The sequence below is a fragment of the Astatotilapia calliptera genome, chromosome 12 (genome assembly GCF_964374335.1).
Source record: "Astatotilapia calliptera chromosome 12, fAstCal68.1, whole genome shotgun sequence".
NCBI classification, from domain to species: Eukaryota; Metazoa; Chordata; class Actinopteri; order Cichliformes; family Cichlidae; genus Astatotilapia; species Astatotilapia calliptera.
The window spans coordinates 1,686,559-1,830,737 of NC_137433.1; the positions used below are offsets into that span (position 1 = coordinate 1,686,559).

Genomic DNA, 144,179 nt, shown 5'->3' on the forward strand with positions numbered 1-144,179 from the left:
GGTAGGAAATTTGGTCATTTTGTGGGTTAAAGTCCCGGTTGGTCATTAGGTCAGACCTTGGTTGGTCATTTTGTGGGTTAGAGTCCCCATTGTCCATCAGGGTAGATCTGCCTCAGTCATACACTTGTGTTGGGTGTTGATTGTTGTTTCAAAGCATTATAAATTATTCTAGAACGGCAGTTCGAGTCTGCTAGGAAGCGCAGTGCTCAGAGGTAACGCTTGCCAATGCCAAGGACGCTTAGGCATTGTCCTCGAAGAGGGATAGTCAGTTGGTCACTGTGGAGCTTGGGGCACTCCAGAATAACTAGGAGTTAGAGTCTCCTTACCGTTTGGAACGGTAGTCTGCGCTTTTTTGGACAGGAGAAGTTGGACTTCGGGCGTGTAACTTTAACTTAAAACTTCGGGGTAAGCCTTGGCTGTGTAATGCCAAAAATAGAGCTTCAGGCAAAGTTTGGGTTGGTTGACGCTTTTAAATTGAGTTAGGGATTTTAGAGATGAGGCCAGAAACAGTAGAGTCTGATACTGGTTAATTGGTCGCAAAAAACTCAGGGAGTTTATCCCCTGGGCGGTTATTTTAAATTTGTCTAAATTGTGTAGGCGCTAAAGCTGACAGATCTGACAGTGGTTGTAAATATAAGATGTCTTTGTAATATAAAATAAGAGATCTCTGTGTGAAAGGAGTCTGAGGCAATGCTGGAGCTATTTTTAGACGGTGTGTGTGTGAGTGAAAATGCAAATGAGTAAGCAGTGAACTGTTTAAGCCACAGTTGGTTTTACAAATACTGCTGCAAACATTGTAGAGTGTGTGTTTAAGATGCCAACTATGTTTACTAGAGGGTTATAAATAAAGTTTTGAGTTGCCGTAGTGGATGTATAGTAATTGACTGAGTTTGGATGCAGATATATAAATATATTGAGTGCACTGTATATACTTAAGACTAACACATTACTTGCAGTAGTAACTTTTCTCCAGCATTAGTTGCTGGTGTGGTTTATTTTTTCAATTTCTTGTGTGTGCGGTGAGAATTAATGGAGGTTTCAATTTTTCGTTTGTTTGTTTTTGACTTGCTCTTTCTGATTATGACAAGCATGTCTAAAATACTCTTAGGAAAGTGTGTTTTGAGTTATATTCCTCAACTCTAGTCACAGTTTAAGTGTGTGAATGCGGTGACTAGAAGGTTTTGAATGATGAATAAAGGTGTGAGAGGTATTTCTTTGGTGATGTCAAGTAGGATGTTTTAAAGTTTGAAAGTGTTTTTAATTTGAGAGAGGCATGATGTTATAAGAGTTTGAGTTTCTTTTTCTTTCAGTTCAAGAACGCATAAGTACATACACTTGGTACACCCGTTTACTCTTTTACTTTATTAAAACAGACGGTGTATTTGAGTTTGAATTTCAGTAATTGTATGTTGATATGGTAATTTAGTTTTATGTTAGGGGAAGGAGATGTCCATCTCTGCGTCTTGCAGGATTGAAAGTGAAAGTTGAAGGTTGTGATGTGAATGCTGTGAGTACTCGATTTGAATGATTCTGTGTGAGGTGTACAAAATACTAAATAATAATAACACTATGAAAGTTGATAGTAGAGTGAGTGCAAGGTGATGTGTGAACAGAGGAAGTCTGAGAGAGAAGTGTGTGCGTAGGCAAAATGCAGAGTGTGTGCGTGAAATAAGGGAGTATTGTTTTTACATCAAGGTTTAGTAGAACTAAAGTAGAACGTCACAAACAAACAAAAGAAGGTAAAATGAAGAGAGAAAATAACTGACAATTACATTAATGAATAGAAAACACACATACACAAAGTGCCATATGTGAAATTATTCTAGGAAGGAATCAGAAGTGAGATAGTTTAATATAAGATGCAATGAAGGAAGCAGCTTATACTCCTTTAATTTCCAGAGCCAGTGTGTTCCCTCCCCTGCCCACTTGGGCCCCGTATCAGGCGAGTATGGAAGGCTGGATAGCCCATGACGGGTAAGATCCCACCTCGAAACCCTGGGACAACCTAAGGCAGGCACAGTCACGATTACTCGGCCTCACTCAGTCCCTGTGAGCTCAGACTCACTGGTGAGATGAAGTGAAGAAGACGGGACCTTAAGGGTAAAGCCGCTGGGCTGAGGCAGAGGGGGTAAGTGGCAAGTGGAGCCCTAATTTCTGGCTGAGGAGCAGGAATGCTGTTAATAAGGTGGGGAACACAGGTGACACTGATAAACATAACGAGACAGGGCAGGAGTGAACACAACATTACGCATACTGACGAGAGACTGTCAAAGTAAAACAGGAAATACACAAGAGACGCAGGGAGACCGAGGGGAAACAACACAGACGAACCAGCAACTACCATAACAGAAGACACAACTTAAATACACCCAGAGAACACAGGGAGATTACACACAGAGTCCATAAACACACATGACAGTATTGATTCCAGGCAAAAGGCCTCAAATTCATTTAGCTTTTAACTGAACTTAAAGAAGGACCAAAGAGGAAGGAAAGCATATATTTTGGTTAAGTCTGATAAACTAGAATTAGAAGGTATTGTTAAATTAAAAGGAGCCAAATGAAACAAAAAGGCTATACCAAAAACAGGTTATAACATAGGAAATGTGAGGTTTTAAAATGAAGTTAGTGTTAACACACAGGAGTTGTTTCAAGGCAGCATTTAGCTATGATGAAATGTATACAGGAGTAATTGCTTATATGCTTAAACTTAATTGATTAAAGTGGTTGTTTTTCTTTTGGAGCTTTTAGTAGAATAGGCGGTTCTAATGATTTTTTGTTAAAAAGGTGACTTAAGATTAGAGTAGAGGAACTTGCGTACAGAGTTGTCTTCCCACACGTGTGTATTCATTAAAAATCATTGTTTGACCAAGAGCTTCTGGACCAAGGGTGGTTTGTACTCTCCCTCCTCAATTTTGAACCTTAACATATTGCAGCAGTTTCTTGGATGCATTTCCTCTGTTTTGGCAGTTTACGGATGGCTTGTTCCACCTGCTCCCTTGACTGCGTGTTGTCTGTTCACAGTAAAATCTTCCACATGCAAGCACCACACCTCATGATGTGCTGTGCAGGAGACAGGAATAGGACGCAAACGCAGGACTCACAACACAAAGGGGTGAACTAAAGGAGGCAGTAAAACATCTGGACGTTAGATAAGGTTAAACGACTCGATTCCCTTATTTGAAGGTAAATACCTTAGTATTAGTAGGTAAATATAGTTATGCTGGAATTACAAATAATTAAAGCGTACTTAGGGCCTTAGTCTCATGCCAAAATAGGAACCCCACATTTTGTTGTGTTTTGTTGTGCTATTTAAACATATTATAAGGTGTCATGTTTAAAGTATTAGTTCTTTTCAAGTTACTAATCAGGATACCACTTTTGTTGCTTTTCATTAAAAAAAGCAAAGACCTAAAAACGGAGAGCAGTGAATAATGCAATAACTGAATGCTGCCATTCATTTATTGCATTATTCACTCCTGGACTGTGTGAAAGCTGCGCCACAGCTGAATGCTGACACTGTAAAGGACAGAGTGAGGGAGACAGACACCAACAGATTACCCACGTGGTAGCCTCCGTCTCAGTCCGTGTAACCGCCTAATTAATTCTCACTATTAAAACAATAATAGCAAATTTACATTTCATAGTACAGAGTTAATAAAAACATATTGTTCTCTTCTCTCTCTGCTGTCTTCTCCCAGTGGAGCCCAGCTCATCATATTTATATCAATATTCAAAATGTTCAACCAAAAAAAGGTATAACCCCAGATGTGTGAGGATGCTTTGTTACAGGCAGCACAAGAGTAAGAAAGAAAAAGTGAATTAAATAAAAGAATAAATAAGTCCAATAATGTGCAAAAGGCCAAAACTAGAAGAATGCGACTGGCCTGCACCGCGTTCGATGAACTAGAATGAAATATGATGTCATCAAACGACTAAAAGGATGTTTGATGACATCATATTTCATCAAAATATGGATGCATGACAAGGAACATGCAAACGCGGTGTAGCTTTCACACAGTCCCGGAGTGAAGACTTTAGAAAAGTCCAAGAAAAGATGACTTGTGTCTTGAAGAAGCTCAAAATATTTGACTCCATTGGGCATGTGACTCGTTTTTATAATCGGAGCGAGAGGTCCACAGCAGCAGAGCTGCAGATGTGTGGGACGAAGCTCACTGTTGCAACAAACACAAAGCATAAGAAGAGCCTCTGTTCAGTGTAAGTTACAGTTCAGAAACAGTCGTTTAATCAGACACACGCTTCAACGGCGTTATTAAAGGTTAAGTTCACATATGAATCTGATGTTTACATCCCAAAACATACAGTTTAGATTTATTTTAAACTATGAATGCTCAAAACTCCAGTGGCTGTAGGTGACATACAGTTGTTAAAGTCCATGACAGACTTGCTTTTATCCGTCAAGCTCACAATCTCGGACATGAAAGATGACAGTTACTCTTTTTTAATGATAACATCTGCAACAGGGAAAAAAGCCCACCAGTACCAGAGTAATAACCAAACCAGGACTGCAGCTAGCTGTGAAAGAAGAAGCAACACAGGAGTTGTTGATGACAGGACAACTCAGTTATCACGAAACATGAGATCAGTTTAAAGAACATATCAACACGGTCAGTGAGAGAGCCATATTTTTGTAATGTGCTGATTCCAGAAGCCATGAAAAAATTACAAGTTCATCTGCAAATCATAAAACATGGAGCGTACCCACGTATTACTGCAAATGTGATCTGAAGGTCCCTGTTAGTGTCACAGTGATAGGAGTGCAGTTGTTGTCAGGAATTCAAATCCACCGTTCAGGCTGTTACAATGCTGCTCATGTTCACTGCAGGTGGAGTTATTGTTCTTATTATACACAGTGCCCCATTTACAGAGGATCTTCTCACCAGAATGCACAACATAATAACATGTTACAATAATATTCATAAAAATAATAAGAATATAAATAAAAATACTAATATGTAAAACAGAAAAGAAAGCGACCACGTGTACAGTGTCAGAACAAACGAGAGGAGGAGGCATCACCATGACAACACCCGTGTACATTCACCTGGTAACATCAAAGAAGGCAAGAAGGCCTCCTGCTCCCCCACAGGTCCACGCACGCCCCCTTACAGGGTGCACCCCCCCCCCACACAGAAAAAAGAAAGAAAAAGATTTAAACAAACGAACCAACACAGCAGTTTGTAGCTGCCTTCAAAATAAATCTTACCACAGAAAAACAGGGTGTATTATCATCATCACAGCATGCTCTCAAGGCAGGTCTACAGAGTAACAAGGACCCTTTGTGATTAGGGGGTGATTCCAGTCAGCTCAGAGACACCAGTGGAATCAAAGACTTGGTTTTTAACATTTCATAAAGGGTTCAAATTCACACACTCAAAGTATAATGTTGCCGTCCTAGTGCAGAGTCCATCTGAAGCCTGAAATACTGAACCTCAGGTGCTGTGTTCAGAGAGTTTTGGTCCTCTTCAGGGTCGCGGTGCCATACTCTCAGGAACGCATAGCTCAGACCAGTGGGATCAGGGGTCCCCCCTCTGCCCTCCCCTCTGCTCTCTGATGTGAAAGTAGCTCATTTTAACAGAGGGTGTCTGTATTGAAAGAGAGCTGCACCTGCCAAACACACACAAATATACACACCAGAAAATCACTACACGTGCTAACACGTAGTGGTGATGTCTTTGTCAGGGAGCGTGCATAAGAAAATCCAGTGTTTGTTTGAGAACAGTGTGAGAAAGTTCTTGGTTCAGACCTGCAGCTCATCTGCAGAGTCTGCACATACTACCTGTTGCTCCACAGTCTGAAGTCTGACAGACTAACCACCTGTTCAGGGTGCAATCCTGTTCTGTTACCTGATGATAGATGGGCTGAGACCCTGTGTGAACACTTACATTTATGTAACACTGTCAGCGTTAGATGGTTCGCTCCTTTAGAGGCCACTGCTGCATTGAAAACAGGCTGAATGTGTTTAAATCATTAGCTTTTACACGTGTAGAGGAAACCATGCTGGTTAAGCACATTTGTTTACTCTGCTGGTGAAAAGCTACTCCAGTGTTAACTCTTCACTGTTGTCTCCTGAGGTTTGTGCTGTGGTGATGAGGGTCATTGAGTACCTGTCCTTCTACAGTAGTAGCAGTGTTTCCATTGCTTGCTGCAAGCTACACTGATGCTACAACATCTCGTGGTAACACTACAGTATGTCCTAGCCCAAGTTCTGGGTGATGTCTCTTCCACACACTATAGCTCTGTTTGTCTCATGTTACTGACCTTCCAGACACAGATGTGGGGCCTGCTGCACCTTCACCTGTGTACCCCTCCCTCTGAACTTCAATGAACAGAGAAACAGAAAACTCTAGGCAGGATCTGCTCACCCGTTCCTCTTCGAAGCTAATGAGACCTTCATCATCATCGCTCTCCAGCTCTTCTGGCGCCTCACTGATCAGAGCGTTGAGTTCTGTGTTGGCCGTTCGAGACTTTAGAAGGCTGAAGATGCGCTGCAGGGGGGACTTTCCACTGCCCAGTGGCGACACATCCTGCTGCTCAAGGTTATCGCTTTGTTTCTTGGCAAAGTTAACAAACACCTGGATGGAAAAAGAGATCCTGTACTTTATTTTTTATTTAAGATATTCCTTTTTGAAGTCTTGGATGAAACTGAGTCACTCACATTATCCAGAGTAGTCTGACTGACAGAGTAGTCCTCAATACCCAGCACCTCCACCACCTGCTCCATCTTACTAAAGACCTGAGCCAGGGACATGCGCTCAGACTTCAGCTGGTACTGCACCTTGGTGTGGTGACGCTCCTGCAAATATGATAACACGGTTTACAGTTTACCACATTTTTCAGCTGTGGTATTGTAACTGTGGCCAGTGACTCCAATTATAGGGATATGGACCAGCTCTTGATCCTGTGGGTATCACCTATTAGGTTAGTAATTAGTAGCTAACTCAAGCTGGTGTTGAGGATACTGGCCTAGCTTTAACTGCCTACGACCGGATGCCTGCCCTGTTTCACCTGAATGTAGGGCTGCCACAAACGATTATTTTGATAGTCGACTAGTCACTGATTATTTTTGCGATTAGTCGACTAATCAAATCCATTGGACGTAAAACGTACAGCTTATTGCACCAGCAGCATCTGCTCTTATATAACTATCATTAGCTTACAGCTTTAAGTGTTTAAGGTCTGTGCTAACTAAAAATAAAGACAAGATGATAGTTTATTAAATTTTAATGACATTTGCAGATTGTTTCGGTGAAGTTTAATAAACTCCTTGCTATCTAAAATATAACAGGACACCGGAGTATATTCTCCAGCATCTCACACTTCTGATAATCAGCTGTCTGCTTGACGTTTATTCAGCTGTGTAAAAACTATAACTTTAATCTCAGACAAACCGATTTACTCAGGAACAAATAAAATACTGAAAAAAAGCCAAACAACAACATTTTGAAGTTATCTAAGTGACTCATATATCATGTTTAACCTGAGTAGCGAAAGACGCGATTTGCCGGGAGTCCGGTGTTCTCACGGCGCTAGTGAGCCTAGCCCCCGGCTCGCTATCGAGCTAGTGGGTAACAGACGTCTCCGAAAACGTCGGAGCGCTTTTGAAAATATGTGGTGTCCTGATAAACTGAGCAGATATTTGAGGTTTACACAGCTACTTTCTCGCCTGAAAATATGTTAAACGTTTATTTTGTGACCCAGAAAGAATAATAAGAGTAATATTAAAACTAACTAGCTGCCGCCATTGTTGGAAACTGCGCTGGGCTGCGCTATGAATTCTGGGACACAGCTGCTTCTTCTTCTTCGGGGTTTAACGGCAGCTGGCATCCTTGTACATGCAGTGCTGCCATCTTCTGTTTCAGTCCGTTATTACACTCTTAAATCCTGCTACTTATTCCTGCGTCTTTTGTGATCTTACAAAGCTTCAAACGACGCGTCGACTATTAAATCAGTCGTCGACGATTTTGATAGTCGACGTAATCGTGACTAGTCGACAAATCGTGGCAGCCCTACCTGAATGCTACATGGACTGATTCTTATATAAAGAGTACAGAGTACTCACAGCGCTCTATACAACATGCCACATCCACACAAGCACTTTCTTCTATGCTTTAAGTGCTTACTATCTAACATTCACACACATTCATACTCGGATGGATGCATCGGTGAGCAACTTAGGGTTAGTATCTTGCTGAAGGCATGCAGACTGGGGCAGCCAGGGACTGAACCACCAACCTTCTGATCATCTACACCCTGAGCTACAGCCAGCCAAAGATGCACCCCACTAGAACCTAAAGTTAGGGACAGTCAACAGCTGTACCAGTTGTAGGAGGCTCCTTGCACTTGTTGAATGGGCAGGTAAGTACTGAATGTCCACATCGTCAGACTTTATGTGCAGAGGTTTTATTACAGTGATATAGCACAGGCAAAGTAGCTTAATGAAACAATACAGATCTTCTAATTAAACCACACAAAACTTTACATTCTTGAATCGATTCTATGGCGATGCTAAAGATCTACCACCAGTTTTGGTATATAACCACACTCTTCAGGTAATATTTGCTCTTTATTATATTTATTAAACCGTGGTATTATTTTCTCTCTGATGAGGATCTTTAGATCTACAATATAAAGCAGCTGTTGGGGTGAATTTACACTATATCATGAAAACACAACTGAACTGTTAGTGAGGTTTAGTCTGGTGCTACGTCTGTCAGGTTGGTGCTCTGTGGGTAAAATGACGACACTGGAGAGTTGCTGTAACGTACCTTCAGCAGAGCCTCGGGGAAGTTTCTGTTGAAAAACCGAACCACCTCTTTGACGCTGGAGCTGCTCTTTGTCCTCACTGTGATCATGTAGCCATCTCCGAACCTATAACATGTTAAGAGAAGCATGACTGTGCCAAGTCAGGACATAATGGTACAATCATAAAGTTCTCCAACTCTGCCCATTTAAAAAAAGCACCCCAACATATGTTATATGAGTACTGAGCGAGCCAGAACTGTAAACTTTTTTCTAATTCGGATTTTTTTAATATACCTTTGTCTTTTTTAACATGAACGTGGGCAGCACTGTGCTGTGGTGATTAGCGCTGTTGCCTCACAGCAAGAACTGTTCTCCCAGTGTTTGCTGGGTACTGGGTACTCTGGTTTCCTCCCACAGTCCAAACACATGCAGTTAGTGGGGACCAGCTTAATGGGGAATCCCAAATTGCTCATGGGTGTGGATGGTGGTCTGTCAGACAGACTGGCGACCTGTCTGGGGTGCACCCTGGCTCTCACCCTTTGACAGTTGGCACATCTGTAGTCAACTATGAGACCTGAGTCTGTGAAGGTTCTCAGTCATCCAGGTCATCGTAGTCAAAGGAGCGACCATCTTTGAACAGAGGCGGGGTTTACGACACCAACTCTCTGCCATCTATAATCCAGTTTTGAGATCCTTCCCAGACGCCTTAACGCCCACTCACATCCTGGGCCATCTGACCTCAGGAATTCGCATGATAAGGTGGGGCCAGGTTTCACAATGAACACACCCGAAAAGATTTTCTGTCCTTGCATCCTCTGATAGCTAAAGAAATGATGGCAGCTGTGTGCAATGTCCTGGACAGAACAGACTGCAGGATCTGGTGCAGCTGCCACATAAACCTCGTCTGATTTTAAGGACTGCCTGTTTTTCCATGGACTGTGAGGATGAACTAGTGGAGACAGGGCATGAGTGCAGGATGAGGAGGAAAGCTTATATGTACTGTTCATTATACCAAAGGTAGAAACCTGATATTAATGACCTCACAGTACTCAAGCTGATTTTAAAATAAGTCAGAGCTGTGGATGAGCATGGTCAGGTTGTAAAAACAGCTGGAAAAAGATGAGATCACAGGAGAACAGTGTCTCACCTCAGATTTACTCCACCTCATCCCAAACCACCACAAACATCAGGTGAAAATACTCCTCCCTCACATCCAGCGTTACATCTCCTTCTACTGTCCAAGATCAGCTGTTCCACAGCCCAGGAGAAATTACTGCCCTCTTGTGGCAGTTGAAAGTCTCCATAACTGTGAAACAGACTGGAAATGCTGTTGTGGGTACTGGTTCGACATATACTCCCCAGCTGACAAACTCACCTCATGTACTTGTCTAACAGACCACCGAGCTAGCTGCTGGGCTGGATGGAGACAGAAATGACTCTTTAGAGTAAAAGCTGGCATGTGCCTGTGGTGGTGCTTGTTTCAAAGACAACGGCATTTCCTGCTCTACTGAGTTTAGATTTCATATTATTCACTGGTATGCAGCTGGATGTTTCAGAAGGAAAGTATTGGTTTGATGATGATAAGATAAGTGGGGGGCGTGGTGGATGACCAGAGTACTGCTTTCTTTCAGCAGACACTCCTCGTGTCTCCACGTCAGAATGTGCCACCATCATCTGTGCTCTACAGGGCCCCTCACAGAAGCTTACAATAGAGGTGGACGGCAGAGCAGAAAACCAGAAAGTCACACCCTGAATCAGAAAATCACTGATACAGGAGATATAACATCAATCCCACCATGTCATCAAAACAGGGCTTCCCTACAAGACCATGTGCCAGCCACAATCCTTCCCCTGGACATCTGGGAAGACACCAAACCTACTGACGATTGCAGAAATGGTCTGCTGGCTAAAACCGAGCTGGGATGTTCAGGAGAATGTGCAAAACTGTAATGTGTTCTATTGTACAAACTTCAAAACCAGCAACCAGCAGGCAAACACCAACAAACGATGGTCCAAAGGCTGCTAGGGATGTATGTGATGGGTCCATCCCCCAAGAAGATCAACCAAAGTGTCTTTGTTGACACCACTCCAGGTAAGTAGGATGATTCTCTTTAAGAAAGTAACATCAGAAGCTCTGACACAGTGGCCCCTATCTGATCCATTGTCCTCCTGGAAGTCATGAAACCCAGTTTGTCTCCTCACTCTTGCAGACAGAGTCCCAAACATGGACAAATGAACACATCCTCGGAGCAGTGCTGTGGAAAGAGTAAACTGCACCTTAAAAAAGAGACTCTTACACTGAAACCAGACAAACAGTGGGACAAATCCATGACTCCCAGTTTGCCCTAAATCCAGCTCTTCAGGTGTCCTCTGGTTTCTCCTGCAGAGCTGAATCTTTAACGACGACGACTCTTGGATGTGTTGCTGCACCCTCGAGATGTCACACATCAAACCTCTGGATGTGCCAAATCTCAGTGCTGCAGGTCCTGAGTAACCGTGTCTTCAGAAACCTGGACTATATAACTATGAGTAACTATGATTAAAGAAGGTCCTGACCTGTTCTTTAGGTGCTGGATGCTCCCCAGGCATTTAAACCTGCCATTCACCATAATGCCCAGTCTGGTACACAAGGCCTCACACTCCTCCATGCTGCAGATGTAGTGAAAACACTTTGGTGAAACATTTGTAACACAGATGGTATAACAGGAGGTGTTCCAGAGGAACATGCATGTCATTACTAAGCTTTATAACCTGTGTGATGTCAGCACTACAGAGCGTCCGGTCTTGATTATGTCCAGGATTAAATTCCAGAGGAACCTGCGGGCTTTCGGATCCATCCCAGTGGTGGGCTCATCCTAAACACAAGCAAACACAACAATGTTTAAAACAGCGACAGACTCTGGATGGACTCTGAACCTTACTGCCTGGGACGTTGATAGGCTGGCATGTGTGATGTAGAAATGTTGGACAACTTTGGACTTTTTTACTATTTGACCAACTGGATGTTGGGTTGATGCTGTCTCCACAGGCTGTTCAGGGACACTCACTGCAGTCTTTAAGTAAAACTGGTTGCATATTTTCTGTATCCATGTTACACTTAATCATTAAAAATGATCACATATTACGATGTTTATATCAAAAGATTACTGTGTTGCACACAGACATTAAAATATAATCCAAGGTATGAGTAGAACTCGCAGAGTAACTAACTTATATAATACTATCACTACTTTTGTAATACTTTGTATACATGTATGCAATACTATCAAGTTTTAATAAAAATATTTATGAATGATCACTCAGATTACTGATTAGCCCCATAGTCACACATTCACATCGTCCTTCATTTTATGCTTTTAAGCACTTCTATCGGCTCCATTTCAATGTTAAACATGCTTCCAAAAATGAACTAAAGCTTCAAACAGAATGTGAAGAAACCGGCGGATTGACCCTCTGATCTTTGTTACGCTGCCCCGAGCACAGAGAGCATCTATTCTTCTTACCAGGAAGATGAGTGATGGGTACCCGATGAGAGCAATGGCAGTGGAGAGCTTGCGTTTGTTTCCTCCACTGTAAGTGCCCGCTGGTTTGTCTGCATACTTGGACAGCTCCAGCTTTTCCAATGCCCACTGCACCACCTGCAGGGGGTAAAGAGTCATGTGAGCTGTTGAAATTCTGCTGTTCAGGCGATGAAGGAGACAACGGTAGGATATCCCCCCTTAATGTGGAACTGCATAACATTTGCTGAATTGTTCCAATATTTGATCCTCAGTTTGTATTCTCTGTCCTACATGTTGGGTCTGACTCTGACCGTAAGTATGGGTCTTTTACTAAATAACTGCGCAATCAGCAAAAGTTCTTGTAGGTTAACATGTCTGCATGTTTTGCTGGCTGTGTTAAGTGGATAATTACAAGACACCACAAAGTTACAAGCTACACAGAGTCCTGTGGAGTCTGATAAAAAAAATAACACAATTAAAATAACTAACTGTTGTATAAAACAGCAGTTATAAAGGTTATTGGGAAATAAAGGTCAGAGGAAGAAGATTACTGCATAAGACTAAACTTCAGCTCTTTTTCTTTGTAATTACTTCACAAAAAACGGTGATAAAACACGCTTCACAGAGTGAGCAAGTTTATCATGCACAGGATATTCTCTTCATTATCTTACTGCACAAAGTCCAACAACTGCCGTCACAATGTGAAGTCGTTTTTAGCTCAATGAGTCAACTCAGGTTTCACCTGCTCGAAAAATGAACCGGAAACTCAGTCATCACAAAAAGTTGCAATTAAGTTTTATCAGTTTAGATGGACCTCACCTGCTGCAGACACACGACTACAGGAGGGGGTCGTGGCTTTGTGAATTCGGTGGCTGTCAGGAGCTGAGGCTCTGACGGTAGGCTGGCCAGTTAGCAAACATGACCGTTTAACATCACCTCTTTGGCAGGACAAGAGCCTGAGGTCGAGGGTCTCTGAATGATTCAGTAGAGAATTGGGGTTTAACCTAGTGGAGGAAAGAGATATTTCCCCTTCATGTCAGGGATTGCATCCTGACTGGTGTCTGTGATTATAGTTCAGCTTACTGAGCCTTCATGTTCTTGGTTTTTGTTTTCTCCATGGGCAGGAAACAAAAACAACATGTAATAGTGGCTCTAGCAGATTGACATTTAGCCAGACTGATGGTCAAACCAGTTCAGGTGTCTTCATTTGCTCTACATGCTCCTCCCAGGTTTCACTGTAAACACCTACGTCGTCTAAATAAACTGCACTGCTTTATAATCCTGACACAACTGTATTCATTAATGTTTGAAAAGAAGCTGCTGCATTTCAAAGACCAAATGGCATGACAGCATATAAATACAGACCTGAAGGACAGAACAAATGTATTTGGCTCTCTGAGACGGAGGAACCTGTCGACGCCCTTTCTAAAGGTCAAACTTGCTCACAAAGTTTGTCGTGGCTACCTGGTCAATACAATCTTTCATTCTGGGAAGAGGATATGCACCTGGCTGTGTGACGCCATTAATTTAGCAAAAGTCAGTGCAAGACCTAAATTTGAAATCTGACTTCTACATCAGCAAACACAGAGATGAACAAGCAGAGGAAGAAGGCAACACCATTTTACCATTTACCTCAGATTCTAATATCTGTCGCTTATCAGGAGATGACCGGTAAAAATGCTGTTTAATAGGCTGAGTATCATCAATATCATGGTCCACTAAATGACCACAAGATGGTGTACCTGAGAACAGAGACAGATAAGACTCTATAATGTTCCCAAAAAGTTTATTCTGTTCATCTGGATGCAGCGTTTCCAGTGCATGTAACTGTCTGTTGTCAATCAGTTGTTCGGGTTTATCTTCATCCAAATGTACAAGTTGCCCAGAGCTTCCCACCAATTTTTTTAAGATGATGTTGCAGCATCCTATCTTCCAATACTCCTCCTTCCTCTCAAGCACCACCGAAGATGAGGTAGAGGCCGCAGTCTTGTGAAAGAGGCGTCTTGGTGCTGGAGGTAAGGCTTTACCAAACATCCCTGTATCACCGCACATTAACATTTAGACAGCACAAAGAGATGCTGAGACGCTGTAGAAACAAAGTCTGCTCACCATCCGACCACCCACGTGAATCTACAAGCTTCTCAAACATACAAAAGAATATATCTGGGTCCAAATCCAGAACTCGAGCACCACACTGAGTGTGTTAGCGTGCAACCTACGAGCAACACGCTGGTAAGGGGCCACAACCAACCTATATTAAATTTTAGGAGGTGCGGAGCAAACTTCTCCCCGAGTTACACACTGGGCTCTTTTTGCAGGCTGGAGAGGAACCCTCACTGACCACCAGATTACTGAACCAAATCAAGGTCCCACCCAGCATGTAAACTGAGCAACACGCCAGTAAGGACCACAGGTTACAGAAGACTAAGGCTGCAAACGTGTGACTCCATGAGCAACCCACCGGGCTCTCTTTATAAGCTAGAGAGAAACTCTGACTCACCTGACCCACCAACGTCAACGCCTTTCTAAAAGGAGAGTCATACGCTGTACATGTAATATGTAACATATATGTAACATATGTGAAAGAGAACTGGATTAGTACAAACCTTAATTTCAACCTTAAGTTGTACAATGATACACAACCAGATAGCAGGTATGTAACTAGCTCTGATTTCTGTCTCTGCTCAAGTACAAACAAACGAAGCGATAAGTTCTGTAACATCAAAAGAACCTGTTTATTAATCTCAATGGAAACAGGAAGCATAATATCAGCTGTTGTTGCTGTTGCACGCCTCACTTATCTTGCTCAAAGTAACATTAGAACCCTTCAGGCTTAATATATTGGATTTCTAAAGTGGGGCCGCCACATCTCCCTGCGACTAGTTGTGACTGGGTGGTGGCCGAGAGGTGACAGGTGGTGCCAGGGCTCAATGCCAATGCCTAGCCCCGCTGTACCACCTGGTTGTGAATCAGGGGGCAGGAGAGGATGCTGAACATGGCACAGTGATCCCAAAAGCATGGTGTGGCATAGTGTGGGTAAGCTGGGAGAGTATGACAGTGGCCCTGCTGTATGAGAGCTTCAATTCAGACCATCGGCAGAGATCTGACAGCATTTCGAGGGAGGCTGGAGGCAGGCCGCTCTCTCCGGTAAGTCCAAAGGTGGAGGTCTCTGCTTCTACATCAATAGTGGCTGGTGCACAGATGTGACAGTGATTGCTCAGCACTGCTCTCCCTCTCTGGAATATCTTTTTATCCACTGCAAACCGTTTTATTCTCCGCGGGAGTTTGCTTCATTCATCCTGGCCGCTGTTTACATCCCGCCAGACGCAGATGCGCAGGCAGCTCAGTGTGCACTCGCGGAGCAGATTCTCCACACGAAGCGGACATTCCCGGACTCTCTCATCATTGCTCTTGGGGACTTTAACAAAGCCAATCTGAGCCATGAGCTTCCAAAATATAAGCAGTATATTAAATGCCCAACCAGAGAGGAGAGGACATTAGACCACTGTTACAGCACGATCAGCGGGGCCTATCGCGCGGTGCCCCGCGCTTCACTCGGACTTTCTGACCACGTCATGATCCACCTAATCCCCGCGTACAGACAGAGGCTGAAGCTCTCCAAACCTGTCGTGAGGACCAAAAAACTGTGGAGCAACGAGGCTGTGGAGGAGCTTCGCACGTGTTTGGAGACCACAGACTGGGACACAATGAAGGCTGCTTCTAACAGCTTGGACGAGTTTACGGACACTGTCACCTCCTATATCCACTTCTGTGAGGACAGCATTGTGCCATCACGCACCAGGGTGAGTTATAACAATGACAAACCCTGGTTTACTCCTAAACTCAAAAAGCTGTGGCTGGAAAAGAGAAAGGCGTTCAGAAGCGGAGACAGGGACTGCTACAGAGAGGCCAAGTACAGGTTCACTAAAGAAGTGGACATTGCTAAACATCAGCACTCTGAGAAGATGCAGCAGCAGATCTCAGAGAATGACTCGGCCTCTGTGTGGAAAGGTTTTAGGAATATCACCAACTACAAGCCTAAAACCCCCCACTCCACTGATGACTTGCTCTTGGCCAACACCCTTAACCACTTCTACTGCCGTTTAGACGAGCCATCAGGCAGCCTTCACACCTCCAACGGCCCCAACAATAGAGGCACTTTGGACACTCATTCCCCCACCTCTCCCCCCTCCATAGAGCCATCACCACCTTCAAACTGTTCACCTACAACACCCCCCTCCTCACCCCACACAAAAGAGGATTTCACACCACCTCCTCCGACCACAACTCTTCATATTCATGAAGCAGATGTGAGGAAGCAGTTTAAGAGTCTGAATGCTCGGAAAGCTCCCGGCCCAGACGGTGTGTCTCCTGCCACCCTCAGACACTGTGCAAACGAGCTGGCCCCAGTGTTTTCTGGCATTTTCATCTCCTCACTGCAGGCATGCCATGTGCCTGCCTGCTTCAAGTCCTCTACCATAATCCCTGTCCCCAAGAAACCTAGGATCACTGGACTAAATGACTACAGACCCATGGCTCTGACATCTGTGGTCATGAAGTCTTTTGAGCGCCTAGTTCTCTCCCATCTCAAGACCCTCACGGCCCCCCTCCTGGACCCCCTGCAGTTTGCATACAGAGCCAACAGGTCTGTAGACGACGCCATCAACATGGCCCTACACTTCATCCTGCAGCATCTGGACTCCCCAGGAACCTACGCCAGGATCCTGTTTGTGGACTTCAGCACTGCCTTCAACACCATCCTTCCAGACCATCTCCGAGGCAAGCTTTCCCAGATGAATGTGCCTGATCCCATCTGCCGGTGGATCACTGACTTCCTGACGGACAGGAAGCAGCATGTGAGGCTGGGAAAGAATGTCTCGGACTCCCGGACCATCAGCACCGGCTCCCCTCAGGGCTGTGTTCTTTCTCCTCTGCTCTTCTCCCTGTACACCAACTGCTGCACCTCCACCCACCAGTCTGTCAAGCTAATCAAGTTTGCAGATGACACCACCGTTATCGGACTCATCTCGGACGGGGACGAGTCTGCCTACAGGAGGGAGGTTGAACGTCTGGTGTCTTGGTGCAGCTACAACAACCTGGTGCTGAATGCCCAGAAGACAGTGGAGATTATTGTGGACTTCAGGAAGCACACAGCCCCACTCCCCCCCATCATCCTGACTGACACCCCCATCACCTCTGTGGACTCATTCCGCTTCCTGGGTACCACCATCACCCAGGACCTGAAGTGGGAGCCCACCATCACCTCCGTCATCAAGAAAGCCCAGCAGAGGATGTACTTCCTGAGGCAGCTGAAGAAATTCAACCTGCCAACACGGACGATGATGCAATTCTACACTGCAATCATCGAGTCCATCCTCACCTCCTCCATCACCGTGTGGTACGCTGGAGCCACTATCAGGGACAAACAGAGACTGCAGCGTGTTGTGCGCTCTGCTGAGAAGGTGATTGGCTGCAGACTCCCATCTCTGCAGGACCTGTACACCTCCAGGACATTGCGGCGTGCAGCTCGGATCTCAGCTGACCCTTCTCACCCTGGACACAGTCTGTTTGACCTGCTCCCCTCAGGCAGGAGGCTCCGGTCCATTCGCACCAGAACCTCTCGCCATAAGAACAGTTTCTTCCCCTCTGCTGTTGGACACATGAACAATAACCATATGACTGTTCCCACCACTAACACATGACCCTACGCTGTGTTCACTGCATCATTCCATGTTTGGCACTGATCACCACCTGCACTCATGTATATATCTTTCAACGTAGCACTCTTAATTGTTATTCTCATGTATATATCTCATGTATATCTCATGCACATATCTTTCTACGTAGCACTTTTAATTCTTATCCCTACTTTTATTTTTTCATGTCTATTTAAGTGCTAATTATGACACTATGTCGTAGCAATTTCCTAATGTTGTAAACCTGCTCAACATTTGGCAATAAACCCCTTTCTGATTCTGATTCTGATCAAGTCCAAGTGAACCATTCTGCTCTGGTGGTTCCCTTTTCAAAAAAACTGTACCAGAGGTTGAGCTTTCAGAGGCAACTTATCTCTCAACCTTCCCAGTAATATCTATGCTAGTGTGCTGGAAGGAAGAGACTACCAGTTAGTCAAATCTTGGAACTAGGAGGACACAATGTGGTGTTCATCCTGTTTGTGGGACACTGAAGTCAGACTCCGCCAGGGCTGCTCTTTGCCATAACTTTTACAGGCAGCATTTCAAGGCGCAGGAAAGTGGCAGAGCGGTTTGCATATTGGTGGTCATGAGATGGTTATGAGCAGACGGACACTGTAGTGGAGAGAGAGCTGAGGATAAAAGTGATCACCTGTTTCATCTACATTTCTACCCTCAACCACGGTCACAAGCTGTGGGTACGGTTCCACCAAAGCTGCTACTCCTACACATCAAAATAAGCCAGATGAGCTGGTTGGATGCCCCCTTAGTAAAGGGTTTAGGGTATGTCCTATAGGGCTGTGCGATATGACCAAAATCTCATATCCCGATATAAGACATTTATCGTCCTGACAACGATATAAATCACAACAATGTAACATTTTCTATAAATTCTGTGAATCTCGGGCAGCTCGACTTGTGTGAAGTGTCTCCAGCTGGGCGTCGTGTAGCTGGAGTCGAGTGTTTTCTTTCCAAAGGTTTATTTTTTAGCACCTGACGGCTCTTTTTTGCTTCTCATCCGTAAACACTCTGCATACTCTTTCACCTGATTCAGTTTATTTTGAAAAATCTCAACAGGATCTTGAGCTTTATTGTGAAAGGTTTACGTGGAAAACAAACAAGCGGACAGCGGAGCCACGCGATGGTTTTACCGTCATTGTTGCTAACGACAACACGTAAAAACAGGTGCTTGTCTGTCTGTAGTGTGGTTATATTAAATATAAGAGAAAGAGAGAACTTTAAGAAATTAATACTACAGTGACCATCAGAACCATGAAAAATATTGCTGTAAACAGTTTATTTTACGACACCACAAAACAAACGACAGACGTTTTTATATCGTCATCCGATATATATCGTTATATCGAACAGCCCTAATGTCCTGCTGGGCAGAGGTCCCGGGGTAAACCCACACTACAGAGATGATGTCTCTGCTGGCTTGGAAACATCTTGATGTCCCCTCAGAGGTGACTGTGTAGTTGGAGGTCTGGGCATCTCTGCTGCTGCCACAGCAGAAAATGAATGATAAACAGATGGATGTCAGTCTGTCCAGATACAAAAATATAAACCATTACGAACACCTGCCTTGGTTCAAAGATGGAGGGCAGCAGGTTCATGGGAGAGGAAACAAGAAACGAGAATGCTTTTTCAAGCAGTGGCACAGATCATCTTTTCTTATCCCTCCATGCAGACTGGTTTGGTTTCTGTGCCGTATTATTGAGCAAGACACTCACCTCAACTTGAAATCGATGCAACCACTGGAATATGTACAGTTGTGTTCAAAGTAATAGCAGTCCAACATGATTAACCAGATCAGTCAGTGTTTTTGATATAAATCATATTATTACATGGCAAATAATTTATCAGTAGGTGCAGCAGAGTCAGAGAAACCAACAGACCCAACAATCATCACATGAATGCACCTGAGTCTGTGCAACTGAATAATGAAGTGAAAGGGGCGTGTTCAAAGTAATAGCAGAGTCCAATCAGTGAGGTCGTTCACTATGTGAAGAAACAAATCTACAATTTGCCAAAGAACATATGGACTGGCCTAAAGAGAAATGTAGAAACATTTTCTGGACTGATGAAAGTAAGATTGTTCCTTTTGGGTCCAAGGGCCACAGACAGTTTGTCACACGACCCCCAAACACTGAAATCAAGCCACAGAACACTCTGAAGACCGTGAAGCCTGGTGGTGCAAGCATCACCATATAGGGCTGTTTTATTAAGGTGTCGGGCCTATTTATCACGTACCAGGGATCATGGATCAATTTGCTTATATCAAAACACTTGAAGAGGCCATGCTGCCTTATGCTGAAGAGGAAATGCCCTTGAAATGAGTGTTTCAACAAGACAACGACCCCAAACACATTCAAAACATTCAAAAATGCTGCCTCTTAGGCAAAACCAAGAAATGCAGAGGAATTGTGGAAGGTTGTCCAATCATCCTGGGCTGCAAGAAGCTGGGCGACTCCATGCAGGACAGATGTGAAGCAGTTCTCAGAAACAGTGGTTATACAACTAAATATTAGTTTAGTGATTCACAGGAATGCTAAAATATAATGTGCAGTGTTACAACATTACAGCGTTGTAATGTTGTAAAAACGTTATTATATTTTGAGCTTTACTCATGTTTTAAAACACACTGCTATTATTTTGAACACAACTGTATGTGTGTGAATGTTACACAGCCTGCACACACAGTGCTTGTATAAATGGGTAAACGGGGCAAGTTGCTGGAACTGCTTTGGGTGCTCAGGTAGAATATATATCAGAACCAGTCCATTCACCATGGCTTTAGCAGTGGGTCAGCGACTGTCTGAGGAAATATATCCATGTTTCCAAGTTAGCCAGTGACACTTTGACTGTAGGAAGGTTATGAAATGCCGGACCCAGAGTGAGTTTGGTCATGAATATGAGGCATTATCCTCTTCACTGAGAAAGTGAGGACTGGCCAAAATCTTCATGATCAACATGCTGGTGTATCCTCACTTCTGATACTTGTCTTTCTATTATTACGATTTTGATCACAGTTTCTGTTAGTAAACCTAAAGCTGTGTGTGTGTGTGTGTGTGTGTGTGTGTGTGTGTGTGTGTGTGTGTGTGTGTGTGTGTGTGTGTGTGTGTGTGTGTGAGAGAGAGAGACTAACCCTTTCTTGGTCTTTCCAAGGAATGCCACGCAGGCGAGTGTAAAGCTGCAGATGCTCCCTGGCTGTCAGGTCATCAAACAGAGCATCAAACTGTGGACAGTAGCCGATACCTTGTTGCACACGTAACAGGTCCTTCAGGATACTGCACACATGCACACACACACAAGCACAGTTGGCATCACTTCAGCAGTGGTCCTGCAGTACAAACCCAGACTATAGTCAGTGCCCATGTATTTGATGTCTGATGTCCTTTGCTGCTAAAGTATCTGCTAAGAATGTTACAGTCACATTTACAGTGCACTCTGTTATTTCAGCCACTAACCTGTTTCTGTTAATGAAAGCCTCTCCTCCAGTAGTACACTCATCTCCTGTCAGCATCTTAAAGGTGCTGGTTTTCCCAGCTCCATTTACTCCGAGCAATCCAAAGCACTCTCCGGGCCGGACACCCAGACACAGGCGGTCCACTGCAAGGATACGTCCCATCTTTCTGGATTTGTATACCTGAGGATCAAGCAAAGTAACTTTTTGATAGTAATGACCACTTTAACAGAGTAGGATCATTTTAAAGTAATGGCATAACTGAACGAATAGTTTAAAATATGCAGTTGTGTAAAAGTTAGCAAAGTACATATTAAAGTTTAACCTTGGTTAGGTTCTTGATCTTCAGCATGTCATTGTCAGCGTCTCCACGCAGCACTCTTTGTCTCTCACAGGCCACGTCTACATCATCGTCATCGATAGGCTTGGAGCTGACCGGCACCCTCCTAAGCACATATACTCCAGTCATCTTTTAGCGTATTCACTCTGTCAGTAAGTAATTCCACTTGTCTTTACATATCTTTTATCAACTACAAGAAGGGGGATATGAGCATAGTTTCTCCTTGGTCTGCAGTTACAGAACTGTATTGAAGACTTTTACAACAACATTTTTTAAATGTATTTGTATTTTAAAAGTATGTGTATTTAGATGGACTGATCCGATATTACGTATCGGTGTCGGTCTGATACTGACCTAAATTACTGGATCGGATATCGGAGAGAAATAAAAAATGTAATCGATCCATTAAATATCCCAAAAGCACCTCACAAAACTTGCCACATGGCGTAACTCAGCTCAGAACCGTAGCACGTCGGAGCAGTGTGGTCACGTGATAGAGCGGCTGTGGCGTGCGAGACCATTATAATATTATTATTGTGTAGGAACTATTAAGTCTAATATACCCTAGTAAGCTATAGTACTTTTTCCTTTGGGAACCATCTGTGAAAGAAAGATGTTGAATCTATTTAATTATTGTAGAAAAATAATTGATTTCTGTGCATTTTCTTTTACATGTGCATTAAATTAAATTTGATTACGTCAATTAAGCATTATAAGGCAGAGGGTGGGGGGTGGTTCCCTTTTTTTTTTTTGCTGGGAGTTGGCAACCATGTTAGTTAGGTTGTTTAATATTTCCACTAAGTAGTCTTTAAAATACCAGAATGAGGAGGAGGTGCAGGTTTAAGTAAATTAGATTGATCAGTGCTGAACTATGAAAGATTTTGGCTGCAGTGTATTTTTTGCATACAGGTATAACAGAATAGCTTTAGTTTAGTTTAGTTTTTTAAACTTAAGTATGAACTTGTGCAAAATGCAGCAAGATATTGAAAAAAAACAAACGTTTCATTGATTATAAAATATGCTCTATCGGATTTATATCACTATTGGGAGATATCCAAATTTATGATATCCGTATCGGACATAAAAAAGTGGTATCATGCCATCTCTGTTCACGTTAGCCATATACAAGCAAAGAATAGTGAAAATCAATTTCATTGAGATTTTGATTTTGGCTTCTCAAATTACACGGATTAAGGCCAAGCAGAACTTGGCTCGGGCAGCGGCTGTTGGGTCTGCACTTCCACAGGCCGCTGGTTTAGAGACTTATTCCCATTAAGGAAGCAAGACGAACAGCGATTTTACTTGCGCAAGGGAGGATCTCAGAGCAGCCCTTCTGCCCTCGTTCAGACCACTTCCACCCCGGCCTCCGCTTGCTGCCTTTCATTGAAAACAGTTACAGTACACACAGCACCACCCATTGTAAACCCCCCTATGGTTATAAAAGATAAGGTACCATATGTGTGTAAGCACGTGTGTGTGTGTGTGTGTGTGCCTGTGTGAGAATGTGTGTGTTTGCATGTGTGTGTGTGTGTTTGGGGGTGCGTTTGTGTGACCTCCTGCCCACAAAAGGATCATAAAAGCAGGAAGCTTACTAAACAAGAAAACAGAACCCTCACATAGGATGTGCCTACAATAAACACTACAGCCTCCCCCACCAGTCAACAGGCTGCGGACGGCAATAGAAACAAAGGAATGTCTTTGATCATACAGTTTTACAAATTTAAGTAACACAATGATAACATTTAACAATTTAAACCTAACAGCGGCTGAAGCAAAAACTTAAACTGTAGGAGGAGTTTGGAGAGGCCATGGAAAAAGACTTTCAGATTGCCTCATTCTGGCAAACTGTCAGGTGACTCAGGAGGGGAAAGCAGTGCTCCACCCACACTCTGCATAGTGTGGGTGGAGCACTGCTGATTTGGACTGTCGGACGGTGGAAGGAAAACTTCAATGACCTCTTTAATCCCACCTCTTCCTTCCATAGAGGAAGCAGAGTCTGGGGAGGGGGATGAGTCGTCTATCACCGTGGGCGAGGTCACTGAGGCAGTTAAACAATTCCTTGGTGGCCCCTGGGGTAAATGAGCTTCGGCCTGAGTTCCTGAAGACTCTGGATGTTGTTGTAGGGCTGTCTTTGTCGACACGTCTATACAATGTTGTGTGGAGATCAGGGGCGGTAGCTCTAGACTGGCAAACTGGGATGGTGGTTCCCATCTTCAAGAAAGGGGACTGGAGGGTTTGCTTCAATTATAGGGGGATCACACTCCTCAGCCTCCCTGGGAAAGTCTATGCCAGGGTGCTGGAAAGGACCTCGGATACAGGAGGACAATGCAGTTTTTGTCCTGGTCGTGGAACACTGGACCAGCTCTTTACCCTCTCAAGGATACTTGAGGGTGCATGGGAGTTTGCCCAACCAGTCTATGTGTGTTTCATGGACTTGGAGAAGGCATTCGACCGTGTCCCTCGGACTGTCCTGTTGGAGGTGCTCTGAGAATATGGGGTGTCTGGCCCATTGCTACGGGCCATTCGATCCTTATACAACCGTTGCAAGAGCTTGGTCTGCATTGCCGGCAATAGGTTTTACTTGTTTCCGGCGGGTGATGGACTTGGCTGCCCTTTGTCACCGATTCTTTTCATAGTTGTTATGGACAGAATTTCTAGGTGTAGCCAAGTGGCAGAAGGCTTTCACTTTTTGTGGTCTCAGAATCTCATCTCTGCTTTTTGCAGACGATGTGGTTCTGTTAGCTTCATCGGGTGGTGGCCTCCAGCTCAGCTGTTTGCAGCTGTTTGAGGTCTTGTTTAGGGTATAGTGCTATTTTCCAGGTTAAATAAAGGTTTAATAATAATTATCCACAAGCGAGGGGAGTGCTGCAGGCACAGCACCAATCCGTGCTGTGCCTGCAGTGATGCGGATGCTGTACCAGTTCATTGTGGTGAAGAGAGAGCTGAGCATTAAAGTGAAGCTCTTAATTATGTCCTGCCTTCACCTCTCTGTGTCCCTACCTTCAACTATGGTCACAAGCTTTGGGTAGTGAACGAAAGAACGAGATTGCAGATACAAGTGGCGGAAATGAGCTCTCTGCAAAGGGTGCACGTTATGTATCACTGGTAGAAAGCAGAGGTGGCTGATATCCAGAAATCCTACCAGTGGCTGGACAAAGCTGGACTGAAAGACAGCACAGAGGCACTAATCATGGCAGCACAAGAACAAGCTCTGAGCACAAGATCCATAGAGGCTGGGGTCTATCACACCAGGCAAGACCCCAGGTGCAGGCTGTGTAAAGATGAGACAATCCAGCACATAACAGCAGGGTGCAAGATGCTAGCAGGCAAGGCATACATGGAACGCCATAACCAAGTGGCCGGCATAGTGTACAGGAACATCTGTGCTGAATATAACCTGGAAGTCCCGAGGTCAAAATGGGAGACGCCCCCTAGGGTGCGAGCTAAGATCCTGTCTGTCCAGAGTCAATCCTGGGAACAGCTAAAATACTGCGCAGGACCCTGTGTTATATTTACTTATTTTTGCTGTTTTCTGTTATTCTACTGTTTTTAACTTGTTTTCTGCACAGCACTTTGGTCCTGTGCTGGGTATTTTAAATTGCTTTATAAATAAAATTGGATTGGACCCTCAAGCTCCCAGGCCTCTGGTAGACGACCCGAGCATGAAGGCTGGGGCGAGTGGGGAATTATTTTGTTTTATGTTTTTAAGCAGCTGCGCCTCAGACCACGCCCTGCCACACTGATATTTGAAAGCTGTGTAACAGCAGGAAACCCTACTACATTATTTGTCTTATATACGAAGCATCAATCTGAAAGCTGCTTTGGTGCCGGCTTGGTACAGTACATAAGTTCTGGGGTTTTTCCCCTTTTTCCTGTTGTTAAGTCATTCATGCTTACCGGTAGTTGTGTTTTTAACGTACCCTTTGTTTATATTGTAAGTACATTTTTAGTACAGTCCTCAGCCAACTCTAACTGTAGATCTCTCAGCATACGACCCTCTGTGTAACTAAGTGGTAGGCATCCAGTTCAAAACTATATATAGAAAACTCACGGCGGGTTCCTCAGAAAGTTGTACTGACAGAGGATGGTGATGAGGAAGCCAACAAAGCCTTCGACTGTCATTGCAACAAGTCCTCGAGTCACAATATCCCACTCAAATGGTGATTTCATCTTGTCAAACTGCCCTAAAACACATAATTACAACAACTTAATGTGCAGCTTTGCTCTTCAATCTCCTAAAATCATTATGAATAAAACAAAAAAGCCTGCAAGACTGTAAATCTTTGTTCTCAACAAATCTTCTGTAGCACCAAACTAAGAATGTGCTCTGAATACCCTTATAAATCTTTAAGTATGTATAGCACAACTTTTAGGTTCTTGCAAGAAGTGTTGGTTCATCTCTGTTAAATAAATCATAGTAGTTTAAGATATTTCTCTTAACTTTATTGTAATTAGCCAGCTCGGTGCTTAGTGTACCTATTTTAGCGTAGTATTCATTGATGTACTCGTTGTAGGCCATCTGCATCAGGCCATGACCCAGGTTGTAGTTGGGGAAGATGAGGAAACAGGACTTTAGGTAACTGTTCACTTTTTTCAAATCCTGCAAAAAGAAAAAAAGAAGTAAAAGAAAGAAATACAGTAAAAAGCAAAGGTCATGTCAGATACTTTTCCATTTTGTAGTATTCATTCCAGTATGTGGAAGAGCAGGTGATCTAACTCAAAGATCACCATCTCTTCCAAATCTGTACTTTTGCTGTTGAAGGGGAAACGAGTGATGCGTTTGGCTGTGTGTCTGAGGTAAGATAAAAGAATCCAACAGACCTTGTCGTGTTCAAAGAGCTGTAGAAGGAAGGTTGCAACAGTTGCAGTGATGCCTATGAAGAGGTTGATGACTATGAGAAAGACATAGGCTGTACTGGGAACCTTAAACCAGAAGGATGCAGGATACATTATGGGAGTGATCGACCAACTGGAAAGGGGAAGAAAGAAACTTGCTATATGTTTCCATGTTTATAAACAGATCTTAGTATTTCATTTACATTTAGACAAGTAGTAGAGTTTTGTGAAAACTGCACCTAAACAGGACCTAGCATGATACTAGAGTTGAGTTTGCATGTCAATATGACAAAATGTGCTCCTGGAGACATCCACTGTACCGGAACCACCACGACATGTGGTTTTTAATATTTTTCCCTGTTTGTGAAAATAGTTTGCTAATACTATAAAATTACAGCTGTTAAAAATACAAGTGTGCAGCTGATATCAGAGAAAGGCAAAGTGATGATAATATGTTAGCAATAATTTAAAGCATCCCTATGATACTTTATATAATGCATTAGCACCAATCGTCTGAACTGTGCGCTAAAACAATTACAAGGAAAAGTGCAGGTGGTGGAAGTGGACTGACTTCTGTATATTATGTCTATTTAATGGAAGTCAGTATACAACTAAACTACATAACAATGTGAGCAGAGACTCAGAACCAAGGTGAAAAATCGTGTGTGCAGACAGATGTCTCACCCGTAGAGAAGAAAGAGGGAGAGGACAGCAGGGAAGTTTGTTGGAGAGGTGTAGGCTGGCAGGTCAAACACAAACAGAATAATAACGCAGCATGTAGCAGGTACCAGGTAGTTCAGCTGAGGACAGATAAAAGGAGAAACCATGTTCAGGAGCTGCACACACGTTAAAGCATTTAGTAAGACATTCACATCTGCAACATCACATCCTCACCATATCCCAAATATAGTTGGCTAGCCAGTAGATGACTGGGTCACAGCCACTGACAAACTGCAGGTGTTTGGCCTTTGTGGATTTTTCTGCTACTAGGAAAACCACAAAGCTGGCTGGGACAAAGGACATGGCGACAATAATGAAGATGGCAATCACTACATCTGTGCCCTGGAGCCTGCAGGTACAAAAACAAGGAGAAGAGCTAGTTCAGTTTCAGTTTACAGTATTTGGTCCTCAACAGTCATTTCAAAGCACTTTTGATAGAAACATTCATAAAGTTATGCAAAACTCTCTGAAGTTAAAGCTATACATCAATCTTTACAGTAAAGGAGGAATCGCTCTCTCTGTCTCTGTCCTCTTCTCAGGCCTCTTTGTGGCTTCTCTGCTATTTGTTTTTCCGAAGCACAGTTATAACTGCGATGGATGATCTGATATCAGTACCTCACATAACTCGCCACATGGTAGTGACCTCAGCACGTCGGAGCAGTATGCGTCACGTGATAGAGCAGCTGTGGTGTGTGAGACGTCTGGAGTTACTTCACACTCAAAGCATCTGGAGCCTCACTACGTGCTGCCAAACCAGCATTTCGTCTGTGAGTAGGCTCAGTTAAATGTGATAGAAACCGGCGCTCTCATGACTCATCAAGTGATGCTACTGACCAGCCAGTCGGTGGCATTCAGTCTGATGATGTCACATTTTAGTACCTGCTCGGATTGCTTGGATCCCGGGTGAGCAGATACTAAAAACGTACCTGGTACCAGGTACTACAACCTAACCGAAAACCCTGAAAACCGCACCGAGTCGATTTGAGTAGATACGAATGGAAAAGGGGTTTAATAGACACTAGCCCAGGAGAAGCATTCCCTTTTAGGAGAACTTCCTTTCAACAGGAAGAGAGGCCTGGCACAACCAGGCTCAGGGCGTAGCAGCCATCAGCCATATGGCTGGATTCACTCACTGGACCCACGTCCTCATTTTAGGTTTGACAGTGTTTGTAGTAGATAAAGGTGAATGGCTTAAACATGAACTGAGCTGCAGTTTGGGGAAGGCTTCAGAGGGGACAGGTGGCGGCTCCCGGGCCTGGCAGATCCCCCATGAACCAATGAGAAGTGAAAGAATTGAAAAAGGGGAGGGAGGGTGGGGCACGAAAACAAGAATGAACAGCTTGTAGAGCTGGGGGAGCATGTATAGATAAGAAGCTAAAGGAGCTTGTTTGGAGGCCGGTCCTGCTCCTAAAATTCAGATACTTTAACTCCAATGAAGAGAAGAGACAAAATACCAGCAGCTGCCAGCGCTACTCCTACGCCTCCTAGCAGAACTTGAGGTCAAGGTCAACAGGATCCAAACTCATCTGAGACTTTTAGGAGATGCACCGATGGTATCAATTTGAAAATCATATGTCGCCTTGTTCTTGAGTTATCGTGTTCACAAAGTAGCGTGTCCATGAAGGGTGACGACCCCCAGTGTTTTACAGCTGAGGGTTAAGGAAGTCTATGACTAACTTTTCTGTTTGATGAATGCTGAATGGACGGGTTCTGACATCGGGGTTTTCTATTCGATCTGAACACTCAAAGCACTTTATACAACCTGCCGCATTCACACAAACACTTTTTCTGTGCTTCATCTATTGAAGTGCTTTCTATATACCACTGACACAGTCATACTCTGTTGGATGCATGGGTGAACAACTTAGTATCTTGCCCAAGGATTCTTGGCATGCAGACCAGAGGAGCCAGGAATCGAACCACCAACTTTCTGATTAGTAGATGGTCTGCTTTCTTCCAGAGCTAGCAACAATGAAGACTCATCGTTTACGTGAACAGAAATGTGAATCTATCACATAAATATATGAGGTAAAGCCACAGACACTTACAAATAGTCTAAAGAAAGGCTGGCACTGGTGCGATTCATCGGGTGGTTTGTTACTGTGATTCCTGCAAACAAACAGAACAAACAATCTGTTGTGTAGTTAAAAATAACCAACCAAACTGGCACAACTTTATTCAGCAGCTATATCTGGCGTGTCTACCATAGGCAGCAGGATTGCCCTTGGAGGGAGGCATGTTGGCACGCAGGATGGCATTGTTGAGGACATTCAGATACGTTGGCATGCTGTGGTAGCCTTTATTGTTGTAGAGAACCTAGACACAGTAAGTTGCACTGTTAGCAGTATTGTATACTGTACCTGTCCAGTTTAGAGTCATTGCGTCTTTGTCTTTACCTGAGCTGATCTGCGCACCGCTATTTTACGAACCATAGGTGGAAGATTTCTCCCAAAAGATGTTGGGATTGATTTCTGAATGTTGCCCACTGTTAAACCACCATATCTGTAACAAAATTAATTTGACAGAAAACCAGTATGTGCATGTTACTGTATCCATGTGAAATTAAGACGAAGTGTAGCCAAAGAGCAATGCACAATTACAATAAGTATGACTTGAAAAATTAATGGACTTAGGAATTCAGAAAAGTACCAGCAAATACTGATCCACCATTAATAACATCTGGAAAGTGTCTGATTGATGATTTACTTTTCAGCATGACAATGATCTCAGGAGCTCGGACAGAAAAGCATCTGGACATCTTTAAGCTTCTTGAAGACGTTTCATCCGAGAAGCTTCTTCATCATACATGACGAAGGGGATGTAATACCCTGTAGACCTCCAAAGATCCACAAAGGAGTCCCACTCAGACCCATTGATAGCAGCATTACCTCAGCCACTTACAACACTGCAAACACCTCACCACCATCCTAGCGCCCCTTGTAGGGACCATCACATCAAGAACTCCACGACTTCACCGACAAGGTCCAGAAACTTCCCCTGGATCCAGATGAAACCATGGTGTCCTTTGATGTAGTCTTTCTCTTCACCTGCATACCCACCACGGAGGCCGTGGAGACTGTCAGAAAATGACTACAAGAAGACAGCTCCTTGGAGGACAGGACCAACTTCACACCCGATCAGATCTGCACACTGTTAGACCTCTGCCTCACCACCACATACTTCAAATACAACGAAGGCTTTTACAGACAAACACATGGCTGTGCCATGGGCTTCCCCGTGTCACCTATTGTAGCCAACCTTTACATGGAGGAAGTGGAAAGGAAGGCTCTTGGCTCTTTCAAAGGAAGAGTACCCAGCCACTGGTACAGATATGTGGACGACACCTGGGTCAACATCAAGACACAAGAAGTGGAATCCTTCACACACGGACCAGTACCTCCTCTTTGACTCCCATCACCCTCTGCAACACAAACTTGGAGTAATCAGGACCCTACACCACCGGGCAGAACATGTTCCCTCTAAGCCTGATGGTAAATGGACTGATTCTTACAGAGTGCTTTTCTACTCTCCCAGAGTACTCAAAGTCCTGTATACAACATGCCTCATTCACCCATTCACACAAGCACTAAACACAAGTGCAAACTAATCTACATTCACACACATTCACACTCTGATGAACACATCAGAGGGCAATTTGCGGTTAGTATCTTGCCCAAGGATATTTGACATGCAGACTGGGGAAGGCACCAACCTTCCAACCAGTAGCTGATCTGCTCTACCACCTGAGCCACAGCCACCACAGCCCTAAGCCTAAGCCTGAAGGGAAAAAGAAGGAGCACACACATGTAAAGGAAGCTCATCAAGTCAGCAAAGATGCACAGAAAAGAAGATCAGACACCAGCTAGAGAAAATCAGAAGGACAAACAGAGCAGCACTGTCAGCCCTCATGTAGCGCGTTTATTAGAGAAATTCAGGAGTCTTCTCCAAGCACGACATCCCAGTGTACTTCAGACCCAGCCACACACTCAGACACAAACTGGTTCATCCACATCCGTTTTCACGCCTTGGCTCGCGTGATTAGGCAGAGGATCAATACCGGGTCCATGACTCCCTCAGAGACACTCCCATAGGGCTTAAAAATCTGGGACTCTCCACCAGTTGCTCTTAGAACTAAAGAAGCTTCTCGGATGGGAGATAAAACGTCTTCAAGCAAGTTAAAAAAGTCCAGATGTTTTTCTTTCTGACCTCCTTAGACTATAATGACCTGAACTGAGAACCTTCACAGACATCACAATGATCCCAAACACTGCCAGAGCACTAAGCAAACCTAAAGAAGAGCTTTGGTATATCCTTCAAGAAGCCTGGAGAACTGTTCCTGAAGATTACCTAAGAGAGCTTAGGCTGTGTGGAAGAATAAAGAACTGTACAAACTCTGTTTTTGCCTTATATGCTGTGTCTCTGTGTTCACATGTTTCAACAATGATGCCTGCTGTGTACTCTGAGGGGAGCTCGCAGCTACTCAGGCTCAGGAGGTCCCAGTAGCAGCCCATGACATATAACATATAAGTTATAATTCTGTTTAAACTAAGGTGATCCAACTAGTATTTTGTGCAATTAGATTCTACACTGAAAAGTCAAAGCATCAGTTTGCAGTATGTTGTCAGTATTTCTGTTGTGTGGCTGTTTCCTTAGAGTTGCTCCAGCAGCTGTCCTACCTGTGCAGCCGCACTCTGTCTGATGTGAAAAGCAGATATTCAGAGACGTTCCGGCCTGTGATGTCCACCATAATGTCACCGGTCACCACCTTCATGAGAGGGGGTTGTCCTCCTACCCCACTGGGACAGGAGAAGCCTGTCCCCTGCATAGAGCAGACGCAGCGCACCGGCTCATGGATGGACAAGGGAAAGGTAGGTGGAGATGTAACAGGCTCTAAGCAAAAGTGAAAGAGTCATCATTCATTCAGCGGATCTTTTCCTTAGTCCACGTGGACTTCTCAAAACAGAAAAAACACAGGGGGAATAAACTGCGTTAGAAATGATTTATTAGCTCTCCCAACGAGCCAAGACACAAGTAGGCATCACTGTACGTGTCTATTGGTCCACATTAGCAAAATATAATAAGACAATAACAATATTCTGCTTAAAAACATGAAAGGAACACTTTGCAATCACAGTATGGCATCACATAAATTAAACTTGGTGATCTGGTCAGGTAAGGAGCAGAGGGGTTATTGATCAGTTTCAGCTGCTCTGGTGTTAATAATATTAACACCAGGTGGACTAGATGGGCAACAATGAGACAACCCCCAAACAGAAATGGTTTTCAGATTAAGACCACCGACAGTGTTCGTCTCCTTATCTTTTCTGACTGCAGCGTCATTACTGGTGGCATGAAGTACTCCCTGCACCCTACAGAGGCTGCACAGGCAGGCCAACTCCTACAGCGAGGCACATCAATACATTTCATTATCAGAGGTTATCTGTGTCTCAGCATGCCGTGAGACACAGGCTAGGATAGCTGGACAGGACCGCACAAAGTCCTTAACCCATCAGCTGTACCAGTATCTGCTCCTTTCTGCAGGTGGAACAGGACGAGTGCTGCCAGAGACCTACAAGTGACAGCCAGCAGCCCACTGCTGTCAATGTCTCTAACCCAACAATCATAAGCAGGGCCTGAGAGCCCGAGGTCCTTTAGTGGGGCCCTGTGGTCACTGCCCAGCACTGTGGAGCCTGACTGGCCTTTAACCATACCAGAACTGGCAGGTCCAGCAGTGGTGCCCTGTTAGTGTTACTGTGAGACAGACGTGAACGGGTCCGGAGAAGCCATAGAGAAAGTACATGCATGCATTTGCTGCAATTAATTTTCCACCAAACAGACTCGCATGCTGCATCATTTTTTCACTCTGACTTCAGCCCTCTGTAGATTGATCATTTTCATCAAATGATGTGTCATCCTTCACTCCTAATATATTACCTGGACCACATCACCTCAGACATGCAGCATGATGATGTGTTTCCAAAGTGTTCCTGTCACGGTTCTGGGTCAGTTTGACCCAGTATTTTGAGTTATGCTTTTGGTGTGTTTTGCATTTTGGATTCTTTTCTTATTATGATGATAATGATGATTATGACTCTATGTTTCGGTTATTCTTGTTTAGGGATTAGTTCGTAGGTTTTTGTGTTCTCATGTTTATTGCAGGTTTAATTCAGTGTCTAGTCTATCTCTCTGTGTCGTGTCTGCGTGTTTGTTTAGTGGTGTCTTGTTTCCTGTTTTACTCTGAAGGCTCATGTTCAGGTCTTATTCCTCCCAGCTGTGTTCCCCTTCTGTCTCTAATTTCTTGATGACTGCCTCAGTGTATTTAAGCCCAGTGTGTCTTTGTGTCAGTGTCAGATCGTCTGTTATCCTCACCTCGTATTTTCCCTTATTGTGACACTGTGTTCATAGCCTGCTTAGTTACTCTGTGTTTATAGTTTTTTCCATAGTTCCTTCACAGAGTGCCTTAGCCTTCTTAGTTTACACAGTGTTCTCTGTCTTCTTAGTTTTCCCAGTTTCAGTGTCCCCTAGTGTTTTTGTTATGCCTGCAGCCACAATAAAGGCTTGCCTTATTTTGGAAACCTAGTTCTGTCTCCACCGTGTCTGCTCTTGGGTCTACCTCATTCCTCACGCCGGCGCGCCCCGCCGTGACAGTTCCTTTAATTATTTTTTGTTTAAGTCAAGTCTTGATTTTCAGATCTAGAGCTACATACGTTAAATGGGTCGCACGCATATTATGGAAGCACTTACTATGAACTGTAATTGGAGGAGTGACTGTTAGGTTCCACAGACCGTCCTCAAAATTAGAGTCTGGGTCATCTGAAGGTGCTGGCGAAGGTGGTGGGGGCACAAAGTTGGAGAGGGGGACGCCCTGAGTGAAGGAGTCCAGACACATAGAATCAAAGTATTTGGCAGCTAGGGTTTTGGAGTTATTGGCATTGGGGTTGAGGGTTTGTGCCAGCTGGTCCAGGGTGCTGTTGAAGGGGGTTTTGAGGATACAAGTAGCACCGATACCCGAGGGCAGGCGGAAGGTGTTGATGATCTTCTGTGGGCTGGCGTCTGGTGACAGCTTGTTCCTGAGAGTGGACCAAAGATGTGTCAGTCACATTTCTTTCTATTCCACTGTGTCAGTGTTGACTTGAGCAAAATGCTGCTGTGCACCAGGATTCTGTTTAAAGTAACAGCTTATTTCAGCGTCTAAAGGCTCCAGTATTTGGACTCATAAGATCTCTTTTGGTCAACCTTGCTAAGCTCTGCTACAGGTCGAGGTGACAGGACTCCATGGAATAATATATGAGGTGATCGAGTTAGTCCATGACCCTGAACCACAGTTATGCTTGGCACGCTCATCACTGACAGTCCTGCTAACACAAGGCTATATCGTTTTTAACACAGGTCACTTTGGCTGTTGTGTGTAAGGGTGACAGTAGCAGGCATAAACAATCAGCACACATCATCACACAACTTGACAATTTAGCCACATATACTGAAACTAATCCTTTCATTACTGATGTGGAGATGATTCACCACCAGAAACCCTTTCCATGTCTTGGTAGAGCTTTCTTATATGCAGCTGTTTACTAAGCAAAAGACAAGTTGCTACAGCAGTGTGGGGACTTACGTAGGACAGTTACAATCAGGGCGTCTACGCTAATTAAACCTGACAGACAGTTTAGTATAAATAATATCAAGCATGCTGAATTTTTATTTGCTGAAAACATGACGCGATGTTCCAGTTTAATTCACAGAGATATCAGACATTGTTATTTGTCAGTCAAGTTGCTGTACTGGCTTTACTTCAGGCTAGCGTGCACTAGAGTGAGCACGAGCAGTTACTTTTCTAATATCGAGTAATATAAAAGAAGTCAAACACAAACAGTTTGTTTGGTAAATGTTCAGCTGAGAAATGTGACTTCACTGTCAAAGAAACATCTGCAATATTTAGTTTTAATGATAAAAATCTGCATGAGTTATATCAGTAAATTAAACATCATCCTACCTGTACTGGGGTCTGTCTTCATTGGCATAAGGGATGAAGTTGCCTCTTGGTTGGGTGTAGTTATGATACTGAGATGGGGACAAGATCAAGGGTGGCAAATCTCCTGTAAAATAATTCACACACAACATCCATCCATTAATCAGGGATCTTTTTACGTAGATTTTACAGCTAATTGTAAAAATAAAGTGCACTGAGCCCTAGAAACCCATGTATTTCATTAGTTTAGTAGCTCCACTGTTTTAACTGTTGAGTGAATAAAATAAACAAATAATTTAAATATCGACTGAAGTGAGCGTGCTCACCAGCTACTGCTACCCTCCACCCTGGTATATCACACATTCTTCATAGCAACACGAGTCACAATGAGCCAAACTTAACAACAAGACAACAAAGTGACGCTTTCAGTCCATGATTATTGATGCTCTCCGTTTCTAAGCATGAAAGCATAAAATGATTATTTAACTACGCTGCTCTGTTCTTATATAAAATGTGAAATCTAAACATGAAACACACTCACATATGTGCGTGTTTCTGCTACAAATATGGGGGCTTTTTTCTGAATATTTCAGGTGATTGCTGCAGGACACGGACATGAATCTCTGGCACTGTGTGTAAAACTCCTCCTCGCCATTTACGCTTTCCAAAAAATCAACGATCATGGCGGCAGCGATCACAGTCACGCCTGCTGACTAAATGTGCAGCATTACCCGTTTGACCCACCGCTGGTTCTGGTTCACGTCTCAGGTCAGTCGGGTTCCACCCCACCCTGCCAACCCAGCTCAACAATCTGGTCTGAGTAACCCTCATCAGTCATCACTCGTGGACTCAGGGTCCTTATCACTACTTCTAAGCGCTTTGCAACCTGTTCTCCAATATGTGCCTTTCTCTTGTTTGTATAGATTTGTTCCTGCTGTCTTACCATCGATACTTTATTGTCATTGTCAATCGTGCAGGAGTAAAGGGCTATTCTATTCTATTCTATCCTATTCTATTACTCGGTTTCTTTGCTGCTAATCTTAGTGTACCACCTTCATGATTCATTTGAATACTTTGGTTCAAACATTTATCTTGTAAAGTTTGATCCAAGTATTTTAAGTTTTTCTATTTTAGGAAGATGTTTATGAGCAAAGACTGTTCGATGAATGTGAAATTCAATACAGTTTTATTTACATGTGGCCAAATCACAACAACTTATATCGTCTAAACTGCTGAGAGCCCGCTCAGCAGTTTATTTGTAATAGACTGTTAAAGTATTAGGAGCTCTGTACAAAACTGTATTCACCATAATCTAAATACTGAACTGTTTAACAGTATACAGACAACTTCTGCAATCCTGTTTATCTTCTTGGGACAGCAGCAATATTAAAACCAGCAAAGGACGAGTAAAATCTCACCGATCTCGGGCACAGATAAGGCCACGGTCATGGCCACACAGACAAAGAAGGCAGGCAGGAGGATCTGAGAGAAGAGACCCTTGGTGTTCCTCTTGGCACAGTGAAACCTCTTGATAATAAGTCCGTGAAACTGGCTCAGTTTCAACCACCAACCCTCCAGCTTGAAGGTGCCCTGCCCTTCCAGCACCTCCGGCTCTGGTGACGAGGGGTTCTCTGCATCTCCTAAAGTGAAAAAGTTAACATGAAATAGACAAACTGACAAATTATGGATGAGAACAGTAATCACAACCGGTCTGTATGATTCTTTAGTGCTCACACTATATGAGCATTTTTATTCCAGAAGCATGAAAAGAAAAAAGATCTAAAGAAAAACAAAAACTAAGAAAAAAACATTTAATGTTGTAGCATTGTCACTTGCATTTATTAACTAATAAACTGATGAAAATATTCATCTAAATTTTGACAATATAAGTCACTAAACCCTGAAACGAGCCATGAGATTCATGGGTTCGAGCATCTAAACTCATGATGAGACTGTGTGTTTTTATAAAACAAAAAGTCTGTTCTTTCCTTTAAAAACGTGTTCAACTTTAAGTCATCTTAGATAAATATTTACCACCTGTTTGTTCAGTTATATTAAATTCTGTTTGACATGCATGGAAGTGCCTGTGAATCCCATCTTTATATCCCTCCACAGATATTCTGTCCGTGCCTTGGCTGACATTTTATCCATTCAAACATCGCATGTGTCAGGCAGTGGTCAGGGATGGAGGCTGTGGCAGTCTGATCCCTAGATATCGAGGCTGGCTGCTGGGACATGAAATGCCACCTCTCTGGTGGGGAAGGAGTCTGAGTTAGTGTGTGAGGTTGAGAGATATTGGCTATAGCAGGCTCAACACATGTCTCCTGGAGAGGTCCTGGACTGTTCAAGTCACTGCTCCATCTAGTGACTCTGTCTTCTTACTGGGAGACTTCGACACTCACGTGGACAGTGACACCTGAAGGGGGTGACTGGGAGGAATGGCCTGATCCGAACCAGATCAGGGTTCTGTTTTTGGCTTCTGTGCAAATCACAGTTTGTTCATACCGAACACTATTTTTGAACATAAGGGTGCCCATACACATGGTACCAGGACACCGTAGGTTGATGGTCAGTTGTCTTATTGTATTATCAGATTTCTGATCTATCCAGAACATTCGCATGAAGAGAGGGCTAGAGCCGTCAACTGACCACCGCCTGGTAATGAGTAGGATCAGGTGGTGGGGGAGGATATTGAACCTGGCACGCCTAAATGTGCCTGGCAGAGGCTCCGCTCTGGGAATTCCTCAACTAGAATGTTGACAGCAGTCTGAAGGAGGCTGATATTGAGTCTATATCGACCATATTCTCCATCTCCATTGCTGAGGCTGCGGCAAAGATGTTATTGCCTGTTGTGGTGGTAATCCCTGAACCAAATGGTGAACAGAGGAGGTAAGGGTAAACCTCAAGCTGAAGAAGAATTTTTATTGGGCTTACTACACTGTGGGCAGCGGACGGTTACCGGCAGACCAAGAGAAGGCGGCTCGTGCAGTAACTGGAGCAAAAACTTCATGGGAAGAGACTTTCAGTTTGTTTTGAAGCAATTCTGGCAAACGAGTGGTACAGGAGGGGAAAGCAGAGCACTACTTACAGTGTGTAGTGGGTGTGGGTGCTGCTGACTTGAACTCATGATGTAGTCAGGCATTGCAAGGAATACTTTAAGCATGTTAATCCACTGACACATCTTCTGTAGAGGACCAAGAGCGTAGCCATGCCCTTGGGGTTGAGGAGGTTTGCCCTGAGCTCGTAAAGGCTCCAAATCTTGTGGGGCTGTTTTGATTGATACTCCTCTGCAGCACTGCATGGAGATCTGGGGTGGTGAGTCCCATCTTTAAGAAGGGGGGGGGATCAGAGGGTTTCTTTCAATTCAATTTTATTTATACAGCGCCCAATCACAACAACAGTCGCCTCAGGGCACTTTATACTGTAAGGTATAATAATACCTACAGAGAAAAACCCAACAATCATATGACCCCCTATGAGCAGCACTTTGGCGACAGTGGGAAGGAAAAACTCCCTTTTAACAGGAAGAAACGTCCAGCAGAACCAGGCTCAGGGAGGGGCGGGGCCATCTGCTGCGACTGGGTGGGGTGAGAGAAGGAAGACAGGATAAAGACATGCTGTGGATAAAGACATGGGGGTCACACTTCTCAGCTTCCCTAGAAAGGTCTCTTCTCAGGGACAGCTCGTCCATTAGTCAAACCTCAGATGCAGGATGGAACAAGAGCAAGACGCTGCCTGGCTGCCTCCTAGGTTAGATATTGGCAGCATGACCCATCTGCAGGAGGCTTTGGAGCAAGTCCATAACACACTGGTGGGGTGAGGTGGCTGGGGAGAGGGAGATCAGGGCTTTTCTGCTTAGGCTGTTGCCCCCATAACCAGAGGTGTGGACTCGAGTCACATGACTTGGACTCGAGTCAGACTCGAGTCATTAATTTTATGACTTTAGACTTGACTTGAAAAAATGTTCTAAGACTTGTGACTTGACTTGGACTTTTACACCAATGACTTGGGACTTGAATTGGACTTGAACCGGTTTACTTGAAAAGACTTGATATTTTACCCCAAATATAAAATTTAACATGCATATTATATAGAGATTGAAAATGTGACGTCATTCAGGGGTAAAACCGCAAAGGATTCTGGGAACGCGTGGCAAGCGGTACTAGCGCACGCAGGCTTTCAATTAAAATCAGTTACACAGCGATAAAAAGAAACACAAAAATGTCAAGAAGCTGTTGTATTATTAACTGCAATAGCCGGTCGCATGACAGCCACGGGAAGCCGACGGGTAAAGAGATCGGTTGTTATCGGATTACGTCGTTGAAGAGAAATTGTTCGAGCCATGTTTCCGAAGTAACAAAGACGCGACTGGATTGCAGCCATTCAAAGGTCAAATATAACGTCCCAGAACCCTCCAGCTCACAGGTTAGTCTGCTCCAAGCATTTACACAAAGGTCAGTCTGCTGTTGTAGTTAATACGTCATTTTCATAACATAATTAGTGATATAGGTTACAAGCAAGTCTGGCGCTGAACAGAAATTGTCGCGCTATGCTCCTTTGTTTATTGTGCATAAATAGTGAATTGTCCTGACACAATATTGCGTTTCGCCTCTGTTATTATGGTACATTGACAAAAACATATACTTTTATTCACAGGATAAAACAGGTTTTTTGTATCACTAATTGCCCAGTACGATTACAGCATACAATATTATTGTCACTGCTACATTTCTGTGATGCTACCAGAAATTATTTCCACTACTAATTAATTACCGTTGAGCTCAAAGGTCCTATTAATAAACGGTTAAGGAATGTGTATTTATGACGACGATTTGTGAGACTGGTAAACTTATGATACGTACGATGGTCTTTCGTTCTACACGGTGCATTTCAAGGTCCTGCACCCATCCGTCGGTAAACTGTACCTGGGCTTGTTGCAGTGACCTGAAGTTACTATCGTGCCAAACTAGGTATCCCCGACAGAATTTGTTCCCCCTGTGTAAATCACAGACAAACAGTATCCCACATTGCTGATTTTTCGTTCACAAACACTTCTTATTATGACGCATTTCTCCTGAAACTTTGGAGGATTTAGCTCTTTATATAATAAAGTTACAGGAGAATAAAAATAGTTATTAGCCAAAATGTTTATGGTTTATTAAAATAATCCCATCTGATACCCCGTGAGCAATAAATATATAATTTTCTGTTGTAACCCTCAAACTGAATGGTAATGTAACGATACTAATTTTTCACAAAATGAAAACATCAGTACTTCCTGCGTGCTCCCAGCACAGGGGAAACAAATTCTGTCGGGGATACCTACTTTGGCACGACACCGGTCCTACAACCGCATCCAAGAATAACATGCAGCTTATCTCAGAACTGTCGGTGAAAATTATTCTTGGAGCTAGGTTTAATTGAGCTGCATTTTAAAGAGGTGCAATTTCACAATTTGTGTATATTTTCTAAGTTCACTATTTTGTCATGTGTTGAGAAAAACACAGATTTAAAAATTACATGGTCTAATATTTACATTTAGCATATAACTGCAACATTATTTTTTCGTTTTGTTTTTTTTAAAGACTCGAAAGGACTTGAAATTCAAAGTTTCAGACTTGTGACTTGACTCGGACTTTTACACCAGTGACTTGAGACTCGACTCTGACTTGCCTGACATTACTTGAGACTTACTTGAGACTTGCAAAACAATGACTTGGTCCCACCTCTGCCCATAACAAGGGAGGGAAGGATGGACGGATGATTGACTTGTTCTTTTATTAAGGTCATTTTTTCCCAAATTTTGGATTCACTGTCACTCTGCATCATCTGGTCTCCAACCATCATTTCTTGACACATTTTAAAGATGCTCAAACCAATAGAGTGCACCACACCATCATTTGCCTCAGCAGAGTAAGAGAATGTAAAGATGTTTTTAATAAACTAGCAAAAAACAAACAAACAAACAAAAATGTTTTTCATTTGTGTATAAATTCATGAAAGATGTGGCAAAGAACGATCAAACAAGAGTACATCTGCTGTTGTTGTTGTCTTACCCTGGAGGCTAGCAGAGTCAGCCCCCTGTCTGTTGTCAAAGAGCGGACAGTAATCTCCATAGAAGTCGGTATATAGCCCTCCTTCATCGCCTCTTACTGAGCCGACAGATGAGGAGGACATTAGAGAAGACTGGCTCTGGCTTAGTGTGGAGCACTTCACCAGATTGTTTAGTTCCACCGTTGGCTTTTCAGGCTCCACTTGGGATCCTGTCTCACCCTGTGGTCCCCCCAAACCTTCTGAACCGATTGATGATTTCCCTACAGAGCTCCCCCCTGGCGAACCCTTTACGTCTGCTCAGAGATAACAGGGGTGGGAAGAAGGTAATCATGTCAGCCATGTGCCAACCGATGAAGTCAAAACACACATATGAACATATAAGAAACATGTGCTCACCAGCATCGCTGTTTTCAAGAGACTGGTCCTCTTCAGACACTTTGAGAAAGACCTCCTCTAAGGTGGTGTCCATTACCCCAAAACTAGTCAGTGCCAGGGAGTCCAAGCTCTTCTCTAAAGCCTGGAGGCACAATGGCAAATTAGTAAATAAGGCAAAATGAGAGTTTGAAGATTGTTGTGTACAAAGTCTGTCTTTATGTATGACCGCCTTTATTCTTCAGCACAGAATGAAGAATGAACTTTATTTGGAAGTAGTCTTCATGTATACTTATTCAGGCTTTTTGAAGGATATTCCAAAGCTTATCTGTGGCTGTTTGCTGCCTTTTGCTTCATTCTCTGTCAAGATGATTACACACCGCTACAATAACATTGAGGTCCTGGGCAGGTCAGTGAATGGCTGATAGTGTTTCACTGGGAATTTGTCTACCCAGATATGCTTTTACTGCACTGCAGTGTGTTTGGGATCACTAAAAAATGAAGCCAATGCTTACCAGATGGTACTCCATGATAGATCACAACCTGTCAGTACTGTCAGCAACACTGCTGGCTTAATTGTCACATTAAACTATGAGATCGACCTGTAAAACATCATAACTAATTTATGTCAAGATGTTTTAAAGGTCGATAAATATGCTCAGCTTTCTTTTGATTGCTATAAACTGAGGATTGGATACAAAAATGAAACGCTTGGCTTCATTCTTAAGGCCTGTTTCAGTCTAGTTCTTGCACAACTTGGCATACTTCCTTAAGAATGGCTTCTTGACAGCCACTCTTACAGTTAGATCATTTCTGATGAGACTTCAGCAAACAGTAGGTCAAATGAAGGGCCGGGTGCACGTGGTCCTGTGTCAGGTGCTGTATTTTTCCCCCGTTTCTAAAGGACGTGGCTTTTAGATACTGGTTATCTGCTCCGGGAGGTTTTCACACTTGTTGTTAATCTCTCTTCCACAGCATGTCTTTATCCTGTCTTCCTTCTCTCACCCCAACCAATCACAGCAGATGGCCCCGCCCCTCCCTGAGCCTGGTTCTGACGGAAGTTTCTTCCTGTTAAAAGGGAGTTTTTCCTTCCCACTGTCACCAAAGTGCTGCTCATAGGGGGTCATATGATTGTTGGGTTTACCTTACAGTATAAAGCACCTTGAGGCGACTGTTGTTTGGTTCTATATAAATAAAACTGAACTGAAGTTTGTCGGCCTTTATGGGTCTTCTTTTGTCCACTTCTTTGAGGACACTGCACACCATGCTAAGATCTGCCAAGGTTTGGGGTACTACAACACTGTTAAAAAGTTGTTTTTTATGTCACACTTACAGTGCTGGGTCTTTGTACTAGCATTTTGAGTTCAACATTTTACTACTACTTGTGTGGTTTCCACATCTTTGTCCTTTATTTATGTCATTTTAAGTTTTTATTATATCCCATTTAGTTTTTTCATTCTCAGTTTTGCTCGTCTCCTTTTGGGAACATGTATATTTGGCTAGGCCTGAGCCTGGGCCTTTCTGAGCCCTGCCCACTGCAGGCCATGGTCATGGAGGTTGGGGGTTTCCCCTCCCTACTGCTACTCATTTGTAGTTGCTTCCCCTGGCTTGGGCCTCTTTGGTGCCCGGTGGGGGGTCTGCTTGGTGCAGGCCAAATCCACCCATTCATCCATCCATCGATTATGAATCCACGGCCCTCTTCCACAGTTCTACTGTCTTCCTCCCTGCACGGCCGACCTATCACAGAGTATCACTGCTCCTTGCTGAACCTGGTTCTGCAGGAAGCTACTTCCTGTTAAAAGGGAGTTCTCCTTCCCACAGCCACCAAGGCAGTTGTTTTCTGTATTATTGTAGAGTTGTTAGTTTACAAAAGCACCTTGAAGTAACTGTGGTTGTAATTTGGTGCTATATAAATAAAACTGAATTGAATTAGATTAAATTTAAAACACATTGTCTTTTATGCAATTAGCCAGACCATATATAGAATCAGCAGCAGCATCAGAAAAGATGTAAATGACCTGCTTTTCTACTCATCATTCACACCAGCACTTTTTTCTACTCTTTTTCTACACACGTGTTTTTTATCAAACATTCACACTCTGATGGATGCATTGATGAGCAACTTGAGGTTAGTATCTTGGCCAAGGATATTTGGCATACAGACTGGGAGCAACCAGGGATCAAACTACCAACCTTGCGATCAATAGCTGTGAGTTTATTCTGTAACAGAAGAGTTTTCTTTGCTTGTGTAAATGTACCTGAAACAGCCTCTCAAAACAGCCCTTCTTGACAGCCTCAGAAGGCAGCACGTAGGACAGCTCAGTGTTGGAGTCGGACACCAGCAGGCAGGAAGCCACAAACTGACGAATAAACTGAGTGACCTGAACTTCTGAGCAAGGCGACAGAGAGGAGGACGGAGACAGAGACGGAGGCTGGAACTGGCTGGCCTGGCCTTAGCATTGAAAGAAAAAACACAAAGCATGAAGACTTTTGGTTTTCTGCATGGTGGTGGGTAGGTGGGGGTGGTGGGCACATGTTTGCATAGTGCAGGGCTCTTCTGCTTGTGTGCTTTTGTTTTGCCTTTCTATTAAAAGCAGTTTTGGTTGAAGGTTTAATAATCGTGTTACTGCTCTGCTTCTAACATCTTTCTGCTGTGTGTAGTTCAACTCCACGCACACACTGAATAAAATGAACATCATTTATGAGGTGCTCCTTTAACTGAACTCTCACCTCATAAATGATTATATTATAATCAGATTATTGAAGTGAATGCTGGATGTATGTTTGTGATGATACCAGAACACCAGTAAGTATTTTCTACTGTAATTCACCAAAGTATAGACAAAGGTTGTACATATGTCAGATAAAACCAATAAAATCCCAAATGTACAAATCATATAGTAGACAAACAATGTATGCAGTGTATATGATTGCACTTCTGTGTATACCAATGCACACACGCATTCATAAATCATGGCCATATGTATCATTAAGGGCTCTGCTAGACTTCTTAGTGTAAATCTGCAAATGCTCTGTAGGCTGACAGCATCACAGGTGCAGGAAATAAAAACACTACCACACACACACACACACACACACACACACACACACCTCGGCCTTCGCTCTGCTTTTTGACCAGTGTCAGCTTGTATCCATCTCCATAAGTGCTCTTGAGAAAGAGTGGGGAGCCACAGCATTTGAGTTTCCCGTGTGAGATGATGGCAATGCGATCTCCCAGAAGGTCTGCTTCATCCATGTGGTGGGTAGACAGCAGAATTGTGCGGCCTAAGGCAGAGGAGCCACACACATATGTAGGAGGTGGTTTGGGTTACATTTACCAAGCAGGACATCAAAAAAAAGGATAGAGCGTGCCTCTGCAACAATATTCTGAAAACTGAACGCAGAGGACATTTTTCCCACGTGCATACAAGAAATATGCACGGACTGAACAACACTTAAATATCTTTGGTGAGGACTGAATCCCTGGATCGATGTCATGTCACTCTGCACGATGCCTAGGAGTCACTCACCTTGTTTGTACTTGAGAATGAGATCCCAGATGGCTCGGCGGGCGTAGGGGTCCACCCCTGCGGTTGGTTCGTCTAGGATGACGGCCCTGGAACCACCAACAAAGGCAATGGCGACAGACAACTTTCTCTTCATCCCACCAGACAATGTCTGCACCAAGCTGTGACGCTTGTTGGACAACTCCAGGTCAACAATCATCCTGGACACACACACACACAGAGAGTTGTGTTCTGTTGGTCGGTTGTCAGGGAGCACTGACACTGGTTGAGTGAAACGTTGTGAGGCAAGTTAAACCCTAATGAGTCCCAAACAACTAAACAGCATTAAGCCTGTGCTGTGACCTCAGTGCCTTTACATATGCACAGTTTGAATTTCCATAAAGGTTCAGGATAGGCTCTTTATCTTACAATACAAGGTGCCTCTGGGCAACTGCTGCTGTAATTTGGCGCTACATAAATAAAACTGAATTGAATAAAAGCAGCTGACTTGTCCATCTCCTTGCAGATGTCTTCTTCAGCCATGCCTTTGAGCCTGGAGTAGAACCACAGATGCTCCTCCACACTCAGCTTGTCAAACAGGACGTTGTGCTGCGGACACATCCCGAGGTTCTGTCGAATACGCTCCATCTCAGTGCGGATATCGTGGCCATAGATGGTGGCAGAGCCAGACGTGGGCGGGAACAACCCTGTCAGGATGGACCTATGAACATACAGTTTAGATTACAGGTCACAGTGATACATTAAACAGGATTTGTTGCTTAAATGTTGTTTGGTCCAATATATCTTTAAAAAATATCATATTTTTATTTTCTTCTTTTTTTGTTTGTTTGTGTGTAGCTGCAGCAGGCTGAACATTTAACAACAGATCATGGATGTTTATATTTCATTATATATGAGTCTTATAAAACCTGCATGTCTCAGTGTGATCTACAAAACCATGCAAGAGTAAATCATTGAGCTCTCCAGTGCCGGAGCTGCACAATAAAAACCATTACTACATGCTGCACACTGCCTCTCACATTGTAGTCGTCTTCCCAGCTCCATTGTGTCCCAAGAAGGAAACCACCTGGTTTTCATGGAGGTTGAGGCTCAGTTTGTTCAGGGCCAGTTTACTGCCTGTCTTGTACACCTTGGTCAGTTTGTCTATACACACCACCAGGGGAAGGTGGTTGGGCTCCTCCTCTATCCCGCGGATCTCCTCTGGAGTTGGAATGACAGTGAGAACAAAATCGGAATCATTTATAAAAATATTGATTTAAAAAGTGTTTTTCTCCGTCGTTAATTCCACTTCTTTTGTTAAAAGCACTAAGAGGAGAGGCAAATAACCACATGCCTGAAACAGGGCGAGGCCCTGTGGTTTCTGCATGGAGATTTGAACTCAGCACTATTATTTACTCGGGACAAATAAGGAAATATAAGGGGCGTGGCTTCATGTCATTTTGAACTGAACTGTCTCGTGTGTCACATTGGAATCTGGAAATTCATAATCCTGCTCAAACATGCAAACTTGGAAAGGTTCCTGTGTAAGGAAATAATAATATTTAATATTATTATGATATTATGGATGGAAAAATAATATTTATCCTTTTACTGAAGTTTAGGACGGTGTGTATTACAGTGTTTTTAAGCTGATTGACAGAATATGGGAATCTTGTCCTCGAGCACCATATTGTTGGTTTTTACCATTCCTCCGGTGGTCCATCGCACAAGCCTGATCCTCCTCCATCACACTGAGCCTGGCAGCTCCACCTCCGCACCAAGGCCAGTCCCAGGTCTCCACACGGCCACTGCCAGACCAGTAGGACCTCTGCAGTGGGAAGTACCATGGGCGCGGCAGCCCATACATTCCTAATGGAAAATTAGGGAAAATTGAATCAGCAGAAGATTCCTAAATAACGTTTGTTGGGAGAAAACCTGAGAGAGCAAGGATTTCACACCTGGATGCACAGCCTCTATGTACCAGGTCAGCACACCGTACACGCCAGCATCAATGATGAGCATCATCATGGAGAGACCGAGGTTAAAGTCATCGCCTTCTACAGGTGACTGGCTTATGGTCTGCCACTGAATGCCAACACCTGCTACCTCGTATAGAGCAAAATACTTGGAGCCAAGGCCAAAAGCTGTGGTAGACATCAGAGACTAAAAGAGAAGGAAACAATGTGGATTATCTGATTTCACAGAACAACAGATAAAGAACATTTTACCAACGCACCATAAATTCAAAGAGTTTTGATTGGTGAAAAAGGAAAGAAATGTAAAATGCCTTACAGCAATGCATTTCTCGAAGGCAGTGATCTTGTCGTGAGCCACCTCCTCCCTAATGGCCACATACATATAGGGCACATAGCTGAGGAAATAGATGATTCCTCCGCAGGCAGAAGCCAGCTTAGCTTTGGAGTAGATTACTGACACCAGGAAACTGGGAAAAAAGTTACGCTTCATTTGTTTCAGGACATATTCCACAAGTTTTTAAAAATACAATGAGATGTGCAGCAAAATCACTACATATAAAGACAAGGTTCACGATTTTACAAAAATAATCATCACTCAATGCTCACTAACATTAAAACTCAAGACACCAGGTTTTCCATGTCTGGCAGAAACCTCCAGCACTGATCAAAAAAGTCCTGACCACAGGAGGCTGACTACAAACTCCTCTTACACTGACATACTGACAGCTTAGTATCCATCCATCCGTCCATGAATAACCATGTCTTAAGGACAGCAGCCTAACAAGAGAAACCCAGACCTCAGGAATCTCAGGAAACACTGAGGGGATTATCGGGCCTTTGGAGGGACATTTCTCCGGCGTGCCCTGAGCCTCCTCCAGGTAGGACTACATGCAAAAATGGCCCCAATCTATCTGTCAATCTTTTGTTTTCCATCACAGACACCAAGATACTTCAATTCCTCCACTTGGGACAGCAACTCTTCCCTGGTGGGAACGCCACCTTTTTGCAAAAACCTAACTGGGAGCCCAGTCAGTCTACATGTAGTGCCAAAACACAACAACAGTCACCTCAAGGCGCCTTGTAAGGTAGACCCTACATACAAGGTCTTAAATAATCAGGCCCCATCTTATCTTAATGACCTTGTAGTACCATATCAGCCTATTAGAGCACTTCGCTCTCGCTCTGCAGGCCTACTTGTTGTTCCTAGAGTATTTAAAAGTAGAATGGGAGGCAGAGCCTTCAGTTTTCAGGCCCCTCTTCTGTGAAACCATCTTCCAGTTTGGATTCAGGAGACAGACACTATCTCTACTTTCAAGATTAGGCTTCAAACTTTCCTTTTTGCTAAAGCATATAGTTAGGGCTGGACCAGGTGACCCTGAATCCTCCCTTAGTTATGCTGCAATAGACGTAGGCTGCTGGGGGATTCCCATGATGCACTGGGTGTTTCTTCTTAAGTCACCTTTCTCATTCCTCTCTGCATTTAGTTATTATTAATCTCTGTCTCGCTTCTATATCATGTCTTCATCCTGTCTTCCTCCCCTCATCCCCATCGAATAGCAGCAGATGTGAGTTCCTCCCTGAGCCTGGTTCTGCTGGAGGTTTCTTCCTGTTAATAGGGAGTTTTTCCTTCCCACTGTCGCCAAAGCACTTACTCACAGGGGCCATCTAACTGTTGGGATTTTCTGTGTTCTTTGTATTATTGTAGGGTCTGCCTTACAATATAAAGCACTTTGAGGCGACTGTTGTTGCCGTATAAATAAAACTGAATAGAAGATTTGGAGGGTGAAGGTCTCCAGTCCTAATCGGAGCGCTCAGAGCAGTGATCCCCAACAGGGAGCGTGGCCTCAGCAGAGCGCAGGAACAGCAAAGTACTGCACAGGACCCTCAAGCTCCCAGGCCTCTGGCAGAGGACCCGAGGATAAAGACTGCTCGCAGGAAGGATGGACATTTTATTTGGCATATGGTAATAAAGTTACTTCAGGTAATGAAGTACCTCCCTGGTAGAGTTTGCATGCATCTCATCCTGTCATTATGTCTGTAAACATGATGCCTCGATAAGTCCTGAATCGATTAAAATGAAACGTTAAATGGGTGGAGAGTTTATATTCACAGTCGTGTGTATTGTCAACAAATAGAAAATATCTAATTAATATTTAAATGTCATTTGATGTCTGACCTCTTCTTCAAGGTCAACGAAACATTTAAATGTGTAATGAATGCTACACGTGTACTTGCCACATAAATAAATAATAAAATAGTATAAGTGGGTTTCAACAGGACAAATAACAAAAGCCTGCACATTCATGCACTGCAAACGTCTTAAAGTATTCTTTAAAAGAATAAAGTAAAAATAATAAATGCATATTATAATCTTATTCCCTGAAACCTAAAGAGTGAGCTGCCTTGGTGGAGGTTTGTGCTCAGAGTGCTTCTTGTAACTACTGAAAACACTGCCAGACTTACACATGTTAAAGTTCATTCACCCTCTTGTTTAAGTGAGAATGACCAGCGAGTATCGAATAAGATTTGATTGCAGATTGTAGGAAGGAAGTGCTTAATCTTATCAAACTGCTGTCAGAGGTAAAAATTGAATTATGCGTTCTCCACTGTACCGATAAATGCTAACTGACAATTTCCTAATTTTTTTCAATGAGTTTTATCTTTCTAGGCTTAAATGCACCATGCTCTATTCACATAGCATTTCAATTCATAGTTTATCTCATGCACACCAGTAGATATATTGGAGGTCTGGGCAAAACTGACCTTTGACCCTGTGGTGAGAGTATCCCCTTCCTGTTCTGTACTAAACATTATCCGTGAAGCTGTGCACACTGAGGCATTGAGCCAGAAGTCTTACCAGAACATGATAGTAGCCACGGCATAGATGGTAAGGAACAGCCAGATGATGAAGGGATCGCTGTGGAGCAACACCCGGCCGTACTTTAAAATGGCCGTGAGAGCAGTGACAGAGATGGACAGCTGGACAAAGCCCGTGATGAACCACGCCACCCAGTGGACTGCATTGTTCAGACCCATCATCTTCATCACCTGAGACAGAGACACTATGGTTATTTGCAAGTATGCACAGTAGTGTGAAAAAGTCTTTGACCCTTATACAACACACTAAACACAAAATGCAGCTGCTAAATAAAAGTATTTATGAATAAGTGGACAAAACCCCAAAGCTACACGGCCCCTAAACCTGGGTGGGCCTCAGCAGCAACAGCTGCACTCAGGTGTTTGTGATAACTGGCAGTGAGCATTTTACACTCTGTGGAGGAAATTTGCCTCGTCTTTGCAGAATTGTTGTAACTCAGCCACACTGGAGGGTTTTTGAGCATCTCAGTCTGACTCAGGTCAGGACTTTGAGCAGGTCAGAGTTGTGTTTCTTGGACTTGCTGCTGTGTTTTGGATCATTGTCCTGCTGAAGCGTGCTTCAGCTTGAGGTCACAAACAGATGGACAAACATTTTCCTTATTGGATGTTTTGGCAGACGGCAGAAATCCTGTTTCCGTTTACCACAGCGAGTCTTCAGGTCCTGAGACAGAAAAACAGGGTTAACTCTGGTTGGTCGGCTCCTCCTGGGAGGGGTCACCACTATTCTGTGTTTCTGGCATTTGTGGTTCGCTGGAGTCCCACAACTTTAGAAACGGCTTTCTGACCTTTTCCACACTGAGACACTTTGTTCCGTCACTCATTGTTTCACACACATCCTTATTTTTAATGATAAATTTGGGAAATTTGGGAAAGTGAATTTTGTGAAGTAATGGGAGTGGTGTTATTTTTCTAGTGACCACTATAACCCACGTTTACCCACTCACACACACCTGCAGCACTTTGAGGTCTTTTAATGTAACACACACAGTTCAGGATAATGTCCAAGTGTCACTAAGCTGAAGTAAATTCTGGGTCATTCTCTACATATTCCCACTGGTGGCTTTTGGTTTTGGGCCCCGACTTATGCTGCAGGATTGTTTGCTTCACAACAAAGCAAATAAAGACATAAAGTCTTCTGTCTTTCATCATCATGCTCAGTCTGCACAGAGCGTTTTTGGTTTTTTAAATGTTGTTTTTTGGTAAATGGCCTGTATTTGTATAGCACTTTACTTAGTCCCTAAGGACCCCAAAGCGCTTTACACGTTCAGTCATCCACCCATTCACACACACATCCACACACTGGTGATGGAGCTACATTGTAGCCACAACCCTGGGGCGCACTGACAGAGGCGAGGCTGCCGGACACTGGCGCCACCGGGCCCTCTGACCACCACCAGTAGGGTGAAGTGTCTCGCCCAAGGAGCCGGGGCTCGAACCGGCAACCTTCCGGTTACAAGACGAACTCCCAGCTCTTGAGCCACGATCGCCCCCTGTTTTTTCGGTATTTTGTCTTTATTTGACACCAGTAGTGACGACAGACAGGTGAGCAGAGAGAGCCCAGGCTGCTGCCTTGTGTCATATGGTCGCCCACTGAGTTATACTGGTGCCCAGAGAGGATTTGTCGCACACTGAGAGCTGTGAGCGAGTGTACGATAAACAGAAGTCAAAGATCAGACAGGGACGCCGTAAGCAGGAGGAAAGTGATGACGAGTCCCTGACTGCCGGGAGAAACAGCAGCTCGTCTTTTTTTTTATTAACCTATCAGCGTAAGATTGAATAAAACTTCTCATGTTTCAAAAGTACTTAAGCAGTAAAAGTACTTTTACACTGTTTTATAAAATTTAATTCCATTCAACAAGTTAACATATAATATGTATTTGGTGTAAGGTATTAATCAATGTTAAAAAAAAAACATTATAATCTTATCATTAAAACTGTGAAAATGTAAAAAGTGGCACAAAATCAAGAAATAAGTTTACTAAGCAGAACATGGACCCATGTTTGTGTTTTTAAGGCTGGCATGGTCGCAGTATCAAAGTGGCCTGAGAGGAGGCAGCAAAGAGCAGCACTAAGGCTGCGCGCTGATGTACAGCGTGGAACAATGTTGCCATGGATTGTGGAGCAACCCTGCTTTTCAACACTAAAGGAAACATAAAGGAGCCACACAGCTGCACACATACTGGGAGCAGTTCACTGGTGACTCTTCGCAGCTGCTTGCTCGTGCACATTTATTCCACTGGTCTCGGTGAGAGGTAACAGGCAGGGTGAGCATCCTTGCATTCCCTCAGCTTGCTGCTTGTATGACGGGTTTCTACCAGAGGAGGAGAGAGTCGCTTCATCTTGGACCTGGTCAGGAAAGTTCGTCTACTTATCAGACTTCAGATCCCGGAGGAACCATGCAGTTATTGTCCTGGTTGCAGAACACTGGACCAGCTCTGGACCAGTGGGTGTGGACATGGAGACATGCGATCATGTCCCTCAGGTACATGAGTGCTTGGGCCCATCACTGAAATCACTGTCCATCACTGTCCAACTGTTGTGAGACACTGCTCCACATTACCAGCAATAAGCTGGACTTGCTTGGGGGGTGTTGACATGCACGAAATGCTGCGAGCGATTCTATCACTGAGCCGTACGTACTGCATGTTTTTGTAAATACAAGCCCTATATTTCAAATGTTTGTTTAAAGTTTCAATATTTGCTTTGGTTTAAAACTAATTGTTTGCTCCCATCCCCAACAATCTTTGAGCACGCTGTCGTGTGGACCAATCACGCTAACAAACACTCACCTCTTTAAGCCTGTGCTCTTTCTCAGCTACAATATGCTGAATCATCATGGCCACTGAGTAAACCCAAGAGATCACCATACACAGAGGCATCATGTGCTCAATCACAAAGAGAAAACTGCAAAGACAAGAGTAACACAGGGTATGAGCTGATGATCACAGTAACAGACAGATGTGCTGATGGAGGAATATATTCATCCAAACCGATCGTTGGTCACGTTTAAATGAACTTTTCAAACTGCTTAAGACATTCTGTTTACATGACGTTCTAATGGTAACGTGTCATTATTTTGTTTATTATTATCACACAAACAGAATCCCAGTAAATAAAGTACAGGGCTACGTGTTAGTCCGTCCCTTACTCGTCTCTGGTGTAGCATGGATAGGGGAACATCTGAACGTAGTTGCCAGGCTCCACCACGTCATGCCCCACAAATGTGTTGATGATCGCTCTCTCTATCATGTCTGGAAAAGAGAATCGAGACAGGGTTCGTATTTCTCTCCAGCGTGCGTGTTACATATTTGTATATCAGCTGATGGTGACGGTTTGGGTAATAAAGGATGTTGTGAGTCAGACTGATTTACAAATTAATCACTTTAAAAAAATTACGATTTTTTAAATTCACATGATGAAATATACAGTACAGTAGAATTATATAACCTTTATTTTATATTTATGCTTAAACATTTTTCATGGGAAACTCAGTGACAATATTCGACATAAATATGGAGAAAGAGTGAGCTAGAACATTATAAAATACAAGGGACTCAATTATATATATGTATATATATATATATATATATATATATATATATATATATATATATATATATATATATATATATATATATATATATATATTTGCTGTCTTCTGCAGGCTTACACATCAGCACGTGACTTGTACTCAGTTATGAATGAGGGTAATAAACAGAGAGCAGCTGAAAGCTCATTCTTTAAACAGGCTGATGATGAACTGAAGTAGAAATATTCTAATAACTTAAAACAACTGTTTCCTTTTAACATAAACTGCAGTGATAAAGACCACAGACCCTTAAAGAGCTACCACACTTGTAGTGTGACCAGTTTTCATAGGAATGACATCCAATAAAAGTCTATTGTAATTTCATTCTATGCTATAGCCTGATGAGACCCACGAAGACACGAAATGGACCCCTCAGACTTCTACGAGCGGGAGCAGGCACCGCTCTCCTTTCTGGAGGAAGAGCTGAGGTGGAAGTCGTCTGACTAATAAACCCGTGAGTCCTGCATTTGGGTCCTCTCCTTCCATTCCCACACACGTGACCGTGAAAGTTTGATTTGTAGTCTTTTTGTAATGATCCAACCCTGTCAGAGCCTGTGACCTCTCCTGGCTAAACAGCCTTACACTGCGTTGTCTTCAGACACGTCTATCACTCTGATTTCATCATTCAATATTCTGTGTCAGTTGAGTGGCTTCCCTGCTTTCAGCAACTAAATAAAATATGATTTGTAGTTAGAAAAGGCTACTGCTGCAGCGTTGTAAGCACGTTCCATCAATCCATCCCCTTCTGCTCATCCAGGTCAGGGTTGCAGGGGGCTTGAAACCCATCCCAGCTGCCACAGGGCAAGAGGCAGGGTACATCCTGGACAGGGTGCCAATCTGACACAAGGCCAGGTAAGCACGTTACCTTTACTTCATAAAAACAAATGAAACTGCACTGATATCAGTGTGTCACCCCTTGGGTCCTGTGCATAAAACCGTTGATCTACATACTGTTCAAAAACCACACAAGACTGAGAATTCTCATTCCAACCACAATCAAACGGTCAGCACTGGGGAAGTAAGTGAATTTCAGTTCCTTACCTTGGATCCAAACAAAGCCATACAGGAAATAGAATTTCCCCCCAGTGTTGGGGCCAGGGCGCCAGTAGGCCCTCCTGATTTCATTGGTCTTCTCTGTTAAGCTGGAATTTTGTCTGATTTTGTACATAACATGTGGTGGAAGGGAGCCATCTTTATTAGTCTGGAAAATCACACCTGGGGAAAGAAAACATTAGAATAGTAAAGAAAATCTAATTTTGCATCAAAACTCTGATGTGGGCATTTAATATGCTTCATGTGATTATGAACGACTCTGAATAATATAGAAACAGAAACAGAAACAGCTGCTCATCCCTGACAGGACTGTGAGGAATCCTGACTGATTGCTGGTTGATGGGAGAGCGCAGTGACATCCCCGCCTGTGATGTGAATGATGCAACCATGAGTAGTAACGCCCCTAAACGGCAATAAGGAAATCAAGTGGTAATGTCATGTGTATCCACCAGGGGGAGCAGTGTGGGGCACACTCATGTACGTTTTGAGATCCTTCCCAGATGCCTTAACGCCCACTCACATCCTGGGCCTTTTGACCTCAGAAATCACACGATTGGGTGGGGCCAGGCTTCACAGTGGGTCCACAATGGTGATTGTGACCTACACTCGTTTTCACACCTTGGCTCATGTGATTAGGTAGAGAATCATTAGGGGGTCAGCGACCCTCATAATGGACAACTCTCACTACGGCAAATAATCTGGGAGCGATTGGTTTTAGAACTGAAGAAGCTTCAGTGGAATGAGATATGCCCAAAGGGAAGTCAGCTGACAGGAGTCAGCTGACCTCTAGCTGGAAGCAGTCTGAGGCCTGTGGGTACGCAAGTGACCTTTTTGCAAGCAAAGCACAAACGGGACATTGTGAAAATCTAGAGCATGTCCACCTCACTCCTGCACTTTAAATGCATTAGATACTATGATTACAGTCGGACATGCAAAGGCGACTCACTGGCAAACACAGAAACGTTGTCCCGGTAAGCCTGATTCAGGGTGTAGTTGACAATGCTGTCTTCATCAGGAAAGCCCTTGAAGACATCAACACTGACCTGGAAACACAAGTAACAGACACACACCTGGGTTTGCCACTTATCTGCACTTTAATTTTAATAACTGTACAGTGCTCTGTTTTGGTAACTATTGTCCATGATGTAAATATGTGTGTTTCTGTTCTGTGTCCTGTTCTGTTTGTATATGTGGGGTTTTTTTGTTTTGTTTTTTGCTGCTGTTACAACCACATTTCCCCTTGTGGGACAATTAAAGTAATTATTCTATTCTATTCTATTCTATTCTACTCTACTCTAATCATGTTTCACTGCAGAAGGCTGTTGGTGTTTTAGCACCAAGATGAAACCATCATATGAGCTTATTAAAGTCTTTACATATTTACAGCACGCAGTAGGATCGTGTGCTGTTGTCTCTGTTTTCTCTACAAAGTCCAAAGACATTAAATAGAATGTAAAAACTTCTCAGTGTGATTTAATGCAATGACTTTGCATTTATCTGTGGATTCCTAATAACAATTTTAATAAAATATAAACACAAAGAGTCATCCATGACTGTTGTGACTGACACCAGAATCAAGAAAGCAAAAAAAAGTTAATTCACGTGAATATCACACCAGCGTACCAGTCGTGTTTTCATGTGTAATCCAAACATTTGAAATACTGGTACGTGATTAAACAGAAAAAGAAAGACGTAGCTAAAAGCTGATAGCAGTCACTTGTCTTATAATGACCCCACTCTGTAAGTAACATTAATAAAGAAAGATTATTTCTTTGTTGTTGTTGTTGTTGTTGTGAAGCAGATAAAAATGAATGAATATTGTTGTCATTATTATTGCAGCCCTGCATTCAGGTTTGGCTCGCAGGAGCAGCAGTCTTTGCAGAGAAGCCCAGACTTCCCTCACCCTGACCACCTCTTCCAGCTTAGCCAGGGGGACACTGCATTGGTCAACTGACATATAATCTCTCCAGCATATCCTGGGTATGACCTGGTGCCTCATCCCAGTACGATATGCCTGAAACACCTCGACTAGGAGGCATCAAGTAGGACTCCTGATGTTGAGGAGCAGAGGCTTTACTCCAAGTCCCCCTCGGATGAACAAACATCCGAGGGGGACTTGGAGTAACCTTATCTCTAAGGGAAGAACCCAGCCACCCTTTGAAAGAAACTAATTTCCACCACTTGTATCTGTGACCTCATGAACAAGACCCCAAGAGCCTCCATCACCTGCTAGGGCTAGATAATGTGTCCATAAAACTATGAACAAAACTGGTGACCAAGGGCAGAACTGGCACGGTTCAACACTCACTGAGTCCTACTTATTGCCAACAATATGGTTCAAGCTCGCGCTGCAGTGGTAGAGGGAGCAAATGGCCCACAGCAACAGGCCAGACACCCCAGGGCTGACCCCATGGGACGTGATGACAACTGTACAACTCCCACACACCCTCAAATAACCTCAGGAGGATAAAGAGCTTGTTCTGTGTTCTGCGACCACTTTATATATTGTGAGTGGAACACTGCATCCCCCTCCTGAGTCATGTGCCAGAATCACCTTGATGCTGACCAAAAGTCTTGTTTTATGTCCCCAAACTCCTCCCACACCCAAGTTTTTGCATTAGCAGTCCCATTGGCTAACGAAGCCAGGTAAGACTTTCTTCAACCTGATCACCTCCCATGTCCACCAGTTGGTTCTGGTATTATGGTCCAAACCTGTCCCAGCTCCATATTCATTCCCCGGGTGGCCCCTTCTTAAATCATCTATTGTATTTTCCTTCTTAATGAGAACTCTTTTTCTCTTCTGAACTCGATATCCACACTATGCATAGTTATCCAGGATGCATAAGTGTTTTTATTTTTTTGCCTTTATTGGATAGCAATAGTAGAGATAGACAGAAAAGCGGAGCAAGAGGGGGAGGGAAGACATACATGGATCAGACTCAAACCTGGGCCGCTGCTTTCATGTGGTCATGTGGCTGAATTTATAGAACTGCTTTTTTATAAGGTCAAAACTAAGTTTTTGGAGTGATGCATTGTTTTATCTTTGTAAAATTTAAGATAAAAACTGTGCTGACCTTAGACATAAAGTGTGTCCAGCCACAGGCAGCATTGTCAATGGTGTCCAGCTGTTCTAGCAAGGTGGAGGTGTTGGGAAGACTGTAGTTTCCTTCCATCAGACTTTGCATTAGCTCAGTGTCTGTGCCATTTATCAACTCAGGGTGCTGCTGAAGATCTGAGAACAACTTGAGCAAAGAAAAACAAGATGAATGAAGCAGAAGCAGAGCACAATTAAAAGGCTCCTGACTCAAAATCTAATTCTAGGAAAAGATGGATGTAAATGTTCCAGCACAGACAGCACTGCAGCGTCATGTCCGTGGGCTCTTTTGTAAATGTACCTGCTGCAGCCACACCAGGTGCTTGTGGAACTGGCCCTCCTCCAGGAAACTCCTGAGCTGGGAGGAGATATTGAGCCACACCCGGGTGTAATGTGTCACATTCCCAACAAATGCAAATGTCTCATTGGCCTTTAAAGAAAAAAGTGAACACATTAGTTTTTCATTACAATCTGTATGAATCTGTATAAACAAATATATGCATATCTATAAATAAAATGTCTTCTATTATTTTCTTATTATTATTTCTTCTTCTTCCAATACAGTAACACAGTTCTTACAGTAGTGGAGGGCACCGTGGTCTTAAACATCCTAAATATATTTACTCCCAGATCTGTGCTTGGACACAGCCCTGTCTCACTGGCCTTTTCAATTATGTTCTATGACGTCAAAGGAGCTTGCAAAGAAAAGCGTCTGGACTTCTTTAAGTTACTTGAAGACGTTTCACCTCTCATCAGAGAACAGAGAAGCTTCTTCAGTTCTAAGGTCAAATGGTGGGGAGTCCCAGATTTAAACCCCGTGGGAGTTTCCCCCCACAGAGGGACAAAAGGACCCCCTGATGATCCTCTAATCACATGAGCCAAGGTGTGAAACTGGGTGTGGGTCCCAATCAGCCAGAGTTTCGGGTGAGCTCATTGTGAAACCTGGCCCCATCTTATCATGTGATTGTCCCTCTGTGGGGGGAAACTCCCACTAGGTTTAAATCTGGGACTCTCCACCATTTGACCTTAGAACTGAAGAAGCTTCTCGGATGAGAGGTGAAACGTCTTCAAGCAACTTAAAGAAGTCCAGACGCTTTTCTTTGCAAGCTCCTTTGACTACGACGACCTGGATGACTGAGAACCCTCACAGACATATGTTCTATGACAGGTGGACTCCAATCAAATTCTAAAAGCATTTCACAGACAACAGAGCACAGTCATATCCAAGTGCGTGATTAATAGTATGAATGCAAAATATCAGCCTTTTTTTCAACAATTCTAAAACAAGTGAATGGAAACATCTTTTGCTTTGTCATTATGGAGTGTTGCATAGATCATGTTGCACCAACACATTGAAAATGTTCTGAATGAACATTGTATCAGGTTAGGGTTAAAAATTAGATGGTGGTGATCTACATCATACTCATTCAGTCCGTTCTGCCTCCCAGTGTTTTGGAAGAAAACACACTAATAGCTTGGACAGTGTATTTTTGCTGGTTATGACAAAAGCTTTGTTCATACTTGATTGATAATGCAAATCTTTTTGTATATATACACGAAAGAGAGTGGTGTTTACATGCCTTCTGAATCACTTTGTCCACCTGGGAGCCAATAGGAGAGTAGAGGATCTTGGGATTTGTAGTCATCAAGTGAACCAGTAGGCCCAAATTCCTTTGTTCTTTGCTGGTGAATCCCAGAGAGCTCATGTTTCCCTGCTTCAAAGCCTCCGGTTCAATTATCCTGCAACAAGATCTATGGTTAAGAGCACAGACTGTACTGCTAAGTAACATCCATCCATTTTCTTCCGCTTATCTGGGGCCGGGTCGCGGGGACAGCAGCCTATGCAGAGAAGCCAAGACCTCCCTCTCCTCCACCACCTCCTCCCGCTTGTCTGGGGGAACACCAAGGCATTCCCAGCTAGCTGAGAGATATAATCTCTCCAGCACGTCCTGGGTCTGCCCCAGGGCATCATCCCAATGGGACATGCCCGGAACACCTCACCCAGGAGGCGTCCAGGCAGCGTCCTTGTCAGATGCCCGAACCACCTCAACTGACTCCTGTCGATGCAGAGGAGCTGCTCTACTCTGAGTCCCTCACGGATGGCTGAACTGGATGCGTGCCTCATCTGATTCCCACTGCTTCACACTCGGCTGCAAACCATTCCACTGCGAGCTGGAGGCCATCACTCAATGAAGCCAACAGAACCACATCATCCGTGAAAAGCAGAGATGAGATTCTGAGACCAATCAAGTGAAGCCTTCCACCACTTGGCTGCACCTAGAAATTCTGTCCACAAAAATTATGAACAGAATCGGTGACAAAGGGCAGCCCTGGCGGAGCCCATCACCCACTAGGAACGAGTCCGACTTATTGTCCGACTTATGTTGGACCAAGCTCTCGCAACGGTTGTATAAGGATCGAATGGCCCGTAGCAATGGGCCAGACTCCCCATATTCTCAGAGCACCTCCAACAGGACAGTCTGAGGGACACGGTCGAATGCCTTCTCCAAGTCCATGAAACACACGTAGACTGGTTGGGCAAACTCCCATGCACCCTCAAGTATCCTTGAGAGGATAAAGAGCTGGTCCAGTGTTCCACGACCAGGACGAAAACCGCATTGTTCCTCCTGTATCCGAGGTTCGACTAACGGACAGACTCTCCTTTCCAGCACCCTGGCATAGACTTTCCCAGGGAGGCTGAGGAGTGTGATCCCCCAGTAGTGGGAACACACCGTTCGATCCCCTTCTTTGAAGCTGGAAACCACCACCAGGTCTGCCGATCCAGAGCTACCACCCCTGATCTCCATGGAACATTGTAGAGGCGTGTCGACCAAGACAGCCCTACTATAACTAACAGTACTTTGTAATTTGATCTGTATCTTCTAGGTTATACACTACAGGTAAAAAGTTTGGACACACCTACTCATTTAATGCTTTTTCTTTATTTTTACTACCCTTCCTACATTGTAGATACAAACTGAAGACATCAAATAGATGAAGCCAGATATATGGAAGCAAAGAAAAAATGATAAATAACTCTAAATATGTTTATATTTTAGATTCCACCATTTGTCTTGTTGACAGCGCTGCAAACCCTCGGCCTTCTCTCAGTGAGCTTCATGATGTAGTCACCTCACAGGTGTGCCTGTCAGGGTCCATTTGTTCATTTCTTGCCTTCTTAATGCCACTGGGACCATCAGTTGTTTTGTGCAGAAGTCAGGTTCGGACACAGCTGACAGCCCTATTTGACAACTGTTAGAATTCACATTATGGCAAGAACCAATCAGCTGAGTAAAGAGAAACAACAGCCCATCATTACTTTAAGGACTGAAAGTCAGTCAGTCAAAAAGTTGTTAAAAATTTGAATGTGTCCCCAAGTGGAGTCGCAAAAATCATCAAGCGCTACGATGAAACTGGCTCACATGAGGACTGCTGCAGGAAAGGAAGACCAAGAGTCCCTCTGCTGCTGAGGATACTTTCAGCCCAGATAAATGCCACAGTGCAAAGCAGTAATCAAGCAAAGGTTGGCTATTTAGAAGAATCTAAAATATAAAGCATGTTTTGAGATATTTCACACTTTTTTTGTTTACTAGAACGGTATGCCGATAAAGTGCATGGACAGCAGAGTAGTTTGAAAATAATTTTAAAAAATTTATTATCATAGTATTTTGTTGTTTTAGCAATAATTACTTTGATTTACAACAATTATATCAGTTAGAGGTGGGGCAGCTGTAGCTCAGGAGATCCAGCAGGTCATCTACTAATGGGAAGGTTGGTGGTTTGATCCCTGGCTTCTCCAGTCTGCATGTTAAATATCTTTGGGCAAGATACTAACCCCAAGGTGCCCTCCCATGCATCCAACAGAGTATGAGTGTGTGTGAATGTTAGAAAGTGTTTAACCAGAAAAAAACTGAAAAAAGTGCTTGTATGAATGTGAGAATGTATAAAGACTTTGAGCGCTCAGATAAAGTCGAAAAGCGCTATATAAGAACCAGTCCATTTATCCTTTTAGAGCTCAGTTGTAGTTCATTTAATTCCACACAGTTGACTGTCTACAAGTCCTAGAAGTAATCCTCTTATTTCAATTTCACAAACAGTTAATTGACATTCTTGCTGATGTTGATATCCAGGTATTTTGGTATTTTAATTTCTTCCCATTTAAGCTGTTAACAATCTCTCTGTTCTCGTATTCTTGATGTGATTGGTATTTAATTTATGTGCTAGAACTTTATTATGTTGAGAAGCTGAGGAGGAGCTTTCTCATTGCATATGCTTTGTACTCTGACCATTGTTCATATAAAGATAAAACCTGTGGCTGCTTCTGTTTGTCTTCGGTTGGGTAGCTTTTTTGTAAAAAGGAGTAGTCTAAACACGTGGGCACTTCTTTAAATGTATGTTCATATTATTTAAAACAACATGACAAAAGCATTCCTCATACAATTAAAGACAGTTTTTGTCATACCCACCTGTTATTCCCACACAGAATGGGCTGCAGTCCAGCCCATAACTGTACAAATGCTGAAAACTGAGAATGAGGATTCTCCGTTTCCTTCTTCCCTTTCCCACTTCCTGCTCCTCCACCTTCCTCTCCTCCTTCATCACCCTCTACGGGAATGTCAGTTGTGTTGGGGCCCCATGTGGTGGCATTGAGAGGCCATGTTGTGTTTGCTGGCGATGCTGGAGTTCGACCAGCACAGGCCCCTTTGGGCAGCAGGCGAGCCAGACTAGAAAGCAGGTCCACATCCTTCAGAAGCCTCTCTACATCAGCCAGTTCCTTCAACAGAGCCCCAACGTTAGACTGAGACAGAAGAGCCGAAGAGCTGGGCTGCAGGTGAAGCTGGATGGGAAGAAAGGAGGAAATGGGCAAATTACATGATGGCTACAGCAGACATATGAAAAAGGACCCTGTTTTCAAATGTCAGTGCACATTTTTACTCAAACTAAAGACTGAAGCTGCCTGAAAACACAACTGCAATCTGCTCCAGACCCCCTGCTGATGTAGATGAATAACTGAATTCATGAATTTAATCCTCCCTGTGCTGTCACTATACCTGAACTGAAAACATTTTCAAAGTTTCACATCAGTTGGTGGTTCGGCAGGAGGTGAAAGGGTGGCGATGCAGATTTTATGCAGTTGGGTTGATGCCATGTGATCTAACCAGAAATGCTGTTATGTGACCAATCAATGTTTGGATTATGAGTGTGGAGCCAGAGATGCCGAAGAACTAGAGGTGCAAGAGGTGCTTCAAACAGATGACCTGTCCAACATCTTTACCAGAAAGAGTGACAGAGTCTTACAGAGCTGTCTGCAGCTTCTCTCCTTCCCTTATCCCTCCAAAATCCCCTTAAAGACTATGTCTACTCCCAAATCACCAAAAATTATGAAAAAATGATTTAAGCATAAAGAAATCACAAAGAAAGAACAATACAGTATCCACGACTGCACCAAAGAGTAAAACAGTCAAATCTGGATTAATATTTGGTCTCCCGTTGAATCCCTGTTAGTACATAAATTAACAATTGATCAATAAACTGATTTAGTCTGCCTCACAGAAACCTGGTTTCAACATAATGTTAATTTAGATGAATGAATGTCCCTCAGTCATAGTAATCATCAGAATCCTCGAAGTACAGGCCAAAAGAGGGTTTGGCATCAATCGTCCACTCAAGCTTATTAACCAAAGACCCAGACAGACTTTTAATTCATTGGAAAGCCTGATGGTTAGTCTTGTCCACCCCAGCTGTAAAACTCAGAAAGCAGTCTTATTTATTATCATCTATTGTCCACCTGGGCCTTACACTGAGTTTCTGTCTGATTTCTGGGACTTTTTATCTGACTTAGTGCTCAGCTCAGATAAAATAATTATTGTGGGTGATTTTAACATCCATTCACTAGCTGGGCCCACATCCTCATTTTAGGATTGGCAGCGTTTTAGTAGGTAAAGGTGATGCTTGGACATTAATTGAGCTGCGGTTTGGGGAAGGCCTCGAAGGGGACTGGCGACGGCTCCCGGGCCTGGCAGATCCCGTGCTATAAATAGGAGTGAAGAAGTTAAAGAATTAAGAACAAGGAGGGAGGAAGGGTGGGTCACGTAAACGAGAATGAACAGCTTGCAGAACTGAGGGAACCTATATGGTAAATGGCCTGTATTTTAGGGGTGGGTTTTTATAATCGATTCATCGATTAAGATCGATTCTGGCTTGGATAACGTAAAATCGATTCATTAAAATCCTGAGTCGATTTTTTTAATATAAATTTATTTTGCCTGAAATGCCAGAATCTCTGGTGACATCTCACAAAATTTCCAGAACCACCAAACAGCTAAGACAGTAAATGAGAGCAGGAACACGGATTCTGCACATAGACTTAAACACACAGCGCGACCCGCGGATCAGAATCAGTTAGATGTCGCCTTTCTCACGGTCGGGGCTGAAAGCCGACAGCTCGCTGATTCTGATCTGTCGGCGGGTCCGCGCTTTGTGTTCACGCCCTTTTTGCGCCGATTCTAAAGCTGTTAGTTTGATGTCTCTCCAAACAATATTGACCGAACCAGCAGCAAAAGAAGATCCAAACGCTTCACATAAACATCGTCATGAATTCACTCTGACTTTCACTGTTTTGCTTCCACCGCGATGCACAGCTCTCTCTCTGTACTTCAAGAACAGTTTCCCTTTCTTCATTATTCGCTTGCTTGTTACGCACAAGTCTACCGCTGTTTACAGGCTGTCGGCCGCTGTTTTTTTCTCTTTTACATTCTTCCGAAAAGAAAACCTCATTTCTGCTGTTCAATACTGAACAAATTTAAACTTTTTAAAATTATTCAAAATGCAAAACGCTTAACCGTGTCTCTAATAAAACCGCTGTAACTTCAGAGGTAATGTTCATATGTTGATTAATGGTTTTCTTTCGTTTTTGATGTACTGCAGAATATTTTTATAAAATCCCAGAACAGGAAAATCACCTTCATGTTTTTCTGTGTTTTATCTTCCGCTACTTTGACACAAAGGCCTCTGCTGTGACGCTCACACCTGTGATAAAGTCTCGAAACTGTCAGCTTCCTTTTTATTGATACAAAAATATGTAAATGTACAGATCTGAATTATAATATTTCTGACTGTCAAAATTTCCCAGATTTAAATCGAATCGTGGATCGAATCGATTCGGGACCTTGTGAATCGGAATTGAATCGATTCTAGAAATCAGTGACGATACCCAGTCCTACTGTATTTATATAGCGCTTTTCTAGTCCCTAAGGACCTCAAAGCGCTTTACACGTTCAGTCATCCACCCATTCACACACACATTCATACACTGTTGAACTCTTGAGCCACGATCGCCCCCTATATATAGATGACATCCGGAAGGAGCGTGTTTGGAGGCGTGGTCCCACTCCTGAAATTCCAATACATAATCTCCAATTCACTAGCTGGACCCACGTCCTCATTTTCGGATTGACAGCATTTTAGTAGGTAAAGGTGGGGAGAGAGAAGGAGAAGAGGACAAAGACGATCGCATGGAGAGCGAACGTCGCTCCGTGGTGTGGAGAGGATGAGCTCAGACAATTCGGAAGGAATGGCAGGAGAAGAGATCAAAGGAAGTTGCAAACAACGGAAATCTTAATGGATGAATGAGGGGAACCCTCGATCGGGTAGCGACGTGGCTCAACTTTGAGCTGAAGCTCTGACAGAGAAGAATGCTGGATTTGAGATTTGAGGTAGGGCTCGGCGCCTCAAAAAGCTTGTCTTTGAGTAGAAGATGGAGAGGGGGTGCTTAGCTGGTTAATTACTTCAGATAAGGTAGCAATAACGCCTCAGCTGATTTCTGAATTAACAGAAGTGACAGCACCAGCTTGGGGAGAGTTGATGAATTGAAAGACTGATTAGAGGAAAATAATCTCTGCTATAATAACGTCAAAATCGTCCGAGAGCAGAGTGCGAGTCCACTGGACTTCATGGGAGATGATAAGTCGTTCAGACGCAGTCAGAACCGTGAGTCGACTTAGAGAGCGGTCTCAAATGATTGTGTCGAGGGTGGATTCCTGATGATGCTGGTGAAAGCACATGAGAAGTGAAGGCACGCTATGAAGAATTATGCGCATGACGCAGTTTGGATGTCTTAGAAGGAGCGATAGAGGACAGAACCTGCCATCTCGGTGCCACAAAGGTTCACCTTTGTTTTGCAAAGGCAGGAAAGATGGCAGCGAAACTGGTATCTCGGTGCCGGAGGCATGCTGTTGCATTTGCGAATGAGGGATAAAGAGAGAACCTGTCATCTTAGTGCCAGAGGGGTTTTACTGCTGCTTTGGAATAACGGATGCTGAGAAACTAGCAACGTGGTGGAAGAAGATTGCTGCTGCGATTACGAATGATGGATATAGAAGGAACCACCTAGAAGGATTCTCTGCTGCTTTAGCCCTGATGGATGGACAGGAACTGGCAACTCAGGGGTAAGAAGCTTGTCACTGCGGTTTGCACATGGCAGATATAGCAAGACCCTGACACCACTGTGCTAGAAGGGTTTGCTGCTGCTTGCAATGATAGAAGTGGAGAAACTGGCAGTTCGGTAGTAGGGACGCTAGATGCTGCATGCAAATGGGGGATGAAGGAAAACCTGGCATCCCGGTGCCTTTTTATTTATTTGTCTATGCAGACAACTGCCAACTGCCGAAGCTGCTGCTGCTTTCAGGAATGAGGGATCAAGGAACCTGGCCGGTGCCGACATTTGCTACGGAGTTTAGCCAAGGATGGAAGAGGCTGGGAACCTGGCAACTCAGTGCCGAAGTATGCTGCATTTGCTATGGAGGGAAGGAGTACTGGCAACTCTGTGCCCTTTTATTTTTTTCCTTAACTATGCAAACTGGCAACCCGATGGTCGAAAAGCTTGCTGCTGCTTTTGCGAATGAAGGAGAAAGGTACCTGGCAACCTGGTGCCGTCTGACGCGCTGACGGTCGAGATGGTGATTGTAAAACTACGTTACTCCTGAGAGATGAGCTGTGTTTAAAGGTATTTGCCGAGAATGGACCCTGTTTGCACGTAAACGAGAATGAACAGTTTGCAGAACTGGGGGGAACCTATATAAATGACAACCGGAAGGAGCATGTTTGGAGGCGTGGTCCCGCTCCTGAAATTCCGATACATAATCTCCAATGTAATGACAGATTCAACATGGCATTTAATATGTTCTTAGATTCTATTGGCTTCTCTGAAAATGTAAAAGAACCCACCCACCACTTTAATCACAATAGAGATCTTGTTCTGACATAGAAACTGAATATTTAACAACATTCCCTAATGTCCTTTTTTTCTCTGATCACTTCTTAATAAATTTACAATAAGAGATTACACAACATTGAGAACAGATATTCTCACAGTAGACGTCTTTCTGAAAGTGCTGTAACTAACTAAAGGGTATAATTCTCCACTGTTATCATCTTGTACCAATGCAGTGCTACTGCAGGCAGGAATGATTTCCTGTGTTGTTAAATCTGCATTTGGGTAATCCCAGCCTCTTACTGAGCGTGCTCCTGCGACTGGCCAGCACGTCATTGAGTAGGTGGGAGGTATTTTCCAGCATTGTCCTTATCTTGGACAACATTTGCCTCTCCCACGCCACCTTAAGGCAGTCCAGCTCCATCCCCACAACATTACTGGCCTTGCGGACCAGTTTGAGTCCGTTGGCATCTGCGACCCTCAACCTGAAGCTCCATCATGCAACCTCACGAAGGATAGCATGGCCACAATAGACTCATAGAAAATCCTGAGCATTTTCCAACAGATGTTTAAAAGACCTCAGCTGCCTAAGAAAATAAAGACGACGCTTGCCCTTCCTGTAGAGTGCATTGGTGTTTATTATCTATGTGTACTCCAAAAATGTATAGATGCTTCCCCTTGGCAGTATCATTAGAAGGCATAGCACACATTTCACTGCTGTGCAGATGATACCCAAATTTATCTATCCACAAAGTCAATTAACACACACCAATTAGTTAATCTAGAAGACATAAAGACCAGGATGACCTCTAATTTTCTCAAATTTACACGAAACTGAAGTTACTATAAATCTTAGAAATATAATATCTAACCAGATTCTTCCTCTGGATGGCATTACCTTGGCCTCCGGTAACGCTGTGAGGAACCTTGGAGTCATTTTGACCAGGACATGTCCTTCAATGCACATATTAAACAAATATGTAAGACTGCTTTCTTCCATTTGTGCAACATCTCTAAAGTTAGAAATATCCTGTCTCAGAGTGACGCTGAAAAACTAGTTCATGCATTTATTACTTCCAGGCTGGACGACTGTAATTCATTATTATCAGGAAGTCCTAAAAACTCCCTGAAAAGCCTTCAGCTGATCCAAAATGCTGCAGCAAGAGTCCTGACAGGGACTAGAAAGAGAGAGCAGATTTCTCCTGTTTTGGCTTCCTGTTAAATCCAGAATTCAAAATCCTGCTCCTCACATACAAGGTCTTAAATAATCAGGCCCCATCTTATCTTAATGACCTTGTAGTACCATATCACCCTATTAGAGCACTTGGCTCTCGCTCTGCAGGCCTACTTGTTGTTCCTAGAGTATTTAAAAGTAGAATGGGAGGCAGAGCCTTCAGTTTTCAGGCCCCTCTTCTGTGGAACCAGCTTCCAGTTTGGATTCGGGAGACAGACACTATCTCTACTTTCAAGATTAGGCTTCAAACTGAGTTTTTCCTTTTCAGTCACCTTTTTCACTCACTATGTGTTAACAGACATTTGTTACCCAAATAACAAGCCGTGGGTGACTAAGGACATCAAAGCCCTCCTCAACAACAAGAAGAGGGCTTTCAGAGGGGGCAACAAAGAGGAGGTGAGGAAGGTCCAGGTGTTACTAAAGGACAAGATCAGAGAGGCTAAGGACAATTACAGGAGGAAGCTGGAGTGGAAACTCCAGCAGAACAGCATGAGAGAGGTGTGGAGGGGCATGAAGACCATCACTGGATTCAGGCCAACCAACAGCAGGGGAGCTGAGGGAGGTGAGAATAGAGCCGACGAGTTGAATCTGTTTTTCAATAGATTCGACACCACAGTGTCTGCTCCCACCCCCACAACCTCACCTGCAGTCAGCCTGGAATCCAGAGCCACACCACTGTGCCAGCCTCTCTCTTCACATGTTGCCTCCTGTGAGATTCCTGACACCCCTCCCCCACCCATCACCTTCACTCAATACCAGGTTGAGATGCAAATGAGGAGACTTCACTCAGGCAAGTCTGCTGGACCAGACGGAGTGAGTCCCCTTGTCCTCAAGGCCTGTGCCCCCCAGCTGTGTGGAGTCTTTCATAAACTGTTTATGCTGAGTCTGAGTCTGCAGAGGGTCCCGGTGATGTGGAAGACATCATGCCTCGTCCCTGTACCAAAGACGCCACGTCCCAGTGGCCCCCAGGATTACAGGCCCGTGGCATTGACCTCCCACATCATGAAGACCCTGGAAAGGCTCATCCTGGACCAGCTGCGACCCATAGTAAGACCACATCTGGATCCCCTTCAGTTCGCTTATCAGCCTCGTCTCGGAACAGAGGACGCCATCATCTACCTGCTCAATCGTGTCTACACCCATCTGGACCAGCCGGCGAGCACTGTGAGGGTCATGTTTTTTGACTTTTCCAGTGCTTTCAACACCATCAGGCCGACCCTCCTGGGTGATAAGTTAGCAGCGATGCAGGTGGATGCTTCTCTGGTGTCCTGGATTGTTGATTACCTGACAGGAAGACCACAATATGTACGTCTCCCACAGTGTGTGTCTGACAAGGTGATCAGCAACACAGGGGCACCACAGGGGACTGTCCTCTCCCCCTTCCTCTTCACCCTCTACACCACAGACTTCAGCCACTGCACAGAGACCTGCCATCTTCAGAAGTTTTCTGATGACTCTGCGGTGGTTGGATGCATCAGCAGGGATGATGAGACAGAGTACCGGGCTGTGGTCGACTCCTTTGTCACGTGGTGTGAGCAGAATCATCTGCAGCTCAACGTGGCAAAGACCAAGGAACTGATCGTGGACTTCAGGAAGACCAGGAAACACTTGACCCCTGTTTCAATCCAGGGGGTCAGTGTTGACATTGTGGAGGACTATAAATACCTTGGAGTACACATTGACAATAAACTGGACTGGGCTAAAAACACCACAGCACTTTACAGGAAGGGCCAGAGTCGTCTCTATTTTTTGAGGCCACTGAGGTCCTTCAACATCTGCCAGAAAATGCTGAGGATTTTCTATGAGTCTGTGGTGGCCAGTGCGATCCTCTATGCTGTTGCATGCTGGGGGAGCAGGCTGAGGGTCGCAGATGCCAACAGACTTAATAAACTGATCCGTAAGGCCAGCAATGTTGTGGGGATGGAGCTGGACTCCCTCAAGGTGGTGTCGGAGAGGTGGATGCTGTCCAAGATAAAGACAATGTTGGATAACACCTCCCACCCACTCCATGACATGTTGGTCAGTCACAGGAGCTCGTTCAGTGAGATACTGAGATTACCGAAAAGCACCACTGAACGACACAGGAAATCATTCCTGCCTGTGGCCATCTCCCTGTACAACGCATCCACTTAACACACTGTTTGCTGCTACAGCTACACATGTTTCTTTTCCAAATATTTATTTATGAGTGACTTATGTATGTATGTATGTATATATATGTATATATTGTACTATTCTTAGTTAGCGTATTGTCTGTCTTGTCTTAATGTTGGTTTAAAATGGAGCACTGTAACAAAAAATTATTTCCCCCAGGGATCAATAAAGTATTCTGATTCTGATTCTGATTCTGATTCAGACCTCTCTGCAGGAGTCCTGACTTAAGCTGAAGATTGTTGATGCTTCCACAGATCACTCTAGAGCAGTCCTGGCCCGAGGAGACCATGGAAAAGAACATCCAGTCCTATATCTTGGCCGGAACCCACATGACACAATGTATTCCACTGTGAAGAACGAAGCCTTGGCCATTAAGTGGGCACTGGAGAAACTCCAATATTATTTGTGTAGATAGGAATTTGATCTGGAAACTGACCACCAAGCAGCCACTTGGATCAATTCGAACAGAATTACAACAGCTGCCTGTTACAATGGTAACTCTCACGTCAGCCTTTTAGGTTCACCATCAGCAAGTGTAATATAGTGGCAGATTACCTGTTACCAAGATTACCAATCTTGACATAATGAGGCCAGGAAGGGGACGACTTTGACTGTAGACATGGATGTGGGCTTGCACACAGGCATCCAGATATTCCACACACATGTGGATGGATGTCTCAAGGCCAAAGAGTCAAACAAAAGGGAAGGGTGACCACTGACTTCACTATTTAGCAGCACAGGTGCAGTCAGCATATATTCTCGATTACCTCTCACTAAAAGCATTGTGCGCAGTCTCCCCGCTGTCTTCAATGCCGGATGGGTAAGATAAGGCATGGACCTCCTGGTATTAACCAGTGGGTTTGCGAACCAGAGGTGTGGACTCGAGTCACATGACTTGGACTCGAGTCAGACTCGAGTCATTAATTTTATGACTTTAGACTTGACTTGAAAAAATGTTCTAAGACTTGTGACTTGACTTGGACTTTTACACCAATGACCTGGGACTTGAATTGGACTTGAACCGGTTTACTTGAAAAGACTTGATATTTTACCCCAAATATAAAATTTAACATGCATATTATATAGAGATTGAAAATGTGACGTCATTCACGGGTAGAACCGCAAAGGATTCTGGGAACTCGTGGCAAGCGGTACTAGCGCACGCAGGCTTTCAATTAAAATCAGTTATACAGCGATAAAAAGAAACACAAAAATGTCAAGAAGCCGTTGTATTATTAACTGCAATAGCCGGTCGCATGACAGCCACGGGAAGCCGACGGGTAAAGAGATCGGTTGTTATCGGATTACGTCGTTGAAGAGAAATTGTTCGAGCCATGTTTCCGAAGTAACAAAGATGCGACGGGTGGCCTGGATTGCAGCCATTCAAAGACCAAATATAACGTCCCAGAACACTCCAGCTCACAGGTTAGTCTGCTCCAAGCATTTACACGAAGGTCAGTCTGCTGTTGTAGTTAATGCGTCATTTTTCTTAACATAATTGGTGATATAGGTTACAAGCAAGTCTGGCGCTGAACAGAAATTGTGGCGCTATGCTCCTTTGTTTATTGTGCATAAATAGTGAATTGTCCTGACACAATATTGCGTTTCGCTTCTGTTATTATGGTACATTGACAAAAACATATACTTTTATTCACAGGATAAAACAGGTTTGTATCACTAATTGTCCAGTACGATTACAGCATACAATATTGTTGTCACTGCTACATTTCTGTGATGCTACCAGAAATTATTTCCACTACTAATTAATTACCGTTGAGCTCAAAGGTCCTATTAATAAACGGTTAAGGAATGTGTATTTATGACGACAATTTGTGAGACTGGTAAACTTATGATACGTACGATGGTCTTTCGTTCTACACGGTGCATTTCAAGGTCCTGCACCCATCCGTCGGTAAACTGTACCTGGGCTTGTTGCAGTGACCGGAAGTTACTAAACTTCATGAGTGTATGCACTCACTCCAAGAACCGTATGATTATAAATATGCATATAAATATGCTAAGATGAGATAGTTGACTTCATCTAACTAGCAAATGTTTTCCAGGCTACGTTGGTGATACAGTTTTTTTTAATGTGTATGATATTTTTGTCATGCGATTTTAAAGCTGGTCCTACAACCGCATCCAAGAATAACATGCAGCTTATCTCAGAACTGTCGGTGAAAATTATTCTTGGAGCTAAGTTTAATTGAGCTGCATTTTAAAGAGGTGCAATTTCACAATTTGTGTATATTTTCTAAGTTCACTATTTTGTCATGTGTTGAGAAAAACACAGATTTAAAATTACATGGTCTAATATTTACATTTAGCATAACTGCAACATTATTTTTTCGTTTTTTTTTTTAAAGACTCGAAAGGACTTGAAATTCAAAGTTTCAGACTTGTGACTTGACTCGGACTTTTACACCAGTGACTTGAGACTCGACTCTGACTTGCCTGACATTCCTTGAGACTTGACTTGAGACTTGAGGATAAAGACTTGAGACTTACTTGAGACTTGCAAAACAATGACTTGGTCCCACCTCTGTTGCGAACACTTGGGGTCACGTGAGCTGCATTATTCTGGGTTAATTTTTTTCCTTATAACGAGCCTGTTTAAGTTGCCTGTTGCTCATATGGATAACGAGAGATCTTCTGGTGACAATGATAACAATCTGTCAAATGATTAATGAACTCACCTCAACCATAGAGAGAAGATGAAGAAACTACACTGAACCAGGTCCAGAAGCTTTTAGTAGTTAAACAGAGAAACTGACCAACTGAAACAACAGTTGGAAGAAGAAGCAGCCCAAAATGTTGGCAATAATAACCAATCTGATTGTTCCTTCAAAAAGTAGCACAAGCAGATAACAAAAATGACTCAACAACGATCATTACAGCAGGTTTATATTAGGGCTGAACGATTATGGAAAATAATCTAATTGCGATTTTTTGCCCCAATATTGCGATTGCGATGCGATATGCGATTATTTTTTAAGGTCTTTGTCTTCTGTATTATTAAACAAAGACAAGCAATACATCATATAGTATGGCCAATACTATATTACATTAATTTTAAACTGTTCTTTCCTGGAAGACAGACCTCTGTTATGATGACATGAGGTGATGCATGAATTGATGACTGACATTTTTATTTAACTTCTTCAATCACAACAGTATATTTGAACATACACAATAGTTTATTTTTAGCTTACAAACATCTGAGCATAAAGTGCTGACAAGGAACCCTGGTGTAAACATTAAAATGAAAGTCAGTACAATGTGCAGATTGCAGAAATATACATAAACAAAATCAGTGGCTTTACCACACTCAGTTTTTCAACATCTGTGAACTACTAGACAGTCATTCAATTAAAAAATAATATTAAATAAATAAAACTAATAAATAAAAAATACACACATCTTACTGATCTCTGCAGTCAGTAACATTACACATAAAGTGCAAACATAATAGCAATTGTATAAACACACACACAAACACGCCTTTAAAGTTTGAAGGCGTGAAATTGGACGGTCTAGTTCTGATTAGCGTCACCGCTGTCTCGGTGGAGTTTAATAAACTCGGCCGTCTGCTTCTTGCTATCTAAAATATAACCAGACACTGGTGTAAATTCTCGACTGTCTCATACTTCTGTTTAATAAGTTTTCTGTTTGACGTTTAGTCAGCTGTGTGAAAACCAAGGAGGAACCCACCCGGGGGATTAATAAAGTTTTATTTTATCTAATCTAATAACTTTAATCTCAGCCAAACCGATTTACTCACGAACAAACAAAACACTGAAAAAAGCCCAACAATAACATTTTTAGGTTGTCTAAGTGACTTATATATTACGTTTAACCCGAGCAGCGAAACTCCGCGGTGATCTGAAAATGATGTGCCGGGAGTTGTGCCGTTCTCGGCCGCATCAGTAACCCTCGAGCTCCCGGCTAGCTGTCGAGCTGGTGGGTAGCAGACGCCTCTGAAAACGTCGAAGCACTTTTGCAAATATGGGATATCTTGATAAACCGAGCAGATATTTGATGTTTACACAGCTACTTTCTCGCCTGAAAATATGTTAAAAGTTTATTTTGTGACCCAGAAAGATTAGTATGAGTAATTTTAAAACTTAGTAGCGGCCGCCATTGCTGGAAACTGGAGTTTGGCTGGGCCGCGCTATGACTTCTGGGATATGGTGGGCCACGAAGGACACACCCGACCCATCCTTCAAATTCGGGGAAAAGGAGGACGCATTTGTCGGCTACATTCGGAGGAGTCTACGAATTTGGACAGCCTTCGGCGCGTCGCTGTGACGTAATCGGTCTACAAATGCGGCCTCAGGAGGATGCAGCCCATGAATTTGGACATGTCCAGAGTATAATCGCAGCCTTTGCGGTTAGAAAATTGCACTTGATCATGTCGCGATATTATCGCAAATGCGATATATCGTTCAGCCCTAGTTTATATTCAACCAAAGACAAATGTAAAGTCTTCGTGCTTCTACAAATTAAGGAATGATTCAACACTAACTTTGACTTCAATGCATGTTTATTTACATTTTTGAACATCGTCATTGTTTAATAGCTTTTAGTTGCTTTTTCTTTCCTTTGACTAGATGGTAAATTTGTTAATATTTCAAGCTGATTAGGAGACTTATTGCATTTCAAATGCATGTCCAAAGGCTGCTAGACAATTATGAAGCGTAGACTATAATAGACATGCTTACCATCTGACAGCACTGTGGGTGTCTCGGGGCAGAGAACCACACAGCACTGTTACAACTGTCTTTCGCAAGGCCGACTTTCAGAAACTCTTTGTGTAAGTAACAAAGTCTGTTCTGTAGTCGTGTGCCCCTTTGACTCACATTCAGGCATCAACTGGTCTTTCTGCAAACTGGACCCACACAACCTCACGCTGACCTCAATGACAGAGCTGCTAGTCCACATTCACACTCCTGGACAGTGAAAAAAACTTGTAGCAGCAGCTTGGGTCTTCATGGTTCCCAGAGAATTACAAACTAAAGAAAAGGATCCAGACAAAAATCAAATCAAACCGTACAGATGGAAGAGTCCACACCCACGCTTAGTATGACTAACAAAAAACTTATATCTGCCAGTTAAACGTGCCGTTCAGATCACAGTCTAAATACAAGTAGTACTACCAATCCACAATAGCAAGTTATAGAGATTTAATCATCCAAAATGTAAATATTTAAATAAGGTTTAATTCTCCCTAGCCTCAGGATAAAGCAAAATTAATTAAAGCATCCTCCATTTGATTGAAATAATTCCAATTTGCATAAACTGAGACTGAAGCCCAAAATACTTGTCACACATGATAAAATAGAAATTAATTAACAGACATCTATTATTTTATACGTATGGCATTTAAATATGGCATTGAGCTTAGTACCTTAATATTGAATATATATAAATATATAATTTGTGTAAAAAAAAATACACTTTCAGCAGGTTTTTATTCAGATTACATGAAATCACAGGTACCAGAATAAAACCTTAAAACACATCAATTAAAAGGAGGAGGCAGAGGCCAGCCCAAGATACATGAGCAAAGGTGCTAGTTATGGGGGTCACACATGCACACTTATATGTGGAACCAGTTATATACGATCGGAGACTTTAATTATCTTCAGACGTTACATCCATTTAAGAGCTCTGCACTGCTCCTCCCAGGTTCTAGCCAAATCCCCCTTTGGGTGATCACAGTACTGGTTTCTAAAATCTTTAGACGTAGTGAGTGCAGAATGTGGTTTAGGTTGTCTCCAGTTCCTGCCATACAGTTACTTCCTTTGCTTTTGGGTACTTGATTGGCTGACTCTATCAGGTCCTAATGATAAAATGACTAAAATCAAAATGTTGGACTTCCTGTTATGTTACTATTTTTCCCCATAGCGGACATGTTTAGGTCCTCACAAAGGTCAAACATTTCCCTGACTAATATTAAACCGGCCGGATACAATGAGGTGCTTGCACTTTTAGGTGCAATGGAGAATACTCACTATTGCATGTCTTGCTGATCTATATCGTGTTGAAGCACCAACTAAAATTTCACCTACATGGGATGATGATTACCCAATTGCCAGTATTGGTAGCCGGGAATCGGTCCGCCTGACTCACATTGCACCCGACCCCTTCGGTGCCTCCTGCAGGTGGTGGGTCTGCAGGAAGATGGGCCTATGTCCCTTTTTCGGGCACAGCCCACCAGACGCTTGCCCTCGGGCACCCTCTCCGGGCCTGGCTCCAGGGCTGTGCCCCGGTAACCCTATTCCGGGCAGGGTGAACTGTTCCCTCGATGGTCTTTTCATAGGGGTCTTCTGAATTACTCTTTGTCTGGTCCCTCATCCATGGGAGACCCTACCAGGGGGCAAAAGCCCCCAGACAACATAGCTCCTGGGATCCCTGGGACACACAAACCCCTCCACCACGATAAGGTAGCGATTCGCGGAGGGGGAGCGGGAGATCGACAGACGGATTGGTGCAGCGGCTGCAGTGACAGCACCGGTCCGTCGTGGTGAAGAGGGAGCTGAGTGTAAAAGCAAAGCTCTCAATTTACCAGTCGATCTACGTCCCTACCCTCACCTATGGTCACGAGCTGTGGGTAGTGACTGAAAGAATGAGATCGCGGATACAAGCGGCAGAAATGAGCTTCCTCCGAAGGGTGGCTGGCCCCTCCCTATTTGATGTCTTCAGTTTGCATCTACAATGTAGGAAGGGTAGTAAAAATAAAGAAAAAGCATTAAATGAGTAGGTGTGTCCAAACTTTTTACCTGTAGTGTATAACCTAGAAGATACAGATCAAATTACAAAGTACTGTTAGTTATAGTAGGGCTGTCTTGGTCGACACGCCTCTACAATGTTCCATGGAGATCAGGGGTGGTAGCTCTGGATCGGCAGACCTGGTGGTGGTTGTGGTTTCCATCTTCAAAGAAGGGGATCGAACGGTGTGTTCCCACTACTGGGGAATCACACTCCTCAGCCTCCCTGGGAAAGTCTATGCCAGGGTGCTGGAAAGGAGAGTCTGTCCGTTAGTCGAACCTCGGATACAGGAGGAACAATGCGGTTTTCGTCCTGGTCGTGGAACACTGGACCAGCTCTTTACCCTCTCAAGGATACTTGAGGGTGCATGGGAGTTTGCCCAACCAGTCTACGTGTGTTTCATGGACTTGGAGAAGGCATTCGACCGTGTCCCTCAGACTGTCCTGTTGGAGGTACTCTGAGAATATGGGGAGTCTGGCCCATTGCTACGGGCCATTCGATCCTTATACAACCGTTGCGAGAGCTTGGTCCAACATAAGTCGGACAATAAGTCGGACTCGTTCCTAGTGGGTGATGGGCTCCGCCAGGGCTGCCCTTTGTCACCGATTCTGTTCATAATTTTTGTGGACAGAATTTCTAGGTGCAGCCAAGTGGTGGAAGGCTTCACTTGATTGGTCTCAGAATCTCATCTCTGCTTTTCACGGATGATGTGGTTCTGTTGGCTTCATTGAGTGATGGCCTCCAGCTCGCAGTGGAATGGTTTGCAGCCGAGTGTGAAGCAGTGGGAATCAGATGAGGCACGCATCCAGTTCAGCCATCCGGGAGGGACTCAGAGTAGAGCCGCTGCTCCTCCACATCGAAAGGAGCCAGCTGAGGTGGTTCGGGCATCTGACAAGGACGCCCCCTGGGCGCCTCCTGAGCGAGGTGTTCCACCGGGAGGAGGCCCCGGGGCAGACCCAGGACACGCTGGAGAGATTATATCTCTCGGCTGGCCTGGGAACGCCTTGGTGTTCCCCCAGATAAGCTGGAGGAGGTGGCTGGGGAGAGGGAGGTCTGGGCTTCTCTGCTTGGGCTGCTGCCCCCGCGACCCTGCCTCGGATAAGCGGAAGAAAATGGACAGATGGATGGATGGATGGATGGGATGATGATTATAATCTACTGCATATTTTCTGTTGTCACTAGGTGGCGCCACAATAGTGACCAATATTAGACGTCTGACAGTTTGGACTCAAGCATGCCCAGTTTTTGACAGACTTGACAATTGAGAAACCAGTTTCTGTCACCACTATGTGGTGCTGTGACTATTGTTAAAAGCTAACATAGTACTGGGTTCAGGGATGGACCCATATGACAGGTTTGGTCCAGATGGATGATGTATGTGAAACTGAGCAAATATAGTTCAAAAAGTTCAAAAAAAGCATCCTGTAGTCTCAGTACGTGAAACCTGTAAAATATGAACATTTTCTCTGTTACTGAAGCATGTGCACACACGGTCATGACTTTAGAACGTTGATTCATTCCATAAAATAATAATAATCCACGGAGCAGACACAATAACGCCTCTGCACTTTGTGCTGAAGACCTAAAACTGAATGAAGCAGACAGAATAGGGGTTTCGCACTAAATGGATCAGATACAATAGGATACAATAGGGCTCTTGCAATTTCAGTGCTCGGGCACCAACTATTAGACTACCACAGGTAGGGATGGGAGTCGAGAGCAAATTCTTGTAGGAAACCGGTCCCTAGAAGTCCAGTTCCTTGGAATTGTTAGTCTGCCTTATCAATGATTCCCCTTATCAGTTCGTGCACTCCTTCTACAATCAGCTAATATCAGTTCGTGTGTCAGACGAGGAAAACAGAGGCGCAGTCTACAGAGTGCATATAGAAATATAGTTTTATTGCACCAAAGGACGACAGCATGATGGTAAAGTGGAAAACTGCATCCAGGACATAAACAACCGCATTATGTTGCTAACACAACTTTGGTTCTTTGCAAGCTTCTGCACAGACAGCATGCTAATGCTAAGCTAGCCAAGAGCCCAGAGTGAAAGCTAAGTGAATGCCGACCCCAGCAGCCAGACCCTGAACTTCAACAGGTAACAAGCTGATGAGCAGTTAGGCTGCAAACTCCCGTTCTACCTGTTCATGTTTCTAAAGCAGAAAGACTCTCATGCAATTAATTTGCATCAATGTAATTTCTTTATTACTGCTTAGCAATCATTGTACTCTGAAAACGGAGCCAATGAGAATCAATAAGGAATCAAATCGATAAGTGATATCGATAATGGATTCGGAAGCGCTAAATTCCTATCAATTCCTATCCCTAAACTCCAGGGCTGGAGGTCTCAAAACAGTAAGTAGAGTAGGTCTTGGAAATGAAAAACATGCATATAGTTAACAATATTATTTCTCAATGATAACTGTAACTATACCAATGTTTAAAAATGGCCTGATGGACAATGTCCTCCATGTTACCTTTTCGGTGACACTCTGCGTGTTGATCTGCTTTCTCAGCTCCAGGCTCAGCTGCCTGAAGCGTGCTGACTTTTGCTCCGCCCCTTCGCTACACACAGAATTGCGATACGCCTGGATCACGGGTCGCTGCTTCTCAGGTACCAGCAGAATCTTGCTCAGCTCAGAGGACCTGTCCCCACAGGTGAGGTCCTCAAGTGTGGATGCAGTTAAGAGGCTGTCCTGTGAACAACAGAAACACTTTACATGACCAAAGGTCCTGATACGTTAGTCAGTAAAGTCTTCATAAGGACTTTCAGGCTCTGTGTGACACACACACACACACACACACACACACACACACACACACACACACACACACACACACACACACACACAGAAGGCAAGTATTAATATTTATATATGTATTGAAAATATGGATCTGTTTATTGTTAGTATATGTGGGCCAAATGTTGATGACCCCTCCTTTTTTCCTACCTTCTTCTCTTCATTTTCACCTTCACTCTGACAGCAAGAGTCAGAGGAACTGACAGTCTACACTCAAACAACACACATGTGATTTTGGTCTTTGCGATGTGGCGTTCACATCCCTCTCAGAGGCAAGAAAAAGGTCACACACTGGACTTGGTGCTTTCCCGCGGGCTGGATGTGTGCATCACGGAAATATCTGAGTTGTGCATCTCTGATCGTCTTCCTGTGTTGTTCACTCTAACGCTGCGCTGCTCGGTAGATAAGCCGTGCGCCCCAGCGCACAAAAAGCGAGCGCTTAATGCTCTAACAGCGCCGCTTTTTCTGCTGCCTTTAGGGACTCTGGAATAATGAACTCCACCTGTAAAAGTGTTGAGGACCTTTCGGACATTCTTCATTCTACCTGCACTGATATTTTGGACTCGATTGCTCCGTTTAGGACTGTGTGCACTAAGCAATTATCAGAGCCGTGGTTGAATGAACATACGCGCTCCCTTAGACGTGACTATAGACGTGCCGAAAGATGGAAAAAGGACAGATTGCACGTTTCTCTATAGATTTTCTCGTCTTTCTGCTCACCAAGAAGCTGTAAAAACTGCAAAGACACAGTTTGTCTCAAACTTGGTGTCAGTAAACAGTCACAGGCCTCAGGTACTTTCTAATGTCCTTAATCGTTTTCTTAGTTCACGTGATAATGCTGGAGTCATTTCTTCACCAAGTATTTGTGATGATTTTTTAGCATTTTTTAACAACAAGGTTCTATCCATCAGGGCTGTTGTCTCGTCGTCTGCTGCCTCAGATCCGAGTCTTTCTCCTGTGTGCTCAGCTGTCTTTGATCCCGTCTCCCTTAATGACTTGACTGCGGTAGTTAGTAACCTAAGATCATCACACTGCCCCTCTGACTGTCTCCCCCCAAGCTTGCTTAAAAGCACTTTTAATACTGTCGGGCCTTTTATCCTGAGATTAATTAATACGTCCCTTGCTACAGGCTGTGTCCCATCATGCTTTAAGAGATTTAAAGGGATCTGCCCTAAAGTGGTTTCGGTTCCACTTGTCAGGAAGGTCTTTTTATGTCAATATGGGCCCCCATAAATCCAAAATAGCCCCTCTTAAATACGGTGTACCTCAAGGCTCTATTTTGGGCCCTGCCCTGTTCGCCCTCTATTTGTTGCCATTGGGCTCCATCTTCTCACGGTACAGCATTTCATTTCATTAAATTTCTAAAGCTAAATGAAAATAAAACTGAAGTTGTCATTTTTGATAGCTCTCTGGGCCCCTTTTCCTCCTACTGTAAAACACATGTAAAAAACCTCGGCGTCTACCTTGATGGTTCTTTTAAATTGAATAAGCAGGTGACTGCAGCAGTTCAGTCCTGCTTCTTTCAGTTAAGACAGCTGGCCAAGGTAAAGCCAGACCTCCCGGCTAACGTCTTTCAATGTGTTATTCACATTTTCCTTACTTGCAGGTTGGACTATTGCAATTCATTGTATTTTGGTCTAGACCAGGCCTCCATCCATCGTCTTCAGATCCAGCTGCTCGCCTGCTAACTGGTACCAAACGGAGAGAGCATATAACTCCAGTTTTAGCTTCTCTACACTGGCTTCCTGTCTCCTACAGGATCCAATTTAAACTTTCACTTGTTTGTTTTTACGTGTCTGAGCTCCTCTCTGTTTATGCTCCAGGAAAAACCATCATGTCTAGCTCAAGATTAATGCTTTCCATGCCACGGACTAGTCTCAATCTCGTGGTGATGGAGCCTTCTCTGTGGCAGGTCCCAGACTTTGGAATAGTCTCCCCATAAATATTAGATCTGCACAAACACTTGACCAAATTTAAATCACTAGTAAAGACACATTTGTATGCCCTGGCTTTTAACACACTATGACCCAAGCATTCTGGTCTTATTTTAATATTCTTAGTTATTGTTTTAATTATTTTATTGTCCTATCATTGTATGATATTGTTATTATTGTTTTACATTGTCTCTTTTAATGGCATTTTATATTATTAAGCACTTTGTGCAGCATTGTTTGTCTGGAAATGTGCTATACAAATAAATTTGACCTTGACCTCTCTCAGGGTCATCCAGTACACCACTCACACTTTTACTTTACTACTTTTTAGTTAGCAGCTCCATGATGAGGCTATTATAGGCACTCAGATTTATCCTGGAACTATCAGTGATCATGCACCGGTCTCTCTCTCAGAATAGAAAACTATTCTGAAGAAGTACAAAAATCTCCTCCTAGATCACATAAGTTTGCAGAGAATATCTGCCTCCTCAAAATACCAACTGGATGATGTTTATCTGGACCACTGAGCAATTCCATTAGTACACGTGGTCGGCTAAGGTTCTGTCTCCCTGTCGCCTTGCCGGTGGATGAAGGTGGTCTCTGGGACTGTCTGTGGCGGCTTCCTGGGGCCTGGAGAGCTGCAGCTGCTGTTTTAGGGTGTCTGTGTGTCCGCCTTGGTTGGTGGGGGACTGGGGTAGATGCTAATACAGCTGATAAATTTGGGGGAACAGAAGAATCATAAGCTGGAGAAGTGATATGAGATGGTAGCAATTGGTTTGTCCCGAGCCAATTCAAATACACTTTTTTGCTTACATGTGACCACTACTCATGCTAGGGAATTCATCTAGGTCGGAGTTTTCTCCAGGACACAGGTCAGACTGACTACTTTTTCGTTTGTACAGTCTGATACCTTCTCCAAGTCCACAAAATACGTCGTCTGGTTGGATAGACCCCCATGCACCCTCAAATATCCCCGCGAGGGTAAAGAGCTGGTCCGGTGTTCCACGACCGGACGAAAACCGCATTGTTCCTCCTGTATCTGAAGTTTGACAAACTGATGGATTATCCTTTCAAGAACCCTGGGAGGCTGAGGTGCTATAGTGGGAGAACACCCTCCAGTCTCCCTGTTTAATGATAGGAACCACCACCCTGGTTTGCCAATCTAGAGGTACTGCCTCTGGATTACCAAGTAATATTGTAGAGGCGTGTCAACCCGCACAGCCCTTCAACACCCAGAGCCTTCAGGAACTCAGGATACACCTCATCGACCCCAGGGGCTCTGCCTCCAAGTTGTTGTTTAACTGTCGCAGTCTGCTTCCTCTATGAAGGACGTGCCAGAGGGATTAGGGAGGTCCTCAAAGTTTTCCTTCCACAGTGTGACAATATGTTAAAAGCACCAAACACAGTGTTGATAAAGCACTGCTTCCCCCTCCTGAGATACCTGACAATTTGCCAAAATTGCCTTGAGGCAGTCTGAAAGTCTCGTCAAACTCCTCCCACCCCCGAGCTTTTTCTTCAGCCACTGCCAGAGCCACGTTCCACTTGGCCTGCCGGTACCTCCTGGCTGCCTCCAGCCCCACAGGTTAACCAAGCCCGATAGGACTCTTTCTTCAGCCTGGTGGCTCCTTTCACCTCCAGTGTCTACCATCTAGCTCGGGAGTTACCATAATGACAGGCACCAGATACCTTGCAGCTGCAGCTCAGTGCAGCAGCCTCAGCAATGGAGGTGCTGAATATGGTCCATTCGGACTCAGTGTCCCCTGTCTCTCTCAGAACGCTGTTGTTGCTGTTCCGGAGGTGCAAGTTGAAGATCTTGTGGACCGAGGCCTCTGCTTGGTGTTTCCAGAGCACCGTCACTATACGTTCAGTTGCGCCAGGTCTGTCAAGCATCCTTCAGAGAACTTCTGGAGACTGCACAGAGACCTGCCATCTTTAGAAGTTTTCTGATGACTCTGGGATGGCTGGATGCATCACTGAGGTTGATAAGATGGAGTCCCGGGCTGTGGTTGACTCCTTTGTCACGTGGTGCGAGTAGAAAGACTAAAGAATTGACTGTGGACTTTAGGAAGACCAGGAAACCTTGAACCCTGTTACAATCCAGGGAGTTGATGTGGAGATTGTGGAGGACTATAAATACATTGGAGTGCACATAGATAATAAACTGGACGGGGTTTAGAACACCACTGCACTTTACAGGACGGGCCGGAGTCGTGTCTATTTTCTGAGGCAGCTGAAGTGTTTAAAACATCATCTTTGTGACCATCTTTGCCATCCTCTATGCTGTTACATGCTGGGGCAGCAGCTCTGTAGCTAACCACCATGTAACACATTTTTTTGTATACTTTATTAATCCCCTGTAGGGAAATTATGCTCTGCATTTAACCCATTCACTCAGTGAAGCAGCTAGCCCAGCTAGCCCAACCTCAGTAACCCTACTGACTAAACAGCCACTGCTGTTTAGTCTTAATTCATGTTGGAAGTGATAGCAGAGCTGTACGACTAAATTTTTCGAAAATCAGAACATGGTAATTAATCTTAATTTTTGGGGGGAAACGTCCCTCATACCACTAGAGGGAGCTCACGTACCACCAGTGGTATGCGTACCACAGTTTGAGAATGACTGCTCCAGAACATACGGCCTCAGACCTGATGATGCGATTACAAAATTTATCATTGAGCTGCAGCCTAGGATGTCCTGGGGCCATGTGCACGTATGGACACCGTAATGATGGAAGATGGTGTTCGTTATGGACAAACTGTTTGCACAGAAGTCAGATAATACAACACCGCTTGGGTGCAGATAAGGCAGACCATTCCTCCCAGTTACACCCCTCCAGGTCTCACTGTCGTTGCCCACATGAGCCTTGAAGTCTTGAAGCACTTACTTCTAACTGAAGGACTCTGTCTCTAGGTTTTTGTGTGGTGCCCTTGGCCTGTTGAATCCAGCTGTGGGCTCCTCCGCCATCTCCGAAATGTGTACCGACGATAAGGCTGTAAACCTACAGATCACACACAAAACTGTCAGCGAGTCACTGCGGAGTTTCTGGATCACTGTTCTAGTGCTTTCTATTCAGCCACACCGGAGGGTTTTTGAGTATGAAAGGCCCGTTAAACGTCAAGCCAAATTTAAGTACGGACTTTGACTAAGCCACTCAAAAACCTTTTGTTTTTTAACCACTCAGCCGTGGAGTTGTTGGTGTGTTTCCAATCACTCTCGTGCTGCAGAGCCTTTGTGTGCTTGAACGTCAGGAAACAAACTGATGGCCAGAATTGTGTGACTTGATTTTGGCATTGGAAAACAAACTGGTATAGAAGGATAAGATACAACTTAAAAAGCAAACGTTAATAATACAAAAATGTTGTTTTTAAAATACATTTATACATTTATTTATTTTTACTTTTGTGCAAAACAGTTTCTTTTTATGCTCCGTGGAACTCCTCTGGCATGTTTGGGAGGGACTGAGAGGAGGGGCTTCACAGCCAAGTCTTCACAGGTGTAATTTGCACAGATCGTGGACACGACCAGCGATCCATCTTTACTGAACAACTTTGTAATGGACGTTTAATCTCGGGATATTTCTTTGCTCTTTCCAGCTTCAATCCAGCACTTGAAGCTGGGTTGGCTTAAAGACATTTGCTCTAAACTAGCTTATTAATTGCACACACATTTGCAGGAGTATTGTGTGAGCTAACTGGATTCCCTGCAGTGCAGATCCTTCTTAAGAGTTAGAGACCAGTGTATTACTGGAATCCAGTTCCCCTCTGTAGCCACATGCTAATGCCTGACTGAAGGAAGCTGTCCATCCTCTGACTCCCTCTCAGGACACTAACAGAGTTCTTTAAAGTACTAAAGCTAACAATGCAACAATGTACTCATGAACACACCAGCACAACATACTGTCTGAATAGTAGTTGAAATAACTGAGAAGGTGTTTCAGGTGATATGGATGAGTTATCTGGTGGATACAGAAACTGCAGTTTCTCATCAAAGCAGAACACAATGATTACAACAAACATTAAGCAACAGCTGTTCATGCGTTTACTGCACCAATGCCATCCAACCCTTCACTTAATTCAGGATTATATTGTATGATTATTCAAAAGCATCACAAAAACTTTTTGATGAATTTTGAGCATCACCTATCATTTAGTTTACAACTTTATATTTGGATTTATCCTTTTCATTTCTTTAAACTTCAAAAAGTCTTGAAGATTCATGTTTACCTTCCCAGACTTTTACCTACTGTAATTATTTTGTAACTGCCTTCTGGGCATTATGAAGGTTTTGTCCTTTGCACGTTGGCTGCTTTTTAAATTGATTTTGTAATGGGATGGGAAAAATGACCATAGCACCTCGGAAAAAACAAACCCAAAAGAGTCGCGTGACATATTATAAAATAACAGCAATTTTCCTGAGCTGAGATGAATTGAATAAACCAAACAGAGTGAAGACTTTCTGTTAGTAATGGTAAATCACCTCTGCGAGGCTCACTGGAGTGTTGAGCAGAAGGTTGGCTATGGAGTCAGACAAGGAAAGGTTCTTGATCAGGAACTGTTGGAAAACGGATTCATTCTTCAACACGCTGGCCAGAGTGAAGCCTGCACCCAAAACACATGAAATCATGTCAACGCTTTCATGTCATTCAGTAAAACAAGAGTTTTGAAAGTAACATGTATATATGTATGATGTATGATCGAGACGTTCTACTACTGCACTCAGAGGAAACGAGTTTCTTCTTCTCGAGCGCCATCATTCTGCTCATGGCTCTCCTGCTACATAAGATTAGATTCCCAACTGTGCGTATGTTGGTTTGAAATTTCACTGTGGAGCTAAACTGAGTTCATCTTCATTTTGAGGGTCATCACTGGAAGAAGAAAACACACTGCGGCTTGTCCCAATGCAGGATCTTGCACCGACTCGCTAACACTTTGTCCTTGAAATTCAAAACACAAGAACTGTTCCAAAATGGTGAAGCACAGACTTCCACAAAGCAACAGTCAAACTGGATTTAGTACAGCTGGAAGTCACTGTGACGCTGCTATTGATCAACTATGTTGCTGCCATCCCATGATCAATATCTCAGTCTTTCCTTTTATTTATATTTTTGGTCTCAGTGGAACTACCATCCCCACCCTAAATGACCATAGCCCCTCCACCCTTTTTATTTATATCATATAACTGCTTGTGTACAGCCCCACAATGTGTCTGTTTCAATGTTTCTATATAGTTTACTCACATATATGTATACATATATTCCTCGTTGTATATTGTTTTCTTTACTTTGCACCTTTGCGGTCCAGCTATCCAATTTCGCTGTACAAGAATCTGCACAATGACAACAACAGCTCTAAAGTCACACCTTGGCTGTTGTTAAAGTTGTGGTCATGTGGTAATGGGGTGGAGCTGAGGCTCTCCAGGTGCTGCTGCAGGGTCTCCAGCTCTTGACCTAAACCAGGTCTATCAGATGTGAAGAGCTGATTCTGTTCAACCACTTCACTTATCCGCTCCAGCAGCTGGGTCACACTGAAACAGATTCAGACATGAAACATTCTCACACCTCAAAAGAAGAAGAACACAGTCTCTCTACAGGCTGCAGCTAATGACGGGTTCTGTAATATGTTGACTTTTTAGTGCCTGCACATAAAAACAGTGTTGTACATGTTGCCTCAGCAGAAAATATGCTACGTTTATGATCTTTCAAATCTAAAATAACTATTAACATAAATAAAAATTTATAATGTTGTAACATTCTAGCAACATTGATCACAAAAGTGAGCGTTCAATTCAAGCCTCTTCAGCTGCAGCAAGGCCTAGTTTCAGTGCTGGGAAACGTGAGGGGCTTGGGGGGGTCAGAGGCCTTTGCACTGGAACCATCATATGTAGAAGAACTGACCTTAGAGTGCGCTCGAGAAGCAGTGAACGTATTTCTCACAAGTCAGCCAAAACACAAATTAACAAGAGACTGTGGAAGAGCCCTACTCACGTGGAGTTCTTATATTGCAGGAAACCAAATTCATCTCTCTGTCCATCTGGGCAGAGCGACTGCATGATGGGAATGATGCCAGCCGAGGTGAGTGGCGCAGCGCTGTAAAAGGCTGGACATGAGGGGGGGAAATGGGACAGGTGCCACAGAAGGAGAAAAAGACACAGCCACAGACAGAGTGAGAGGGACGAGGGAAACAGAGGAAGTAAATATGAAGGGTTGGTAAAGGAAATCAGACACCAAACAGGACAATGAGTATGAAAAAGGAGAAGGAGAGATTGTGTTAGAGTCAGAAAGGAGGAAAGCTGTCAGGCAGCACAGCAGTTAATGGCCGAAGAGGCTCCCACATGTCAATGCTGAATATGAAGCCTTTCATCATGTTGTCATGGTCTGTGATATTTTCCCACTTCTGTCCATAAATGCTAGCTGGACCATCTCACAGCCGGTGATAAAAGAAAATTTGGTTCCTGCTAATTGCTCCAGGTTTCCATGGTTACTCTGCTCCTGAAGCTTGCCTGTGGGTGTGGATTCATCCTACCCACAGAAACACTTCCCACTGTCCTCCTGCTCACTCTCATATCTGTATTGTCCAGCTATGCCATTCTTACACTTTCTCTTTCTTACCACATGTTTATAACCACTCTGCATGTCTTTTATCCTGTTGTCACCCCAACCGGTCGCGGTCGGCCGCCCCTCCCTGAGCCTGGTTCTGTCTGAGGTTTCTTCCTGTTAAAAGGGAGTTTTTCCTCTTTTTTCCTTCCCCAAAATGTGCTAGCTCATAGGGGTGGGGATTCTTCTGGTTGTTGGGGTTTCTCTCTATTATCGGAAGGTCTTTACCTGGAAATATAAAGCACCTTGAGGTGACTGTTGTTGCAATTTGGTGCTATATAAATAACAGTGAATTATATTGAATTGAACTTCTCTCTTTAACGGTTGCCTTCGGCTGTCGTAGTCTCTGGATTGCATACTCTTACACCTGCTGCCCTCATAAAGAAAGGTGTCTATTGCCAGCTTCTAGCCTTCGTTGTTTTACCCTGGTGTCACTGCAGGTCTAAAGCTGAATGTTTCATTTGTATTGTATTTAAAAGTTTACGTTTAGGGAAATCCCCTGAAACACTATGCTTTATAGCCACAAAAAGTCAAAAAGAAAAATGTAAACTAAGTCACTTCACAGAATATCATGGTGGGTTGAAGACAAACCCACAGTGAAATATGGTTTCATTTGTAACAAACTGAGTCTGACCAAGAACAAGCATCGTTCAATGTCTTGCTCCACCCCTTTATCCTTTTCCTTGTGTGTGCCCAAATACACTCTGCAGCATTAAAATAAACTACCGGACTGATTATAGTAAAAACTATCATCATCATATTATGATTGTTTTGGCTAAAAATAGTTTTTCCAGAATAGTTTTATTAACCTGACCCACTAAACATCGGACGTAAGATAGATAAACAAACACGATTTATTCTGTGTTACTCAAATTATTCACAACATGGGGGGTTTTTGTTTTGTTTGTTATTTTAAGTTTTCCAGTTTTTCCTTAACTGGTTTATTTATTTTAATTATTCAACTTATTTGTTTGTAATTAGGTTAAAACGACCATTTATTTAAAAAATGTGAAATATTAAAAACATTGAAATCCATCCGAAAAGGTTGATTCTGTTCATCTGGACGTCTTCAGAGGGAGAAATGTTTCATCATCATCCAGGTGACTTCTTCAGGCTCAGCTGACTGCAGGTTTCTCATAAACAGTACATTTGCTTACTGTTTCAGGACAGTGCCCTCTACCTGTGGAAACATGGGACTACAGAGCCTATACAGGTGGAAGCTTTATAAAAACTCCATCTAATTTAAGTCTAAGTTTGACATTGAAACAATGTCCACAGCCACCAGATTTGGACTATAAAAAGCCCGTCCACAGAGGTCCTACTGACATCAACACTAGAAGTGTAATAGATGTATAAAAAACGACGTCACCTGGAGCTACAAAACAACCTCGTCACTAAAATCGTATGTCCAAAATGACATAAAAGATGTCCCTTTGACGCAGTGGGAACATTTTAACTACACAAAAAGCTGACTTTTACAGATGTTCACTTTTCAAATGAAAAATCAATGAAACAAAAGGTGGAGAAACTATGGAGTCCCCCTTAAACTCATGACTGCATTTAACTGCCAGTCCACAGGTTGTGTGGAGATCACAGGGTCAATACGAGATCCAGGCAACAGCAAAGATTGTCTTTACATGTCACAGGTCACCAAGTATATATAGAATCATTTATTCAGTGACGAGTCCACAGTGAATAATGCCATCGTGCATTTCTATAATGGAAGTGTGAAAATATAAGTAAAATGTGCCCTACAGAGTAGTTCAGTTCATTCTTCAGCTCACTGACATCTGTCCTCTCTGATCAGGTCACAGGCTGGTAGATTTACTGAGGGAGTGTTAGGTGCACAGCATGGTGTAGGAAACAGAATTAGCATGCACTAAACAGCAGCTCATTAAGTTTTCATAGCCTGGTCAGAAACACTGAACATGGTGAAAAGATTCAACAGTAATTACAGAAATATTTGTTAGCGCTGTCGTGGATTAGATTACTTCTTGTAATTCCATTGGATAACAATACAGATGTGCTTCTCTGTGTCCGCCAACCAGCAGTGTGCATCACAGTGCTGGTTCTGAGGTGACCTGAGCGGAGCACACTCACAGGAGCCAGAGGAGCTTTTTTACCTGAGTGCACGCACTGAATTACAACCCAGATAATTCAGGAGCTCATGAGATAAAAAGTAAGATGACTCCTGACTGGGCAACAATACTGTTTACCATCTAATGTCTTGAGTAGCCTGTAAATGTGTCCAATGTACAGATTCAGAGGGAATATGAAACTGGCTTTTTCAATCTACATCCTTTGGTTTTGTGAGTAGTGTGCCCAACTGCAACCACAACTATATACACCAGTGTGTGTGTACACCTGATCATTTGTTTCCTTTATGAGACATGATTATACATCACTACATTTAAGATGCATCAAACTTGGCTGCCTGTTCAGTCTTTTTCTCTGTGGTGCATTTAAAATGCTCCATTTATAGTTAAACCATGAATTTGTTTCTTGACTTTGTATCAAAAATCAACCTTAAGAGATAACAGAAGGGACAGTTTAAGATGATCACTCAAACAAATCTGACAGCAATCTAAATCAAAGTGAAAGAAATCTCCAACAGCCAAAGAATCAATCCGGGTCCCGGGAAGAGCTCGGCCTTCCAATATACAGAGTGTATGTTATATAATCTGTTAGCATAAAACAAATGCACAATGACACTTACACACTGGTCCATCCAAAATGTTGAGAACATGCATCATGCAGAAGAAAGAAAGGAAGACAGAAAAAAGAAAGAAAGAAATGTAAAATAAAAGAATAAAAGACAAAGAAATCAAATAAACTGGGTGCTCTGATGGCTACAGGGAACAGTTACACATGAAAAACCAGCTAACAGCTGAGCAGACACATCACTAGCAGATGAACTACGAACACAAAAACAGGAAATGTTGCAAAAGTTGATCTCATACTTTTGGTGGATCGAGTGGGAGGACAGTATAAAGGGTCCATATAAGACTAAATTAGCTGCTGGTATGATGCTGCAGGTATTACTGTCGGCTGGTCTGCAGCTTCCTTTCCAACGTTTTTTATTTAGTAAAAGCAGTTTGATGTTGCATGTTTTACCTTTGAAGGCAGTGAGGAGCAGCAGCTGCTGCCTCACCACGAAGCAGGAGCTGAATAATGATATCAAGTTTACTTAAGTTCCTCCTGGTAATAGTACTGACCAAAAATGAGGAGTATTAAGGCAGTGCACATAACTCCACCCCCTTTATGGTAAACTTAAGCCATAAATAGAAACACATTTATTCTAGTCAGTATTGGCCACTTCACTGGCAACCCTCTGCATTCACCGCACTGGCATACTTTATTCTAAGGCTGCAATGATTCATCGAGTAATTAGAGTAACTCAATTATACAAAATCCTCAGTGCTGTGTTTCATGCACGACCGTGTTCAGTCATCATCGTGTAAAAACAAGTTTCGCCCACATAAAAAAATATGTATAATATATATTAGGGATGCACCGATACTGGTATCGGGGCCGATACTGTAAAATGTGTGTGCACTCATACTTGTAAAAGTTAACCGATACCATGAACCGATACTAACTTATTTCATTAATCAGAGGGTGGCATGTCATTTTTGTTGTAATTTTTTAGATTGGCCACTAGGGGAACATCCCGCGCTAAACAGGCACAGGGTTAGATGAGTCAGACTGGCAGCTCCAGATAAAAAAAGAGAAACTGGAGGCTGCTGTAGCTAGGCTAAACAAAATGTCAGCAGTGTGGACCGGAACAGCCAACTTTAACTCAGGTTTTGGAAAAGCGATGAAAAATGTCAAGAGAAAATCCACGGGCAGTTAAAACAACAGAGGCTCTGACTCATTTTATCGCTCTGGATGACCAGCCAATGCCGGCCGTGGAAAACATAGGATTCTTCTCAGCACACTCGAGCTGCGATATGAAATTCCCAGCCGCCCACACATCAGGGAGATAATGGTGCCAAAACTCTCTAAAGAGGTAAAGACAAGCAGTGTGTGCGCGATGTCAGTCCTTGATTTAACGGCACAGTGGACTGATGATCCACAGGCAGATGGGGAGTTCGTTCGTCAATGCCAAATACTTTCGTTATTTTGTTTGTTTGTTTACAATATGGACACTCTGCAATAATTTAAAAGTTTATTTTATTCTCAAACCTAATTTGTATTTATTTTATTCCAAACAGAAGTGTTTATTTATTATTCCGAAAGCTCGAGACAGTGCCAATAGTTCAGTGATATTTTGTTAAATTACAATGTGGAGACTCTGCAATAATTTAACAGAAGTGCTTATTTTTCACTTGAAATTTTTTTGTGGTCTTTTTTATTAAGATATTATTTATTATCGGCAGAGAATAAAATAAAACCTCTCTTCCAATTCATTGCATTTGTCTGTGTGTGTGGTAGAAGTATCGGTTTTTGTACTCTGTATCGGCAAGTACTCAGATCCAAGTATCGGTTTGAAAAAATTGGTATCGTTGCATCCCTAATATATATGTATATATATATATATATACGGAGTGAATTGTAAAATCAGTCCTTTATGACCAGTTTCTAATTTGGAAACCAATAAGCAGTTCATTTTGAAATAGCTGTTTTTTTCTCTTTTAAATATTTATTTTATGTTCATTAATAAAACAAAAACATTTCTTATCCAATTACTCGATTAACCAATGAAATAACCGACAGGAAGCTTGAAAGATTTGCTTTGTCTGGTAGACACCTGCACTTTTTGTTCACACAGTTATTATGCTGGTCTAGTCATTTTTATGTATCTTTAGGTTAACATTTTTTGATTATTATAATTGATAATATATATAAAAATATTCTCTAAACATGCTGAACTTGAATATGAAATGTTTATGTAGCTTCGACAAACTAGATTAACCTAAATCATGGAGACACTAAGAATACCTGTGCTGCAATCACTGCTGTAAACAGCAGGATGCAGTACGAGTGCTGAAATGTTGTTGATTCTGAGGATAGATACAGTAGACGTTTAATCCTGGGTATTAGCAACTTCAGTCAAATGTATTGCTTCCACCCCCCATGTCTACTGGTAATACAATTTTCCCACTGCTGTCTTTAGGTTCTCAAACACTCTGCTTACCTTCCTTGACAGGAATTGCTGGCTTCTTCTGCCTCAGACCCAGGAGGATGAAGAAAAGGACGAGCGGGATGAAAATCTCAAAAGCCAGCACCCACTGAATCGGAACAAGAAAGATAATTTACAGGATTATTTTTTCACTCCATTTCAATGAAATCTGGGCTAAACCTAGTCCAGTTTCAGGTCAGTGATCTTGAGTCATGGGTCTTTACCATTACACTCTCCTTGTCAGTTCCCATCACACAGTTCATAGATCATGTTTCACAATAGACTTTACAGAGTTTGCTTACTTTAAGATATCAATCTTTTACATCGGTGAGGGAGTGAGAAAGATGTCCAGCCTGCACAGCTCCTCTTCATTGCAATGCCAAACCCTTTTTATGTTGCCGTTACTCTAAAGCAGGCTGTGCAGTGCAGTTTAGTTTGCTCTGTGGACACGTTACAGATTAAAGACACCATCAGAGACAGGCTGATAGGCCACGTCTGCTGTACAGTCCATTGCAAGATATGTGCCTCACAATCAGAGGAGGAGATGAGATGAAAAGATGCTGACAAAAGTACCATAGTTTAAAACAAAGGTTCACAGTAGATTGCGTGCTTATCACCTCACATTTCTTTACAAATGTGAGATGATCAGGGTGCATTCTGACCACCAGAATAATTCTCAGAAATTACTCCAGAAATTTTCAAGGCAATTTCATCAAGCTCTTTGGCATCTAGGGCAACTTCTTGTCATCTTCTCTTTCAACACTCCTGAATTTAACCTGGACATGGACCCCTTGCAGCTGCAGTGCATTTCATTTAATGAAATCTAAAACAAAGGTGTGTGCTAACAAAGCCAAATGAAGGCCTCGATTCTTTCCAGGAATCATGAATCATCTTGAATCTGACAGCCTCCTCTTTCGTAACACTGTCCACACAGAACTACTGGAACCATGATGTCTTTGTGCTTCTGTCTTGGATGCCCACAGATACACACCCAGCTGCTGCGTGTGCGTTCTGTTTGTGAAGGTTAGTGCAGACAAAGAGGCTCTTTAGACAGAGACAAGAGTCCACTGACACAGGTTACAATAAACAAAAATGTCTCTTCTCACATATCAAGTTCTGTTATAGATAATCCATTTAATCTGGCAGCACTCTCATACATCTCAACTTTGGTACACTTGAAAAAAAAATGCTAGAAATAAGGAGATTTTAATGTGATTTTAAAACTGTATTACTTTTCATTTCTTGGGGAACAAAACAACAGGTTTTTTTCTCAGAGTGTCTGAGTCTACACACACACACACAAACACAGGAAACCCCGTTCAGCTATCTTAGTGAGGACCTTCATTGACATAATGCTTTCCCTTGCCCCTTAACCCAACCTTAACCATTAAATATGAATGGCTACCCCTTACCCTAAACCTAACCATAACCTAATTGTAACCCTGACACTGAAACCACATTTTGAGCTTTAAAAATGCCTTCAAATCTTATTTGTGAGGACCAGGTTGTGTGTCCTCACAAGTGACTGTTGGTTCTAACAAGTATAGTACAGGGTGGGCCATTTATATGGATACACCGTAATAACATGGGAATGATTGGTGATATTAAAGTCCTGTTTGTGGCACATTAGTATATGTGAGGGGGCAAACTCCTCAAGATGGGCGGTGACCATGGTGGCCATTTAGAAGTCGGCCATCTTGGATACAACTTTTGTTTTTTCAATAGGAAGAGGGTCATGTGACACATCAGACTTATTGGTAATGTCACAAGAAAAACAATGGTGTGCTTGGTTTCAACGTAACTTTATTCTTTCATGAGTTATTTACAAGTTTCTCTTTGTTCACAGCCATTGACATGTCGAAGAGGTTAACACGTGAGGAGCGGATCTAAATTGTGCTGATATCTGGTGAACGCAGTAACTGGGTCATTGCAGCAGATTTCAATGCAAGACACCCTACGAGACCACCCGTCTCCCATGCTACAGTTAGCAAACTGCTTGCTAAGTTTCGTGAAACTGGTTCAGTGTTGGATTTGCCAAAATGTGGACGCAAGAAAACTGTGACTAATGAAGAAACATCAGTGGCTGTCCTAGCTTCATTCAGCAAGAGCCCACAGCGTAGCACTCGCCGCATGTCACTGGAGAGTGGCATTAGTCAACCATCCCTTCGGCGGATATTAGCTACTCACAAATGGCATCCTTACAAACTCCAGCTGCTGCAGCATCTCAACGAGGATGACCCAGATCGGCCACAGAATTTGCAGAATGGGCAAAACAAAAACTGGAACAGGACCCTCAGTTCACACAGAAGATTTTGTTCAGTGATGAGACAAACTTCTATGTGAATGGTGAAGTTAACAAACAAAACCACCGCTATTGGTCTGACACTGACCCACATTGGATGGATCCCTCCAAGACTGTTGGAACAACAAAAGTGATGGTTTGGTGTGGTATATGGGGGACAACGATAGTGGGTCCATTCTTCATCAATGGAAACCTCAAGGCCACTGGATATTTGAAATTGCTACATGATGATGTGTTTCCCTCTTTATGCGCTGAAGCTGGCACGTTCCCTGAGTGTTTCCAGCAAGATGGTGCACCACCACATTATGGGTGCAGGTCCGAGCATTCCTAGATGAACAGTTTCCTGGAAAGTAGATTGTTCGTCGTGGGCCAGTTGAATGGCCCCCAAGGTCTCCCGATCTGACCCCCTTAGACTTTTATCTTTGGGGTCATCTGAAGGCAATTGTCTATGGTGTGAAGATACGAGATGTGCAGCACCTGAAACTACGGATACTGGATGGCTGTGCTGGCATTTCTCCTGCGGTGTTGCTATCAGTGTGTGAAGAGTGGGAGAAGAGGGTTGCATTGACAATCCAACACAATGGGCAGCACATTGAACACATCTTATAAGTGGTCAGAAACTTGTAAATAACTCATGAAAGAATAAAGTTACGTTGAAACCAAGCACACCATTGTTTTTCTTGTGACATTACCAATAAGTCTGATGTGTCACATGGCCCTCTTCCTATTGAAAAAACAAAAGTTGTATCCAAGATGGCCGACTTCTAAATGGCCACCATGGTCACCGCCCATCTGGAGGAGTTTGCCCCCTCACATATACTAATGTGCCACAAACAGGACTTTAGTATCACCAACCATTCCCATGTTATTACAGTGTACCCATATAAATGGCCCACCCTGTACTATCAGAATCAATGCGGTGCTTTTGGCTGCACAGGAAACAGAGCAGTGTTCGATTCATCCTACAAAAAAAGATGTTGTCATAAAGGTTGCACTTTTAATCCTGTTTGAGCAAGAGGCAGGATAAACCAAAGCATTTAACCCCACACTCTACAGGCCCCTCTTCTATGGAACCATCTCCGAGTTTGGATTCAGGAGACAGACACTATCTCTGCTTTCTGATTAGAGTTAAAACTTTACTTTTTGCTAAAGCATATAGTTAGGGCTGGATCGGGTGATCCTAAATTCTCTCTTAGTTATTTAGCGCAAGACGTTGCTGGGCACATCCCATGATGCATTACTTCGTTTTTACCAACTATGTTTCCAACCAGTGGTGGCAGATGGCTGCCCCTCCCTGAGCCTGGTTCTACCCGGAGGTTTCGTCCTGTTAAAAGGAAGTTTGCCTTTCCGACTGTTGCCACATGCTTGTTCAAAAGGGAAGTGTAAAAGGATTGATTCTAAAATAAGAATCATCTGCTCACGTCTGCCCACCTGTGAATATTACCCTGTTGTCTCATCCCACAGCAAATTAAAACAGGAAACACATAAATTTAAAAATAATCAAATGTACTTTTAACATCTCAATAGGACCGCCACACTAAGAATGAAATAAATAAAAATATCAGATAATACAAATTAAAGTGCTAGTAGTATTCAAACAAAAACATAATAGGAAACTAAAATGGGTTCTGTCCATAAGTTCAAATAAAGCTTTAAATGGAATCAAAAAGATTTTATTTTCCAGTCCTAAGAAACAATTTTCCGAAGCTTACAGATGATTCAGTTCATGACTTCACGATTGCAGTGGACATGCCCTGGAGTGAGGCGTGCTCTTATCTTTGAGGTGATGTTCCCAGCTGCTGATAACATGCTGAAGATGCTCTCTGTCACGACTTCAGCACTTTTAGAGGTGCATGAGCTTATACAGGACAGTCTCATATAAATGCCTGTGCTTACTACTAATATAACAGAACAAACAGAGTTAGACAAAAACTAATTATACTAATGTCTGTATATTATAGTTTCTCAGGTGGAGTAGTGTTCAGTGCCATTTAAACTATTTAATTGAATATTGATAAAGTCCAACCCACAGATTAACAAGTTAGGTGTAAAAGGTTTACTGTAATATTACCTGTAGTGTACTGCAGTTACAAAACAACATTTTTGGTATAAGTATATGATGCGTCGATGAATTTTTATAGTCAACATCATCAATTAATCAGCACTTTTCTACTCTCCCAGAGCACTCAAAGCACTTTAGACAACATGCCTCATTCACAAAGGCACTTTTTTGTATACTTAAGTGCTTTCTATCTAACATTCAAACACATTCATACTCTGATGGATGCATCAGTGAGCAACTTGGGGTTAGTATCTTGCCCTAGAGCAGCGGTCCTCAACCGTTTTTGCACCACGGACCGGTTTATGCCCGACAATATTTTCACGGACCGGCCTTTAAAGTGTTGCGGATAAATACAACAAAATAAAACTAGTACCGGTATTGAAAAAAAGAAGATTTATTCATAAAACACGTGAAAAGACCCAGGAAAACAGAGTTAATGATAAAAACGATAACAAAATAACGCTACAAACCCTGAAAACCATACATTTCACACCCGAGCCTCAACTCTCGCGGCCCAGGTTTCATAAAAGGAAGGCACTCATCAACAAATACACGGAGATTACTTAATTTGATAGACTACTCATACAGTAAAAACCTAGAAACTACAATATTCTCTTTAGATGCAGAAAAAGCATTTGACAGAGTTAACTGGAAATTTCTATTTGCAACTTTACACAAATTTGGTTTTGGATCCTCTTTCATTAACTGGTTAAAAATATTATATAATTCCCCAACAGCTTGTGTCAGAACAAATGACCAGACATCCTCCAGCTTCTGTCTCCTGAGGGGCACCAGGCAGGGATGCCCACTCTCCCCTTCACTGTTTGCAATTTTTATTGAACCACTAGCAGCAGCAATTAGACAGAATTCAGTAATTAAGGGCATAAAATGCAAGAATGTGGAACATAAAATCAGCCTTTATGCGGATGATGTGTTACTCTTTCTCCAAAACTCACAAACCAATATCTCTGGGGTGATTGAATTGATAAACTCTTTTGCAAGAATATCAGATTACTGGTCAAAATCTACAGTCCTTCCGATTAATTGCTCCTTCCATAATTCCTCTTCTACACCACTGCAATCGGGAAATATAAAATATTTAGGTATTAATGTTTCTCCCAAGCTTGCAGATCTGACTAAATTAAACCATATCCTACTTTTAAAGACAGTAGAAGGCGATCTGGCTCGATGGAAATGTCTACCCATATCACTCATGGGAAGGGTTGCCGCTATAAAAATGATGGTCTTACCAAAAATAAATTATTTATTCTCAATGATCCCAACTAAACCGCCACAAGATTGGTTCAGATCTCTAGATTCATGTATGTCCAAATTCCTTTGGAAAAATAAACCCCCACGTATAAGCTTAAAAACACTACAAAAGACCAAGGATAAAGGAGGACTAGAACTGCCTAACTTTCAGCACTACTTCTTAGCCAACAGGCTTCAGTTTATCTCAGGATGGCTAAAACACACCCTCTTAGATGAACCTTGGCTAGATGTAGAACAAGCACTTTGCAATAATCTAGAGATCTCAGACCTACCATTTATCAGCTCAAACATCCAACGACATGAATGCTTTAAAAGCATCAACATCAGCTCTTCTCTGACAGCATGGTGGGAGTTTCTAAATTTGACGGAGTCTTCATTAATCCCATGCAAACGTACACCTATCTGGAACAACCCTGACATATTACAAAACAATAATATGATAAACTTTTCAGATTGGAGTGGTAAAGGAATCAAATATTTAGAACATATACTAGAAGGAACAGAATTTATTTCATTTGACGGACTAGTTACACAATATGGGATCAACAAGAAAAGATTTTTAGAATATCAACAAATTAAATCCATAGTAAAAAAGAAATTTAAACCGGGTCAAGTTGAACTACAAACACCACCAAGTGTGGTTCAATTTCTTACTCTTAAAACCCCCAAATTACTATCCAAAATATACAGAATGCTTTCTAAAACAGATGAATCAATATCACTTCCTATTGCAAAATGGGAAGCGGATTTATCAGTTAACTTAGACCTAAACTTCTGGTCTCAGATTTGCTTAAAAACCTTTCATCTAATTAGAAATCCCAGTCTTCAATTAATTCAATACAAAATATTACATAGAGTGCACTATACAGGTCATCAGATGTTCAAGATGGGCTTTACGTCTACCAACAACTGCTCACACTGCCAAACCAATTCACCGGACAATTATATCCACGCTCTTTGGTTCTGTCCACCAGTTCAGAAGTTTTGGCGCGAGATATGTGAAGACTTATCGAAGTGTCTGAAATGTAACATTCCAACTTCCCCCTTAGTGTGTTTGTTGGGCAGCTTAGATAATGTCACTTCAGAAAAGAATATCGCCCATATGGTTTTCACTGCCCTATGCATAGCCAAGAAAACAGTCCTCATGAACTGGAAAAATAAAAATAATCTTAATTCTAACCAATATAGAAATTATCTATTAGATTACATTAGTCTTGATACAGCCTCTGCCACCACATCAGATCAATTGCTCTGGACTCCTTTGATCAGCTCCATCACCTAGTGGGGGTGGGGGGTCATAGTTTAGTCCCACCTTCGCTGTTGTGATTGGTGTGGGGGTAGGGACAGGCTTAGGGTGTTGGGGGGTTCTTCCTTGGAGGGGTCAACCCGGGGTAGCAGTCATGGACTATTAAGGGCTCTGTTGGCTCTTAGGTGACGGTTTCCTTGCGGCTGTGTGCAGCGGGGCTAGGGGAGGGTCTGTGCTGACGGATGTGGGTTACTGACCTGGTAGCCTGGCTGCCCCTGGGTGGGTCCGGGACAGGCGTGAGGTTCTGGGGGCGCTCCGTCTCTGGGCTGGGGCCCTGGCCGGGCCTCGGGGGCTTGGGTCCTGTTTGGTGTGTTGCCGGGGTTATGGGCGGGTGGGTGTATGGGGGCCCAGCCCTGGCACAGGGTGCCGCCGGTGCATCGAGCCACCTGGGGGGCTCTTCAACTGGTGGGGGAGGTTGTTACATCTTGCAGGAGCTCTCCTCTCTTCAGGAACTCACTCTGCAGGAGGGGGAGTTACAGGAGAGGTGGAGGAAGATCTCAGCCTGGGCGTCTATTGTCTTATGTGGGGCGATCGTGGCTCAAGAGTTGGGCGTTCGCCTTGTAATCAGAAGGTTGCCGGTTCGAGCCCCGGCTCGGACAGTCTCGGTCGTTGTGTCCTTGGGCGAGACACTTCACCCGTTGCCTACTGGTGGTGGTCAGAGGGCCCGGTGGCGCCAGTGTCCGGCAGCCTCTGTCAGTGCGCCCCAGGGTGGCTGTGGCTACAATGTAGCTGCCATCACCAGTGTGTGATTGTGTGTGTGAATGGGTGGATGACTGGATATGTAAAGCGCTTTGGGGTCCTTAGGGACTAGTAAAGCGCTATATAAATACAGGCCATTTACCATTTACCATTATGTAGTCTGGAAGATGAGTGGATGACGGGGTGGGTGCAGTTTTCTCTGAGGTGGGGTCGGCTGGGCTGTCCCGGGCTCTGTGGGGCCTGGCGGGCGCTGCTGTACTGGGCCCCGGTCCGGATGGGCCTGGACCCCCTTTCCCTGGCGGGTTGCAGAGTATGGGGGTGCCTACTGGGGTCAGCGGGGGGAGCTGGCCCCAGGGAGGGGTCACTTGCCCCTCCCTTCCTTCCCTCCCCATCTCCAGCTGCCTCTCTCTTCCCGCTCCACCACAACCACCCACACATGCAGGACCTTGGAGTAGAGGTATGTCACCAGGGTGCAGGGGAGGCACCCCCCCCCCCCCCCCCTCTGTCCCCTTCTGGCTGCCTCTGCCTCAATTTTATCCCACAACTTAGACATTCACATTACTCACACTCTCATTACACATACATATAGGATCTTGGGGGTGGGCACGCTAGACGGAATCCAAAAGACCATCAGGGTGTACACCTCACCCCTGGCGTCGTTGCCCACCTCTCAATTTTAAATACACGTAGACATTGAGGGCTATCAGGAGGGGCTATGTGCTTACCTGCTGCTCTCTGGCAGGTAGCTCCATGCCCTACTGGGTTTTAAATATCGTGGCTCAAGAGTTGTGTGTTCGTCTTGTAACCGGAAGGTCGCCGGTTCGAGCCCCGGCTCGGACAGTCTCGGTCGTTGTGTCCTTGGGCAAGACACTTCACCTACCGCCTACTGGTGTTGGCCAGAGGGGCCGATGGCGCGATATGGCAGCCTTGCTTCTGTCAGTCTGTCCCAGGGCAGCTGTGGCTACAACTGTAGCTGCCTCCACCAGTGTGTGAATGTGAGAGTGAATGAATAGTGGTATTGTAAAAGCGCTTTGAGGGGTCCTGAAAAGCGCTATATAAATGCAATCCATTATAAATGCACCTTAGAACACACATGCATCAACACTACATATGAGCGGGTGGAGGGAGGTTTGGAGTCTTCTCTGCGGCCTGCTGGAGCAGGGGGGCTAGGAGGAGTTGGCCGTCCGACTGGGGTCTGGAGTGTGGGGCCTCCCTGCTGCTGCCGAGTCGGGGCGGTCTGCTTCTCTCCACCCCAGGGTAACACTACCTGGGTCTGGGTGCAGTTTCCCCCTCCAGGGGCAAGGGTACCTAGACCCGGGGCTTAGAGTACGCTTGGGGAGTGTGATCGTGTGTACAGCGTCTCTTTATGTCTGTCTCCACGTTGGTTGAGTGTGGAGTAAGTGCATATGAGAGCATGAGGGTGGGAATGGATGTTTGTATCTGTGTGTGCCTGTATTTCTGTGTCTATACGTCAGGTTGGGTATCAGACGCCACCTCTCTGGGGACATCTCAGGCCCTCCAAGGTTTGGAGGCCTATCTCCCCCTACCACCACTTCCCCTGCCAGTGGCGGACTCCCTCAGACATCGGTGCGTTGGTGGTTCTTTGTGTCCGGGGATGGGCGTCCAGGTACACACCGGCTCACTCCTTGGCGGCCGCTTATCGGGGCCTGGAGCCTGGGGCTCGCTCGGGCCACTTCGGAGGCGGGGTGCCCCCGGCCTCTCGGCCTGGGGCTCGGTCACTCAGGCACGGCTGGCTGCCGGCGGAGCTCACGGGCGCATCACTGCAACTCCCCCTGGCTTCTGCTCCGCGGCTGCTGAGTGAGCCCTCATCTGGGACTCTCCTCAGCTCTTTCTGGGACAGTGGCTGCCCCTCTGTTGGTCTTCCTTGGTCTCTTGTGTTCTGGGGGCCTCTGGATGTCTGGAGTTTTGATCTCCTCCATACCTGCTTCATGCCCTGGAGGACGGGGCTGTGGCCCCCCCCACACCCTCTAGCAGATCATTACATGAAGGAACCTCTTAAAAACAAGCGCGTCCATGCTCACAGGTGTACACACGGGTGATCACACCCACAAACTACACCCTTTTTGGCTCCTACCTCAAAGCACACTGTGTTCTGTTGATCTTATGTGCTGCACAATAATGTTTAACATTTAGTATTTACTGTCATATTCCCATATATCATCGTGATGTTGTTTATTATGTTGCTCTTTTTTTTCTTCTGCTTGTTTTCTCTTTTTTCTTTCTCAACAGGTGATCCAGGTGAGATGGATTTTTTGTCTGTTTGTTTTGTTGGTTTTTGTTTTTTGCCCTTTATCCCCGTCCCTCTTCCCCGCTGTTTTTCTTTCCCTCTTTCTTTCTCCCTTTTCTTTTCCCCAGTCAAATCTGTCCCGTATTTAGCAAGTGAAAATAAAATAAAATAAACAATAAAAGGTGAATCAAATGGACCATTACGGCAAGGCTGGGATGGTCCATTTGGTAAAGTAAATCCGTTGGGCATCTTTCTTCGCCTTTAAACAATAATTCTGATGGCAAAAGAGCCAAACGGGACAGGCAAATAAATAAATAAATAAAAAGGAAAGAAAGGCTCCTGGCTCTTCTACAGGGACAGTATATAGCCACTGGTACAGATACATGGATGGCACCTGTGTCAAAATAAAAACTCAAAAAGTGGAATTCTTCACTGCTCACATCAACTCAGTGGATAGAAACATAAAGTTCACCAGGAAGACATAAAGATAACAGTTTCCTGTTTGTGGACTGTGCTGTAAACATTGGAAACTTCAACACTGAAGTTTACCGGAAGCCCACACACACAGACCAGTACCTCCTCTTTCACTCCCACCACCCTCTGGAAAACAAACTGGGAGTAATTTAGGACCATGCAAAGGAACAACACTGTCATCCCTTATGTAACAGGTTTATCAGAGAAGCTCATACATGACATCCTGGTCACCCAGCCACACCCTCAGACAAACACTGGTTTATCCCAAGAACAAATCTCCCAAACCTAATATAGACAGTGTATGCTGTGCAGTGCAACAAGTAGTACTCAGACCTCAGAGAAACCAAACAGCCACTGCATGAACTCATGGCACAACATAGAAGAGCCCCGTGACAGGACAAGACTCAGCTGTTCATCTGCATCTAAACTAGGGCTGCCATAAACGATTATTTTGATAGTCGACTAGTCACCGATTATTTTTACGATTAGTTGACTAATCAGATCATCATCCATTGGACGTAAAACGTACAGCTTATTGCACCAGCAGCATCTGCTCTTATATAACTATCATTAGCTTACAGCTTTAAGTGTTTAAGGTGCTAACTAAAAATAAAGACAAGATGATAGTTTATTAAATTTTAATGAAATTTGCAGATTGTTTCGGTGAAGTTTAATAAACTCCTTGCTATCTAAACTATAACAGGACACCGGAGTAAATTCTGGAGCATCTCACACTTCTGATGATCAGCTGTCTGCTTGACGTTTATTCAGCTGTGTGAAAACTATAACTTTAATCTCAACCAAACTACTTATTCCTGCGTCTTTTGGGATCTTACAAAGCTTCAAACGACGCGACGACTATTAAATTAGTCGTCGACGATTTTGATAGTCGACGTAATCGTGAGTAGTCGGCTAATCGTGGCAGCCCTACTCTAAACCAACAACAACTGTCTGCTACCAACAATGCAGTTTTGAGATCACTACCCACACACTTTAATATCCACTCACATCTACATCATCAGGTGATCACATGATAGAGTGAGGGAAGGTCTCACAGTGGTTGCACCCGAAACCTCGGCCCATAATAACCCACACCCTTTTTTCACACCTTGGCTCATGTGATGAGGTACATGATCAATAGGTAAAACTCCCACTAGGCTTTACATGCCTGGGACTCTGCACCGTTTGGTTTTAGAACTGAAGATGTTTCTCCGAGGAGAGCTGAAATGTCTTCAAGAACCTTAAAGAAGTCCAGTTGCTTTCATGTCCAAGGTCCTTAGACTACGATGATGTGGATGACTGAGAACCTACATAGACATGTTCTTCTGATCAGCAGATGACCTGCTCTACCTCCTTTTATATGAGACAGTTGTGTTTTTTTTTAATGACTAACTAACATCAAATGGTTCCCACTATGAAACGTAACCTGTAGCTTGTCTTCAACAACATTAAAAATCTAGTTAACCATGTTCCAGTGAATGTCAGTGCCACCTCTGTAATATTTAATTGGAAATCGATTGTATATTCTATCATAACTACCTCCCAATCTGCAAATTACCCCTAAAACATAATTAGCAGGCATCTTATAGAGCTAATGGAACACAGAAACGTACTGATTCATTTCAGTCTGACAATTAAAAACAGTTCACAAGAAGCTTAGGATTATGAATAGGATTTTAATCAATACTTAAGTAACATGACTTGACTTCAGTGTTTGACACAGCTGATCAGGCAGTTTTCCTCAACAGGCTGTGAAACAGGGCTGGCATACTTGGAAAGGCAGTCAGGTGGTTCAGTGCTGACAGTTTTATTTCATCCATGCACTCCACAAACATAACTGCCACGTATACTTCTTCCATACTGTAGAAACCCCCCCAAAAAATGTGGTTCCATGCATTTTTTCCTTGCTTGACTTTGAATTTCTGATATTTGAACAGTTAAAACTTTACCTTCAGCCTAAAATCAACTCTCACTGACCCCTAATAAATCCTCCAGTTCTTGGTTTAAGTCACCTGACTGAAACATCTTAGCATTTCTGTGGAAAAACAAACCATCACAAAAGGCAAAAGATGATGATGGTCCAGAACTACCAAATTGTTGTCATCACTTCTTCACCAACAGATTGCAGTACGTTTCATAACGGATCATATCAAGCTCCTGAAACTCAGCGTCCATTCACAACAGGCACTCTGTGGACAAAGCTCTGAGCTGCCTTTCATTGTCTCCAGTATTTTGCATCAGAACTGCTTTAATAGTCTTAGCATAAACACCTCGTGGACAGCCTGCTGTGAACATTTAAAAATAACCAAGTCTTCATTTAACCCATTTGGAACAAGCTCGATATTTGTCAGAAAAGAGATATTTAGATATTTTTTAGGTTAACTGTCCTTTTAACAATTAACTGTGATAACTCCAAAAAACAGCAAACAAACTGAAAAATCACACACTTCTTTCATTGTGCACAAAACTTGAAACAGAAATTCACCATTAATTCCTCACATTTTAGTCCAACCAGAACCCGAATGTGTTCTCACGTCACCGTTATTGACCATTGATATTTAGATATCAGATCTGATCTGATCAGACCAACAAACAGCTGGATGCAGGAAAGTTCAGTGCTGCACTCTCTCTGTGAAACCAGGTTTTCAGTATTTAAGGACAGGTTTATATTTAGTTTTGATCAGGTATGAGTATTTAACATGTATTACATAGCACACGCTGCAGATCTGTTAATATTCCTATACCACACGGTCAGGCCTTGTGGATGTGTCTGTGTAAGGAACACAGCCTCGTCTGTAAGCATGTAAATTACACACAGTTGGTGAAGGAGATCCGAACCTCGTCAGTAACTTCATCCATGTGTGGAGCAGAACAATCAGAAGCTCAAACTGCATCTAAATGCCCTGAAGTCGAGTCGAACTTTGAAACCCAAGGATTTCGAGGTCATGTCATGTCTCCGGTGCAAGCCCTCGGTGGTCCTTAAAACGCTCCTCTACAGATTCGCTCTATTATCAGTCAGGAGCTTCATTCTTCATCCCTCCATCTCTAAAGTCTTTCTCTCTCGTATCCTCTCCTTTCTCCTGTGCAGATGGTTTATCCCTTTCCTGTTGTGTTTCCGTTTTTGTGTTATCTCTTCATTTAAAATCTTTTTCTACGAGTCCTCAGCTATTCGTGGTCTTCATAGATACCATGCCAGCCCACTTCTGTTTACTAGATCTAGGTCAGACACACTGCTAGCTGCTGGTACCACAGACTGACACCACATTACAGCAGAGCCCTGGGTTTCGTTACTGTCACATGTATGTATGTCTTCTATATTGTGCATCTACACAAAGCTGCATCTCGAAACTGGACAGTTTTCACTTATTCCATTGGCTGATTTTTTTCGCTTAATACAAGATAAAAACAAGTTCCTATATCTTACTGAAATTTCTCTGTAGCTGATTGTGTCTTATTTTGATTGATTGATTGGTAATTTATTTCAACATGTGAACAATATACAGGTACATTTAGAAAAGAAAATAAGAGAGAAAAAATACATACAAAAAAAACCATTCTGATTAATTTACATGTTGAAAGGGAGGAAGTAAACACTTTATTTAATCCCACCCCTTTACCATAAATTATCAGTTAATATTTAGTCAGCTTCCTTACTTATAATTTGTAATAAAAATAGTGAACAGATTTCTGATTTACTATATACTATAATATCACATGAGTTTGTTTGTTTTTAAATAGAGACATTCAATTAATTTCAATATTTTCCTTTTCTTTATAGTTCGAGAAGATCATATTTTTATAACTATTTTTGAACAGTTTTATGTTTGGACGTTGCTTTAATTCCATATTCAGACTGTTCCATAGTTTCACTCCATGCACAGAAACACAAAAGCTTTTTCTTGTAGTACAAACCTTCCCTGTTTTGAAGTTACAAAAACCCCTTAAATTATAACTTCCTTCTTTCAAAACAAACATACTCTGAATATTTCCTGGCAGTTCTTTATTTTTTGCTTTGAATAGAATTTGTGCTGTTTGGAATTTTAATTTTAAGTGTCATGAGATTATTTTGACTAGAAATAAGCCAAATATAATCGTAAGATTGTGAGTTTTTGCCGCGTGGTGCCTCGGCTACGTTTAAAGAGAAAGAAAAAGAAAACTACCGACTGATCAAGCGGTTCTGTGGCCAGGCGAGGCCCGCTTCCCTTCAGACCTATCAGTGACACGGCTACATTTTGTTGGTGTCTTCCAGCAACACCAAAAAGACCATGTGAGACAAATATAGTGGACAACTGCAAAAATGTTTCCATGGTAAACCCCTTCAAAACACACTGTCCTAGTCAAGAACACTCTGAAGGAGGTGGGAGTATCATTATCAAGTGTAAAAATGTAAATACAGAAGGTTTCATAACACAGTGTTGTACTCCAAGTGGTTTGAGTGCTCAAGTTGAAAAGCTTTGTAATAACCAGCACTTTTATCACAGGAAAGCTTCGGACCGATGGAGCCAAGATTAGTTTGTACCTGAATGATGACAAAAAGGCCAGAAATAATGGAACAGCTTATTATCCAAAGCAAACCCCATTATCTGTCAAACATGATGGATGCGTTATTATGACAGGGACAGGTATGGCCGCCAGTGGAACTGGGTTACAGGTGTGTATACATGATATAACTGATAAAGAGTAGAGTACGGTCCTGGGCCCTCCCTAACCCTGGTTCTGTCCCAGTTTGTCTTTCATTGCCAAGTACTTACTCAGAAGGGATTGTCTGAGTGCAAGTGCACTTCAGGGAACTGCTGTTGTGATTTGGTGATGATCAACGACCCAAAGCATACTGCAAAAGCAACTCCAGAGTTTGACTCCACGAACAAGAAGCTGAAATACCTGTCCCTGCTCGAGCAGAATGATTTCATCACCATTATGTCACACACAGCATATATGAATTACCTGAACACTGCAGTCAAAATTAAGCTTCACAATATTCCTGTTGCCATAAATCTTAATGTGAGAAAAGTTCATATCAAATCTATGTTTCATTGGGTGGTGCTGAAGTAGCTCCGCAATGACAACAACATGTTACAGCCTACGTTCTCAGGCTGACATCAAACATGTTGTAATATTTCTAAAATACTACAACAGCTGTTGAATATGATCACAATCGTGATCAGGCCACGCCAACATGGCTCACAGACGCTGCATAGGCCTGCTCACAATTCATACAGTTGTTTATGTCGAAGCAACCTGTTCGCCAGCACGGACACACGCACAGTACACGTTCCTGCTCAGCAACACCCAGCCACTCTCACGCTGCGGTATTATCCTAATGCCTGATGGGAACATATGCAGACCGAAGCGGGCGGAGGTAGAATTAGTCCAAATATCATCTGTGGGCAATGCAGCAGCGGGGCAGAACACAGCCACACTTACCGGCCCCCTCCTCTTCAGAGATATGTTCTTCCACAGCAGAAGATGGAGTTGGTGCAGGAATCCCATTTTCCTTCTCACTTTTACTTCACGGTGTCCTAAATGTAACAAATCAGCATAACGGCGGTGACGTCACGCTGGATTTAGAAAACAAGGGGATTTCTATCCCGTTTCTGGGCATCCTGGATCCGATTCAGCCAATAACAATATTATTATTATTATTTTAGCGCAGGCGGAAGGAAAAATGAGCATTTATCCGAGAGCGGCGGCAAAATGCGTGACGGGACTGAGTGTCATCCTCTGTAAACACTTCACAGTCTTGCTTTATCATGCAACTGCTGGAGTTGGAACAGGAAAGCAGTTTGGGAGCAGCCTGGCAAGCTCCAAACCACAGACTTCCGATAGACCTTTCAAAACAAAAGCCTCTTGACTCAGATTTGGACGGTGGAGCATTAGAGCCACATTACGAAAAGAAAGTAGTAAAATCTATTTGGATTAAAAAGTCAAAATGTGAGGATTACACTTGTTTCCCTCTACAGAAGTTGTGAATAGATCCTCTTTACTGGACGAACCTTTTATCTGTCCTCTGACCAGTGGCGGTCCTAGCCTGTTTGGCGCCCCGGGCGAACACTCCCTCTGGCGCCCCCCACCCCCCCCACCCACCCACACACACACACACACACACACACACACACACACACCCACACACACACACACACACACACAAAACACATTAAGGATTGTACATTAACATAAAACTGTTGTCGGAACCACACTGAATTTCACCAGAGAAACACACACACATGAAGAGAGAGAGAGTATGCATAGTATGCAAACAGCTACCAAACAGCCATCATAATTCGAGAGAGAAATCAACAACTGACAATGACTAATTGATATTAAAACCTGTAACATAATGTGTTGCTTGGAGTTTAGTCTGTTACTGTTACTATTTTTATCTTCTTGGAGCAACTCTACCCACATTATTTTCTTAGGGATTAATAAAGTGTTCTGATTCTGATTGTTTCAGGATGACCTGCCATTATCCAATCACACATCTGCTTACTTGTATCTTTTGCTCGTTTCTCCTCCTCTTCTTTTCTCTTTTTTCTAAACTGAGCACCTGATGGCTTTGAACGTTTCTTGTCCGTCTTCCATTGGTTTTAATTTTGCACTCCAGTATGAACACAAATCCCCCAACTCGAGGATCACCACAACTTAACCTAACACACCTACACCTTAGTTCACAGAATCACTTTGTGTAGGGTGCATTTCTGGGATTTCCCACAACCCCGGACTCAAATCATGAATAGATAATGGGCTTGGATTTACATCATTATGAATGAAATGTGCTCTATTTGGAAGCAGCTGGCCCCTCCCCTTTCGACGGCTTGTGTGAGACTTTAAATCAGCAAACTGTAAATTATAAATGTTAAATTGTTATTGATCCTTTACCCCGAGTCCTAAAGTGTATATTTATTTTCTTACTCTTATATTTATTGTTTGGTTACTTGCACTGCTGTAACTGGAGCCTCGTCGTCTCGTCTCTCTATATCCTGGACTGTATGTAGCAGAGATGACAATAAAGTATCCAAGATGGCCGACTTCTAAATGGCCACCATGGTCACCACCCATCTTGAGGAGTTTGCCCCCTCACATATACTAATGTGCCAAAAACAGGACTTTAATATCACCAACCATTCCCATGTTATTACGCTGTATCCATATAAATGGCCCACCCTGTAGAACATGTGTAGCATTCATTTCATTGTTTATTATTAAATATTAAGTAAACATGTGAAATAGTTATGTATTTCAACAATTATAACCTGTTACTGTAACGTACATAACAAAGTTATAATAAAGTTATGTGCTATTTCAAATCCCAATTTGTATCCCCGTTCTCTAAAAGGGAACGGGGATACAATTTGAAGCAATGTCCAAGCATGGCGCAGTTTAAAAAGCGGTTTAAGGATATGGTTTTTACAGGGTACAGGGAAAAGGTAGAGATTTGATAGGGTGTTCTTGTCTAATATTTTCATGTGTGTGCGCATGCACGGGTTTGTTGGTATGGATATATATATATATATATATAATTGTAGGCTGTGTATCCTTGAGGTGTTAATGGGGTTATTGAAAATGTGTATATGTGCGTATGTGTGTATATACGTATGTATGGATAGATAGAAACATATATGTGTATATATTTAAAAAAAAAAAATTACACATAACATATAATGTAATTGCAAGGAGGTATTTCTGTAGTCTATTGATACTAGATAGTGGAAAAGGGGTGGGATTAAATAAGCTTATGCTTCTTCCTGCTCCTTTTTGAACATGGACGTTATTTGGAGTTGTGGTTGCTCGTTTTCCTTTTGTTTGCTTTGTTCATTTGTCTCTTTTAATTCTATTTTTTTTATACTTTTTCAACATGTTCAAAATAAAGATTCAATCAATCAATCAATCAATCAATCATTCCCTACATATTCCTGTATGTTGGCAATACAAACAATGACACATGTAGTTTTAAGTAGCCTGACACAGGACACGGTTCTTTCTACATCCATACACACTTCTAACATATCTGTTTCTAAGTAAAAGACCCTGAAGACCTCTGTGGACATAAGCCAGATGTTAGTGGATGGTTGACATCACCCATCTCTATATGTCCTCAAAGTTTTATCAAAAATAACTCAAAACCAGGGGCGGAGCGGGGGGGGGGGGGGGGGTGGCTTACTGGGCTTAAGCCCGGGTTGTTTTGTCAGAAGCCCGGGGTCTTTTGGAGTGTAATTTTTTCATAGTTAGATGCCTGGCTGACAACTGTATAAAACAAAAAGTGCACACAATATTCGAAGCACGTAGTGCACACTGTGGGAATTTACGACTGTGCGTGAATCCCCCCTGATATTGGTATGATCCAAGCTCAGACACTGAGCGAGGGGCGGGGCAGCTGCTGCCTGCGAGTGCGCTGTTGGAGAGACGCAGCCAGGCAGACAGAGGAGAGCTTAAGTTCGACCAGGTACCAAAGCAAATCATTCGTACTGTACAAATAATGTAAATATGACGGTGAATCACGAAAGATTGATATCAAACTGATCACTTGACCAATATTACGTTACTCGCTCTTCAAGTGAATCAACAAACGGCGAAATGAAAAGCCGAACAACAACAAAGCTGTTTCTTTAGAGAGTCTTAGCTCACATGTGTTTATTTCATATTTTCAGTTGTTTCCCTCCACGGCTAAACAAAGCGTTTCAGTTATGTACTGATGAACACAACAATGGACATAAGGAGCTTCTTTCAAAGAAAAACTCAGGTAGATGTTATTTTATATATTATGCTTTGTATGTTGTTCAGTATAAAATAAATAAATATTGAAATATCTTTTGAATTAGTTAAATGTCAGAATAAAGAGAGACAGAGCTTCTATTTTTTATCACTTTCATCAAATTTAGGAGTACATGTACACTAAGTTTATTGTTAATTAATAAGAAACTCCAGACGATTCCATTCTGAGCTGAAGAAGCTTCTGATAGGTTCGTAGAGTCCATGTGAGTAAACTGGTGGCACAGCTGTGGATGCATATAAGGCAAAACACAGAGCCTGTTTCTGTGACATGGGAACATCAAGAGATGTCAACAAAACACCAGGAAGAGAACTGTGGAGCTCCATAAGTGTGGCTCAGTTTGAATACAATTTGGTGCCATTTACAATTAAGAAATACAGATTTTCTCTCTTTACTCTTAAAGTTAACAAATATGTTTTTATATTTATCAACCTAAAAAAAATAAACATTTAGTCTAATTTGATGTTACAATTAAAAAAGTGTTTGTGTGTAAATATCTGGTTTCAACTGTATATTTGACGATTGTCAGCACAAAGAGGGAGAGAGGAACACACAGAGAGAGGTGAAACAAGAGCAGGTGAGACTCACATGTTAGTCACATGGTTGTTTACCAGAAGTATCACCGTATCACAGGTCCTCATGTATCTCATACCTAGTGTTTCTTTTTAGGTTTGTTATTTTTCAAATTCTATATTTATTAAGTTTTGCAGGCTTGTTTGCACAACAAGACTAAATAATTATATAAACCTTTCTCAATCTAAATATTGGACTTTGGTAGAATTAAAAAATAAGTGTTGTGCAGGTCTATGATGATTTTTAGTGCTGCTATCATCTAGTTCTGATTCTGGTTCTGTCTTGGTTAAGTCCTCAGTAGTCCTGATTTTGAACTGTTGTAGTCCTGTTTTAATTCCGGATCAGTTCTGGGTCTGGTTGAATTGGGGTTTAGTCCCTGTGTCTTGATACAGCCCTGATTTTGTTCTGCCTAGCTGCTTAATTAAAAAACGTCTGGCTCCGCCTCTGCTCAAAACGCTTTGAGCTATTGTGCGCTGACATAATGATGACGCAAACACACACAAACAGGACCAAAAAAAAACCAAACAAAAAATTTTACTTTCTTCTTAGGCAACAATAATAATAATACTAATAATAATAATAAGAACAAGAACAAGAAGAAGAAGATGCAGCAGTTACGCTTTAGGTAGTTCTTTAAATGTGGAACATGTAACTGGTTTTTGTCATTATTTTACATTTTTATTCCAAAATCAGATTTATGGAATTTATTTAAATGAAAATGAAAACTGAAGTCAATTTTATAAAGTGATGTTTCTCTCTCTCTCTCACACACACACACACACACACACACACACACACACACACACACACACACACACACACACACACACACACACACACACACACACGTATTAGTCCACTTTCCACATTAACACAATTAAACTAATATCCAAAATCAATAAATTTGAAATTATTTACTAACTGCAATTAAAATAGTCCTTTTACAGTTTGACTCCATTAAAAGGAACGAGCCAGTAAAAATCCTGCGTCTTTTAAAAAATCCCTTCAGGACAAAGTCATAGAAACAAATCGCAGACATGACAGCTTGCTCGGCCAGAAGAAGACTTAATCAGAGGGAAACTGTTGCTCAGTTTCTGCACACTTCTTTCTCACTGTTTGTCCAAATCTGTGTGTTTGTAGCACTGAAAAGACTTCAAACACATCTGCATTTTTATTGACTGAAAAGGTTTTTAAAAAGTTAAAAACTTCTTATTTCAAGGGGCTGGAAAACTGTTCAGAAGCCAAAATCTCTATATGTGTATGTTGTCATGGCCGTGAGCCCAGTGCAGCATCACAACATTATTACAAAGGCTTTGGAGTGGAGAAATTCTATGACTCTGTTGTGGCTTCTGCTATCTTTTATGGCGTGGTCTGCTGGGGCGGCAGCATCTCTGCTGGGGACAGGAAGAGACTGAACAGGGTGATCCGAAGGGCCAGCTCTGTTCTAGGATGCCCTCTGGACCCAGTGGAGGTGGTGAGTGACAGGAGAACGGTGGCTAAGCTGTCATCCCTGATGGACAACATCTCCCACCCCATGCAGCAGACTGTGACAGCACTGAGCAGCTCCTCCAGTGGGAGACTGCGGCACCCACGGTGTGGGACGGAGAGATTTCGCAGGTCTTTCCTCCCCACTGCTGCTGGCAGGGCCTCCTTGGATGAGGGTGTCTAGTGATAATGGCCGAAACACCCGATGAATCCAAGGTCCACAACTGACAATGTGTCCAAATCATAATAACATAATCTAGATCAGATCTCTAATCCCTAAACCTAACCAAGGAAGAAAGAATGGCAGATCAGCCTGGGTAAAAGACCGAAAGATGAGGCACACAACGATGTGCTGCTGGTAAAGTTTCCTCATAACAGCCGTCCCTCAAGAGTCTCTCCATCTAAAGCAATGCTTTACCGGGGACTGTAACATCGAGTTTTTTTACTGAATCTGATTTGTTGTCTTCACCCTCTGAGGTGACCGTCACCGTCCAAAGACATGCAGCTTGTGGGGATAGGTTAATTGATTAATCTAAATTGTCACTAGGTGTGAATGGTTGTCTGTCCCTGTGTGTTGGCCCTGCGACAGACTGGCGACCTGTCCAGGGTGTACCCTGCCTCTCGCCCTATGACAGCTGGGATAGGCTCCAGCGCCCCCCGCGACCCTGAAAAGGATAAGCAGAAGCGAATGGATGGACCCTCTGAGGTCCAAAGTATAGTGAAATATAACCGTCCATTTGAGTTTACATTTGTATTTCACCTTCAAATTGTTTCATTTCATTTTTCTTCCTTGCCTTGCTTGGTATCATTCTTTTCAGCACAACCTCACGTGTCTGAATTTACAGATAGTTTTTCACTGCCGTACTGTAGTAACACAACAGATCTGAAATCACACAAAAACATAAAATCCTACCAGGAGTTATATTTGTCTTACTGTAAAAACCACAGACATGTTTCGTGCGTGATTTTTTATAACTTGAAATGCAAATATAAATTGTACATTTTGAAAACTATGTGTGACACAAATTTGACACCAGTTTTGTAAACAATAAAGTTATGAACAACTATTTGTCTAAAAATGGAGCCAATGCAACTGGCGGGTGTTTTTGTACGACCACTTAAAAATAACATCCATCCATCTTCTTCCACTTTATCCGGGGCCGGGTCGTGGGGGCAGCAGCCTAAGCAGAGAATTTATTATATTTATTATTTAAAAATAACACTATAACTAAAATGAGAGAACAATCAGGTGTCACAATAAGATAATAATAATGGATTGCATTTATATGGCACACTGGTGGAGGCAAACCACAGCTGTCCTGGGGCAGACTGACAGAGGCGAGGCTGCCATATCGTGCTATCGGCCCCTCTGGCCAACACCAGTGGCCACCAGAGGACCAACACCAGTGGCCACCAGTACCCCAGAGGCGCCAATGGTGCGATATGGCAGCCTCACTTCTGTCTAGGGTAAAGTGTCTTGCCCAAGGACACAACGACCAGGACAGAGAGCTGGGGGATCGAACCGGCAACCTTCCTACACAACCAAATCCCACGTGTTGCCTTTATTTGTTATTGGTCGATACGGTACATTTTTCCACCAATAGGAAAGAGATGGCAGTCCTTTTTTTTCTAACCATTTCACACTAAACGTGATAATAGTGTTCAGAAAAAAGGATGGCTTATATATATACTTTAATCATAACTCTAGATTTAGTGGCCTGGTATTAAAATGTAAAAACTGATGTATGCTTTCAACACACTGAAATAGTGGCTGCAGCTTGTTGCTGTGTTAGCTTAAATCAGTCATGTGATTTGGAGGTGCAGCGTGAGGGTTAATAACACTCACCTTCATTCCATTTCCAGAGTGTAACAACCGACCACCTGTGTGTAATCTGAAATCCCCATGGTGAATATCCCCCCAAAATGTGCTCGGGGGGGATAAATATGCAATATATTCACTGATAGCTGTATCTGGCCTCAAAGTGTAAATACTATTAATACCTAATAAACAACACTCTCACATGCAAACCTAGGAAGGCCCCAGTGGTGGCAAGAGTTCATTTTGGGGTTGCACATGCCGCCCCTCTAGATCCGCCCGTGACGAAACGTTTCTCCCCCTGAAAACGTTATTTGGGGTTCCTGTAAATCATGAAAAGTGTTACTACTTTAATATTCAAGTCTGGGTTTTCTATTTCAAGGTGAAGTGTTTGTTGCGTGCAAAGCAACTGGGGTACAACAATACCTGATATATTGGTGTCATTTAGGTGCTTACCTCCAAGCCTTTATAGGTTTGCTGCATGATACTCGTATACCTGTGCATCTTGGTACTGAGGAGAGAAAAAAATATAGTATTTCTAAATGAAAAAAGTCACCAGGTGTTTGGCATCCAGGGGCAACAAATGAGTACAGGAAGGCTGCCCAGATTGAGTAATTAACATATTTCTTAGTAAAAATGGACTGGAAACTATTTCTGCAGTTTCTACAGAGAAGGAAAACAGAGGTAAATATGTTTACACTTCAAACTAAATTTACTAAAATGAGGTAAAATGACACAGGGACTATATTTGGTGACGTGAAGCTCATTTTTTCTTCGTTACACATTTTCACTGACTGTAATGCTAGCTTAGACCGCCAACCTTTGGGTTACAGCTAGTTAGCTATAAGCTAAGCACAACTAAGTTTGTCAGCATGAGTTTCCAGAATCGTTATTAATGTTGATATTGTCTAAATAGAGAAATAAAATCCTATATGCTGGGCATTGCCACTGAATGAGTTTGTGTTAAACACTGAGATTCATAGCACAGTAGACACAGCCCAGAAATGGCTCCCTGTTGCTACAGATCTCGGTGCATACTGCCACATGCTGTCCTTCAAAGTGTAAAAACATGACTTTAAAATAAATAAGCTCATTTGTATGTGCAGATATTAAACCCCTGTTTGAAATAGGAGTTATCTGACTCAATTCAGCTTTATTTATACAGCACCATATCATAACAACAGTTACCTCAAGGTTCCACAATTTCTTCTAAAAACAAAGTAAAAGCTTTGACACTGTACAGTCGTGACTTCAGACAGGGAAGTAGCTGTTTCAGTGCTATACAAAAGTGTAAATTGTCAAGGCTGGAACGACCAGCACAAAGTTGGGACTCAAAAGCAGACACAATAGGCAACAAGTGCAACGCTTTATTGGACAGACGAGACAGGAGTGGAGCCCACTGCAACAGAGAGTCAAGGTGAGTCTATTAACTGACAGAAGTGGTTGCTTACTTAGACACGGCTAAGATCCAAGGTCCCAGATGGGAGGATGTTTCTGGGTGAGTGTCAGAGAGAGTCAGAGTGGAGGAAACAAGAGGTCTGACTTTGAGCAGTTGCAAAAAGCAGGATGGCAAGCTGACCTTTGAGTTTCCAGAAATCTGGGGAGGGATGAGTGGTAGAGGCCAGCAGGGGAGTTTGTCAGGCAGCAAAATGCATAACCTTGGTTTGCAAGTCAGTATCTGTTTATTTCTACTTTCCATTCACAGTTTAAAGAACAGAGAAACACTTTATCTGCACAAAGCAGATTCCCTTCTTTTTATATCCTGTCACTGAAAGTCAAACCGTCTTTCACCACCCATGGACATGTTGGAGTGAAAAACAAAGTCTGCAATGTAGGTGACATCAGGTTGGGGTTTCATCTTCCTCCATTCTCACCTGTTCCCTGCCCACACCTACATGTTCTTGCACCAGCCAGCAAAATGAACTTGAAGTTGCAGCTTTGCTACAGTTCTATTGGTTTATTGCAGTTTCACAGCTGAAGACTGAAGACTGCTGAAAGAGGCCACAAGCGCTATTAGCAATTTTCCATCATCTCTTGGCTCTGTCACATTTGGGTTACACTAATTCTTCTGCTTCCAAGATCTGCATTTGTTACAGCTGAAGATGGCATTCTTACAAAAACCTTGAATGCTGCATTTGAATGAAAGACTGTTCCTGCCTGTGACAGATGGATTGCTTTGTTGCTGTAACGGGGAAATTCTTGTTGTTTCTTGTGGTTGCTGCAGTCCTGCAATGGTCTTGGACCAGGTCTGAGTCTATGCTCTCTGGATGACTGTCTCCCTTACTGGCTCCTGGCCCTGTGTTTGAACTCGGGATTAGGTTCTGGAGGACATGCTAACTGTAAACTAGAGACTTACGCTCACACAAGTGGCAATAGGTTGTGTGACATCTGCACTGGACATATGATCTTCTGGTAGGCCTTGGTGTAATACTGTGGCTAAATCTGTCTTTGTTTTTATTGTTTATAGGTTTTAGAAAAATCGTGGCCTGGACCCACTTCGGAGGTGGGGTGCCCCCGGCCTCTCGGCCTGGGGCTCGGTCACTCAGGCACGGCTGGCTGCCGGCGGAGCTCACGGGCGCGTCACTGCAACCCCCCCTGGCTTCTGCTCCGCGGCTGCTGAGTGAGCCCTCATCTGGGACTCTCCTCAGCTCTTTCTGGGACAGTGGCGCGGCTGCCCCTCTGTTAGTCTTCCTTGGTCTCTTGTGTTCTGGGGGCCTCTGGATGTCTGGAGTCTTGATCTCCTCCATACCTGCTTCATGCCCTGGAGGACGGGGCTGTGGCCCCCCCACACCCTCTAGCAGATCATTACATGAAGGAAAACAAGCGCGTCCATGCTCACAGGTGTACACACGGGTGATCACACCCACAAACTACACCCTTTTTGGCTCCTACCTCAAAGCACACTGATCTTATGTGCTGCACAATAATGTTTAATATTTAGTATTTACTGTCATATTCACATATATCATTGTGATGCTGTTTATTCTATTGCTCTAGTCTTCTTCTGCTTGTTTTCTTTCTTTCTCAACAGGTGATCCAGGAAAAGAAAAAGAGGGGAAAAAAGCAGATTTTCATTGTCTTTTCTCTCCATCTCTTTCCTCCTTTTTCTTCCCCTCTCCTTCTGTTAACTTTCTTCTGAACTTTTCTTCTTGTTTTTCTTTCCCGTCCCCGAGTCCAGTCTGGCCTGATTACAATAACTTAGAATAAAAATAACAAATAAAGATCAAATAAACTATGACAATAAGTGGACCAGTATAGCAAAAGGCCCACTTGGGAAAGCAAATCTGTTGGGCATTTTTCTTGGCCTTCAGACAAAAATTCTGATTGCTACAGTGCCAGACTGGACACACAAAAAGAAAAAAAATACAAAATATGAGTAACTGTATTCTGTTACAGTTAGCGTTTAAAAGGGTGGCATTCAGAATACAGTTACTTTGTTGAAATACATGGATTGCACGGCGGTCTTTTCCTGTTTCATATATTAGGCTATGCTCTCTCTATTTTTGGTAATACAAGGCAGCTCTTGTCTTTCAATGCCTTCATATGCACTCAGTTCACTCTTGCACAAGTCAAGGTTTTCAGTAGCATTCACCTATCAAAAAAGGTTTACCAGTGTCATTGACCACTGCAATAAATGTCAGATTTTACATTCCAACCACTCATATGCTTTACCACTATTTCCTTGCTTACAAGTTTTGGGAACATTATCATGACACAATTTCCAAAATATTTTCTCAACACCTGACACAGTCATCCCACTTTGCTGTCTTTGGTCTCACAGTAGAACACGACTGATTCTCTATTAATCAGCTGCAGGTCTTAGCATTTTCATAAAGTTTGGCAAGATGACACCTGATCTTCTTCTGGAAGTCCAGCGGTGCTCCCTTTAACACAGTGGCTCCAAGTTCTAGTCCAAGTGATGTATTTTAGTTTATTATAACTCCACATAATCTCATAAAGTAAGCCTATTCCTTGCCCTCGCATTTTTTTGTTAATCCTGTGTTCATTGACCCTTTCTTTCTTTAAAAAGTTTAGATTATTTATGTGCTTATTGTTCTTTTTCTTTTTTCTTGGGTTGGGGTTATATATTGATATGTGTGTGTGTGTGTGTGTGTGTGTGTGTGTGTGTGTGTGTGTGTGTGTGTGTGTGTGTGTGTGTGTGTGTGTGTGTGTGTGAGTTACTATTTGCTTTTGGTTTCTTTCTCAAATGAATTCCAAAATAAGAGGTGTGGTGGGTGTGGTTTATGGCTCAACTGCAAGGTGTAGTGGGTTCAGGGGCAAGTGTGAGGGGATCATCTGCAGGTCATGGCTCCCCTATTTGAGTCACATGGTGGGACCTGCAGAGGAAAGGAGCCCAGAGCGGAACATTGTGAGCTAGTGGGCAGTGTCAGCCTGAAAAAGGCAATGTGTGAATAAAGGACTGTGAAACTTTTAACACATCTCATTCAGCCAATTAACTCTAACATGTGTTAAAGAGAAAATATATCAACATACTCTGTTTGTAGTTCTTGTGCTTTAATTGCTTGTAGCGAGACAGTGCTTTTCTATACTACCTGAGCACTCACAGTACAACTTACTGTGTTTTTCTCTGCACAGATTCCTCTGGATTCCTTCCTTGGGTGTGCAGAGATGTTGCCCTGAGTTTGAGAGTGTTGTTTGGATTCCAGATGTGTGGATTCCCTTCCTATCTGGACCTCTGGATCACTATTCCTCTTTGCACCATGCGTTTTTCCTGTTAAACTTTTAGTTAGGAGCCCTGTCTTTGAGTTTTGCTTTCCTCAGTGGCCTTGACATATATATTTTAGACATATATATATATATTAGACAACAAGGCGAGACTCGTTTGAATGCCTGTGCAACCGTTATTTTTCCTCTAAAGAACAAAACCAGTCTGCATTGTTGTTTAATTTAGCAAGAAAACTTGAAAAGAAACTTCAAAAACCATCCCAATACCCTTGATTCACTCCGCCACACTAATTCACTAATGACTCTCTGGTCTTTACCATGTGCATGAGAAACATGCCTCACCCTCTCCCAAGGTGATTTGAAAAATGGGTCGCAAAAATGGTGTCTGGTTGACTTTTTTTTTTTCAACTGGTTTATTTTTCAACTGGTGCCTTAGTGTATTTGAAATAAAATATGAATGTAGAATTACAACTTCTATACTATTAGCACAGCTCTAAAATTAATCCAAACAGTTATTGTTTCATACAGCTTTCAGACACCTTTATGATATCAGTGGGACCCTGTTGTTTGCCTCCTATACAGTGCCTCACATCAGCACTCAAAGTACACAATACATTTAGAGCTTGGTATGTACACCTCCCAACACTGTGCATCACTTAGCATGAGCAGATATGAGCATTAAGGTGAATCTTGGGTGACAGCAAGAGAAAACGAGCATTTCAAGGCAAGGGTTAGAGAATTAAGCTGATCAAAAGTATCACTGAACAGGAATACTGGGCTTCTGTGAGAAGTTTTTGCACAGTCTACCAGGTTCTGATAACTACAACTTCATAAACAATTTTAAATGTGTAAGTCAAAGCTGAGGCTGCAGAGGCACTGATGGGAGGCCACACTAAAAGGCTGAAACGGTTACATTGTGGTTGGCACATTCATTGAGCGGTGTAACCCAATGCCCCTTTTCTCTGCAGAGATACGGGAACAGGAACAGGAAGACCAGCTTGTGGTTTACGAATCGAAAATCAGCAATGGAAATGTTTTTGACTCCACTGGTGGCTGTGCTAGTTCTGCAAAACAGAATGCATGAGTGATTTAAGAAATAACTAAATGAGTGTAAAACTGGGTGGTATTGGTGGCAGATGTCTGTGGTAACTCTAAAACCAGCTGAGTGCGAGCGTAAACACACCACACTGAGAGTCAGGTGAATGTTAATACAATAAATCATCAGCTCTGCCCTCATGTGTTCATCTGAAATTACTTCATGATAAATGATAGTGTTTGTTTCTGCTGATGGCTGATCAATTAATCATGCAGATTAACAGCCACACCCGTCGCCCACACTCTGTGTGTGAGGCAAGAAATGAGTCACAGGATTTGGCATAGGCAGGGTTTCCTTTATGTTCTTTAGATTGAGCAGGAAAAAGCTTCACCAGCTGCAGACTGCTTGGTATGGTACCCAGGTAAGCAGCACAAACTTGTTTTGATTTGTTTTCAGCTGCTAGACTGTCTTTGCTTATTATAATCATGAAATATGGCTGTTTGTGTGTTCAGATGCATGAAAAATGGGGAAAAAGGGTTTCCTTTTTCTCTCTCTTGAAACTGTTCTGTTCTTAGACGCATGTTTGTGGTGTTCCCAGCTGTCACTGTGCCACTTTCATTTCAGTAGACTGCTGTTTAACAAATATATGAAAGTGATCAGAAAAGGAATGAAATATAGTCAGAAATAATTACCTTGACGTTTTAATTATTCGATGAATATTTGATTATTATTAAAAGAAATGCTGGCATTTAAAAAAATGAAACCTAAACATTTCTGTAGCAGCTCCAGTGTGTGTAATGAACATACTGCAGGAGCAGAACGATGACAGGGGTTGTGTACACACAGGTGCAGCGTTCGATACTGTCGACCATAATATCCTATTAGAGCGATTAGAACATGCTGTAGGTATTACAGGTACTGTGCTGCAGTGGTTTGTATCATATCTATCTAATAGACTCCAGTTTGTGCATGTAAATGGAGAGTCCTCTTCACACACTGAGGTTAATTATGGAGTTCCACAGGGTTCAGTGCTAGGACCAATTCTGTTTACATTATACATGCTTCCCTTAGGCAGCATCATTAGAAGACATAGCATACATTTACACTGCTATGCTGATGACACCCAGCTCTGCCCCTGAAAAGCTTAGAAATATAATATCTAACCAGATTCTTCCTCTGGATGGCATTACCTTGGCCTCCAGTAACGCTGTGAGGAACCTTGGAGTCATTTTTGACCAGGACATGTCCTTCAATGCACATATTAAACAAATATGTAAGACTGCGTTCTTCCATTTGTGCAACATCTCTAAAGTTAGAAATATCCTGTCTCAGAGTGACGCTGAAAAACTAGTTCATGCATTTTTATTTACTGGCTTTTAATACAGCATGAGAGTTATTTGTTAATTCATAGTTGGTGTTTGCTTTTAATACTCTAAGTTGTTTTATTATGTATGTTGTATTCTTGTACAGCACTTTGGTCAACGCTCCTGTTGTAATTAAATGTGCTATATAAATAATTAAACTATTAAACTATTAAACTATGCATTTATTACTTCCAGGCTGGACGACTGTAATTCATTATTATCAGGATGTCCTAAAAACTCCCTGAAAAGCCTTCAGCTGATCCAAAATGCTGCAGCAAGAGTCCTGACAGGGACTAGAAAGAGAGAGCAGATTTCTCCTGTTTTGGCTTCCTGTTAAATCCAGAATTCAAAATCCTGCTCCTCACATACAAGGTCTTAAATAATCAGGCCCCATCTTATCTTAATGACCTTGTAGTACCATATCAGCCTATTAGAGCACTTGGCTCTCGCTCTGCAGGCCTACTTGTTGTTCCTAGAGTATTTAAAAGTAGAATGGGAGGCAGAGCCTTCAGTTTTCAGGCCCCTCTTCTGTGGAACCAGCTTCCAGTTTGGATTCAGGAGACAGACACTATCTCTACTTTTAAGATTAGGCTTCAAACTTTCCTTTTTGCTAAAGCATATAGTTAGCAGTGTTGGGAAGGTTACTTTTAAAATGTATTCCATTACAGAATACAGAATACATGCCCCAAAATGTATTCTGTAACGTATTCCGTTACGTTACTCAATGACAGTAACGTATTCTGAATACTTTGGATTACTTAATATATTATCATGCTTTTTACAACAACGTGAATGTCCTATTGCTGGGTGATTTATTACTGTTACTGAAGGTCCGCGACTCCGAACTGTAGTAAAGGGACCTCTGACTAATACGGCGGGGTCCCTGTCGGCTCGTAGCCGAAAAATAGCTTTACTTTGTTGTGTGGGTCAACTTTTCTTGCGAGAGACAGAGAGAGGCGTTGAAAGACTGCTCCAACGGAACTTATTGTTTTCGGAGGAAAACACGAACACGGTGTACAGTCGAGTCTTAATAGCTTACTTACAACTGGGCTCGTCAGGCTGTCTTCTTGGCTGCAGTGGTTATTATTATATTTACATGCTTCCAGCTCCCGTTTTTCCTCGATGATAACTCGTACCTTTCCACTCCCCTTTTTCTCCCTCCTCGCGCTCACAGACCCATAACGCGTATGGCAGTCCATTCTCCCTGCAGCACGGACTACACTGCCCATGATGCTACATTCTTTAGAGCTATGCTTGTAGCATTCTGCCTGTTAGCTTAGCACAACAACAACAACAACGAAAAGGCGCTCTCTCACCCAGGAAACACACAGTCGCAGAGAGAGAGAGAGCGTGTCGCCCTGTAACCATGGCAACCGTAACACTGCCGCCTGGAACAGCAGCACATAGCTGTCAAACAAACCCAAACAGTCCTGACCTGCGACAATATGAAACAGGAAAGTACCGCAGTGTAATCCATTTATTTCAACAAAGTAACTGTATTCTGAATACCACCTTTTTAAACGGTAACTGTAACGGAATACAGTTACTCATATTTTGTATTTTAAATACGTAACGGCGGTACATGTATTCCGTTACTCCCCAACACTGATAGTTAGGGTTGGACCAGGTGACCCTGAATCCTCCCTTAGTTATGCTGCAATAGGTGTAGGCTGCTGCATTGAATCATATCTGTTATTAATCTCTGTCTCTCTTCCACAGCATGTCTTTATCCTGTCTTCCTTCTCTCACCCCAACCGGTCGCAGCAGATGGCCCCGCCCCTCCCTGAGCCTGGTTCTGCTGGAGGTTTCTTCCTGTTAAAAGGGAGTTTTTCCTTCCCACTGTCGCCAAAGTGCTGCTCATAGGGGGTCACATGATTGTTGGGTTTTTCTCTGTATCTATGAAGCGCGTTGAGGCGAATTTTGTTGTGATTTGGTGCTATATAAATAAAATTGAATTGAACAGGTGTCATGTACGAACAGCAATTTTCCATATTAGATCTAAAATAAAATAAAATGAAACTGTTGCTACATGCCTGCCACAGTTTCTGTCTTGGTTGATTACATCTTGCCCATGTGCAGTTCCTGCACTGATGAGAGTGTGTGAAAGTAATATTTCTGATCTACCCTTCCTTCCCTTTTAGTGTTCCATACCATTGATCGGTGGCCTTTTGACCTGGAATACACCCAGCAGCCATGACAACATCTGGTCCCAGGGCCTGCTTTATTCTCACCTTGCATGTCGTCATTTTTCTCTCACTGCTGTTCTACAACAGCTTCTTGACCCACCGCGAGCTGCAGAGTTACCCCAACGGTGCTCATGGAGACATCAGGATTCTGGTGTGGCACTGGCCGTTTGGCCGCTCCTACAGTCTGGACGGGAACAAATGCCTCAAGATGTATAACATCAGCCGTTGTTTACTCACTGATGACAGAGCTGACTTCTCTGCTGCCGACGTGGTTGTGTTCCACCACTATGAGCTGAGCAGAGGTCTTTCATCTGTGCCCCTACACCTGGATCGACCTACGTCTCAGCACTGGGTGTGGATGTCCTTGGAACCTCCTGTCAATAATGTGAACCTCACACATTTCAACGGCCTCTTTAACTGGACGATGAGCTACAGGCGTGATGCAGACATATCCATTCCTTATGGGCAAACAATGCTGGGAGGTGATAATCTAAGTTTTCCAGCTGCTCCAAATCGCTCCTGCTTTGCCAGCTGGGTGGTCAGCAAATACAAGCCTCAACAGACTCGGGCTGCTTTTTATCAAAGACTAAAGAAGCATATCCCCATAGAGGTGTATGGCAGGTGGAACAAGAAACCCTTGCCAGACAAGAAGCTTTTGCCCACCATTTCAAACTGTCTGTTCTACCTTTCTTTTGAGAACTCTGAGAAAAAAGACTACATCAGTGAGAAACTCTGGAGGAACGCTTTTCAAGCAGGGGCTGTACCAGTGGTTCTCGGCCCCAACAAGGCCACCTACGAAGCCATGACCCCCCCACATTCCTTTATCCATGTAGCTGATTTCAATAGCCCAGCTGATCTGGCAACATATCTAAAGGTTTTGTCTGCAGACAGGCAGGCCTATGAGAAATACTTGGAGTGGCACAACACCTACCGAATTAAAACCTACAGTGACTGGAGAGAAAGGCTGTGTCAGATCTGTGTCAGGTATCCCAGTTTACCAGCCAGGAAAGTCTACCACGACCTGGACAGCTGGGTGAACGGCTAGTGTCTGATTTCTTCACCAAAGCTTTCAGACTGCGGATTCTGCTGAGTTTCCACATGCAAATGTAAAATGCAGAACACTTGAAGTACAGTGGAAGAGAATTTGTTGCACAGTCAGTTAATTTTGGTAAACGGTGAGAAACTGCAAGTTGAAGCAGGTGGGTAGGTTGCTAATAATCACGTTACACATGTTCGAACTACAGGTAAACGTGCCACTGAACAAGAAGCACGGTTTTTGTTAGTACTGACTGCTGGTGTGCAGTATCGTCTCAAAGGACATGAGCGATGGCAGATACATTTCATTACATGGTACCAGACTGAAATAATAATTCAGGGCTCCATGCTGGGCCACTGTGTTTTATTTAGGGCTATTCTTTGTGAGCAGTAGCAGATATTCTCCTGCCACTGCTGGACATTTCTCTGCTGTTTATCAGAATATTGGTGCCCCTTCCTTGGAAGGCGCATTAACATTTGCTTACTTTGTTCAATGCCACTTGTTCAAATGTTCTTGATGTTCCTTAGTGCACTAGACCTAAAACTGATCGCTGGTTACACGATGTCACTCGGGCCTCAGAAGGACGTGCAGGAAAGCGGAAAGAAAATGGAAAAAAGATCAACTCCAGATCTCCTTTCATATGTTAGGAGGAGCCCTGTTTCTTTATCAGGATGCTGTTCGAAAAGCAAAACTAAGTATTTATCAGATATCATCTCTAACTACAGCTACACGCCCTGTGTCTTATTCAACATCATTAATTCTGTTGTCAACCCTCCACTCACCACACATTCACCCATTTCCCCAAAAACAATCAGTTCTGTCTCTAAACTCCCCTTCCTGTCCAAAATCCTGGAAAAAGCTCCAGATTAATGACATCTCAGAAACATTCAGCCTGGTTTTAAAGCGCTACATAGCACCGAGCTTGTGCTTTTAAACGTTTTTAATGATCTTTTATTAATTGCTGACTCTGGTAACTCTGCTATTTTAGTGCTTTTAGATCTAAGTGCGGCATTTGATACAGTGGATCATGGGATTCTCTTATCATGACTGGAGAGCTGTGTGGGTATTAAAGGAACTGCATGGTTCAGATCTTATTTAACTGATAGAAGTTTTTCTGTCAGGTTTGGTGGCTCTTCATCCTCATGATGAAGGCTCTAAAAGTTTTGCTAGACGGCCTTGCCCATATGGAAAAGAAATAGTAAAAACTTACATGATTTACTCATGAAAGTGGCCACTTTCTCATTACTTTCATATATTGTTCCAGTAAGTATCCAAAACATACAAGTTTCATTATATAATTTTTCAAGGGATCTTACATCTGTTTTCACTCTTGTATGCTTTTCATACAAGTTTCACACAAGACGGAACAAACTTTATAAGGTTTATAAATATCTTTTCCATATGGGTGATGACATTAAATCATGGTTTGCATTAAATCTTTTGAATGTAAATGATCAAAAAACTGAGATTGAACTATTTGGACCTTCTGAGCCTCACTCTTCTCTTAAGGTTGACCTTGGTGCTCTGGAAAGTCTAGAGGTCCCGAATCTTCGAGTGTTCTTTGATGACAGTTTTTCATTTGAGAAAAAATAAATTCTGAACAAGCCCGACTCTTGACAGGCTCTCGTAAACACAACCACATTTCCCCGGTCTTGCTTCGTTGACACTGGCTTCCAGTACGTTGTAGAATTGATTTTAACATTTTATTGCTTGTTTTTAAATCTCTAAATGGATTAGCTCCATCATACCTCTCTGATCTGGTAACTAAAAATACTCCAAACAGAACTCTCAGGCAGCTGATAAGTTGCTTCTAGCTGTCCCTGGCAGCAGGCTAAAACACAGAGGAGATCGGGGCTGCGCCCAAACTTTGGATCATCTTCATATTAGGATCTCTCCCACACTCGACATTTTTAAAACCTTTCTGAAAACACATTTTTACTGAGTGTTGTTTTGTTCTTTGTGTGTTTGATCTACTTTTCACTTTTTTACTATGTACAGCACGCTGGCCAACCTGTGTTGTTTTCAAATGTGCTTATAAATAAATTGATTGATTGATTGTGTGGTTTAAAATAATTCACCTTAATGGTATTATTGGATGTCTGCTATGTAATAATAAAATGAGAGTGCCATCAGTTAAATATGCATTTTTCGTCTTTTTGGCATTTGATGACAATTTTAATGGCAAATGGAGCTGGAGAGTGTCGCTGTTTGTACAAAAGATGCACGGGCAGAACAACCGGACATTTTTAACATATGTTGTTATTAACGTGATAATTTCCAGTTTGAAATACTGAAAATGATGTGTGTGTCTGATAGACGAGTCTGTCTTAACACAGAGTTTTCAAGGTGTGTGAAGGCCACCATCCAATCAGCCAGAGTATATGTGTACATATGTGGAAATATCAGAATGAAACAGAACATAGACACAAATAGGCTGTGTCTATTTTTTGTGTTTTTAGCTGACTTGCTCTCTGTACTTCAACATTTAGCTGCATCTGTTTTTTAAACTCTCATTTTCACCACCGTTCCACTGACACAGACACGATTTGCTGAGAGACGAAGGATGACACGGACTAATTTGGTGCTGGTTGGAGCTTCCGTTTAAAGTTGTATTGAATGTTTCTAAAACATGCTATGATATGCAGGGTTTTCACACGGTTTGGTGCATTTGCTCTGTGAACGAGGTCCATTGTCTTGCTGCAGTGTGAACCGTTTTTCACAAGATGCAAAGCAGAATGTGAAGCATTTCTCTGAAGCATAAAGTGCCACTTCCTCCTGATGAGGGTGGAGTTGATTCAGTGTCCAAATCTCTACATCATCAAAAACTTGGTGCTCGGCTCTTTCTTTGTGAAATGCCGGTTTGTCACAAGTCAAGTCAGCCAGTGATTGTTAGTTATTGGATGAATAAAGAGAATAACAAACAATGAAAATGTGGTGTGTGTTATTTCAGCGATAGATGTGATGGGTGCGTCGATGACTGAGATAAAAGCATGTGGTTTCACACTCAGATCCACCCCTCACTAATTCAAACTCTCTGTGTGGAGGTTGGGACAAAAACCTCAGAGTCGAGACTTCATTATACCACAACATCACTGCGGGCATGTTTCACCCCCTGTGGTTTCATCTTCTATGAGTGTCTGAGTTTCTGTTTTTAATGTGATGATCTTTTAAAATGACTACAATTAATACAAATGGCCCATCAACATCATGGGTGAGGTATATACAAATAAACAATACACTTCAAATAAAATTGCCAAGAGCAGCTGGTAAGAGTCTTATAGTATAATATATATGTCCCAGTGTTTTGAGTTTTACATTATTATTGGACTTTGATTTTGTCATCATTTATCATTTCTAGTCTTTTGTTACAATGTTACAGTTCTTAGTCTTCTGGTTCTGTCTCTGTGGGCCATGGTTGTGGTCGATCCTGTCAGCTGTATCCCCTTGTGAAGTCAGCGCCTCTGTGTTATGTTTCCTGTTTTACTTTGAAAGTCTATGTCTTATGTCAGTGCTTCTGGTTTTGCTTCCCTTGTTCTGTTCAGTTTGTTTCTATTTAGTTTGAATGCTTGTATTTATAAATTGGTTTATCTTCACATAAAACCACCCTCTACAATGGATATACTTATGAATTGGAGTGTTATATGGAATTCCACATTGTAACATTTTTTTTTCATACTTTAATTACATTTATGCACATATTACAATCTCTCGTTGGGAGACAACATTAGTGCAACAACATCTTGAAAAGGTTGAATAAGAAACCAAACGAAAAAACCCCCCAAAAAAAACAAAAACAAAAACACATATATACATATACATAAATATATGAAGGCCATTTTTATGACATATAACAGTTTCCTTTCTGCGAACACTTTAACATACATGTGGCTTACTTAGTACACCAAAATCACAATCATTCAAAGGATAGAGATTCAGTCCCATTGTCGCATATCAAAGCAGCCTCTTTACATGAATCCCTCAGTAATTCTAAAGATGACAAAAAAGATTTTAATTCAATTTTCAATACAGTTAGGGAAGGTCTTTTACTTTTCCATTTGCATTTGTGTATGTGGTATTTGCCCATAATTATCACCACCTTGTGTAGCATGGACAGTTCCTTAGATGGATCACCATTATTATATAAAACTTGTGTTAGAGTCAGTGGGGTCATCCCATCTATTCTTATACTCAACCAGTCTACTAGATCTTGCCAAAAGTCAGTTGTTACTGAGCAGGAAAAAAACAAATGATCAATACTTTCCGCATTTTGTGAACAAAATCCACATGGCTCTACCTCAAAGCATTTCAGCTGCTGGGTAATATCCATTAATTATTTTAAATTGCATTTCTTTGACTTTGGGGGGGATAGGCCATTTTAAAAAGTGCGTATATTTGTTCGTTAATTCCACATTGTAACATGGATAGACAGACAGATTTCAAAACAGCCAGCTGGAATGTTAAAGGGTTGAATAACGGGATTAAGAGGAAGAAAATATTAACATATCTAAAGTTACCAAGAGTTGATATAGCCTTTATTTAAGAAATGCACATGTGTAAGTCAGAAGCCTTAAAACTTAAATGTTCCTGGGCAGGTAAAGTCTTTTCCAGTCCTGGAGCTGGTAAAAGTAGGGCAGTGTCGGTTCTGATTCATAAAGCAGTTAGCTTTACTGAAACAAAAGTAATAACAGATAAGGAAGGTAGATTTATATTGGCCCTAACTACTGGACACACCAATAATTTTATGTAATATCTATGCACCTAATGCGGACATACCCGCCTTTTTTCATAACCTGTCACAGTATCTTTTGGAATTAGAAGTGCACAAATAGTGGTAGGAGGAGATTTTAATCAAATACTGGATCAAGACCTAGATAGATCACTTAGGAGAGGCACAGAGAGTAAATCTGTAGTTGCCATAAGGCAGATGACCTCAGATTTAGGTCTGAATGATATTTGGCAGACAATGCATCCAGAAGGCAGGGAATACTCCTTTTACTCTCCGCCTCATAATGTTTATACTAGAATCGACTACTTTCTTATTTCTGAAGCCTTAGTGAATAACTCTATAGATTCAAGTGTTGGTAATATAGTAATTTCGGACCATGCGCCAAGTTTTCTATGTCTTGGAAATATTTTACAGATCCCCCAAAGCCACAGATGGCATTTAAATGTGTCCTTAATTAAAGACTCTGGGTTTATTAAATTGATAAGAGATGAAATACAATTCTACAAACAGACAAATAATCGAGAGGACACTACATTGGCTACTTGGTGGGATGCTATGAAGGCATACTTACGGGGGAGGATAATTTCTTACGCTCCCTTTAAAAAGAAGGCAGCTAACAAGAATATTATTAAGTTAGAAGCCAAATTAAAGGCACTTGAGGCAGTACATTCCCACACAAAAGACAGAGTTACGTTGAATAAAATTGTTAAAGTTAAATATAAGTTGAATGTACTGTACAACAGAAAGGCAGAATACGCTTTATTTCGCATTAATCAAGCATATTGGGAAATGGGAGAAAAGCCGAGTCGCTTATTAGCATACCGTCTTAAACAGAAAGACAGTATGAACCATATCCCAGGCATACGGCAATCACATGGGGTTATTTCAGCTTCTATTAGACATATAAATGATGGATTCAGGGCCTTTTACAATAATCTTTATTCTACACAAGGTAGTTTAGATGAACAGAAATTCGAAGCATTCTTTACTGATTTAAACCTGCCACAGCTTTCCACTACTGACCAGCAGATTATAGATGCTCCAATTACAGTGGAGGAGATTACCCGTGCAATTAAAAGTATGCCACTTAATACAGCTCCAGGATTAGACGGGTTACCATTGGATTTCTATAGAGCATTTGAAGATATGTTAAGTCCCCTTTTGCTCGATGTTTATAATGAGGCGTTCAAAGTAGACTCATTACCTCAGTCAATGCACTCTGGACTTATAACATTTATTCTTAAAACTGGGAAAGACCCTTTAGACCCAGGTGGTTACCGCCCCATATCTTTGCTGAATTCTGACCAAAAAATCTTGGCAAAGGTCTTAGCGGGCCGATTAAAAGCAGTAATGGCGAAAACAATTCATGCAGACCAATCTGGTTTTGTTCTAAACCGCTATGGTTCAGATAATATTAGGCGGTTGGTTAATTTGCAAAATGATGTATATGATTCAGTATATCCAACAGTGGCCCTATCGCTGGATGCTGCAAAAGCTTTTGATTGTGTTGAGTGGGATTATCTGTTTAAGACATTAGAAAAGTTTGGTTTTGGTGACAATTTTATCAGGTAGATAAAGATATTATATGATTCGCCTTCAGTGCGAGTATTGACGAATGGGCTCATATCAGACCTATTCCTTTTACAGAGATCCACAAGACGGGGTTGTCCCCTTAGCCCCGGGCTTTTTCTAATTGCTATAGAGCCTCTGGCACAAAAACTGAGAAATAATGTAAATATATTTGGAATTTCGATGGGTAATAGTCAACATAAGCTTCTATTATATGCAGATGATATGTTGTTACTTATGACCCAGCCTGGGAAGTCAGTTCCAGCCCTATTAGAATGTATAGAAAGCTTTACGCTGCTTTCAGGGTATCGCGTCAACTGGGATAAATCAGAGGCAATGCCTATGTCAGGACACTGCCCCCATACTTTATTTAAACAGTGGGAGTTTCGGTGGTCCGTGAATGGTTTGAGGTATTTGGGGATACAAATTCCCTCGGATTACACTAAGATGGTTCGAGCAAATATGGAGCCGATGATTGAAAGAATAAAAATGGAATTTGGTAGATGGTCCAGAGTGCGTCTCACAATATGGGGTAAAATTAGTTGTATTAAGATGATGACTGCACCCATGATCTTTTATATTTTATCTAATATTCCATTACACATTCCAGATAAGTATTTCAAAGATCTAGACTTTTTGATCCGGCAGTAGCTCCCCGCATCGTTTAAGTATTAAGAAACTTCAAGCGAGTGCAAAACAAGGACGTTTTTCATTGCCTAATTTCCAATGGTATTATTGGGTGATGAACGTGAAACAACTTAGAGCTTGGTTACCTACTGCGCCAGTTAAACCCATCTGGTCCCATATAGAGATGGAAGTTAATGGCGGTATTTCTCCTTGGAGGGAGCTGTTTGATACCAGTCATAAAACTAACCATCCTATAATTGCAAATGTGAAGACATTGTGGTGTAAATTACATAGGGCAGGTCGCTGGGACATTATTAAATCACCTTCGGCAACCTTATGGGAGAATAAAAGAATTTTAATTGGAGGGACATCGGTTGACTGGCTACAGTGGCGTAAAGCAGGCATCCTTAATGCATCAGATTTATTTGACTGTGGGACCAAATGTTTTTTAAGCTTTGATAAAATTGTGGAGTTATATAAGTTGAAGCGTAATCAATTCTGGAGATATGTCCAAATACATAGTTCATTATCGAAGTGGCTGGGAACCCCCTTGAGTTGTCCTGTGGGCGGCCCTGTGGAAGTCCTGCTCTCAAGATCCCCCTTGGGTAAAGGCATCACCACTAAGATTTATCACTTATTGCAAGAACGGTCAGCTCACCCTCTCCTGAAAGTTAAGGGCTACTGGGCCCAGGACGTGGCATTGGACATATCTTCAGTTGAACAGGATTCATGTTTTCAAAATTTTAATACTACGTATAAAGAAACAGGCAGTAGATTTATTCAACTTAAGATAATCCATAGGTGGCATCGAACACCGCAACAATTGTATAAATGGAACCTGGCCTCTACGGACGAATGTTGGAGATGTAATGGTCAAAATGCCTCAATTTTACATATCTTATGGAGCTGTTCGGCACTTCGGGATTGGTGGGAAAACATAATGGAGGTAATTTTCAGTGTTTTAAAAAGGAGATTTGGTATCTCACCAAAACTGTCCATACTTGGTATAACCACAGAACTTTCTGATGGAGATTTTTCCATTTATACGAAAAGATGGATTATTCTGGCTCTCACTACGGCCAAACGGGTGCTGCTAAGACATTGGCGGAAAAAGAGCCCCCCTCCTTATGAAGAGTGGCTAAAGACAATGGCTAAGTTGGCGTCTTACGAAAAAGTGGCTTATGGTTTATTAGATAAATTGCATCAATATGATTGTATTTGGCCCTTTACATGCTGGCTTTCTGTAACTTGAAGAACAGGAGTAATGACAGAGTGGTGGTGTGGGGATTGGTGCGCGAAGAAAGAATAGGATAACTTTGTTTTTGTTGTTGTTGTTTGTTTGTTTTTTAAAATTATTTATTTATGTATTTATTTTTAAGTTCTGTTATTAAGGTTTAAAATGAAATAAATAAAAATTGTTGATGATGAAAAAAAAAGTTTCTTTTGTGACCCAGAAAGAGTAATATTAAAACTAAGTAGCTGCCGCCACTGTTGGAAACGAATTGGCTGGGCAGCGCTATGAATTCTGGGATAGGTTGGGTTATGAAGGATGCACTGACTCGGCTTTCAAATGCGACCTGCGAAGTAAGGCGAGTTTATTTATATAGCACAATTCAACAGCAAGGTGATTCAAAGTGCTTTACAGAGACATTAAAAAACAAAAACAATAAAAAGCATGATTTAAAATTGATTAAAAAACAGTAGATAAAATCAAAAATCAAAACAGATAAAATCAGAACAGTAGATAAAATCAGTAGTTAAATGTAAGTTTTGAAATTTAAGCTTAAAGTGTGGATTTGGTGCTTTATTCAAATGCAGCTGAGAACAGGTGAGTCTTCAACCTGGATTTAAATAAACTGAGTGTTTCAGCTGATCTGAGGCTTTCTGGGAGTTTGTTCCAGATATAAGGAGCATAAAAGCTGAATGCAGCTTCTCCGTGTCTGGTTCTGACTCTGGGAACTGATAAAAGACCGGATCCAGATGACCTGAGGGATCTGGAAGGTTCATACTGGGTCAGGAGGTCACTGATGTATTTTGGTCCTAAACCATTCAGAGCTTTATAGACCAGCATCAGAACTTTAAAGTCTATCCTCTGACGGACAGGCAGCCAGTGTAAGGACCTCAGAGCTGGACTGATGTGGTCCACTTTTTTGGTCTGAAGTTCTGAATGAGCTGTAGTTGTCTGACTGATTTTTTAGGTAGACCTGTAAAGATGCTGTTACAGTAGTCAAGCCTAGAGATGTCACGATACCTCTTTTTTATGTTCGATACCGATATCATAAATTTGGATATCTGCCGATATGAATCCGATATAGTGTTTTTTTTTAATCAATAAAACTTTTTTTTTTAAATATCTTGCTGCATTTTGTATAAGTTCATACTCAAGTTTTTTTTTTTTTTTTTTTAAAACCCACTAAAGCTATTCTGTTACACCTGTATGCAAAAAATACACTGCACCCCAAATATTTCATAGTTCAGCAACACTGATCAATCTAATAAATTTAAACCTGCACCATCCTCCCTATTCTGGTATTTTAAAGAGTACTTAGTGGAAATATTAAACAACCTAACTAATAGGGTTGTCAACCACCAGCAGAGGGAACCACCCCCCACCCCCCACCTCGTGATGCTTAATTGACATAATCAACTTAAATTTAATGCATGTGTAAAAAAAAAAAAAAATTATTTATTTTTCCACAATAATTAAATAGATTCAACATCTTTCTTCAACAGAATTGCAGATTGCACAGATGGTTCCCAAAGGAAAAAGTACTATAGCTTGCTAGGGTATATATATTAGACTTAATAGTTCCTATACAATAATAATATTATAATGGACTTCTATACATTTTACATCAGGTAAAACCTTTAGTTGTAAGATTCAGATATTTATTAATTAAAATTAAACATGAAAATAAGAAAGAAAAGTATGTCTTTGTGCCCCCTTTTCCCTGTTCATGTCCTATCGGCCCCCCTGGCTAAACTTTGCTAGATCCGCCCCTGCACAGTTACATCAGCTGTAGAAAAAGATCCTGGTGTAGAAAGTAATATTAAATAAATCCTAACAACAGCTTATCAAGCTTAAAAGTGCTGCTGTTGTTCAGCCGCTGGTTTCCTCTTTCTGGCGCAAAGTGGCCAAAAACAAACAAGAGAGAAAAGCCGATCAGCTGATCACTGATCAGTTTCATGATTGAAGTAGCAGCAGGAGAGAGAGAGAGAGGCAGTCGCTCCACATATCGGTTGTTAAGCTTAACGCTGGAACGCTTTACAAACATTCAGAGATGAACTTACACACTTGCTTTACTTCTCTGGGGTAACGTTCTGGGAAGCTCCAGGACAAGTCTTGCACGCCACAGCCGCTCTATCACGTGACCACACTGCTCCGAGGTTATGAGCCGAGTTACGCCATGCCGCAAGTTTTGTGAGGTGCTTTCGTGATATTTAATGGATCGGATTACATTTTTTATTTCTCTCTGATATCCGATCCAGTAATTTAGGTCAGTATCGGACCGACAACGATATTCGGATCGGTCCATCTCTAGTAACAATTAAGTTTAACATCCAGGCATCCACAAAAACCGAATTTAATAAATTTAACAGAGTTAGAAGTTAGCAGAGGTGAGGTGACCGTGAGGGTATAAAGCCACCTATAAATAAAATGTTGTTATTACTATTATTATTATTTTTACTATTATTGTTATTGTTATTATTATTATTATCATTGGGCAGCATGGTGGTTAGCACTGTTGCCGCACAGCAAGAAGGTCCTGAGTTTGATTCCACCATCAGGCCGGGGTCTTTCTTTTGGAGTTTGCATGTTCTCCCCGCGTACTCCGGCTTCCTCCCACAGTCCAAAGACATGCAGTTTGTGGGGATATGTTAACTGATTAATCTAAATTGCCCATAGGTGTGCATCTGTGAGTGAATGTGAGTGTGAATGGTTGTCTGTGTCTCTAAGACCACACATCACGTAATAGCAATAGATAAATCTTTGAAAAGATAAAGTCTGACCTGAGTCCTGGAGAAAACTCCGACCCAGATGAAGGCCGCAGCAGGAGTAGTGGTCAGAAGAAAGCAAAAAAAGGAAAAAGGTATACAGAGGACAAACTGAGCCACAAACAAGCTAAACGTGGTGCTCGGGGCAAATTATCAATATGGCTTTTGTGACAATAAATCACTGAAATCTTCGTGCCTTGTCCTTTATAGTTAATGCATTTCTGTATCATAGGGCCAGTGTAAAGAAACAGACATAACTGCAGAAATCGTCACATTTGAATTTTATTTATAAAGATTAAAAATTAATGATTTACAAGATTGTTGTTTTTCTTCTGGTCGCTTCAGGTTTAGTTTAAAAGGCATCAAATACGACATCAGGTGTATTGAACTGTGCTGTATGACTTAAAACATCTGATGATACGGATTTATTTTACAAAACAGGAGCTACATGCAGTAAACTGTATGCATGAAGGATACATGAGGATACTTCATTCTTCTCTGTTCAACTCATGATCTCGTCTATCCAGTAAATGGCATCGAATTTGTTTTACTTGACAGACCTTCTCAGAATAGAAACTATATATTCATTTTTAGTGTAACTCATTTTTTCTTTGGTGTATTATAATCAAATGTTTCATGAAATGTAAATACAAGCTAAGTAAATGTAAAATTAATTTTATGATCCTTTTACATCCATTTTATAATTTAACTGATTAAAATAAGAAACATGTGAGAAAAAGTGCCACGTGTTAGTGTTGTTAAAGTGTGACCTTTATTATTTATTACTGCATGTCAGTCAAATGTGCTGAAAGGAAACACCATACAGTATAGTTTTACTTAGTTAATATATGTGGTGCATATTTATATAGCGCACATATGTGAAAGCTGGAACGATGTGGAACTGTGCTCAGTAATAACTTCAAACAGCTCTACAAACACACAAACTGTCATGGTCCGGGGCAGCGGCCGTGTGGAGAGCGGAAGGAGGACTCAAAACGCAGCACTTATTCAGGTGTGAGGGTGATTTATTGATAATATCCAATATAAAGTGGGGATGGTAAAACAGAACTAAGGATGAACTAACTGGGAGAAACTACACAAAGAAATAGCAAACCTGAGCATGAAGGGAGAACAGCAGGGAGAGCACGCAGGGGATTACACCAGGTATGAACACAGACGACGCGACGAGGAGCAGAGGAAATCACACACTATAAATACACAAAGAGACACTGGGAAATCACACACAGGTGGGGGAAACAGCTGGACCTGATTAACCTGACGAGACAGGGGAACACTAACACCAGGGACCAACAGAGGGAGCACAAACCCAGAACCCAGTGTCTAAAATCCCAAACACAAACCATCCCAAAACAGCCCAAGAATAATAACAATAAAGAACACAAACACAAAGTCACTGAGTCATGGTCGCAGGACCATGACACAAACTGCTCCCATTCAGATTGTCAGAGAATGTCTGTAAGATAAATACACTGTAGCTGTGGGACTGACAGGGTGCATGTATGTGTACCATGGAGCCTGGAGCTCAGTGGTTTCTGAAGCCTTTTTCCACTTGTACTTGAAGCTGTCTGCAGGCACAATGTCAATCATGACCACATAATTGGTAAAAAACTGGAGCCTGGTGCACTTATGCTGCAGCACAGAGATGATTGCAACAATCTGAAATGCAATATTCTGAAACCCTGAGACCTGGTGTTGATGCAACGTCAGCATGTCAACAGTATTCTTGGACAGTAGGAAGCATAATGAACTCCATCACATATGGCAATACCCAGAACACACCCACGTCCCAATATTTAGGATTTCAGAGTGTGATCGTAGGCTTGAAGCAACGACCTATGAGTGTGCATGGCCTAACGAGCCAGAGCTGTTTTGGCAGCTTAATGTATTAGAAAAATGTTTTTAAGAATAATAATAATGAGAATAGTAATAATAATAATGCCACCACCTTACCATGGTGGAGGGGTTTGTGTGACCCTATGAGTCCAGGACCTATGTTGTCAGGCTTTACCCTCTGGTAGGGTCTCTTAAGGCAAATTGGTTCTGGGTGAAGGGGGCAGACCAAAAACAATTCAGTTAACACTTACAAAAGAGGAATAAGCAAGAGCTACTGTATCCTGCCCAGGATAGGTTTACCAGGGCCCCAACTTGAAGCCAGGCCTGGGGAAGGAGCTCAACGGAGAGGACCTGGTGGCTGAAGCTTTCCCCATGGGGCCTGCTCTGCGATAGGCCGACCCCCTTCAGGAGACACCATAGGGTTTGGGTGCAATGTGTGTTGGGTGGCGGCCAACGGCAGAGGCCCTGGCAATCCAATCTATTGGGCTACTGGGACATGGAAGAAGCTTGAGCTGGTGTGTGAGGTTGAGAGATACTGGCTAATATAGTCAGGCTCGCCTCAACACACAGCTCTGACTCTTGAAGCAGTGTCACGGAGAGGGCCTGGACTCTGTAAAGTCTCGATTTACCCTCGGTGCGAGAAACTTTCAGTCCCTGTACACATTGGACACGCTGTTTTTTAGTCTGAAATTGCATGCTTCATGGCAACATATCAAAAGTTCTCATGATGCTAGGGTCATGTCCTCGGATTAAAACTCACAACTTTGAACATAAAGTAACACCTTTACATTTTTCTGACAAAATTTGAGATGGCTCTGATCAACCACCTTGAAGCTGTACCTGAAAGAGTAAGACATGTGTGATGCACCACGGACCCACACAGCGTTTTTTTATGTGTTGGGTTGTTACAGCTGTGGACCATATGGTCAGCTGCACGCTGGGAATACTTTCAGACGTGGCGCTGTGGAGCCTTTTTATATTCTCCAAATCCTCAAAAGACCTGATGCATGTGTAGACTTTCACGAGTTTTACAGTATGTTTAGGCCCTTAGGAAGACCATGCATTTGCCTGAATATCAGTAATCAGAGCAGATACAGTAAGGCTTTCACAGAGTGCTCAGGTCTTAATCATAACCATCATATTTAAACTTTTATACAATGTTTTATTAACAAAAACAAAAAGATAATATATAGTTGTCACAGTGCTGATGTCGATGCAGTGCATGTTTACTGCATATGTACAGGTTTGTGAAACAGCAGGGTTCAGTTTCATACCAGAGAAACATTCCTCCTTGAATTAAGATTGGACAGAAATATTTGCTAACCTATGAAATATTGGATTAAGATGATGCAAAAAAACCAACAAAGAAAGAAAAACAAACACTTTACAACTACTCAGACAGCGATTATATAAATATTTATTTCTTTCAGCTCTGGTATATCCACAAGCATGCTAAACATGAAGTAATGAAGTTGTCCTAAATGTACAGAATCATAACACTTAGCCTTCAAACAGTCTCACATGTAGAGAATGACTTGTTGTACACAGAAAGAAGGAGCAAATAAAGACAACCAGCTGGGCTTTTGCTCAGCACTGGTGAAGCAGAGCTGCAGAACGTCTTTACAAAGACAAACAACATGAGAATTACATCTCTTCTTGTAATTCCTCATCCAACGACTCATTTTGCTGCACAAGCTTAAGAGGTTTGGATTCAACAGTCTGTTTAACATAGTAAAGGGCTTCCCTGGTACATATGTGAGTTTGGACGTGGACACTCGAACATGAGCAGCTCCAGTGCAGATTAATGTGTTCCTCCAGTATGGAAGTGCTGACAGGCTGAGGAGGACGGCAGCAGGATGAAGAAAGAGCCGCAGACAGCGGCTTTCCTGAGAGACGCGGTTACATCCAGGTTTCCTGGACTGTTTCACTGTTTGCAGCTGGACACTCATTCTACATGTATGAAGAATATCTATGAGCTATGTGGGGCGATATGAGCATATATAGAAAGGCAGCTGTGCATATTAAGTCCTAACCAGGTCAGACGAACAGCTCTAGTACAGGAAAAGCAGAGAACGCCCAGTCAACATAAAAATCCAGAGTTTCTGCTGTTAGTGACAGAGACCGTTATGAAGTCTGCAAAGAAAAGGAGATTTCTGCATTGATTATAACGGTGCGCTTTATTAGGCAGAGCCCACTACATGGACTGCATACTGTACCTTCAGTAGGCAGGTTATTGGATAAAACTAATGCAGTGTAATGTAAAAGCCCTGGAACACGGGCAGCTGAATTATATGGATGGCCTTTACATGATGATGAATGACAGAAACACTCTGTACAGTGCAGGTAAACAGTTTGAACGATCATAAAGGGAGGATTTGTTGCACGTTTGCATTTATGCATCGATGGAAATATCGTAACAGTGAGTGTAATATTCAATCCATAATATTTAAATAAAATCATAAATCAAACTTCATGTTCTTTGAGTGATTATTATGCAGGACAAAGTAAAATGCACAAACATAGATTTGACAAAGGAAAGAAAACCTGATCCAGTGTGTGCCAACACATGTTCTGCTTTCTCTAGAATACATTTCAAAATGTCCCCATCTCCCAGGGAGTAAATTTAAAAGCTTTGGAATCAGTTCAATGTTGGAAAAGGCTGCAATCGCACACTGCAGCTGTTGATGCATAAAGGGAACGCTGTTTCTGCGACGCTTTAAGTTGTATATTTCTGGGGACTGTGGCCGGCGCCGTTTTTAAAATATTCTCAGTCGTTTCTTTTGTTCGGATTCTTTGATTCTAAGTTTCTTTTATGGCGACGTGTCCACAGCTACATGTAATTTTCCTTTTTTCTCATATTTTTGTTGACGCCTCAGCAGGTCGAGACCTCTTCAAAGTAAAACTGGGCGGGGATGTAGAACGTGAAGGTGTGGCTCCTCGCTGCTTTCGTCACAATGGGTACAAAAGTCGAATGCATCAAGTTTAACGTGTTATACATGACATTGTCTTTTCCCAACAAATACAAATTCACATTAAGAAATCGAATAACAGATGTGCATTTGACACAGTACTCAGGACGTCCTGCCACACTGACTGACTGAGAGGTAAGATAGCTCCTGTACATATCAGCCACTAGTTACAGCTCACAAAACCATGAAAACACAATGTCAGCTGTAGACCAAATACACAAGACCATCTGAGTTCATACAGAATTTTCAAATTATACGTGTGTGTGTGTGTGTGTGTGTGTGTGTGTGTGTGTGTGTGTGTGTGTGTGTGTGTGTGTGTGTGTGTGTGCGCGCGCAACTGGTTAAGCCGCTGCAATCCGAAGTTTGTGATAACTGGCAGTCTTCTGCAGTTCTGTCGGGGAGTTGTGTCTCACTCCTCTTTGCACAATTCTTGTAATTCAGTCACACAGAACAGCTTCCGAGGATGAACCACCTTTTTAGGTCATGCCACAGTATCTCAACCAGATTCAGGTCTTGACTTTGACTCGGCCACTCCAAAGTCTTCATTTTGTGTTTCTTAACCCATTCAGAGGAGGACCTGCTGGTGTGCTTTGGATCATTGTCCTGCTGCAGAACCCAAATGTGCTTCAGCTCGAGGTCACAAACAGATAGTCGGACATTCTCCTTCAGGATGTTTTGGTCGTTGGCAGAATTCATGTTTGCATTTACCACATCTAGTCTTCTGGTCCTGAGACAGCAAAACAGCCCAGACTGTCACACCAGCAGCACCATATATCACTGCTGCTATGATGTCCCATTTCTGAAATGCTGTGTTACTTTTACACCAGATGCAATGGGACACACACCTTCCAGAAAGTTCAACCTTTGTCTCGTCAGTCCACATTCCCACTCGCTTCATCACACAGGGCTGTGCAGGTTTGGATTTTTCCCCTCTTAATCACAAACACCTTCAGTTATACATTTAATTTACTTGTGTTATCTTTGTCTAATATTTAAATTTCTTGGATGAACTGTAAGAATGCAGATGCATGTAGACATGGTGTCAGCAAGACGGAAATCAACTGAAAAACAATGTGTACATAACACACAAGAGAAGTCGCTGAGCTGAGTTGTGTTCATATCAACATTACATCCATTTAAAAATGCTGAAATAAAAGCAAAGCCTGTTCTGTCAGTGAGCTCATAAATGCTGAGCACGTATGGTTGCATATGTGTGTAATAAACAGTAAAGAAATATGTAAACAAAACGGGAAAAACCAAATGTAGTTTGGCTGTTTAGGGTATGTGTCCGATCTGCGCACTGGAACAATTAAACTGACGTGTAAATATTTGTACATACAGGTGCTGCTTTTAGAGCATGAAACGTCTCTGTGTCCAGGTTCATTTGTGGAATCTCTGCAGGTAGAGGGTGGAGTCGTCAAACAATGGGTTCTTCACCTCCATTTCCCCCGTCTGAAGGAGAAGAAAGAGACAGAGGGGAAGATCTTAGATTAAC

General features: G+C 42.7%; 3 protein-coding genes across 3 annotated transcripts in view; 1 reads left to right on the forward strand and 2 right to left on the reverse strand.

Moving 5' to 3' along the window:
- Nucleotides 1-4,223: 4,223 nt before the first annotated feature.
- Nucleotides 4,224-109,780, reverse strand: abca2 (ATP-binding cassette, sub-family A (ABC1), member 2). Its single transcript, XM_026186101.2, has 48 exons — nucleotides 109,419-109,780; nucleotides 93,647-93,740; nucleotides 87,901-88,012; nucleotides 87,277-87,440; nucleotides 86,394-86,515; nucleotides 84,802-84,915; nucleotides 79,659-79,877; nucleotides 62,278-62,648; nucleotides 59,392-59,551; nucleotides 58,113-58,241; nucleotides 57,792-57,959; nucleotides 55,664-55,760; nucleotides 54,706-54,879; nucleotides 53,224-53,326; nucleotides 52,865-52,979; nucleotides 50,056-50,246; nucleotides 47,515-47,665; nucleotides 47,181-47,385; nucleotides 46,927-47,091; nucleotides 46,263-46,443; nucleotides 45,731-45,943; nucleotides 45,247-45,443; nucleotides 44,828-45,001; nucleotides 43,975-44,168; nucleotides 41,741-41,861; nucleotides 41,347-41,637; nucleotides 36,709-36,930; nucleotides 35,315-35,417; nucleotides 34,066-34,391; nucleotides 31,998-32,211; nucleotides 29,718-29,823; nucleotides 29,526-29,637; nucleotides 29,370-29,430; nucleotides 27,496-27,670; nucleotides 27,286-27,401; nucleotides 26,587-26,734; nucleotides 26,242-26,365; nucleotides 25,817-25,949; nucleotides 21,751-21,871; nucleotides 21,430-21,608; nucleotides 21,108-21,249; nucleotides 12,270-12,404; nucleotides 11,518-11,621; nucleotides 11,323-11,415; nucleotides 8,790-8,892; nucleotides 6,680-6,817; nucleotides 6,387-6,596; nucleotides 4,224-5,628 (listed from the first exon to the last, which is right to left on the reverse strand). Exons 1-48 carry the CDS (start codon nucleotides 109,482-109,484, stop codon nucleotides 5,593-5,595), a joined length of 7,392 nt encoding a protein of 2,463 aa, XP_026041886.2. The 5' UTR covers nucleotides 109,485-109,780; the 3' UTR covers nucleotides 4,224-5,592.
- Nucleotides 109,781-124,875: 15,095 nt separating this feature from the next.
- Nucleotides 124,876-128,481, forward strand: LOC113033897 (alpha-(1,3)-fucosyltransferase 7). Its single transcript, XM_026188073.2, has one exon. It carries the CDS (start codon nucleotides 125,915-125,917, stop codon nucleotides 126,950-126,952), a length of 1,038 nt encoding a protein of 345 aa, XP_026043858.1. The 5' UTR covers nucleotides 124,876-125,914; the 3' UTR covers nucleotides 126,953-128,481.
- Nucleotides 128,482-143,632: 15,151 nt separating this feature from the next.
- Nucleotides 143,633-144,179, reverse strand: part of npdc1b (neural proliferation, differentiation and control, 1b) — a 17,349-nt gene continuing 16,802 nt past the window's right edge. The window contains exon 9 of the mRNA XM_026188016.2: nucleotides 143,633-144,136. Coding sequence (XP_026043801.1) covers nucleotides 144,065-144,136 — 72 coding nt within the window. The 3' untranslated portion in view covers nucleotides 143,633-144,064. The remainder of the gene's footprint in view (nucleotides 144,137-144,179) is intronic.

Excerpts from the sequence above, each read along its gene's own strand:
- abca2 (XM_026186101.2), bottom strand. The coding sequence starts at position 109,484 with ATGGGATTCCTGCACCAACTCCATCTTCTGCTGTGGAAGAACATATCT. Across the intron at positions 62,649-79,658 it reads CGCAGAGTGTCACCGAAAAG|CTTCACCTGCAGCCCAGCTC; the intron begins GTAACATGGAGG and ends CTTCCCATCCAG. Across the intron at positions 11,622-12,269 it reads ACCCATCACTCATCTTCCTG|GATGAGCCCACCACTGGGAT; the intron begins GTAAGAAGAATA and ends GCTTGTGTTTAG.
- LOC113033897 (XM_026188073.2), top strand. The coding sequence starts at position 125,915 with ATGACAACATCTGGTCCCAGGGCCTGCTTTATTCTCACCTTGCATGTC.